This window comes from Zonotrichia leucophrys, chromosome 27 (assembly GCF_028769735.1).
Source record: "Zonotrichia leucophrys gambelii isolate GWCS_2022_RI chromosome 27, RI_Zleu_2.0, whole genome shotgun sequence".
In the NCBI taxonomy this organism is placed as follows: domain Eukaryota; kingdom Metazoa; phylum Chordata; class Aves; order Passeriformes; family Passerellidae; genus Zonotrichia; species Zonotrichia leucophrys.
Window position 1 is genome coordinate 1,559,579 of NC_088196.1, and position 101,147 is coordinate 1,660,725.

Genomic DNA, 101,147 nt, shown 5'->3' on the forward strand with positions numbered 1-101,147 from the left:
AAGGATTAACCCTTAAAAACAACAGCCTGTTGCATATTCATACAGCTCATCCATGATGCATAAATTCCATTCAAACCCAGGATTCTGTCTGGTCATCATCAGCTTTTTCCTCTGGATCCTAACAGCGCCTTCAAGGTGGGAAGATGTTCATTCTTTCTGATAATGGAGCAATAAATTCTTTTTCTCTGAAAGATTCAGGTGTCCTGTGGCTGCTATCTCACTGTGAGTCCTTTCTTTTAGAAAAGTATCCTACTTAGCATAGTTTCTATTTTTTCTAACCTAAAACTGTATTTAATACACTACTTAAGAGAATTAACACAGCATTACTTTCTAACACAACACATGTAATATTCATTTGAATATTTGCCAAAAGCCAATTATAAAATACATGCATTTTTCACATCGGGGTTTCAGACGGTTCAGGTGGAGGCCAGAGGCTGGGATGAAAGGGAACATTCCAGATTTGCTCTTGTTCCATTCCCTGTGTGGGTCCTGCTGCCTGCCCTGAGTGAGGCAGGGCTTGGAGCATCCCAGCCTGGCAGGAGGCTGAGCAGGGATCCCAGGAAGCTGGGACAGATTTTCCTGACACTGTGCACAGCCAGGGGATCCTGCACAGACACAGAACTTGGGATGATTCACAAGACTCCACAATCTGGCACTCCACTGCAGAGCTGGAACGCCTGGCGCTGTGTGGGCTCTGTCCCACGCTGTTTGTCCAGCTGAGATTTGTTCAGAGCCCACATCTGCAGTGCTGGGAGCAGAGCCTTGTCCTGGAGCCAGCCCTGCTGCTTCAGCACAGTGTGAGCAGGGGGTGAGGGCTGAGGAAGGGACCAGCAGTGAGAGGGAGATGGGCTCTGCTCACTGTGCCCAAAGCCCCAGCCCAGGGCAGCCCCTGCAGACACAGCCAGGGGTCTGTCTGTGGCACCCAGGTCATCCCACCCTGCCCAAAGCTGCCTCCCCCAGCCCCTGTGCTGGGGCTTTGCTCCAGGGAACACCAGCCCTGCACATCTGTCCCTGGGGTCCTGGAAACCAAGGAATGCCACAATGGTTTGGGTGGGAAGGGACATAAAACACCACCCAGTGCCACCCCTGCCATGGCAGGGACACCTTCCACTGTCCCAGGCTGCTCCAAGCCCCAAAATCCAGCCTGGCCTTGGGCACTGCCAGGGATCCAGGGGCAGCCACTCTGTGCCAGGGCCTGCTCACCCTCACAAGGAACTATTCCCAATTCCCAATATCCCACCTCACCCTGCCCTCTGGCAGTGGGAGCCATTCCCTGTCCCTCCATCCCTTGTCCCCAGTCCCTCTCCAGCTCTCCTGGAGCCCCTTTAGCCACTGGAAAGGACTCTGAGGTCACCTCTGAGCCTTCTCCTCTTCAGGCTGAACCACCGCTCTCAGCCTGTCCTCATAGGAGACATCCAGGCCTGGGCTTCATTGTCCAGCAAGAATCAGTCCCAGTATGATGACAAAGTCTTGTCTAAGAGGCAGCAGCAGAGATGTGATGCTGTTCACCTTCCTGCCCTCTCTCTGGACTGAGGAAAGAGAGAAATGGACATGAAAATGGTCATTTATTAATATATTGTGTCATTATTGGTCATACGTATTTATAGAAATGGTCATATATATATGGTCATATTATTCATATAAACGACCATTTATTAATATATTTTAGTTCTCTGGAAGGTTGGTGGGGCTTGGAGCAACCTGGGATAGTGGAAGATGTCCCTGCCCATGGCAGGGGGGTGGAATGAGATGGTTTTTAAGGTCCCTTCCAACACAAAGCATTCCATGGTTCTGTGATTTACAGACAACTGGGAAAGAGGAGACTTTGAAACCCAAATAAGCCACTCAATTTGTGTCCTCATCCTGCAGCCTTTAAAAATTGCTAGCTGGATTAATTCTTGCAGCCAGGTGAGGATCAGCCACTTCTCCAAGGAAACAAGAGATGGGACAGGAGGAATGGCTCAGGTTGTGCCAGGGGAGGTTTAGGTTGGATATTGGGGAAAAGCTGTTCCTAAAAAGGGTTAGCTTTGGCCAGGACAGTGGTGCAGCCACCATCCCTGGAGTGTTTGCAAAGTGTGTGGCTGTGGCACTGCATGCCATGGTTTAGTGGTGACCATGGTTGATGGTTGGACTTGATGATCCTAAAGGCCTTTTCTGCCATGAATGAGTCTGTGATTTTATGAAGTGCTGCCATAACCCTGCAGTGGAAGCTCAGCCACCATTGGAAACATAAAGCCAAATTCCTTTTTTCCAGGTGTCTGGATTGCAAGAAGCCGTGGTTTATTTTGGAATGACCTGCACACCTCAGCTTGGAATCCCAGCAAGCCAGGGAATTTTTCTTCCTGCACACCTCAGCCTGGAGTCCCAGCAAGCCAGGGAATTTTTCCACCTGCACACCTCAGCTGGAGTCCCAGCAAGCCAGGGTGGCTTTTGGACCCTGCCTGGCACTTCTCAGCTCGGCTGTGTGTGACATTACCAGCAAACTTTTGATCTGCTCATAGTGAAACCACAGTGGGATGTGCCAGAGCAGCTGTCTAGGGACAAAGTCCTCTTTGTACACAGAGCAAAACCTGCAGGGAATGTCAGTGCTGGCTCCTCCTGCTGCTGAAACACTCCATGGAGGATGAAAACTCCATAAATGCTGTGCACAGGCACCTCCATTGACTTCCCATCCCTCATCTCTACATATCAGCAAAGTCCCTTGAGATGCTGGTCACAAAGTCCAGCACACTTTTCCCTCCCTCTGTCTACATAGATCAAAGTGCTAATGAGTAAAGGTTGTACTTGGACATGTTGTTTACAAATGGGCACAAAGAGTTGAATTAGAACCAGCTCCCTGGGAGGAAAGTATTGCTCATTTGGGATTAAGAGTCATCAGTTAAAAAAAAAAAGAGTATTCAATCAAAAAGAAATATCAACTTCTCAACTTCTCACCATTCATGAAGCTGATCTCTACAAATTATATATTAACAATTCCTTTTCAAAAAGCAGTATTTGAATTTTCCATTTACTGCTTAATAATCAGAACTGATAAAAAAAGAAAAAAGAAAACCACCATATGCCTTTTGTAATATTCTGACAAAGATTTGGGGCTTATTCTCTAATACACTCCTAAGTATGTGAGGTGAGTGACATCTGTTTCTGGTGAACCTGTGACTCCCAGAAAAGTGATTTTTATGGAGCTGAGTTTGGAAAGCTGTTAAGGAATCATCACAACCAGAGAAACCCTGTAATCTACAAGAAAAAGAACACTCCAATTCCTTAAACTGAATAAGGAATTTGAACTTTTAATAATCTCAGTTTTGTCTTCCCAGTGCTCATTTCCTCTTTGATAAAGGCAGTGCCACTGCCTCTGCAGCAGAATCTGATCAGAACTCAGCTCCACTAATACACTCCCAAGTATCTGAACTGAGTGACATCTGTTTCTGGTGAACCTGTGACTCCCAGAAAAGTGATTTTTATGGAGCTGAGTTTGGAAAGCTGTTAAGGAATCATCACAACCAGAGAAACCCTGTAATCTACAAGAAAAAGAACTTAAACTGAATAAGGAATTTGTACTTTTAATAATCTCAGCTTTGTCTTCCCAGTGCTCATTTCCTCTTTGATAAAGGCAGTGCCAGTGCTTCTGCGGCAGAACCTGATCAAAACTCAGCTCCACGTAAGTCGGTCAGAGGAGCACTGAAATCCCCAGCTGAGCTCGCAGCAGAGGGCAAATCGATGTTTCCTCGCTGCTGGCGCCCATAAAGGATCAGCCCGAGGAGCTGCGGCCCCGCCGGCCGTGCCCTCTGCTGCTCCCGGCCTGCCGTGGGTTTGCTGCCATTGCCCGAGGCAGAGCTCGCCAGGAGCTCAGGCGGCTGCAGCGGGCTTGGCAAAGACAAGAGGAAGCTGTGCTGCAGAGTATTCCCTGCAGGGCCGGTCTCTGATTAATTGGAACTGCTTGGCATGCAGAAGAGCTGATGAAAACGTTTGGGAAGCCATTGAGGCATTTTCACTGGCACAAGCACTTGGGAGGGATCACATCTATGTCATGGAACTGAGATTAGAATCAGAATCAAACCCATTCTATTAAGGCCTGAATTTGTTTGTTTTCATATGCCCCAGCCCATTTCCAATGGTAGGATTCATTTCTCTTATAGAGCCACGAATATCCCAAGGCGTTCTCTCACACAATCATGGAATATCCCAAGTTGGAAGGGATCATCCAGTCCCACCCCTGGCCCTGCCCAGACACCCCAACAATTCCACCCTGGGCATCCCTGGGAGCGTTGTCCAAACACTCCTGGAGCTCTGGCAACCTGTGCCCATTTTCTGGCAACCTGTGCCCATTTTCTGGCAGCCTTGTGTCCATTTTCTGGCAGCCTGTGCCCATTTTCTGGCAACCTGTGCCCATTTTCTGGGGAGCCTGGGCACTGCCCAGCACCCTCTGGAGGAAGAGTTTGCTCCTGATCTCCAACCTAAACCTCCTGGACACAGCTTCACATGAACCCTCCCTGCAAAGTCTTTCAAGCAGCAGATAAACACTCACATGCCAACACCACACACTTGTAAAACCCTGGGCTGCATTACCCACAGAGGAGCAGCAGCAGCACTGGGCTGCTCTGACAATCCTGCTCTTGACTTGCCCTGACACACACCTTGCTTGAGGTGAGGTTATGCAAGGGGATGAGATAAATGACCCACTCATTGTAAAATCTACCCATCTAGGTGACTTCAGCTCTTTCTCAATAGGAAAGATACAAACATTACAAACCTCACCCATTGAGACACATGTATACACAGAGAGAGAGGATATTTATACATATATTCCCATAGTATATTTATGAATATTTCAGTCAGTGCACCCAGCAGAGACAGAGCCTAATGGCTGAATTGCCAGCATATGTCTTTATTCTTTCTATCTATCTGTCTGTCTATCTATCTATCTATCTGACCTTTAATGTCCTTTCCAAGTCAAACCATTCTCTGGTTCTATGGTAAGAAAGGAATTGTTCCCTGTGGGCAGGCCCTGGCACACGGTGCCCAGAGCAGCTGGGGCAGCCCCTGGATCTCTGGCAGTGTCCAAGGCCAGGCTGGGCAGGGTTTGGAGCACCCTGGGACAGTGGAAGGTGTCCCTGCCATGGCAGGGATGGGACTGGATGGGTTTTCCATCTCATTTTGGGCTTCCATCCCAGACCATTCCATGTCTCTATGATACCTAAGCACAACAGGTAAAGAACAAAAGAAAAGCAGTTACCATTTGTTTTACATGGAAACAAAACCAAGGAACTAAAAAAATTGTCAAGGATCATAAATCAGTTGCAGAATCGGAAATTAAAGCAAACTAACTTAAGTACTTCTTTGGTTTGGACAGGAAAGTGCTCTGAGATCAGTTGATAAGAGTGGAATAAAGCACTAATATTCCTAAAGCAACATCTTCACTCTGTGCTGTGCAAACAGCTGGAAGAAGTGAGTTTTTCCAGTGGAACTACAGGAACTCTGTGTGCAATCCCCCTCCTGTTTCCTTTCCAGCAGCCCACAGCAGCTCACAGGCTGCAACACGAGTCTGTCCCACCAGCTCCTCACCTTGTGTCCACTCAAGGGTTAATGAGTTTGCAAGTTACAAAGCCTGCTGTGTCTTGTGTGGGAGTAAATGTCATATCCCACTGCACAGGGTATTTATAGCACAGCACTATTTGGGAAGTGAAACTTTTCAATGGTGAAGTTTTCAAGCAGTTGCTTCAGGATGAATTTCTGAAGAAAGGAAGAGCCGAGAGACGTTTGTTTGTCACTCTGGCTCAAGGTGGCTCCAAATGTCTCAGTGAGAGCAGAGGGGTCTGAGTGGGACCACCTCAGCTCTGAGAGCTCCAGTGCCCACTCCCAGGGGCGTTTGTGCAGCTGGCACACCAACCCCGTGTCCCCACTGGGGGACAGAGCACTGCTCTGCCATCACCCCCACAGCACCTGCTGGAGGAGCTCTTCTCATGGACAAGGCACCCAATGTCCCCTGGCAGGGTCACCCTCCAGACAGGTTCTGCAGTGTGCCATGGCCACACACCAAACTCCAGCACAACCTCGACCCAAGAGCAGACTCTGGGAATGGCAGCACATAAAGCGTGGTGGCCCCCACCCTTCCTGTGCCCCAGCTCAGCAGCACCCATGAGGGCTGGAGCTCAGCTTCCAGGAGAGGGTTTAGGACAACACAGTGTGGGGCAAAGTGGTCAGAATTCTCCTTTGTTAAAATGGTGACATGTCCCTGGCATTGGTGGGATGATGCTGGAGATGAGCCAAGGTGGAATGAGCTGTCTCCATCTCTGGATCCACACTAAAGCTGCCAAAGCCCTGCCTAGCTCCAGTCCTTGTATTGTAACTTGCTGCTCTTGGCTCACACACCCCAAACGTGGAGTGACAGACCAGGAGCTCCCAGCTAAGAGCTTTTCCTGACCAGTGGTCCCAGAGTGGATCACCACCATCAATCCAGGCAGGAACAAAAGCTTTCTGTGAGGCTGGGGGTGCTCTCTGAACTGGAACTGTAATCACAAAAGTAGGTCTTGACACTACTGGGGCACCCAAAAGGAGGACACTGAATATTTTGCAGCAATTATTAATGCAGCTATTTGTGCTAACTCTTCAAACCAAGCACAGATACGCCCTGTGCTATTTCCATAAACAGGAGCACAGCTGTATTTGCATTCTCTCCATGTGCGCTGGTGCTCAGAGCTACTTGCGGGTTTGATTGCTGCAACAGAAACCCGAGCTGGCCATAGGAGACCCTGAACCAGGACAGAGGGACGGGACAGAGCCGGGAGGGGCAGAGCAGAGCCGGGAGGGGCAGAGGGACCTCAACCACAGCCCGGAGGGACAGAGCAGAGCCCGGACGGGCAGGGCAGGACCAAGAGGGGCAGAGCAGAGCCAGGAGGGGCAGAGCAGAGCCGGGAGGGACAGGACAGAGCCGGGAGGGGCAGAGCAGGGCTGGGAGGGGCAGAGGGACCTCAACCAGAACCGGAGTGGGGCGGAGCAGAGCCCGGAGGGACAGAGCAAGGCCCGGAGGAGCAGGACAGAGCCAGGAGGGGCAGAGCAGAGCCAGGAGGGACAGAGGGACCTCAACCAGAGCCCGGAGGGACAGAACAGAGCCCGGAGGGGCAGAGGGACCTGAACCAGGACGGAGAGGCAGAGCAGAGCCAGGAGGGACAGGACAGAGCCCGGAGGGGCAAAGCAGGGTCTGGAGGGGCAGGACAGAGCCCGGAGGGACAGGGGGACCTGATCCAGAGCCGGGAGGGGGAGGACAGAGCCCAGAGGGACAGAACAGAGCCTGGAGGGACAGAGGGACCTGAACAGAACCGGGAGGGGCAGAGCAGGGCCGGGAGAGACAGAGCAGGGCCGGGAGAAGCAGGGAGACCTGAACCAGAGCCGGCAGGGGCAAGCAGGGCCGGGAAGGACCGGGGAACCTGAACCAGAGCCCAGAGGGGCCGGGCAGAGCGGTCCCAGCACCGCTGCAGCTCCGGTGCGTGGCACAGGCAGGGTTCTCCCCCTGCCCCAAGCCCTGCCGGGGCCGCAGAGCTGTCGGGAGCTCGGGGTGCTCCGGACCTGCTCCTGCTGCTCCCACCCGAAGGGATCTCCCCATCTCCGAGCTGTACCTGCGCCGTGACCGTGCTGGCTGGCTGCAGCGTCATTGTTACACCCATCACACTCCGTCCGTGCCTTCCAGGCATTCTGTACAGCTCCAGGAGTGACAAACCTCTCTGCCAGTAACACTGAGACCACTGATTCATTTCACACCATTTAACCACAGGAGAAAAACAGAGTGCTCTGGATTTCAGTGTTGAACCTGGGCTTGTGACCAGCTCCACGTGTGCTTTTCTCAATCCTCTTTCCCTCCTTCCCTCCTTTATCCCCAACAGCTACAGAACATAACTCCAATGGAAAGTGTGGCTTGTTCAAACCCACAACATGGGCATTGAGGTCTTTTATATTTTGTCAAAAACTTTGTGCTTATTTCCATTCAGATAAAAATATCAAGGTCATAAATACCCCTAAATGCACCACCACAATCACCTCAACTACTCTGGTAAAAATAACCTCAGATTTTTAAAGGAAAATTATGTCAAATGTTGTAACCAGTTGTGTTGTCACAACTCCTGCCTCACTTCAAGGTTTCTTTCAACTTGAATTAGGAAGAAATGCTCCCCTGGGAGGGTGGGCTGGCCCTGGCACAGGGTGCCCAGAGCAGCTGGGGCTGCCCATGGATCCCTGGCAGTGTCCAAGGCCAGGCTGGACGGGGCTTGGAGCAGCCTGGGATAGTGGAAGGTGTCCCTGCCATGGCAGGGGTGAAACTGGACGGGCTTTAGGGTCCCTTCCTATCGAATCCAATCCATGTTTCTATGGTTCTCTAAGTTCATCAGAATCTTTTCTTGAAAGCTCTGAAACTGCCTCTGAAATGCTCTATTTCCCATGGCTCCCCCATGTCACTGAGTCAAGGACCAAGTCATCACACCCACCCCTTCCTTTAGTGTCAAAGCAACACATAACCGTACTTGGGCAAAGTATAAGACGAATAATAAAGTGTCGTTTATTGGAGAGATCAGAGTTAAGTTATCATAAACTTATAGCACTCGAAAATCTCCCCACAGCAGGACTGATCCCTCCCACTCCCCACCGGCACGGGAGCACACACTCCTGCAGCCCTTCCCTCGACATTTCACCAGGAAAGGGCGACAGAGTCTTAGACAAGGAAAAAAAAATCAGCAGAATGTCTCAGCTTCCGGAGGCAAGAGCAATGTAACCGGCGACTCTTGGGAGCGGCAGCTGACAGGGAAACCGCGCTACTGCGGCACCGAGGTACCTCCGAGGCGGCTCCGAGGTAGCCCCCACACACCTGTCACCCTCTGCCCGAAGGAACCGAGGGACACAGCGGGGCCCAGGACCGGCGACAGCCGCAGCCAACATGGCGGGCGATCGTGAGGCGACGGGCGGCCGCTCCCCTCCCCGCCCCCTCGGCCGAACGCGCATGCGCAGCGCGACGGCGCCCGGAGAATCGCGGGGCGGGGCCGATTTGGCAGAAAACCCCGCCCACTTCTGGGAAACCCAGCCGGCCTGAGCCCAGGGAGGCGGGGCAAGGACCGCGCGGTGATTGGGCGCGGTGTGAGAAGGGGCGGGGTTAGACGGCAAGACGGGGCGGTGATTGGCTGTGCGGGGACAGGGGGCGGGGCCATGACTGGGTGCCGCCTGTCAGTGAGCGGGAGCTGCCGAAGAGGCCTGAGGGGCCGCGCCGGGCTGTGCCGGGCGGGCTGAGCGGAATCGCGCCGGGCTGGACCGGGCTGAGCCGAACCGAACCGTGCCGGAGCGGTAGGTGCGGGCCCGGCCACCCCCGCGGAGACGGGATGCGGGTCCGGGATGCAGCGTTCGGGCTGGGAACCGCGGGGTGCATCTCCCGGTAGGGCCTGGCGGAGCTTCCGCGGCTGCCGGCGGGAGCAGCGTGTGAGGAGCCCCGGGCCGGCCGGGGGCTGCGAGCGAGTGATGGGCTCGCCGGGCCCCGCCGCCACCGCTCCCTTCGCGGCGCTGTGTGTGGATGTTCGGAGCTGGATGTCAGTGCTGCTGCCCGGCACCTCCTCGGGTCTGCGGTGCCCCGAGCTCCCGGTGCCCCTCAGCGCCCTGAGCTCCCGGTGCTCCGGGCAGCCTGGCTGTCTGATCTCCCGGTGCCCCTCAGACCCCCGAGCTCCCGGTGCCCCTGATCTCCCGGTTCCCGGGGCTCCCGGTGCAGGGACTTCGCTGATCCCTGGCCCTGGAGAGAGGAGAAGGATGAAGGATGAACTCAGCTCATACAACACAGCCGAGCCGGACCTTAATTCACCTGAATTCCTTTTCATTCCCAGCGTCCCTTTAACACAACTAAACGCCTAACTCCTCTTTTTCCCCCCTTTTTTAAACTTTTTTTTCTTTTCTGGCAAAAGGTTAATATGTTTCTTTGCTGATTAATAAGTTGCTGCTGTGGTTGATCTCAGATGCTTCCTGTCAGCTTTAACTGGTTACATTAGAAACATGTGTTGAGTGCTCTGCACATGGACGGCACAGCGGTCTGAAACCAGCGCCTATAAACAAAGTCTGAATTTCTTTTTCAACCGGCTTTCTGAATGCTTTTATGAGTAATAATTCACGCTTCTGTGCTGTGACATTAGTGATAAGAATAGCTGAATTGAGTGTGTCTGTAGTGAGCTGCTTTATTGCATTTTACCTCAGTTGATGTCTGTTAATTGGCACGGCCACCGGATTCCTTGGGAATGAGTCACTTGCTATTAACTATTAAATTTTAACTGTATTAAGAGACTGAATCTTGTAGAGCCCTGTGAAGGAGCATAACAAACAAACATAACTGAAAACCTAAAGGGTTTGTGATCCAACACCACTGGAGTTAATGAACTTGAAGTTAATGAGTCTGTCCTGAGTTTTCTTTCTGTGTTAAATGGGAGAGGGTAGAGCTGAGCTGTTGAAGCAGTGATGAGGTGCTGAATTATTATTATTATTATTATAACTGCCAAGAGGATGGAGGCAAAGTGGCCATGAATCAGCTTTCCTTCTGTGACTTTTGACCTTTGCTGGCAAGTGTCAGATGTGTTGGTGGAGACAGAGGGATTGAGGCCTGGAGGACGGAAAGATTTCCAGGTTCTGAGATGAGCAGCTGGCTGGGAGTAAAAGAACCCTGAGCTAGGAAGGGCTGGGAGAGGGAGATGGGGATGCATGGAGGGACAGACATGTGGGAATTGCATCTGTAGGAGAGTGGGCTTTGCTGGTCAGAGTTTAGTGAAGAAAATGGACCTTGTCTTTCCTAAAGGCAGTTCTGTTCCACTTTCCCTCATGTCTTAGAGTCTGCTCAGGCTGGACAGTTAGAAATCATCCCAATCAGTTCATATTTTGATTTTATAGTCACAACTAAATTGGCAGGACCAATCGTAAATTTATGTAGAACTGCTTCTATCAATACTAAATTTAACTAAACTTTTGGGTTGGTTTTGCCAGTAAGGCATCCCAGCCTTACTGCTTCCCCATGGATTCACATGGATTTTATAAATATATAAAGCTGCAAAGCAGTGTAAAGTGACAGCTGGTGACAGCCTGGCTCCACCTGCTTGGGCAGAGTTGATTTTCAGGTGTGTCTGTGGTGGCTGCTGGAAGTTGTCCCTTTAGGTGCTTTATTTTATCATTTTGTTGTAGTTTAGGAAATAACTCCATGAGTAGGTTGTCAAAGCCATGGTGTTGTTAAGTGGCCTGAGAGCTGTGTGAGAACAGCAAATCCTTATCAGGCTGAGATTAATTCTGATTATTTCTGTTCTCCTTGTTTACAAAGGAGTTGGGAAAAACTGCTCATTCTCTGAGTGAATGGGCTTGTGGCAGTGTTTGTAAACTCTGGGCAGGTGCTGCTGTTCATATCTTTGTTCAGCAGCATGAAAAGAATTGTCCCGGAGTGAGCTGTGCTCGGGCTGTCCTCCAGGAAATGAGGATAAAGGTGTGTTTGGGTGCTTTTACAAATCTGCTGATAATGAATCCCAGTCAAATATTTCCCTGCAGATTTTGTAACCAAACTATTGCAATATCTTAATGTCTGGTAACTAAAAACAACCAACTGAGGCTCATTATCCTGGTGTTTACAGTAAGCAACAGCAGTGGCTGAAAGAGGATTTGGGAGTATTTACTATCAAACCACTTTAAAGAACATGTTTACACACTGTGTAATGGGACGTGCTCCTCCATGGGGCTGATAGTGCAGTGCTTCAGACAGGACCTTGTGCTGCTCTGGGGAAAGGTTTTCAGCTTTCCCTGGTGTTTCTCTGTGGATCCACCCCAGAGGGAGCAGAGGGGATTGTGCAGGAGCCCCTGGAATGGCTGGAGGGGTCACAGTGGTTATTGAAGGCTCAGAGCTCCCTGGAATAGCAACTGCTGCTCTGACTCACCAGGATTTTAATCAGTCAGGCATTCTATTTATTTTCACTTTGGAGCTCTTAGATACACAAGAGAAGTCTTTCCCCCCCCCCCCCAGACATGTTCACTTAAAGCAGCATTTAGAGGTTGGGGGTGCTGCTGAATGCTACAATTGGGTTTTTTTTAAGTCCCTTCTGACACAAACTGAAACTTGTCCTGCTGACAGCTCTGAGCAGTTTAAATCTCCACCCAGGCCTTAAACTGCCTCAGCCAAAACCGGAACTGGCTGAATTTCAGTTCCATCTGAAACGTGTGCAGGCCAGGGAGCCCAGGGGGGGCATCCAGGCACAGAGAGCCGGGGATGGAGGGCAGGGGTGCCCAGGGCTTGTACAAATAATTCTGGGATGGTTTGGGTTGGAAGGGACCTTGGAGTTCATCCAGTTTCACTCACTGCTGTGGGCACCTTCCACTATCCCAGGTTCTCCAAGTCCTGGCCAACATGGCCTTGAATCCTTTTATTTATTTATTTATTTATTATATTTTATATTTAATTATTTTATTTTATAATATTTTATGTATATGTATATATGTGCATGTGTATATATATCACATATATCACATATATCACATATATCACATATATCACATATATCACATATATCACATATATCACATATATCACATATATCACATATATCACATATATCACATATATCACATATATCACATATATATATATATATATAGTATGTCCCTAAAGTATACCTATATCTAAAGTATATATGTATACATACATACCTTTGGCCCCAAACCAGATTTTTAATGTGATCCATCCATATAACAAGTATAATCTAATTTTTTTTCCTTTGGAAGAACCTGCTCCTTAAGGTTTGGTGGCTTTGCACAAGGATTTTGTAGCTAATACCCTGTGGAGGTTCTTTTGGCTACAGGCTTGGCACTTTGTGCCACACTCACTGACAGCTGTGAGGACTGGAAGGTCCCCAAAAGGTGTGTGGGGTTTTTCTCAGTTGCCATTCCCTGCTCTAGTGATGCAGAAATTCCTGGCTCTTCCCAGCTGTTGCTTTGTTGTGGTGGTCAGCAAAGCAACGTGGCTAAAAATGCTCCTTGTGTTTGATCTAAGGCAACCTGAGTTAGTGCTCTGTGCACAGAACTCCTCTCCAGAAGGAAGTGGGAAACCTCACTGAGAGAACATAATTTTTTATCTTTTTCTTCTTTGCTTTCAAACTAAATGTCAGTGGGAACCTGCTGCTGAATGGGTGCACTCAGATGAGAAGAAATCTCCATTCTGTGAAGTTGATTTAGGAAAACTTACATATATTTTAAAGCTCTTTCCCAAGTCTTTTTTGACCAAATGGATGGGCTGATCCACAAAGCATTGACTGAAATTCCCCCAAAAGCCATTGTCCATGGGATTGGGGCCAGGCACAGCAAGCAGATCCCATATTATGGTGTGTGAGGATTGGGGCCAGGCACACCAAGCAGATCCCATATTATGGTGTGTGAGGATTGGGGCAGGCACAGCAAGCAGATCCCATATTATGGTGTGTGAGGATTGGGGCCAGGAACACCAAGCAGATCCCATATTATGGTGTGTCCATGGGATTGGGGCCAGGAACACCAAGCAGATCCCATATTATGGTGTGTCCATGGGATTGGGGCCAGGCACAGCAAGCAGATCCCATATTATGGTGTGTCCATGGGATTGGGGCAGGCACAGCAAGCAGATCCCATATTATGGTGTGTCCATGGATTGGGGCAGGCACAGCAAGCAGATCCCATATTATGGTGTGTCCATGGGATTGGGAGCCAGGCACAGCAAGGCATGATCCCATATTATGGTGTGTAGGATTGGGCCAGGCACACCAAGCAGATCCCATTATGGTGTAGGATGGTTTTGGTGTCCATGGATTGGGGCCCGGCACACAAGCAGATCCCATATTATGGTGTGTTGGGAGTAGAACCAGGCACAGCAAGCAGATCCCATATTATGGTGTGTCAGGATTGGGGCCAGGCACAGCAAGCAGATCCCATATTATGGTGTGTCCATGGGATTGGGGCAGTGCTGGAAGTGTTTGCATGGCTCCTGTCCAGCTCTGAGTTTCTCTCGCAACACCTTCACAACACACAAAAATGCTTTTTTAAGATCCCTGCTCCAAACATCTTCCAGCTGAGATGGAAGAGCTGAAGAGAGACTTTAGAGAAGGAAGGAGGAGGCTTTAAAGGAGCAGAAAACCACGTGGTTGTCTCTTGCATGAACAATGTTTGAGTATCTCATTAGTTCTGACTCCCTTCAGTCTCAGGTGACCTTCTGCAGTATTTTAGTTTCTCCCACACGTTGGCTGAGGGAGGAGCTGCCACCAGAGCGGTGCCTTCACAGCAGGACTGAGACTGTTTGGCTTTCATTCTGTAAAAACACACTTTCTGTTTTACAGCAGTGGGAACTAACATGAGTTAACCCAAGGTGAGTAAACCCTTAGTGCAGATAAGGAGCAAACAGGCTTTAAGCTGGTATCAAAGGCCCATTGTGGGTTAGGAGTGCACTATCCCCTCTTATCTCCTGCATCATTACCTGACTTCCCCTTTCTGCCTTGAAAATAACGAGCCCATCACATGTCCAGAGAAGGAAGAAAGTCCAGGATATGGAAATCAAGAATTCCAGCTGGCTGAGGGAGAGGAGAAGCAGCTCTGGGTAGGACACAGAAGCCCTCCAGCTCAGGACCATGAAGCTCTGTGTGTTTTTGTCTGCACAGGAAGCTGTGCTCATCCTGGAGCTTGTAAACAGGCAGGGGAATTGCAGCTCCACGTGGGTAAATCCTGCTTTTAGTGGGCTTCCTGTGGATCCTCAGATCCATCTGCTGCTGCCCTTTTGTCTGGAGCTGTGGGGTGGCTCTGGGCAGAGACTGAGTGTGGGTCTGAATTCTGGCACTCAGGAGCTCTTTGCACCTCTCTGAGCCCCTTCCACGTGCACAGAGATGAGTCAGGCCTGTTCAGTTCTGAATCACACAATCTCTGAGCTTGGGAAAGACCTCCAAGCTTTCAACCACATCCCACCGTGCCCACTAAGCCATATCATGAAATGCCATGTCTGCTGGGCACCTCCAGGCATGGGGACTCCACCAATGCCTGATCAGCCTTCCAGTGAAGAAATTTTCACAATATCCAACTTGAGGCCATTTCCTTGTGTCCTGTCTCTTGTTTTCTGGCAGCAGAGCCCAACCCTCAGTGGCTTCAGCCTCCTGTCAGGGAGCTGTTGAGGGCCATAGAAGCCTCCCCTGAGCCTCCTTTTCTTCAGGCACAACCTACACTCCAAAAACTATTTAAAAGTTCTGATTGCTTATTTTTAATCACATCTTCTCCCCACCATGCTTTGCTGTACACACCATAAAAATACTTGGCATTTGACTTTTGCAAGGACTGAAAATTGTGCAGCAAAACAGTTAAACAGGCTGGGCATGCAGGTTCTGGCCCTGCACAGCCCCACAGACCTGAGTCACACATTAAACTGCCTGAGCTCTGCCCAGCTCCAGGCCGTTGCTCACAATTGCTGCCTCGGTCTCTTTGAGTCTGCAAGTGAGGCAGAACTTTGTTGACTTTAATCTCAGTTATGTTTCCTTGTTATTCTTTGCCATTTTAGAGGGCAACAAGGACTTGCAGTTTTGTTTTTCCCCTGTCTCTGTTCTCCTTTGACTCAGCCAAGGAGGGACTGGTAGAATTCCGTATTTTTTGCTGATGAGGATTGGTTTGCCCTGAAGGACCTTGAAGGTGAGGGGAGGGCAAGGAGAGACAGAGTTAATGCAAGTCAGGAGAGAGTGAGGATAAAAATAACCCTGAACTTGTCAGTTTGGTCACTGGTGGCTGGGTTAGTCATCTGGCAGGCTCTGCTCCTGCTGCTCCAAGGGATTATTTTACAGCACTGAGAATTGCCATCATTTCTGTAGAGGAGAGGGAGCGGGACGGCCCTAATGAGTGGGGTACTGTCATCAGCACTTCTTTTGCACAGCAGCTGTTCTCTGTTTGGCCTCTGAATGTGGTCATTGTTGACTTTCCTTGTGTACCTGCCAGGTTGTTAGGTGACTCACAGCACCAAGGTTCATGCACTCGGCTCCCAATCCTCTTTTCCTTGGTGGTCCTTCAGGCATGGAGCACCCACTCGCTTTGTCATTTTCCTGATTCAGCTCTGTTGCCAGGAGCCTGTTGGAGTGAATGTCCTGTTGTCCCAGACAGCTGCTCAAGGTGGGGAAAAAAGGAAAAGGGAAAGAGAAAGGAAAGGAAAGGAAACAGGAAAGGAAAGGGAATGAGAATGGGACAGGGAAAAGGAAAGGAAAGGAAAAAGGAATGGGAAAGGGAAGGGAAGGAAATTTCAAGGAAAGGAAATTCAGAAAAGGAAATTTGGGAAGGGAAAGGAAAGGAAAAAGGAAAGGAATGGGAAAGGGAAGGGAAGGAAAGGAAAAAGGAAAGGAATGGGAAAGGGAAGGGAAGGAAAGTTCAAGGAAAGGAAAGGAAATTCAGAAAAGGAAATTTGGGAAGGGAAAGGAAAGGGAATGGGAAGGGAAAGGAAAGCAAATTTCAAGGAAAGGAAAGGAAATTTCAAGGCAAAGAAAGGAAATTTGGGAAGGGAAATAGAATAGGAAAGGAAAGGGAGTGAGAAATTTCAAGGAAAGGAAAGGGAGAAGAGAAAGATTTGTGCAGATTGAAGCTGATGAGCCCCAAGGTGTGCTCCTGTAGTGGTGCTGATATCTGATTTTCTGGCCTCTGTTAAAATGTCCCTCCTTGTCCTGTCCTGGGTTTGGGCTCTTTAACTCCCCTGTACATTGCCCAAGGTTTCTGAATTTCCCTGGGTGGTTTAAGGGTGGAAATGTTCATTTTAAGGCTTTACACTGGCACAAGGAAGGGATCTCTGCACTTAAGAGGCAACAGAACACATCCTGGTTTATAAGGAAACAGCTGGTTAACTTCTCCAGAATCCAAGATGAGTGAATCAGGAGCTGCACCAAGGCTGTATTCCCCAGGGATTTGTGCTGTAGGGAACTCCTCACTCACCCAGGGTTGAAAATCAGCAATGTGGAATCTCCATGCTGCCCCTCAGTGCTTTGCTTCCATGTTGGTTTATGATTCCCCTTTGCATTCTCAGCTCTCTTCCACCTTCCCCTGTGCTGGGGCCTGTTTGGAGCTCCATTTGTGTTCCTGGTCAGCTCAGTCTGTGCTGATCCCCTCCCCAGCTCTCAGGAAAGGGGTTTGATGGTTCCAGCACCATCACTGTCCTCTGTCCCACACCATCCATGGATCCTGCACTCTGGAAGAGCTCCACTTCTGGTGGGCTTGAGCAAGGATTGCAGAAGTTGGTGGTGATGTGAGGGAGGATCTGTGGATGGGCAGGTTGGCTGTTGATCCTGGCTGCATTGAGGGAGGATGAGGAATGACTGAGCACAGGGAAAAAAGGAATTGTTTGGCTTTATGGCCATCCATGTGGTGGGAGAGCACAGTGTCATTCCCCCAGGTGCACTCTAGGAGAACTTTCATATCTTCCCTTTTCCTGGGGATGAACGTTCTTCCTGTTTAGTGATATGGGAGTTCCTCCTTCTCCTTGGTTTCACTGTTTATATTTAAGGGAATATACCAAGAATTCAATTTCTCTGAAACCTGTGTGGTTGCATGCTTTCAGTCCTGAGAATGTTGAATATTCAGCTCTTCAGTGCTCCAAGTCAGAAATCAAGGACTGGTACTCCAGGGTTCTTCTCCAGCTCAGAACATGGGCAGGACTTTGATTTGAATTATTTATTAATTATGATACCTTCAGGAGCCTCCTGTTTCTCAGGAACTGTGAAGGATTTTGACAAGTGTTTTGTTTTTCTCTTCTTGCTCAGTGTCTCCCTGAAGCTGGGAAATGGCCGTGATGGGAATTGCATGCCAGGGATCTCCTGATCCAACAGTCAAACACAAAAAGGAGCTCACAGCTGCTGAGGGGCTGAAGGAGACAGTGAGTGAAAAGCAAAGCAGTGTTTGCAAAGTAGAAGATTCAAAGAAGGCCATCTTTGACAGTCAGTGGAAAATCCTGAATGATGTAATCACCAGAGGAACAGCAAAAGAAGAAACAGAAGGAGGCTGTGCATCAATTTCTATTATTGCCCAAGCAGAATGTGAGTAGCAGGGCGGGCTGTGCTTCATTGAGAAAAAGGAATGTGCAGAGAGGGATGAGATTTCACTCCCTCTGCACTCCTGGAGAGCTGAGGCCACATCTATTTGTAATCCCAAGTGGGGTGGAGCTGATGACACATCCCAGACTCTATTTAGGAAGCTCATGAAATCTCCTAATAATGTGGCAGCATCCACTGAATAAAGCAGAAATAACAGACCAGCATGAGAGCTGTGCACCCCAACCAGATCTGTGTCCTGTGGGGCTCCTGCTCTTAGCTGCCTTCTGAAAGGGGTTTAAAAGAGGAGGAGACCAAAGTAAAGCTCATCTGGCAAAGAGCTGGGGGATCAGGAGATAGCTGGGAATGCTCCTAATTGTGGGGGAGGAAGAATGCAGTGTGGGTGGTGTGACATGACTGTGCACTGATTGTCTGGATCACTCATTTAGCACAGTGCTAAAGCTGTTTGAGCCCAGTTGTTACTAGGAGAGACTTTGTTTGAGACAAGTGATAATCCTGGGTTTTTTTCCTCACAGGTGAAAACAGTCAGGAGTTCAGCCCCACTTTATCAGAGAGATCCTTTATTGCCCACAGTAAACGTTACAGGTGAGAGACCTCTTAACACAAACTCCCCTCTTCACTTAACACAAACTCTCCTCTTCACTGCTGATTTCTGACTTTCCTTGTTCCAACTCATCCTGGCTCTCTGCACTTCAAATATTTTTCCAAAAGCACTCCTGTTGGAATTAGCTCTTCATCTGAGGCCTGGTAAGAATTTGTCTTTCCCAAAACATCTTCCTATCAGGAAAAATTACAAATTTAGGCACAAACTTTTTGAAACACCTTTCCTTATTGGCAATACCTGCAGGTTTACTGCCCTTGTAGCCTTCTGGGTGTTTCTGGATGGTCAAATTTGTTTTGAAATGACTGATTTTTTTAATGTTCATAAGGTTCTTGATGTAGAAGAATCCAAGGAGAAATTTTCAGTCTTTTTTAACTGAACTGTGTTGATGCTTTTGAAACTGTTCCACCATCTGCTGAAAAGCTGTGGGAAACCTGGGCTGCTGCTAGAAGGAGCCCTCAGAAAAGGGAACAGTTTAACTTCTTGGAAGGCTAAAAGGGGATGAGAGAGCCTTTGCTTAATGACAGCATCAACAACAGAAGTTGTGAACACAGAGAGGCTGCAAGTGGTAAAAGGGACAGAGACACTTGTGATGGACAAATGGAGCCCTGGGAATTGCTTTTCTGGAGTCAGCTGCTTGTTCTTCATGAAGAATCTTTTCCTGTTTGGGCTCATCCTGGGGCTTTCTTACACACTGGAGCCCTGTCAGGCAGCCCAGCAGCCTGAAATGGGTACTGGGGTACACAATTAGGTGCTGCCTGTCCCCTGGTGGCTTCAGACCTTGACACTGCCCAGTGGCTTTAGGATGTGGTCCTGTGGACCATCTGAAGAAGTGCAAGATGACCCATTTCTGAGGGGTTTTCTCTGGGATCTGGGGTTTTCTGGGATGCACACCAGCTGTGGATTCAGGCTCAATGCACTGTGCTGATGCCATCAGCCAGAACTCTACTTTTGGCATCTTTTAGCACTAAAATAGGAAAAGATGGAGAAAATGGCTGTGCCCTGCATCACTGATCAGGAAAGGCAGAGAAATGTATCAGAACTGTTCTGCATCAATTGCTTCGTTTGAAGATCAAAAATCTTGTTTTCTCTTAGAGCTTAATTAAAAAAATCCAACTGCTATGGTTGGTATTGAGTCATAGAATCACAGAATGCTTTGAGTTGAAAGGAGACATCTCTTTCTGACCCTAACTGCAGGCAAATATCCCTCTTGAGAGTTCACATCTTTGTGCAGACCCCAGCTGGAGTGTTGTGTGTATCTGTACACATTCTTAGAAATCATGTTGTAGTTTTGGGCTTTGCAAGCCAGCACATTTTGGCATTTTGAAGCTGTTTTATTTGAGTGCTCTTAGTCATCCCTCTTCTCTGTGCAAAGCTCTTTTCCTTCAAATTAGAGCAGGCATTGATATTATGAAAACATTTATTAATTTAAATAAATTTTAAAACAGACTGCAGTTATCCATTATCTCTGTGATTCACTAGAAATCAAGCACAGACTGTCTCAGAGCAGCCTGGAGATGTGCAGTGCTTTCCCCTCTACTTTGCTATGTTCAAAAAAGAGACATAAAAGAAAGCTGGGGAGGGACTTGGAGTGACAGGACACAGAGAATGGCTTCCCCCTGCCAGAGGGCAGGGTTAGGTGGGATATTGGGAATTGTTCCCTGGGAGGGTGGGCAGGCCCTGGCACAGAGCAGCTGGGGATCCCTGGCAGTGCCCAAGGCCAGGCTGGACAGGGCTTGGAGCAGCCTGGGACAGTGGAAGTGTCCCTGCCATGGCAAGGGTGGCACTGGGTGGGTTTTATGATCCCTCCCAACCCAAACCATTCTGTGACTGTACATTCCAGCCTTGTTCTTCCAGAATTTACAAACTTTGGGTCACTTTAATATTTTGCCTCCCCTGCACCCCGACATTTCTTTTATACAATCCCAGAGGTGCTGCTTAGCCTGGACCTTCAACTTACCCCTGCTAGAAGTCAAGAAATTGTGTTTTAGCTCTCAGTTGAGCTAGCAGAGTTGCTGATTTCCCCTCTGTGGGTTGAGCTGCCCCATCTCAGAGCCCTGCTGTGCTCTGCCTTGCAGCAGCCGCTCGGACAGCCTCGATCACATCCCCAACAATGTGGCCCACGCCACGGAGGGCAGGATGGCTCCCACCTGGAGAGGGAGGCACCGGGGCAGGGCCAGGAAGAAAAGGCACAAGAAAAGATCCAAGCTGAAAGGACAACCTGTGGCTGCTGGCAGGAGGAGTCCAAGAACTCCAGAACAGGAGAGCTGCACCCCAATTCCTGTCCAGGTGAGAATCTTCCACCTTCCTTTTGTACTGTCCCTGCAAACTCCTGACAGCTCTTGGGTGAATTCTGGTGGCTGTACTGAGGTTCCTGCTCAGCTATTTGGTTTTGTTTTCTAGGAGGATGAATCCCACCAAAGCACTCTTTACAGAAACAGTTTTTGGGTTCCTGAATTTAACAAGGACTTGGGCTATGATCCACTGCCTTTTGAGAAGCCTGCCCATGCCCCTTTGTCCATGGGCAAACTGCATTCCCCAAGGAGCCAGTACAAAACTGAACTGCACAAGCTGATCAGCCCCATTCAGTGCCTTAATCATGTTTGGAAACAGAGGGACACTGTTCCTCAGCCTGAGACTCTCCATCCTTTCCCCTACAACATCCTTCCCCCCCATTTCCCACACGTGGACAATCCTCTCCGTGCCATGAAGCAGAATGCTCTGGACAAATACTTCCATGGTGACCTCAACTATCAAGACAGTCACTTATCTGGCCTAAACTTAGAATATAATTTCACCAAATGCATCAACCAGTCTGTGCAAACCAGTGCTGACAAACTTTCTGTGGAAGAATATTTGGTAGATGCCTTGAAGGGGAGCGTGAGTTTTGGAGAACCACAAAATTTAGCCAGCCTGGCCAAGACATGGAGAGGAGGTGGGCTGGAGCTGAAGGAACAATTCCATGAAGCAAGTGAAAATGAAGGAGTGCTGCTGAATGAGGTGATCTGAGCCACTCTGGGGTGTGGGAGGCTGAGTTTCTCCTGGGCTTTGGGAGAGGGATAATCTGCACCCATGTGCTTGCTGCTAAAACTGTGATTTCTGAATGGTTCTGGATCTGGTTGGAGCTGCCAGATAGCGTTGCAGGGTTGTTTTCTGCAGGAATTAAAGCCCTGCCTGCCTCAGACTGCTGGCTCCATGCTGTGCTCAGTCACCAGACATGCAGGCTGGCTCTGAGCAGTGGTTCTGTGCTTAGTCAGTGTTCAGCCATGTCCTCTGTTTGCTGCCCCATCTGTTCAGCCAGGCTGCAATATTTGTTGGCTCTGGAGGAGCTGGAGTGTGACAGAAACCAGGTCTGAGTAGAAGGGGAGGTACAGGAGGGCAGTTGGTGCCTCTGCTGGGACAGCAGCTCCTGCAGTGTCCCTTGCAGTGTCCCACAGGGCCTGGGCACAGAAATGCATTCAAACCCTAGGGACACGATTCACTTCTGAATTCAGTTCTCTCTCAACACCTTAAAGTCCTCCTGGAGGATTTCCCTGGGGTCAGTATGACCCTGTCAGTGTGCTCTGTGGAGCTCAAGGTGTCCCTTACCTGCCTGAACGTGCTCACACTGACACCTGAGGCACAGTCTCCATCTACTGACTGCAGAAAAGCTTTCAGTGGCTGCATTTAGTCATGGGAATCTGGGTTAGTTGTAGGATTCAGCTTTGTAGAAGGGAGAAACACAGAGAAGAGAGAAACACAGAGCTCCAGACCATCCAAATCCTGGTGGCCTTTCTTTTACAGCAGTGGAGTCCACTCAGTTAAATCCAACAGACCTCACAGAAATCACATGGGTTCATCCTGTGTGGTTTCATCTCAAACCTGTGACAGAATTAATCTTGTACTGAGATTTCTGGAGAGGTGCTGTGTTACCTGTCCTTGTGCTGCTTCTCAGAATGTTGTTCTCCATGCAGCTCAACATTTAAATGTCTCTTTTGTTGCTTCATTTTGTTTTCTGTTTGGATTTCCAGAAGCTGAAGCCGGTGGATTACGAGTACCGAGAAGAAGTTCACTGGACCAAGTGCCACGGTTCCCTGGGCATTGGCTCTTTTGGGGAGGTCTACAAGATAGAGGACAAACAGACAGGATTCCAGTGTGCTGCCAAAAAGGTAATTCTGTGTGAGAGAAAGCACATGGAGAGAAATCTCTTCTCTCTTTAGGCCTTGTACAGTCACAGTGAGGTGCTGCTGTTGTGTCCAAGGAAAAGCTCAGGGAGGTGATAGAAAAGCAGCTGGAGGACCTGTATGTGCACAAGGGCCAAGATCAGCAGCCAGAAAAAAGCTCATTTGGCTTTAAAGTGTGCTGAAAGGCAAGAGTAGAGCTTTCTGAATGATTGTGAGTGACTGCAGGGGAGCAGCAGCTGCGTGGGCTGTCTGTTATCTGACTATTCTTATCTCAAACCATGTCTGGTGTAAGTGGTTACATGGCAGGTATTTATTTCCCTGTTGAAAAAGGAATAAAGTAGGAAAAACCCAAGGCAGTCAGTAGGATCTGCAAACAGAGCTTTCATCTCCTGAGTGTCAGCTGCAGTGCTGGCACATTGTTCTGAGGTGATGCTGCTCCAGATGCAGCAAAGGATGTGTGTTTTTCCAGAAACTGGCACTGTAATCTGTTCTACTCCAGGATATGCCATTGTCACTTGATGTAGGAAGTGTGTGGAAGATAACTTGGAGCAGGGCATGGATTTGTGGGCTGCTGTGAGGGCATCAGGGGTGCAGACAGAGGGATAATGCAAGGAGATGAGGAAAATGGAAAGTATTTTATTTGAACTTACACTTGCATACTTTCATCACCCCTGTGAACTGATGTTTCTCACATTACTTCACTAGAAAACTGTGTGGGAAGTGTTTGCCTTGAGTACAAAAATATTATGTGCAAAAAGAACCATAACTTTCATTTTCCAGTTTAAAATGTTCATTTTCCCCCCGTTTACACTGGGCCCAGCTTGCTGTGCTCCCTGTGGAAAGATGTAAGAGGCAAGACAAGTCAGTGTTTGTATTTATTTAACCATTTCATAACCATTCAATTGTCAGCTATAGAAACAAACATCTCTCAAGCATGCAGAAAATTAATTCCTGTTCCGCATCCTCACAGTTCAGGTGTGAAATCTTGTGGTGACACAACCAGATTGTTTCCTGTCAGTGTGTAGCTATTTAAATGCATTATCCATTTGGCAAATCCACAGTCTTGGGAGGAATAGCTGTTCCTTGTGGGGTGTATTTTCAGGAAGGAAGATGGTTGTGCTGAAAAGGGAAACATGAAAGTAGGAGAAGCTGAAGTCTTTCAAAATGTCATTTCCCCCCACCTAATTACTGATGGATAAATGATGCTCTTTATATCAGAAATGCATCTTCTTAGATCACACTCTGAAAGCAGAGAGTTCTAACATGCAAATTTAACACTTCTCTATGCTCTATTTAATTTTCCATGAATAACTGTCTGCAGTTCCTGTGACAGGAGGCCTCTACCTCACCTTATTCACCAGACTTGGTGCTGGAAGCACCTGCTCTCCAAATTCTTGAGATGAAAGCAAACCAGCTATAGCTGGATTGCTGACAGAGAAGAAACATGATGCATCTTTTTCCCACCAGAATCTTCATGACTCATGTTTTCCTTCTGGACTTCAGCAAATTCTTTAGTTTTATTTAGTTTGGCTCAACTTATTGAATAAAGTTTTTCTTTAACCATTTGCAGCATGAGCACCACCTAACAAGGTGATGGATGTATTTTGTATTCCCTCCTGTTTTGGGGGAGTTGAATTTTTGCCAAGTTTTGCACCATCCCCAGGGTTGTTTTTTTTCCCTCAGTTATCAACATTATCTTTTTACTGAGACAAAAATTACCTTCCTACCTGTAATCTGGAGTTATTACAAGCTGCCATCTCTTGTGATGAATTTTCACTTCCCTTAAACATTGAGGGTTCATCATCCCGAGCGTTCCCACTTCTATTCGAGGTCACAGAATTAAGTTTGGAAAAGACCACCAGGCCCAGTTAACCCATGTCTGCTGTCCCACAGCCCCCAGAGAGGGACAGCTGTGTGAGGATGGCTCAGCTTTCCCTGTTGCTGCAGGTGCAGCTGGAACATTTCCGTGCCGAGGAGCTGACGACGTGCGCGGCCGTGAGCAGCCCCAGCGTGGTGCCCCTGTACGGGGCTGTCAAGGAGGGTCCCTGGGTCACCATCTTCATGAAGCTCATGGAGGGTGAGCAGGGCACCACAGCAGTGCCCAGTGCACATTGATCTCCTTTTCTTCCTGCCCAAATATGAATCTGTTAGATCCTCAGTGCATCCAGGGTATTCGTGGTGTGAATTCCCCAGTGGGTTGGGGTGGGTGTGGGTAATCCCTGCTGTGGGGGGAGTGGTTCCCAGTCCTGCCTTATTCCAGTTCAAGGTGTCTCTTTCACACAGCTGGGGCTGGTTTGTGCTTCCTGGTGGTTTGCAGGACACCAGTGGGGCTCACTGCCCTGGCTGCCTTGATGATTCCATTGCCTGGTGCTCTTTTTCTGGCCAGAACCATGGAAAACAGGCTGTGAACCATGGGAACCCAGTGGGTTGGGATGGGTGTGTGTAAACCCTGCAGTGGGCTTGCTGTGATACCCAGTCCTGCCTTATTCCAGTCTCTTTTTCACAGTAAGATACATTTGAAGCTGGTTTGTGTTTCCTGGTGGTTTTCAGGACACCAGTGGGGCTCATTGCCCTGTTGTCTAAGCAAATCTCAATGATTCCATTGCCTGGTGCTCTTTTTCTGGCCAGAACCATGGAAAACAGGCTGTGAACCATGGGAACCCAGTGGGTTGGAATGGGTGTGTGTAAACCCTGCAGTGGGCTTGCTGTGGGGACAATGATTCCCAGTCCTGCCTTATTCCAGTTCAAGGTGTCTCTTTCACACATTTGGGGCTGGTTTGTGTTTCCTGGTGGTTTGCAGGACACCACTGGGGCTCATTGCCCTGTTGTCTAAGCAAACCTCAATTATTCCATTGCCTGGTGCTCTTTTTCTGGCCAGAACCATGGAAAACAGGCTGTGAAGAGTCAGTGGTGGTCAGTAACACCTGGAAATGCCTGTTCTGATCACAGAGCATTTGCCTTTGCTCCAAAGCAGCACTGTTAAATTGACACTAAGAAAAAAAACACATATAAACAAGGCCTGTTCTGTGAGCAGCAAAAACCCTGGGTATTAACAAAAGGAACTGAGCCATGTGTGGAAGATAAGTGCTGTCAGACCTGGAAAATCTCATTTTTTCAATGGAAACCACCAGGAATGCTAATGATGATGCTGGGGAGAATTTAAACAGAAGATAACATGGACTCCCTGGATTCCTTTTTAGGTGGCTCATTAGGGCAGCTCATTAAACAGAGTGGCTGCCTGCCCGAGGACAGAGCCCTCAGCTACCTGGGCCAGGTCTTAGAGGGTCTGGAGTATCTTCATGCTCAAAACATTCTCCATGGAGATGTCAAAGGTAGGAAAGTGTTTGAAGTACCTTGTTCTTCCCTTTTCTTAGAAGAGGCAAACTGCTTGGAGATTAAATTATTAATTCATTACTTACTTAAGTTATGGGATCTACTTACTAGATTTTCAGATCTATGTTTGATATTAGAGTTTCCCTTGGTTCTAGACTGCTGGCAATATCATATTTGTCACCTCCTCTTGTCACCCCATGGGTCTGCCAAGGTGCTTGGCACCACCACTGGGCTACAAGAATCTCCAGGGCAGGTAATTGGTAGTTTATAAATGATAATTACAGCTCTGTGCTTGCTTAAGCCAGTGACTGGAGAAATTAATCCTTTGGGCTTAGAAAACTGTAGTTGTGTGTGCTTTTTAGTGTTTTTCCCATCTCCTGATGCAGAGGACACTAATGGAACCCTTCTCTTGGCAGCTGAGAACGTGCTGCTGTCAGCAGATGGGAGCAGGGCCCTCCTGTGTGACTTTGGCCACTCTGCTCACCTGCACCCAGATGGGCTGGGAAAGTGCTTGGTCACAGGTGAGGCTTTGCTGCTGCTCTTCTGAGGAATTGCCCTTCTGACTCATCCTCATGAACATTTACATGTGGCTGATTTGCAAGCAGCTGCTGAGGTGTCTCATTTATTGGTATTACTGTGACAGCCAAAATGACCTGAAATTTGGGAGGTGATGGTCTTTGTCTCCCAGGCTAGAAGGGTTTTTGTAAGATTGTCAGCATGCTGCATTCAGTGTTTTGTCCCTGCAAGAAACCACACTGAAACTTTAAAATCCTACTCAAACTTGTATAAACTCACTAAATAGTGGGAAAGAGTCCTGACCTCCACTAAAGAAAATTCCTTTTTGTTTCCAATTAAACTTAACCATGCTTCTTCATGCAGCTGTTGAAAGAGAAGGGTTTATTTTCTAAAGTCAAGCTCATTTTGCCTCTCAGATTTGCTTGCAAGGGAAGTTTAATCCCTATTCTGTGTATAAGGGATGGCTCTGAGAGGGAACAGCTGATTTGCAAGCAACTGCTCATGGTGTCTCATTTATTGGTATTACTGTGAGGCATCCCACTGACAGCCAAAATGACCTGAAATTTGGGAGGTGATGGTCCTTATCTCCCAGGCTAGAAAGGTTTTTGTAAGATTATGTCAGTGTGCTGCTTTAAGTGTTTTGTCCCTGCAAGAAACCACACTGAAACTTTAAAATCCTACTCAAACGTGTTGTGTAACCTCACTAAATAGTGAGGAAGAGTCCTGATCTCCACTAAAGAAAATTCCTTTTTTTTGGCCAATTAAGCTTAACCATGCTTCTTCATGCAGCTGTTGAAAGAGAAGGGTGTTTTCTAAAGTCAAGCTCATGTTTTGCCTCCTAAATTTGCTTGCAAGGGAAGTTTAATCCCTATTCTGTGTATAAGGGATGGCTCTGAGAGGGAACAGCTTCTGAGAACACAATGCTGCTTTTTGGGTTAAGGTGGAGTCTTTCCACTATGGAGAAAAGCTGGGAGAGCTCAGATTGTTCAGCCTGGAGAAGAGAAGGCTCAGAGAGAGCCCCTTCCAGTGCCTAAAGGCGTTCCCAGAGTGCTGAGAGGGACTTGGGACAATGGCCTGGAAGGACAGGGCAAGAGGAATGGATTCCCACTGCCAGGGGGAAGGGTCAGATGGGATATTGGGAATTAGGAATCCACAGGGTGCCCAGAGCAGCTGGGGCAGCCTCTGGATCCCTGGCAGTGCCCAAGGCCAGGTTGGACAGGGCTTGGAGCCACCTGGGACAGTGAAAAGTGTCCCTGCCATGGCTGGGGTGGCACTGAATGAACTTTGAGTCCCTTCCCACCCAAACCACTCCATCCTACAAAGCTGCCATGTCTCACTTCAGCTGAAAAGAGAGGGATTCTGCCTCAGGCCCCCTCCCAGTGGCACTGGAGCATTTCTCTTGCCTGCCTGCACTGAGTTTCCTCCTGGCTGCTTTAGGGAACTACGTGCCTGGCACAGAGACCCACATGGCCCCCGAGGTGGTGATGGGGAAGCGCTGTGACTCCAAGGTGGACGTGTGGAGCAGCTGCTGCATGATGCTGCACATGCTCAATGGCTGCCACCCCTGGACCCAGTACTACAACCACCCTCTGTGCCTCAAGGTGAGTGACCCAACCTCTGTGCAGGTGAGCTGCCTGAGCTTGTCACTGCTGGCCAGGGAGCATTCACCTCAGGGTGGATGGCTGGGAGCCAGCTCAGCATCTGACAGCATTGGGAAGCATGAAAGTTTGACAAGGAAGTCTCACAGGTGCTTAGCAGCAAGATTTTGAAATGTAGGAATAGAGATGGAAGCAAGTTTTGATATAGAAGAAAAGAATTACTGGATACCCTTTGCCTTCTTGGTTATGTTAGTTAGAAGGGGTTTTTATGGCTTAGAGCAAAGGATAAACCCACCTCAAACAAGATGTTTTTATCAAGCAGGAAGATAACACAGGCAACCAAGTAAGTAGAAAAAAGGTCTCAGAATTTTCCACTGCAAGAAAAACAACTTCTAGCTTAAACTGTAATGTACTAACTTTGAGTGATTGGAGAACAGTTAACATGAATATGGTAATTACAGTAGTTATGATGGGCTAGAGATAAAAGTTAAGGTATAGATTGGTTTCTGCTTTATTAAGATGCTCAGCAAAGAAAAATATATAATGCATTGCAACCAAAAGAAAAGTATAGAATGCATTGTAACCTAAACTAAGGGTCTCTGGAGCTGACAGCTGTAGGCACAGCTCTGTCACCCAGGTCCCTGGACTGCTGTAACCTCTTGGATGGAATAAACTGCATTTTGTACACAATAAACTGCATTTTGGCTGCAATAAACTGCATTTTGGAGAGCTCCTGGAGTCTCTGATTCAGGCTCTTACATGACAGGATACCAGCCTTGCTCTGGGAGCTGAGCATTCCCTGTGCTTGCTCTGCTTGGGTTGTTCTTCCATGCCCTGCTCATGACTTGGGTGTGCCTTTTGAGCCATTCAGCTGTAATAAAATTACTGTTCAGCTCTCACTTAATGCTTTCATTTCAGTTGGAAACACTGTCAGGGTGGGAAGAACCTTCCTGAAATCAAATTAAGCCTCTCTGGTGTAACCTCTTTCACTTCCTGTTTGTTACACAGATCGCTAAAGAGCCGCCTCCTGTGAGGGAAATTCCACCTTCCTGCAACCCTCTCACTGCTGAGATTATAAAGCTGGGGCTGGAGAAGGAGCCTCTGCACAGGGCATCTGCATCAGAGCTCAAAACTAAAACCAGCGTGGCACTTGAGGAAGGTAGAAATGTGCTGATGTAACTGATGCAGCTGAACCTTTGTATTCCCACTGGTGCTGCTCCTTTTGGGAGGGCCAGTCAGTTTTATTGTCCACTATATCATTTGCACAGCATTGATGCATTTTTTGGGTTGATGGCTTCTGCCTGCAGCCTGTTTGTCACCCAAATAAATGATAATTTCCTGTGTGCTGTCACATGCTCTTCTTCCTTCTCTGCTGAAGGAGGGGAGAGCTCTCTGTGGGTTTGTTGAGGGCTCCTGTCAGCTGAAGCATCAGCTGCACAACTGCAAGCAGGATTTACTGCATCCTTAGCTGTAACTCATACTTGTGGTTCAGTTTTACCCCTGACACATCACTAATTTATTTCAACTTAATCCTGCTGAGTGGTTCTGTAATACAGCAAGAATTTGTGGAGGTGATCTGGTTTTATCTTATAAAGAAGCTGGGCATTTTACAGCAAATACACTTCAAAAATTCTTACAGGAAAGGAAAACTTTTACCTCTTTTATTGCTTTATTTGATAATGCTTGTATTTTTTTTTTCTTTTTGTAGTGGGAGGTGTGAGAAGCCCCTGGAAAGGTGAATACAGAGAGCCCAGACATTTCTCTTTGAACAAAGAAAACAGTGCACAAACATCCCTGTCCCCCACAGTGAGCCCAGTTTCTGAGATTGCTTCTGACCCAAAACTGTCAGTCAAAGTTTCCTGTGGCAGCTCAGTCCTCCCACCTCCATCTCTGGAGCAAACAGAGGAGGCTGAGGGACCCCACTGGAATGAGGACAAGGAGTTACCTGAAACCTGTGATCCCCCACCCCTCTCCTCAACCCCTCTGCCCCTGAAGAGCTGCAGCCACGTGGAAAGAGCCACAACCATTTCAGAGCAAGAACTTCAGCAGCTGGAAATTGGTGAGCACTGGGCTGGGGGAGGAATTCAGCTCTTTTTGCTTGAGAGCAGGATAAAAATACAGCTGCTTTCTCTTGGCTTGTTGACAGTTATTTTTGGGTTTTCAGCTTGGATGTCATTTTGCTCATAGTTCCTTTCTCGTTACACAAATTGCTCAACCTTCCTTCAAGCTACCAAAACTAATAGTTCTGAACCAATTAAATGTGCCACAAAGGGAGTGAACAGAATTTCCTTCCTCCTCAACAGGGGGGAACCTTCTGAGAGAGGTGCAGGAACCTCTTGGAAAGCAGCCTGTTTCACACTTGTGCTTGTTTGCACTGTGTAAACAGTGTCAGAATTCCAATTTCAGCTCCAATTTTGGGTTCAAACTTTTTTTTTTTTTGTTAATTGAGGTAAGCCAGGATAAAAATAAAGAAATAGCAGATGTCAAGCAAAGCAGTGCAGTTAAAACCAGCCTGCAACTGTTTAGTTCTGGGTGCTGGAAAACCTACAGCCATCAGCCAAGGAATTTGGTTACAACAGCAAACCAGAGTTTGAAAACCAGCAGTGTGGAAATCAGTGATTTGTCCACTTCCATTTCCCCAATACAACTCTACATTTCACTTTGTTTTCTCCCATATTTTCCAGTCTTTTTGAGTGAATTGAAAGAAAATAGGTAGAGAGTGGTTTGAATTGTAACTGTGTCAGAAAACTGGGGAATTTTAGGGGTTGGTGATGAGCAGCTTCTTTCTCAAATGGCTTTGGGTCTCAGCAGCATTGTAAGAGCTGGTTATGTATGGGATATCTGGATTTTATCAGGGATATTTGCAGTATTTAAATTCAGTGTGGAAACCAGTGATTTGTCCAGTTCCATTTCCCCAATACAACTCTACATTTCACTTTTTTTCTCCCATATCTTCTAGTCTTTTTGAATTAATTGAAATAAATTAGGAAGAGAATGGTTTGAATCGTAACTGTGTCAGAAACCTGAGGAATTTTAGGGGTTGCTGATGGGCAGCTTCTTTCTCAAATGGCTTTGGGCCTCAGCAGCATTGTAAGAGCAGGTTATGTATGGGATGTCTGGATTTTATCAGGAATATTTGCAGTATTTGTAAGTACTTGTATCCAGATAAGGGAGTACAAACCTCCAGATACTTGTGAGAGCTGAGTGCATGAGTTTGGCTTTTCCCTGATAATGTGGATAGATCTAAAGTGGCATCTCACAGGAGACATAAAGGCAAGAACTGATGATTTTGGGGTGTTATTTTGCATGTTGTTGCACAATCCATCCCCTCTTGGCTCAGTTTCCCTGTGTCACAGTGTCCTGTGCATGGCAGAGTTGTGTGTTGGGCTCTGCTGGCTCCCAAATGAAATAAATATTAAATATTGCTGAAGAAGCTTTGGGTATTAATGGCAGAACTGTGATTAGAGCAGGGGAGGCATGGAGGGAAACACTGGAAATGTCTCCCTGAAACACTGGAAATGTCTCCCTTCTCTTCCTTTTGCTGCAGAACTGTTTCTGAACAGCCTTTCCCAGCCTTACTCTCTGGAAGAGCAGGAGCAAATGCTTTCCTGCCTCAGCATTGACAGCCCCTTTGTGTCAGATGCCAGTGAGAAGGTGAGTGGGGATGGCTGGGGGGTGGCTGCCTGTCCCCCTTGGCAAAACTGGGACCTGTGACCCATGAAAATCTGCTTTCTGACACCGAGTTTGCTGGGAAGAAAGCTTTGCTCATGCCCAGTGGGGTGTTGGGGGTTGTAGCCGTGCTTTGGTTCCCTGTCCAGCATGGATCCTGTCCTCCAGAGGTTCTCCTGTGCTGTATCCTCACCTGAAGCTTCAAGAGTGTGGATACAGAAAATCTCAGCAGCCTCAGCCCTGCCTGTGCAGGGGAAGGAGCTGGGGAAGCAGTGATGGAAGCAGGAGCTGCACCCAGCAGCTGTGCAGGGTCCTCTTCCTGGCCATGGTTTAGGGAAAGGCCAGGAGAGTGAGACAGGAAAAAAGACCCAAATCTTGGATATTCGTTCGCAGATCTATTTTCCATGAACTTATTTTAACCCATTGATAGTAATGAATGCATAATCCTGGTTATTTACCAATTTCAATTAGATTGAAATTAGCTCTCTGTGGTGGCGAATATCAGTGAGGAACACTGAACAGGCCTTGTTGGACCAGGAAAGGACAAAAGTCCTTTAATCACAGTTTTCAAAGACATTCAGTCCCCAATTTGTGCAGGAGCCAGTTCTGATTGGGAGCAGCTTTGTGTCCTATTTCTGTCTCTCTTCTCAGTGTTCCAGTGCTTTTTGAGGAGGACTGAGGGAGTTGTGCACAGCTCAGCTGTTGGCACACACAGTGTGCAGTGTGGGATCTGACTCTGCTTGGTTTTTCCCTCTAACACCTACACCATACCTGTAACTTGGTTCTGACTGGTTCAGACTGGTGTCAGATTGACTGGGACAATACAGCAGTGCAGCAGCATAGGGCCTATGGCTGGTTTTGTACAGTGAATTGTTTTTCCTGCGTGTTTCTAATGTCAGTAAGTGAGAAATATTTTAACTGATGTTTAATTCTCCTTCCAGTCAGTACAACCCCCCTTTTCTCACTCAGCTTTTCAGCTCATTATTGATTTAACTATTGGGAATATCTGATAATATCTATAATATCTGTTGCACTGCAATCCCACATGCCACATAAATGTTGACTAATCCCTGTGCATTTCCACCTTTTTCCTCCTGACCTTATTTTAATGCTCATCTCCTGCCGGCTCATTTTCTTTCAGAACCTTAAACAAAACTTGTGCTTCTTCCTGCAGAACTCCATGAAGGCTTCTCAGAGCTTGAGGGACACCATGAGCTCGGGGATCCATTCCTGGAACAGCCAGGCCGAGGGGCAGAGCTGCAGCTGGAACAACCTGCTGAGCCGCAGCCGGCACACGGACACCCCCAGCTGCTTCAACGGTGGGGCTGCCTCCCACAGCAGGGAGAAATGGCCAGAAATCACTTCCTCACTGCCTACACAAGCTGGAGATGGAGTTTTTAAACTCATTTTGTCCTTCAGTTGCTGTGCCAGCACAGATCCACCTAAAAATGGGTGTGAGGAGATCCAGTCTGGCTCAGTCACAGATGGGTGTGACCGTGTTCACTGGGGTCTGAGGATGAGGGAAGAGATGAGGATCTGACTCCATGTTTCAGAAGGCTGGATTTATTATTTTATTATATATATGTTATATTAAAACTATACTAAAAGAATAGGAGAAAGGATTTCATCAGAAGGCTGGCTAAGAATAGAAAAAGAAAGAATGATAACAAAGGTTTGTGTCTCAGACAGAGTCCGAGCCAGCTGACTGTGATTGGCCATTAATTAGAAACAACCACATGAGACCAATCCCAGATGCCCCTGTTGCATTCCACAGCAGCAGATAACCATTGTTTACATTTTGTTCCTGAGGCCTCTCAGCTTCTCAGGAGAAAAAATCCTAAGGAAAGGATTTTTCATAAAAGATGTCTGTGAGAGATGGGTCTGTGCAGTAAAATCCAGGGAAGTTTCTGAGCACACACACAGAGCCTGTGTGCCCTGGTTCATGCAGCCTCCATGTGCAAGGAATGTTTTATAACCACAAATATCCACCCAGAATTTTGAGGGCATATTGTGCAAATTAATCAATCCCTTCAGCTGCTTTCTTGCTAAATGCAGCTCTGCTCTGTGAGTCATTGCTGTCTGCAGCAAGCTCCATGCTCAGCAAAAGACCTACATAAATGAAATCCTTAATGACAAAAATGAGCTTTTCCCCATGTGTGTGCCTTGTCAGTCAGCTTTGCTGTGGGCTGTGAGGTCCTTGTGGCTCAGAAGAACTCAAAGAACCTCTTGTGCATTCCAGGAGTGAAAATCCAGATCCAGTTGCTAAGTGGAGAAAATTTGCACATCAGAGATTTCCACAGGACAAAGGTGGGAGACATTGCCACGGGGATCAGCAGCCAGGTGAGACACAGACTGCAGCTCAGTGCATCATTTGAGGAATGATTTCTTCCCTCATAACCCCTGAATGTCAGAGAGACCCAGGAGTGGTTCAGGGGTCCTTAGGACAGCTTTAGAAGCACAATCTCAGTGCTGCTGCTGTGAGTGTGGTACCAGAGGATGTTTTCTGAATCACAGAATCATTAAGGTTGGAAAAGACCTCCAAGATCATCAAGTCCAACCTTTGACCAAATCCCACCAGGCCCACTAAACCATATTTCCAAGTGCCACATCCACTCATTTTCTGAACCTTTTCAGGGTTGGTGATTCCAGCACTGCCCTGGACAGCCTGTTCCAATGCTTGTCCACTCTTGCAGTGAAGAAATTTTCCCTAATATCCAGCCTAAACCTGGTACCAAACCTGAATTGTGAGCCAGTGCCAGTTGTCAGAGTGAGCACAGGGATCTTAGAATATAGATATTCTGTGCTGCAGCTTAAAAAATCCTTCTCCTCAATTATAAACTCTTTCCCCTCTCCCTGAAGAATCATATATAGATTTTTCATCATGAGCAGTAGCATCAGCTCAGGGAGATGAGCTCTGTTTGGCTGGGGTGCTTCCAGCTTGTTCTGTTGGAGATGTTGGCACACTCCTGTGAACCTCACTGTGGGCTGCTTTGGCTGTTCCTGAAAGAAACTCTGGAGAGTCTGTGGGACTGTGACTCATCTCAGTGTAAAATGGGATCTGAAAGATCTCACTGTAAAATGGGATCATCTCTGGGCACCAATCTAGAAAATGTTCCAGTGGTGCTGGTTCTCTCTAGACTCTGTTCTTGTGGACATCACAGAGCAAAATACCTGCAGAGGAGCTCAGGTGCCCAAACATGGGCAGCTCCTGATCCCCCAGCCATGGCCCAGAGCTCAGGGAGGCACTTTGGTGTGGGGGTACCAGTTGTTGGTTTCTCTGGGTCTGGATTGAAGGCACTTGAGACAGTAATTCATGTTCAGACTCAGGTGTTTGTTATTTCTTATCAGTAAAACAGTCTCACTACTGTGAGTTCTGCAGCAAGGCACAAAATGGCCAACAATCTCTTGTTCCAAGGTCTTTTAAGACTAAACTGTCCAATTAAGAACTGACACCTAGATTATTTCCATTTTTAACCCAATAACTGTTCCCAATGTGAGCTTTTCTGCCCAATTACAAAATGCCACCCAAACCCATGAAGAAGAAACCCAGGATGACACCCTGTGCCCTCCATCTTGCTTCCATCCACTACACACTAAAAATCCCAAAACCTCAATTTCTCACCAAGTGATGGACTTACACTACTCTCTATAATCCATTTCACACTTTTGTGGATTCCAGTCTAGCTTGAAGTCTGGGAAACTTTCTCCATGAATGAGGGTCAAAGTCAGAGCTCCCCATGTGTGTCGGTGTTCACAGGGGTCTGAGGGTGAGGGAAGAGACGAGGATCTGACTCCATGTTTCAGAAGGCTGATTTATTATTTTATTATAAATATTATATTAAAACTATACTAAAAGAATAGAAGAAAGGATTTCATCAAAGGCTAGCTAAGCTAAGAACAGAAAAGGAGGGAATGATAAAGGCTTGTGACTGACTGAGACAGTCTGGACAGCTGGGCTGTGATTGGCCATTAATTAGAAACAACCACATGAGACCAATCCCAGATGCACCTGTTGCATTCCACAGCAGCAGATAACCATTGTTTACATTTTGTTCCTCAGCTTCTCAGGAGAAAAAAATCCCAAGGAAAGGATTTTTTCATAAAACGTCTGTGACACCGTGGGGGTCAGGACATAAGAAATATTCCCAGTGCCCTGGATTTCCATACTTTGGCAGCAGGGTGGGCACTGCCCAGTCCAGTTCTGAGGTGTTTTGTTATGAGTGGAGCTCAGGATGTTCCTGCCAAGCACAAGCCCCTCCCTGAGAGCTGCTCCTGCCTTGGGAAAAGCTGGGTGTGATGGAGGGGCATAGGAGAATTGGGGGTAGGAGGGTCAGGATGGACGGAGATGAGAGATCTCTGCAGCCAGGCTGTGGAATTTGGGGTTTATTGCAAAGGGCCTGGGTGCAGGGCCCTGCTGGGAGCTGCAGCCACAGCTCAGAGCAGGCTGAGAGAAGAGAGGGGGAGAGAGGATGAGAGGGTGAGAGAGTAAAAGGCAAGAGCTAAGAGACAAGAGGTAAGAGTAAGAGCTAAGACCATACAAAAGTAAGTAAGTGAGCGAGGTTCCCGTTCCAATACAATAAATCATCTTCTGTATTGAATATTCTAATTCTCACTAACCAAACCAGTACAAGATACAAATCCTATAGCATTTCCATACAGCCTATAAGAATTACTACATTACCATCCTGTGTTACATTTTAAACCCTACAAACTCCTCTTTGGGCCCCTTCTGCCAAGCTGGCAGGGTCTGCTCGGACTCTTTGACATGCCTGCTTGCAGAGGGTGTTATTTCATCAAAAGGGGATCACCTTCAGCCAGCCACACCATTGTTTTCCAGTTGTTCAGTAACTGAGGGATCTCAAAGCTTGCTTTCATTTCAATCTCACTTATAGTTTCTATATTCTCAAAATCTTTTGCCAGACAATCATATTTGTAAGGCTTTCCTGGTTCATCTTCCCCAACAGAGGGGTGTGATGGAGGGCACTGGAAGTGGCACTGAGCTCTGTGTGTTCTGCTCCCCAGATCCCCGTGCCTGCCTTCAGCCTGGTGACCAAGGAGGGGCAGCCTGTGCACTACAACATGGAGGTGCCTGACTCTGGCATCGAGCTGCAGTGCACCCTGGCCCCCGACTGCAGCGTGGGCTGGGCCTGGCGCGTCAAGCACGGCCAGCTGGAGAACAGGCCCTGAGGCCCTGCCTGCTCTGGAGCTTTGCACCTTGTGAAAGGAGGGATTGCAGAAGCTTCTGACCTCCCCTGCCGTGGAGCACCAAGTGCAGTGGCTGCTGGTTGTGCTGCAGCAGGATCACAGCTCGCTGCCCTCGCTGCTGTTGGCTGCTCTGATCCACTTCCAAGACGTGTCCTGAGCTTAGACATTCCCCAGGACAGTGGGAATTCCTTGTTTTGGGTGTGTTAGAGCTTGAGAATGGTAGGTGGAGATTCCTCACTTTTCAGAGGAAGGAGGTTGTGCTGTTCAGGAGAGCAGGGCCACGAGAACTCTGCTCCTGCTCCAAGGTGAGGTCGGTCGTGGCTGGGCTTGCCCAGAGGAGGAGCTTGGGTGCCCTCAGTGTTGTGCCAAGGGGAGCTGGCTGACTTCCTTCCAGCTGGAGGAAAAAACATTTCTGTAGGCTCTGGGGAGCATCATCTCCACCTCAAGCCTTTAGCATGGGGAGGATCCACAGCAGTCACTGGCTGGCTCTTGGTTTCACCTCCCACCCTTCCCCGCGGTCGCTTCATTCTTGAATGAGAAAAGAACTTTGTTCCCAGAAAGAGCTTTGCTTGCAGCTCCCACCTGCAGGGCTCAGAGGAGCTGCTGCTCTCTCTGGTGTCCCTGGCAGGCAGGGCAGGAGAAGGGTACAGAATTCCATGGAGGGGTTGTTCCTCCATCCTGTTCCCACCTCTGAGGTGGGACTTCAGATGTGCTGTTAAGGGACATCAGCTCTGTCAGCTGTGACAGGGCTGAATTTTATTGCAGAGTTTATAAAAATCTCCCTCCCAGCTCCCAGTCCAGCCCAGTGCCCCAGTTCTGTGAGCTCAGTTTGGCTTCCCACTCCTCCCTCACTTCAGCCTGGGTTCACTGAGTGGGACGGGCAGCTGGGCCTGCAATGCCTTAAGCTTTAAACTGGTTTTTTTTACTGATTTATGAATGTTTGGAACACACTGAAACCTCACAGGTTAATTCAGGTGGGTGGGTGTTGTTCACCCTTCTCCACCCCAGAACAGATCCCAGGGGAGGTGTGAGCTCCCAGTGTGTTTGCTCAGGGCTGTGCTGTTCCAGGCCTGGCACACCTGGAAATCACAATCCCTCCCTCTGGCTGTGCCTCTCCCAGAGCTCTGAGGCTGCAGCTCCCAAATCCAAGGTGGGCTCTGCCAGGTCTGTGCTGCTCTGGGAGACACCATGGGGCAGCAAAGTGTTCCCAAGGGAAGTTCACTCAGAAAATAGCTGGGAAAAGCAGAACTCTGAGCCTCCCTTTTTGGGGAGCAGCACTCCTTAAACAAGGGATGCTCCTTCCCTTTGGTCTCCCAGAGCATGGGCTGGTTTTGCTCCACCAGACAGTGACATCCCTGATCAGAAAACTCAAGTTTGTAATAAGAAAGTGGAACTCATGAAGAAAAATGAAACCTGTCACCACTTTGGGTATCATTTTTATAGCACTTTTTGTTCTAAAGCACTTAATACGTTGTCCAAAATAGGCACCTAATTATATCTACTATGCCACATTCAGAGTCTTTTCAGTAAATAATTAACACATTATGCACATGTCTTCCAGGAGGGAGTGGGGAAGGGGGGGTTGGCTCCATTTCTTTTTTCAGATGCCATAAATTACTCAAGAGTTTAAGCTCTGGAGCAGGAGGGATCAAAGGAGGGATCCTCTTCCAGGACTCCCAAGCACAGGTTCAGTGGATCCCTGGATCCTTTCCTGAGCTTGCTCCAAGGGGACAGGAGGAAAACCTGGTTGTTTTGTGAGTGTGTGGTGGTGTGTCAGTCCCAAAGCATGGTGGGTTCCATCCCAAAGGCTGCACCTTGTGCCTCTGTCACCTGGGGGGTGCTCCCATGTCCTGGTGTCCAGTTCCATGCCTGGGCATTGGGAGTGAGCCCTGGAGCAGCAGGGAGGGAACAGCAGGACTGCCTGCAGGACTCCTGGGCTCTGCATCTGCAGCATTAACCTGAACTCAGCCACTGCACAGGGCAGGGAACCCTCCTGGGCCTGGGATGTCCTCACAGGGCCCAGGCAGATGTCTGTGATCCCAGACCAATGGAGATCTCCTGGCCCATGGACATGTTCATGTTCCCAGACCAATGGAGATCCCCAGGCCCATGCAGATGTCTGTGTTCCCAGGCCCATGGACATGTTCATGTTCCCTGGCCCATGGAGATCCCCAGGCCCATGGAGATGTCCATGTTCCCAGGTCCATGGAGATCTCCTGGTCCATGGAGATATTTGTGTTCCAGGAGATCTCCTGGCCCATGGAGATGTCTGTGTTTCCCTGGCCCATGGACATGTCCATGTTCCCAGACCAATGGAGATCCCCAGGTCCATGGAGATATCTGTGTTCCTAAGCCCATGGAGATCTCCTGGCCCATGGAGATCTTCTGGCCCATGGAGATGTTCCCAGGTCCATGGAGATCTCCTGGCCCATGGAGATGTCTGTGTTCCCCAGGCTCATGGTGCTCTCCTGGCCCATGGAGATCCCCAGGCCCATGGAGATGTTCATGTTCCCAGGTCCATGGAGATCTCCTGGCCCATGGAGATGTCCATGTTCCCCAGTCCCCTCATAGCAGCATTAGCCAGGATTCCCCTGTTTGTTTGTCCCAAGCCTCCAGCCCTGTTTTGCTGCCACACAAGTGCCCAGTGAGGCTGCAGGTCCAGCTGGCCGGTCCTGCTATCAGGAGGGATGTGTGTACTCCCTGCCTGGGGACCAAACACCGGTGCTTCATCCTGAGTCCCTGGGCTGATCTCCGGGTGTTTACAGGTCCATGAGCTGTCCCTGGCTCTCTCCTGCTGCCAGGACAGTTTCCTCTTCCCTTGCCTTGTCACTTTGCTGTGACAGGCACAAACAAGCTGGCCTCCAGATGAAGGCAATACTGACAGCAGAAAGTCGGGAAAGATTTGCATTTTCCTTGTTCTGTCAGGTTTCATAACGAGTGTTTAGGACAGAACCCCAGCTCAGGGTGGGGAGGACAAGTAGGAGTGATAAACACAGATGGCTCTTGTTGTGCAGCTCCTTCTGGAAGTCTGGAAAAATCGCTGCTGGTGAGCTGAGGATCTCCTCATTGAGATGGGCAGTGGGGGAAGGTGCTGGAATGAGGAGCTTGTATGGAATGAATGACACTTTATGAAACTGTGATTTCTTGAAGTTAACGTTTTTGACCTGCATTTTCACAGGAAGAAAAAAATAAAGCTAAAAAAAAAAAAGAAGAGTTTGTTTGTTGTCGTTGCTGGTGGTTTGATGTGTTGTCCCAGACAACAAGATGGTGATGCTGAATGAGAATTTTCCAGGAAGAGGAGCCTGCTCTGAATGAACTCTGCTGTATAACTTGGGTTTGGGGGATTCAGGAGAAGTCAGGGAGGAGGCTTGGGCACTGCCCAGGGAATGGTGCCAGCCCTGAGGCTGCCAGAGCTCCAGGAGGGTTTGGACAGCACTGCCAGGGATGCCCAGGGTGAGATTGCTGGGGTGTCTGCAGGGTAGGAATTGGACTGGATGATCCTTGGGGGTCTAGGTCTAGGATTCTGTGATTTTTGGGGCTGAAGAGGCAGCACTGACTTTGATGGATCCCAGGCTTTGCTGAGCAGCCTGGCATCTCTCTCCTCCCAAGCAGACAGTCCCTTGTCCTCCCTCTGTCCCTCTGTAGGGGATTTGCTGCCCTGGGAGCTGCTCAGCCTTGCCTTGGGAGCACAGGGGTGAGGCAGGCAGAGCTCTGGGGATCCCCCACATCTCCCAGTGCTGCAGCCCCTCTGTTTGTCTGCACGGAGCTGAATCCTTCCCCAGCAGGCTGGGGAGGGGCTGTGGCCAGGCTGCTGAGTGAGGACACTCACCCTGACACACATTTTTTGTGCTGTCACGCACCCACATGTCTGTGCTGTGAACAGACCTCAGAGCTGTTGAACTCAAAAAAAAAAAAAAAAAATTAAATGGAAGGTGGGTGGTTTGTTGCTAGAATTCCAGACTGGGTTGTGTTGGAAGGGACCCTAAAGATCATCTCGTTCCATCCTCTCACCTCCCACTATCCCAGGGTGCTCCAAGCCCTGTTCAACCTGGGGATGGGGCAGCCACAGCCACTCCCTCCCTCCATCCTTCCCTCACCCCATCTTTCCTTCCTTTTCTCCCTCCCTTCATGACAGCATCACAAACCCTTCTCCCAGACAAGTCCTTCATGAACTCTGACGTTTTTATTACAGTTGTGCTTTAGATTAAACAGGCCTTCAGTATATAAAAATAATGTATACAAATGAGCAGTTAATGGTTTACATTTCTGGCTTAAAGGCATTTATAAGTTACACATTCATTTCCCATCCCTCCCCGGACACGGAGCCGGCGCTGAAGCAGCTTAAATACAGCAGGAAGGAGCGGCTGCTGCGGCTGAAGCGAGGAAGGACGGGCCAGGAGGAGGGAGGAGCGGGGTGAATGCACCAGGAGAGGTTTAACTACGGCACTGCGGGGTTATTGAGCAGCAGCGGGGCCGGGCAGGGAGGGAGAGCCGGGTCCGGGCCGGTACCGAGAGGTTCGTGCGGCTCCGGGGCCGCTTCTGCAGGCGGCAGCAGGGACTGGGGCTGCGGCATCTCCTGAGAGTCCCACCGAGAAAACGGGGAGCCCCACAAAGCTGACAGTCCCAATTCATCCCGAAGGATGACGGGCATGCAGGTGGATGGAGATGCCACCACCTCGCAGGGAAATTTGTCCCTGCTGCTGGTGTCGCAGCTCCGGAGCCTCCGCAGCGCTGGGGCCGCCCTGCGTGGGGGTGTTCCAATCCCCGCTGCCGCAGCGCGGAGAAATTCGAAGGAAGACTTTATAAAATGCTGTACAATAGCACCGCTGCCAGCCCCTGGCTCTGGGAGGTGCCCGGGCTGGGAACGCGGCTCTGGGGGGCTCTGCGGGCCGGGGAGGATGAGATGTGAGATGTGAGGTGTGAGATGAGATGAGATGTGCGGGGAGCGCTGTGTCCCTGGCTGACACCCCCTCCCCTCCCGCAGCGTGGGACAAGGACACAGGGCCGGGGTCGGGATGGGACAGCCTCTCTTTTCCTTCCAGGACAAGCTGGAGCCCTTTCTGTGCTTCCCTGTAGCCAGGACGACCCGCCCGGCTGCGGAGAGGAGCTCAGGGACGCGGCCAAGCAAGCGCCGGGGGTGCTGTGCCCAGCAGAGCTGGCACATCAAGCGGCTGGAGCAGCTCGGAGCTGGCACTGTCTGTCCATCCCGCCGAGCCCCGGGCACAGGGACCGACACCCTGCGGTCCCATCCGTGTCGGGAGGACGGTGCTGGCCCGGTGCTGCCGCTGCAGGGACGGCGCCGGTCACAGCGCCATGTCCGGCGTCGCCTGCAGGCTCTGCCCCGCCGCCCGCTTCTTGGCGCTGCCGCGGGCCTTGTCCCCCCGCCGGTACGGGTTGTTCCGCAGATCTGCACCGGGGGAAGCACCGGGGATGGGTGAGCTTCACTGCCCGCCCGCCATGGCAGGGGAACCGCAGCCATCGCGTTAATGTGGGATGGGTTGGTTTGGAGGGACCCCAAAGCCCACCCAGTGCCATGGCAGGGACAGCTTCCACTGCCCCAGGGTGCTCCAATCTGGCCTTGGGCACTGCCAGGGATCCCCTGTGCCAGGGTTCACCCTCACAGGAATTAAATTTTTTCCAAACCTTCAACCTAAAACTCTCCTTTGTTCATTTAAAACCCTTTTCCCTTGTCCTGTCTGCCCAGGATTTGCCCCTCTGGGAATGAGGACACCCAGGAGGAGCCAAGGGCTGAACGCAGGGATGGGAGGAGCAGCTCCCAACAACCAGCCCGTGGGACCCCGAGCACCGGCCCTGCCCCGGGGCTGATCCCGGGTGTCAGCGTGGCACAAATCCCGCAGGAATTCCGGTGGGGACGGGAGGGAAGCCCTGGAGCCCCCGCCCGCCCGCGCCGCCCCACGTTACCTACAGAGGACTCTCCTCGTTGAAGCTCACGTCGCAGAAGAGCCGGGACGAGCGTTTGCCCGTCCGGGCCGTGAAAGGAACAGTTTTGAGAGCTGAGCAGAGCGACCCAGAGACAGCGAGGAGGAGGAGAGAGGAGGAAGAAGCAGAAGAGGAGGAAGAGCTATGAGACAGGGGAGCAGCTTTGCTATGTGGGATGTGAAGGTGCTTGCAGGCAGATTTGGTCCCTGTGGTGGGGTTTGGTGACCCCCCAGCTCCTGTGACAGCCCCTGCAGCCCCCAGCACTGGGTCTGTGATGTGGGTTGCTCACCTGAACTCATCTCTCACCTGAAATTATATCCTCGATGGCCCCATCTTTGCCTTCGTAGATGAGCGGCTCCTTCACCATCTGCCTCTTCTTCAGCTCAGCTATCATGTCCATCTGCTGCCTCCTGGCCTTCTGGACAGGCAGCTGGGAGGGCACAGGGCCCTTGAGTGCTGTGATCACACCCCAGAGGATGTGGGGGACCCTCCCCTTCACCTCCCACCCCAGGACCTGTTTAGTTCTGGGACCCCAGCAGGGCACAGACATGGGGGCACCTTCACCTCGGGCTGCTGCTCGCTGCCAGGGGAGCCGGATTCTGCCTCCTTGGCTGCAGCCTCCTGCTTCTTCCACAGCTCAATGTCCTGCTCTGCTTTCTTGGGAGAGAGGCAGGGAGGGTGTGATGAGCCTGGGGAATCCAGGATTGCAGCCCTCTTCCTTCACCTCACAGCTCACCCCAACCCAGCTCCAAAATCTCTGAGCACCCCAAAGGCATCCCAGCCTGTGATTGCTCCAAAGTGGATTCAGGTGTCCCAGATCTCCTCCCAGCCCTCAGAAACAGCGACCCCCACGTCCCCTCCTACCTTGTAGGCTTTGATGAAGCGCATGAACATGGGGAAGAAGGTGGTGGGGGGACTGGTCTTGGGGTTCTCCCCGAAATATTCCACAGCTGACTCATAGGCTTCCTGTGGGCAGAGACACCTGATCTGGGGGCTGAGCCCCATCTCAGCAGCTCCTTCCAGCCTCTGCCACCTCCAATCCTGCCTGTCCCACTGGAGCCACATCCCCAGCAGGGACAGAGGTGTGAGCAGAGGGTGTCCCCATGCAGGGACTGTCCCCATGGCCCCACCCCAGCACCCACCTTGGCGGTTTTGCTGTCAGCCTGCAGCTTCTCCATCACCTCGGAGTTGACCTTGAGGAAGTCCTTGAGCACGGGGCTGTCGTCCTGCCGCATGAACTCCCTGCGGGTCAGCTCCATGCCCTGCTGCAGGCTCCGCACGTCCTGCAGGACCCCGTCCAGGGACACTGCGGGATGGGAGCAGGGCGGGTCAGGGCGGGCTCCGAGCGCCAGGGGCTGCCCCGACCCCCAGCCCGCTGCCCCGGGCGCTACCTGTGCCCGCCTTGTCGAGGAAGTGCAGCTCGGTGTGGAAGCCGGTGAGCTCCGGGTACTTCTCCATGATCACCCGCACCAGGTAGTGCAGCAGCGTCTGCTTGCGGTCTGTGGACTTCATCTCGAGCAGCTGGGGCGGGGCAGAGTCAGCCCCGAGCCGCAGCCGCCACCCCTGACCCCGCTCAGGGCTGCCTCCGATGGCCCTGTGTCCGTGTGCTGGGTGTGTGTCCGTCCCTCCATCCCCCAGCCGGGTCTGCATCCCTCCACCCCCATGGCTGATCCCCATCTTCTCCATCCCCATGGCTGGGTCTGCATCTGGTTCTTCATCCCTGCATTCCCACGTGCAACCTTCCTCCCTCTCTCTGTCCCCACACTGGTGCCCATCTTCCTTCAGCCCATCTTCCTCATCAAGGTCCTTGACTCCTTTAAGCTCTCCATACCAGATCTCCATCCTTCCAGCCCCATTCCTGTGTATCTCCTTCATCCCTGCATTCCCATGTGTGACCTTCCTCCCTCTGTCCACACACTGGTCCCCATCTTTCTTCATCCCATCCTCTTTCATCTCCTCTTCCTCATCAAGATCCTTGACTCTAACCTCTTCATATCAGATCTCCATCCTTCCCACCCCATTCCTGTGTATCTCCATCCCTTTGCCCCCTCCATCCCCACAACCAAACCTCATGTCCCTCCATCCCTACTGCTGGTGCTCACATCCCTCAGTCCCCACAGCAGATTCCTGTGTCCCTCCATCTCTGCAGCTGCTTCTTGTGTTCCTCTGTCCCCAGGGGTGTCCCTGGCAGTGACAGTGTCCCCAAGGGTGTCCCTGGCAGTGGCAGTGCCCCCATCACCCCACACCATGGCACCCACACCGTCCCTACCGCGTCAAGGCTCTGCAGACGGAATCCATAGGCAGCTCCTCTCTTGCTGCTGTTCATGTAATTCCCGAAGGCCAGCACGATCTGTGGGGACACCAGGGTTGGGGACAGGAGCCAGGAGGGGGCACAGTGCCCAGGGACACTCTGTGTGCACCACGGGGCCGCCTCCCCCCGAGCCCTCACCTCGAGGATGTGCCGCAGTTTGCTGGAGGACTTGAGGGACATGGAGGCGGCGATGATGGCGTTGAGTTGCTGTGGGAGGGAAGGAGGGAAGTGTTGGGGGAGATGAACCAGGAAAACCTTATAAATATGATTGTCTGGCAAAAGATTTTGAGAATATAGAAACTATAAGTGAGATTGAAATGAAAGCAAGCTTTGAGATCCTCCAGTTACTGAACAACTGGAAAACAATGGCATGGCCAGCTGAAGGTGATCCCCTTTTGATGGAACAACACCCTCTGCTTGCAGACAGGCCCAAGGGTCAGAGCAGACCCTACATCTTGGCAGAAGGGGCCCAAAGAGGAGTTTGTAGGGTTTAAAATGTAATACAGTGTGGTAATGTAATGGTTGTTATAGGCTGTTTGCAAATGCTGTAGGATTTGGTAGTGGGAATCAGAATATTCAACACAGAAGAAGATTTATTGTATTGAAATGGGAACTTTGCTGTCTTAGCTCTTACCTCTTGCCTTTTATGCTCTTACCCCTTTTACTCTCTCATCCTCTCTCCCCCTCTCTTCTCTCAGCCTGCTCTGAGCTGTGTTTGGCAGCTCCCAGCAGGGCCCTGCACCCAGGCCCTTTGCAATAAACCCCAAATTCCACAACCTGGCTGCAGAGATCTCTCATCTCCATCCATCCCGACCCTCCTACCCCGTCACTCCTCCAGGGCAGGGTGTGAGTGTGGCCACAGCCCCTGTCCCCAGCACACACCGGCATCAGCAGCTGGGCCGTGTCCCCGAAGCTGCCCAGGAAGATCATGACGTTCATGCGCTCGGCCAGCCGCGGGATCTTGCTGAAGCGCACCATGAACTGATCCTCGTCCGACAGCTCCTCCGGCGCCTGCTGCTCCCGCTCGAACTTCCCGATGAGGCTGCGCTCGTACTCGGTGGGCAGGAAGCGCAGCAGCAGCTCCAGGAAGTCGAGGCTCAGGGCTTGCTGGTCGTACCTGCATGGAAGGGACACCCCCGGCGCTGTCAGGCCCTGCTGCAGGTCCCCAAGATCCCCTGTCACCCTGAGCTGTTCCATTGTCCCTCTGTCCCCACAGCTGGCTCCTGCATGCCTCCATCTTTCTGTATCTGGATCCTGCATCTCTCTGTCTCCCCATATTGATCCCTCCATCTCTCTGTCTTTGGTCCCCACATCCCTTCCTTTCCTGGCTGGTTCCTGTATCTCTCCATCCCCACAGCTGCTCTCTGCATCCATCTGTCTGTCCGTGCCTGGCTCCCACTGCCCTTTGTCTCAGACCTCATCCCTGCATCCCTCCATCCCCACAGCTGGTGCCTGCATCCTTCCACCTCTCTGTATCTGATCCTTCCATCCTCTATCTCTCTGTAACTCATCCCTCCACCTCGATAACCCAATCTCTCCACATCTGATCCCTCCACCCTCCATCTCTGATCCTTCCATCCCTCCATCTCTCTCTATCTGATCCTTCCATCCTTCCATCTTTCCATATCTGATCCTCCCATCCCTCCATCTCCCCACATCTGATCCCTCCATCTCTCCATCTCTCATCCCTCCACCCTCCATCTCTGTGGGAGATGTATCTGTATCTGATCCTTCCATCCATCCATTTCTCCACATCAGATCCCTCCATCCCTCCAGGTCTGATCCATCCCTACATCTCTCTGTATTTGATCCCTCCACCCTCCATCTCCCTGTATCTGATCCTTCCATCTCCCCACATCTGATCCCTCCACCCTCCATCCTCCACATCTGATCCTTCCATCCCTCCATCTTTCCACATCTGATCCCTCCACCTTCCATCTCCCCATATCTGACCTCTCCATCCCTCCATCTCTGATCCTTCCATCCCTCCATCTCTCCAGATTGAATCTCTCCATCCCTCCATCTCCGATCCTGTCATTCCTCCATCTCTCTGTATTTGATCCCTCCACCCTTCTATTTCTCTGTATCTGATCCCTCCATCCCTCCACTTCTCCACATCTGATCCCTCCATCCTCCATCTCTGATCCATCCATCCCTTCATCTCTCTGTATCTGATCTCTCCACCCTCCATCTCTGATTCCTCTACCCTCCATCTCTCCACCTCTGAACCTTCCATCCCTCCATCTCTTTGTATTTGATCCTTCCATTCCTCTATCTCTCTATCTGATCCTTCCATCCCTCCATCTCTGATCCCTCCACCCTCCATCTCTCTGTCTTGTCCCTGCATCCCCACCCCAACCCCTCCATCCCACCACACCCTCCACCACCCCAACCCCTTGCTCCTGCCCTTCCTCCCCCCTGCCCACCCCGTGGGGGTCACTCACGTCTCGATGGCCGTGCAGATGTCCTGGACGCTGCGGCCGCCCTTGCGCAGGGTGATGGCCAAGTTCTTGGCACGGTTGGACTCCATCAGGGTCACCTTGCTGGGCGCCTTCTGCGTGGCCTTGGCCTTGAGGGCACTGATGTCCAGGGCAGGGCCCTGAGCCTTGGTCTTGAACTGCTCCTCAAAGTCACTCATGTCCAGCTCCTGTGGGGACACACGGCAGGGAGGTGGCACAGGACATCTGGGGTGAGGATGGGGCCAGAGGAGCAGGATAAGGGTGAGGAGTGAGGATCAAGGTGGAGCAAGGGGATGAGGATGGAACAAAGGACAGAGAGGAATGAGGAGGGGACCAGAGGATGGAGATGCGGAGGAAGAAATGGACAGGATGTGAAGGTGCAGATGGAGCAAAGGGACAAGGACAGGGTGAGAGGAGAAGCCCTCCCGATCCCGTGTCCCTCTCCATGGTGCTAAGGACTTTCCTGACCTCCAGCTCCTCCTGCAGCCCCGGACACCACGGGTGGGCACAAGGCAGGCTCAGCATGGCCGGGGGCGCTGAATCCCCCTGTGCCAGCCCCTTGTCCCTGGGCTCACCTTGCTGTGTCTGTCCCCTTGTCCCTGTGCTCACCTGCAGCACTTTCTCATCGTTGAGCTCCGTGAACACGGTGCCGTCGATCTGGCTCGGCTTCAGCGCCACCCAGTTGAAGACGGGCATGCGGAACTTGGTCTGGATCGGCTTCTTCACCTTCACTGAGGGTCACAGGCGGGGAGGGGGACACATCACACCCACCCCAGGGTACCCCAGACCCCTCCTGGGGATCAGCACCCTGGTCAAATCCCATCCATCATCACCCTGGGTCACATCCCAGCACCCTGGGTCACATCCCCACTGGGAGACATCCCATCACCTAGCATCCCCAGGCTCCGCACACTCACCTGAACCATTGGTGCTGGAGGGGGCTCCCGGCCCGGCTGGGGGTTCCCCACCGAGGGGAGGGGGTGGCGGAGGGGGGGGCACGGGGCCCTCCGGTGCCCCCGGGAGCGGTGGGGGGGGCGGTGGCACCGGGGCACCGGGCAGGGGGGGGGCTGGGGGAGGGGCGGGGGTGCCCGCGGGCAGGGGGGGGGCGGGGGGTGGGGGGGGGATGGGATCAGCCCCCGGTAGGGGTGGGGGGGGCGGGGGAGGCGGGGGGGGTGGGGGCGGAGGGGCCGGAGCCGGAGCATCTGCAAGGGAAAGGAGAGGTGGGTGAGAGGGTGACACCACCCATTGCCCTGAGTCCCTGGGCACATCCCCACCACGCTCTCTGTGCCCAGACTCGCTGCCACCCCTCCCTGGTGCCAGGTGTCCCCTCGGGAAGGGGACATCCCCTCGCTGCCGCGGTACCTGGGGTGGTGGCGGCAGTGCTGTCCCCGGAAACCACGGGCGTTGCGGGGGTTTCTATGACAACGGGGACAATCTCGATGGCGACGTCTCCGTCGGGCCCACGCAGGATCTGCACCAGCCCCTTCTCCTCGAGCTCCGCCAGCCGCCGCTCCAGCGCCAGCCGGTAACACTCCTGCGGCTGCGGGCACGGCGGGCTGGGCGGCCGCGGCGGGCTCAGCTGCTCCTGCACGGTGACAACGGGTGACAACCCCGGCACGTCACCGGTGTCCCTTAGAGCCCCTCAGACCCCCAGCCTCCCCTGGGCTCACCCGCAGCTCCTCCAGCTCCCGCCGCGCCTGGCTCAGCTGCTTCTCCAGCTCCGCTATCTTGGCCATGGAGTCGTTCTCCGCATCCTGCAGCTTCTCTGTCAGCTGTGGGGGACGAGGCGCCGCCGCTCAGCTCAGCTCAGCCCTGTCCCCGTCCCATCCCTCCCTCGGGGTTTGCGTCAGCGGCGCTGCCCACGCTCCCCCGGCCCACCTGGCTGACGTGCTCCTGCAGCTCCTCCATGTGCTCCAGCACCGCCGTCTTGGTCTCCGAGTCCTCCAGCATGGCCCCCACGTCGAAGACGTTGTCCAGGTAGGCTTGGATCTGCACCTGCAGCTTGTCGCTCTCGGTGAGGCGCAGGGTCTGCCGAGGGACGGCAAACCGGGGTCACCAGCGGTGACAGGGACACCCCCGGCCTGGGATCACCCGCTCCCACTCCTGGGATCACCCACCCTTGGGATCAGTCACCCTCATCTCTGGGATCACTCAGGCTTGGGTTCACCTACTCCCACTACTGAGATCACCCACCCTTGGGATCCCCCAACCCCACCCTTGGGATCGCCCACCCTCGGGATCACCCACTTCCACCCTTGGGATCACCCACCCTTGGAATCACCCACTCCTATCCTTGGGATCACCCACGCCCACTGCCAGGATCACCCACTCCCACCCTTGGGATCATCCACCCTCAGGATCACCCACCTCCACCTTTGGGATCACCCACCCCTGGGATCACCCACCCCCAACCCCGGGATGACCCACCATTGGGATCACCCACTCCCACCCTCAGAATCACCCGCTCCCACCCTTGGGATCACCTACCCTTGGGATGCCCCACTCCCACCCTTGGGGTCACCCACCCTTGGGATACCCCGTTCCCACCCTTGGGATCACCCCCCCTGGGATCTCCCACCTCCAGGTACTGGTCCAGCCCCAGGTGGGTGAACTCGTACTGCAGGAACACTCGGAAGTTCATGTTCTCCACCGAGTGCACCACGATGTTGATGAACTGCATGCAGGCCACCTGTGGGGACACGGCCAGCACGGGCCAGGGTGGCTCCTGGGGATGCTGCCCCGGGGGATTGGTGGCCCTTGGGGACATGGTGGCCCTGGGGAGTGTATGGGGGTTTACACAGTCCTGGGGATATGATGGCCTGGGGACAGCACAGTGGCCTTGAGGACATGATGGCCTTGGGGACAGTTTGGTGGCTTAGAAGCCTTTGGGGACAGCAGAACAGCCCTTGAGACATGCCACCCCCAGGGCAGCATGGTGGCTCAGCAGCCCCTGAGGACATGGTGGCCTGGGGACAGTATGGTGGCCTGGGGACAGTTTGGTGGCCTGGGGACAGTTTTGGTCACTCAGCATCCTTGGACAGGGAGTGTGGTGGCTTAGGATCTCTTGGGGCATGATGGCCTGGGGACAGCACAGCAGCCTTGGGGACAGGATACCCTGGGGACAGCAGAGAGTGGTCCCAGCAGCCACTCACCATGAAGTCAATGTTGGAGTCCTCATTTCTGAAATACTCCATCAGCTTCTCGAAGCGATTCTTCTCCCCGCAGACCTGGGGGGAGCAGGGGGCTGAGGGCAGGGGGGACACGGCCAGGGGACACCCAGGAGGGTGACAGGACAGGAGGTGCCTTGGTGACACCATCCCAACCCTGCCTGGTGCCGCTGGGGACACATGGTGGCATGGGGACATCAAACCCAGTGAGTGGCACACCCCTGAGCGAGCCAGAGGTTTGGGGGTGGTGCAGGGAAACTGAGGCACAAACCCAAATGGAGCACAGATGTTCGTGTGGGGATGGGGTGTCCCTGCTGGGCACTGGATGTCCCTGCTGGGGACAGGACTGGCTGTCCCTGCTCACCTCCTTGAAGTTGTCAAAGGCAGCCAGGATGATGTCGTGTCCCCCTCGGACCAGGCAGACAGCGGCCAGCAGCTCCAGCACCAGAGCCTTGGTCCTGCAGAGACACACGGGGTGTGAGGGGGCTGGCACCGAGGGGACAGGGGGACAAGGGACACCAGGGGACAGGGACAGAGGGACAAGGGACACCGGGGACAGGCCAGCCCCTACCTGGCGCTCTTGTTGTTGAGGCTCAGGGTGATCTCGTTGACGCAGGCCGGGTGGTTCATCACCAGGCTGAAGCCAGACTGGGGAGGACAAAGGAGCATCCATGGGGTCCTGGGTCCCCCGGGAGACCCTCAAGGTCCCCACCAGGCAGGAGAATGAGCGAGGACATCTCAGAGCCGGGGGAAGCAGAGCCGGTGCCAGCCCAGAGCTGCCCCCGGGGCTCGGGGGATGCCGGGGGAGCCCCAGACGGATCCCGGTGGGTCCCGGTGGATGCCGGGGGATCCCGGGGGATGCCGGGGGAGCCCCGGGCGGGTACCCGCGGATGTCGCCCACTCCCACTCGCACCTGGTAGTTCATGATGGCGCGGAGGCACATGATGCACACATGGACATCGTCCTTCTGGCTGACGAGCCGCGAGTTGCGCAGCGTCTTCCTGCTGTGCGAGGGGTTCAGCCTGGCCGGGGAGAGCGCGGCTGAGCGGGGCCCGGGGCACAGCGGGCACAGCGCAAAGCGGGGACAGCGCAGGGGGTGGCAGCGGGGCTGGGGACACCCAGGGGACAAATCCGCGTGTCCGTGCCCATCTAAAACCCTGGGATCGGGGGGTGGTGTGATGTAGGGTGGGTTTTGGGGGTCCCCTCGTGCACACGGAGGCTCACCGGGGCGGGCCGGAGCTGCCGGGTGACCTGGGGGCACTGTCCCCATCGCTGCCCGGGGCACCGCAGGGGTGGACGTGGCGGAGGAGGAGGGTGTGCAGGTGCTGGTTCGAGAGGCAGCAGCTGGAGGCGCGTTAGAGCCTGCAGGACAGGAGGGAGAAACGGGGCTCCCGCGCCGCCCCCGGCCACCCGCGCTCGGGGACAAGCGATGGGACAGTGCCACGTCCCTCCTGACCTGTCCCTGCGGCTGGCAGGGACACCCCGGCTCCTGCAGACCCCGCGGTGCCCGTGGGGTGACCGCGGTGGGTGTCCCTGGGATCCCCCCCGCCCACCGGGGATGGCCCTGTCCCCAATGCCCTGGGTGACAGCAGCGGGGTGTCCCCGTCCGCCGGTGCCCCGTCACCTACCGTCAGCGCGTCCCCGGCAGCGTGCAAGAGAAGAGCGGGGTTAGACGGGGCTGCGGGCACCGAGCGAGAGCGGCCAGGACGGGCTGGGGGGACACGGGGACACGGGGGACACAGGCCCGTCCCTCCAACCCGGGTCTAACCCAGGGGATGCCATTTGCTGCCCCAAAATCTCCAACACCCCCAATTTTGGTGTATTCATGGGGTTTAACCAGAAAACCCCAGAGCAGTGCCTGGGTGGGGGACACGGTCCCAGGAGGGGACAACAGGGGGATGTGGCTTTGTCCCCACCCTCAAACCAGCAACGGGCGCCCATTTTTAGGGCCGGGCCTGCGTCTCTGTCCCTGCCAAGCCCCTGTCCAAGCGCGGGGGAGCAGCGAGGCGACAGCGGGGACACCACGGGGACAGCTGGGGACGGCACCACACGTTACCTTACAGTGAGGGGCCGCGGCTTGGAGGAGCCCTGCGTGGGGGACGAGGAGCTGCTCCTGTTCAGGTCCTCCAGAGACCTCTCCTTGCCCTTGTCAGAGCCGGGGCTGTTCTCTGAGCTCTCCATGTCGTACCTGGTGGGGACATGGGGACTCGTGAGATGTGGCACCTCAATATGGGTGGGTGTCCCTCAGGAGTGCATGGGGGTTTACACAGTCCTGGGGACATGGTGGCCTGGGGACAGCACAGCGGCCTTGGGGACATGATGGCCTTGGGGACAGTTTGGTGGCTCAGCATGCCTTGGGAACATGATGGCCTTGGGGACAGTTTGGTGGCTCAGCATGCTTTGGGACATGATGGCCTTAGGGACAGTTTGGTCACTCAGCATGCCTTGGAGACATGATGGCCTTGGGGGACAGCAAAGTGGCCCTGGGGACATGATGGCCTTGGGGACAATTTGGTGTTTCAGCATGCCTTGAGGACATGATGGCCTTGGGGACAGTTTGGTGGCTCAGAGGCCCTGGGAACATGATGGCCTTGGGGAACAGCACAGTGGCCTTGGGGACATGGTGGCCTTGGGGACAGTTTGGTGGCTCAGCATGCCTTGGGGACATGATGGCCTTGGGGACAGTTTGGCGGCACCCCAATAGGGGCAGATGCTCCTCAGGGATTTGGGGATGCTCTGCTCAGCCCCAGCCATGGAGCATTGACCTGGGGACAAGGGAGGGCACCCCCAGGGACCCCTCCCCAGCCCTGCTGATCCCCAGGGGAGGCTGATGCCAGCCTTGGGGACAGGGGACTCGCTGGGGACATACGCGACGGAGCACTGGGCGAAGGCGAGGTACTCCAGCAGCACGTCCAGCCCCTTGTTCTCCTCGTTGAGGAACTCCTGGACCCATCTGGAGGGGGCAGAGGGGTCAGTGAGCTCTGCCAACCCCCACATCCTCCCTCCCCCTGCACCCAGACACCCAGCAAAGGTGGAACAGAGGTCCCCAGCAAGGGTGGAACACACTGGGGACATGAGGTGGCACCATGAGCTGGCATTTCTGTGAGTGCCACAATGAACTTGGTATGGGGGGGACACAGCCCAAGGGCTCTCCTGCCACCACTGCCATTGTGTCACCATGACAGGACAGCCTGGCCCTGGGGACAGTAGGCACCCACCAGGGTCCAGGAGAGCCAGGGTAGGGGAGGGGGGGCACCCTGGGGGTACCAGAGAGCCATAACGGGTTCAGACGCCCCAGCACTCTCAACCTCCCATCAGAGCCCTCCTAAGGGTTCAGGATGAAGCCACAGCCCCCCATCCTGCTGTCACCCTCCAGGCAGAGCCAGCACACGTCCATCCCCATCCCAGAGGTGGTGGCAGCAGCTGGGTGACAATGCCACCCCTCCCTTACCCGATGTAGTTGGTCCTCAGGGAGATCTCCAGCTCCCGCAGCACCTGCGTGGACTCCTGCACCCTCCTCTTGAACTGTGGGACAGGGACAGCCATTGGCACCGGGACAGGGACAGCCATTGGCACCGTCCCTGTGCCCAGCCTGGCACGGGGACCAGGCTGCAACGGGGACCCCTCACCTTCCTGCTGACCCCACCCGTGTCCAAGTAGCTCTTCAGCTTCTGGATGTAGGCGGATGGAGGGTTCTTCACCTGGAAACGCTCCTGCAAGCCCAGAGAGAGGCTGAAACTGGGCCACCCGTGTGGCAAGGGACGTGCCACTGTCCCCACAGCAGCCACAGTGTCCCTGTCCCCACCCCTGCCTAATGAGGTTAATGAGGGGCTGTGTCAGTGATGAGATGGATGTCAGGGCTTGGTACAGCCAGGCTGGTGCCCAAACCATGCCACGAGTGGCACCTGGGGACAGGGACAGCACTGGGGACACTCTGAGCTTGGAGCTCACCTGGTCACAGATCAGCTCCCACTTCTTCTCGTTGTCGTACTGGTTGAGCAGCTTCATCTTGTCCGGGGGCAGGTTCATGGAATTCTGTGGGTGAAGGGTGTCAGTGCTGGGGGTCACCCCAAAAACACCCCAGGGATGGAGCACCCCCTGCTCAGAGAGCTCTGGGAGATGGGGAGACCCATGGGAGGAGGGGGATCCTGGTGGGACACGAAGATCCCAGTGAAAAGATGGAGACACTGGTGGGACATGAAGATTCCAGAAGATGGGGGCACTGGTAAGACATGAAAATTCCAGAAGATGAGGACAATGGTGGGACATGAAGATCCCAGAAGATGGGGACACTGGTGGGACAATGGAGACAAGGTGGGACAACGGGGACAGTGACAGAACAATGGGACAATGGTGGGATGATGGGATCATGGTGGGAAAATGAAAACAGCATTCTTAGGATGGGGACACTGGTGGGACATGAAGATTCCAGTGAGAAGATGAGGACACTGGTGGGACACAAAATTCCAGAAGATGGGGTCGCTAGTGTGACAATGGGGACACTGGTGGGACAACGGGAACAGCGATGGAACTGGTGGGATGATGGGATCATGGTGGGAAAATGAAAGCAGCATTCTCAGGATGGGGACATTGGTGGGACATGAAAATTCCCATGAGAAGATGGGGACACTGGTGGGATATGAAGATTCCAGAAGATGGGGGACACTGGTGGGACATGAAAATTCCAGTGAAAAGATGGGGGACACGGGAACAATGGGAAGTTGGGAGAGGGATCACGTGGAAATGAAAGCATTCCAGGAGGGCACTGTGGAATGAAATCCATGAAAATGGGGACACTGGTGGGATGAGTTCCAGAAACGGATGGGGGACATAATCCCAGTGAAGATGGGACCTGGTGACAAGGACAGTGGAACAATGGGGACAGTGGTGGGAGGGTGGGATCACAGTGGGGAAATGAAAACAGAATTCTCAGGATGGGGACACTGGTGGGATGATGGGGACAACCCTGGGAAGTTGGGAACACCACATTTCCCAGGATGTGAGCATCCCATGGACCCATCAGTGATGTCCCTACCTGAGGGTCCCCAAGGAGGACAAGAGGAAGAGATGGACACACCCACCCATGTCATGAGTGTCCCATGTGCCTCAGCCATCCCAGTCCCAGCAGTGCCACATGGGGTGAGGAACAGGAACACAACTGAGGGACAGGGACATGTGTGGTGACACAACTGAGGGACAGGGACACAACTGGTGACAACTGAGGGACCCAGGGACACGACTGGTGACACAACTGAGGGACAGGGACATGACTGGTGACACAATTGAGGGACAGGGGCACGACTGGTGACAACAGAGGGCCCCAGGAGCCTGGGCTGTGCCTGGGGGTCACCCCTGAGTCCCCCCCACCACAGAGGGTGACGAGCCCATCTGGGGACAGCAGCATTTGCTGAGACACGATGACGTCAGGCCTGGCTTGTCCCCAGGTCCCTCCTTGTCCCCCCAGCCCCCACAGGACGTGATGTGGCTTCCGCTGCCTAAACCACCCCCGCCATCAGCGGGACACGGCCCTGCCCCTGCTCGGGGACACGTGGGGCACCTCCATGGGACACCAGCGTGGCCTGGGCCTGCTGCAGCTCAGCTCGGCTCACAGGGGGGTTATTTTGCTGAAACCCCAGGTTTTGGTGGGTGGCAGGTGCACGATGGCATGTGGGGCAATGCACGGCCCCAAGCCACCCCTAAATCCCAGTCCTGGGGTTCCCTGAGGAGGATGATGGGGACGTGGGGTGCATGCCATGCTGGAGCAACCACATCCTCGCAGGAAGGCATCTCCCAGGGCTTTGGCTGCCCACAGAGGAGCAGGTCCAAGGCCAGAGGTCCCACTGTGGTGGGCAGGAACAGAAACCTCTCCACCACCAGCTCCTCCAGGGAGGACCTGACGAGCTGCTTCTGCAAGAAGCCAAAAGCAGGAGCTGTGGCTGGGGAGCAGCTGGGTTGGGCTGGCACCAAGGGCTGGGCACGGGGACAATCAGGGTCTGAAATGGCCTCACTGTGAAGCTGCTGGGCTCTGGAATGGGCAAGGTGACAACAGCACCTGGCTGTCACCATTGCTGATCCTGAGCTGCCATCCTTGGGATGGATGAGGGTCAGACCAAGAGACCAAGAGGGACAACACAGCCAGACAGCCCAGCCAGGGCTCAGCCACACCTGTGGGACACCCTTGGCACAGAGGGGATGGTGGCACCTGCCACAAGGACCATCCCATGTGGGACCTGCACCCATCAGGACCCTGGGTGTGACAGGAGCCAGCAGGACTCTGGGTGTGACAGGAGCCATCTCGAGGGTGTGGCAGGGCTGTCCCACGGAGGTGGCTCTGCCCCGAGCCCTGGTGCCTCCCTTGCGGGCAGGATGTGGCACAGGTCGGGTACAAAGTGGGTGGGGGCTCCTCCCGGGTGGGCTCGTGGTGCTGGGAGGAAGCGGCTCCGCTGAGGAGCCTCAGCCGGCAGAGCAAAAAAAACCCCAAAAAAACCGGTTCTCATTTCCTGCCGGGAGGGGGGGATGGCTGGGGGAGGTGGGGCTGGGTGGGTGATGTGGGGCACAGTGGGTGATGTGGGGCTCGGGGTGATATGGAGCAGTGGGTGATGTGGGGCAGGGTGGGAGGTATGGGGCACAGTGGGGGATGTGGGGCACAGTGGGTTGTGTGGGGCAGTGGGGGATGTGGGGCAGGATGGGTGATGTGGGAGCAGGAGATGTGGGCAGTGGATGATGTGGGGCAGTGAATGTTGGGGCACAGTGGGTGATGTGGGGCAAGGCAGGAGATGTGGGGCAGTGGATGATGTGGGGCAGTGGATGATGTGGGCCAGGATGGGTGATGTGGGGCTGGGGGTGATGTGGGGCACAGTGGGGGATGTGGGGCTGGGTGAATGATATGGGACAGAGTGGATAATGTGGGGCAGGGCAGCAACCAAGCACCCCACACATGTCAGAGGAAGGACCTGATCCTCCTCCTCTTCATCCTTTGGGGACAGGGATGAAGGAGCCACACTGAGCTGTCCCCATCACCCTCATCCCACCCAGGGCTCCCAGCAGCCCCACAGCCCAGCCCGTCACTGAGTGGGTGCCACCAATGTCCCCAACACCCCAAAGAGCCCCCGAGCCTGCAGGGCCACCCCAGCCATGCCCACTGCAGGCTGAGCCCGGCTGGCACCCAGCACCGCCAGGGCCAGGGGAGGTGAAGCAGCACCAACACCATTTTCTACAAACCAGCCTCTTGCTGTGGTGGCTGGCAGGGCTGCAGCTATTTTGGGTGCCAGACACCTCGTTCTGTGCCACACGTGAGCGGGCAGCGCACCGAGGCTGGCACGGAATGTTCTGGCACCCCCAGGGAAGGGTTTGTGCTGTAAAACCCTGGCAGAGCCGTTTCTGGGGCACTGGATGTGTGAGCACAGAGAGGGATGGGCAGCCTGGGCAGCACGGGGGGTGGGACAGGATCCAGGCAGCACCAGGGACAAAGCACTGCCACAGGGAGGGGACAGGGCAGGGGACAGCCCCAGGTGGTGGCTGAGGGGCAGGAAGGACCAACATCTGCAGGTGTGTGGGTGACTGATGGGCTGTCCCACTCCTGGGATGCTCCATCCCTCCTGGACACAGCACACAAGGGCATTTGGGACATGGCCATTCCTGAAGTGCCACCTGTCCCATGGTGTCCCCTCCAGTGCCACTGGACCTGTTCTCCTGCCTCTTCCCAGGGCTCAGAGCAGCACCAGGCCCACTCAGGGCTCCCTGAGCTCCCTCATGCCCAAACTGGGCTGGGGGACACGGCCAGGACCAGCCCATCCCATCAGGGATCCACCAGACCCAAACCCACCCAGGGTAGGCAGGAGGAAACAGACAGACACACAGACAGACAGACAGACAGACAGACAGACAGACAGACTGACTGACTGACGGTCCCCAGGATGGCCGGGAGGGTGGTGGCAGCTGGGCTGGGCTGGGCTGGGCTGGACTGAGATGGGCTGGGCTGGGATGGGATGGGATGGGATGGGATGGGATGGGATGGGATGGGATGGGATGGGATGGGATGGGGCTGAGCTGCCACTGCCTCCTGTGGCTCCAGCTCTATTTTAAGAGCAAGCAGAAGCTGCTGTAGCTCAAACCAGGGAGAGGAGCCTGATCCCACCAGCGTCCCCTCATCCCTGCTGGGTTCCTGCCTGCCCACCCTGCACTGGGGTGTCCTCCTGGATCCAGCAGCACAAGAGTGATCCTACACAAGACACTCTCCTGACCCTGGTCCAGCAGCTGGTGGCACAATGTCCCACCCAGGACACTGCTGGGGACACCCTGGGGCAGCCCCACATCCCCCAGCCAGCCTTGGCCACCGTGCTGGAGACGGATCCAGCAGGAAGCTGAGGACCAGCTCTGTTTCCTGCTGGAGCCGAGGCTGACACTGTGGCCAGGGCTCTCTGGTGACCTGGGGCCAGCAGCACATCTGCAAACATCTGCAAACATCTGCAGTGCTGACGTTGGCCTTGCACTGCCCCAGCTCCAGGGAGAAGAGGCAGCAAAGCCCCATCAGCAAAGCTCCCAGCTGGAGCAGCCCCTGTCCCAGCCTGACACTGCTTGATTTTGACTCCACCACACCTCAACTCACAACTCCATTTATATATTCCCAATTAATGCCCCTTGACCTGCAAAAGGGGGGAAATCATTCAAGCAGGAGTATCTGGGCATCCGTATCCCAGCAGCAAAGCTGCTCCATCCCAAAATTCCACCTGGTCACATCCCAAACTGCCTGGCACAGGACAACCCTCCCATGGCTCTGCCAAGGCAGCATCTGCCACAGTGCCCCAGCTGGGACGGAGCCAATTTTTGAGAATGAAGTTTTGGGAAACTTAAATTCCCATTTCTTGGCAGGGAATGGGTGTATCCCCTTCCTGGCAGAAATTTGGATCCCCATGGCTCCTCCCGGGGTTTTTCTGCACCACCAGCTTGTCCCAGTTTGGGGTGTCCAGCCCCAAACTGGTTCTCTCATGGCATCACTGCAGCCATGGCAACATTGAGGTCTGGATCGTGTCCCACCAGGAGATTCCCAGCTCGTCACCACCTGCTCCACCACGGAGCTCAGGAGCAGAAAGTTGAAGGCAGAGTTGGGGAATGTGTTTGTGGTGGGTGAGGGCAGAGGGGACCCCCTGTCCCCATCCCCCCGGAGCCACGAGAATGGGGAAGGGACTGTGAAAGGAGGAAGCAGAATTGGGACAGCCACTTTCACAAGCACTCGCTTCCCCTCAGGCCATGCCCAGCCCCCTGGGTGCCCCTTCCCCTGGAAAAGGCCTTTCCCTCGGGATGAGGGCACAGAAAGTGCTGCTGAGAGCCTGAAGCAACATTTTCCCCTTTTCTGATCATTTTTTGGTTCAGAATTTGCAACCTGCAGGGCCCAGCCCGGCTGAAAGCGGCGCTTCCTGGGGCCTCACAGCGGAAACACCGAGGGGCTCTTCCTGCCCCGGAGCCATCAGAGGCACCGCCACCACGCCCTGTCCCCCGGGAGTGCCGCGGGGTCCCTCATCTTCATCACCTTCCTCACCTTCCTCACCTTCATCACCTTCACCCCCTGCGGTTGCGGGGATCGCTCACCCCAAATTATCCTATAAACTCCATAAGATAAAAAAGCTCCCAAGGAATTCGTGCTCGGGGTTGGGATGGGGACACCCCGGGGTTGGGATGGGGACACCCCACCGAGCAGATCCCGGCCGGTCCCACCGAGCGCATCCCGGCATTGAGGAAGCTGCGCCCGGAGCGGGATGGGCACAAGCGGCTCCATCACCTGCCAGGGGCTCGGGGGGGTTAAAGCAGAGATTCCCTTTCCTCGAGGGGTTAAAGCAGCGATTCCTTTTCCTCGGGGCGTTTTTGGGAAGGGCAGGGATTGGAGCGGGTGGCGCGGTGGGGGGACCCGGCGCGAAGGTCACGGCCGGCCCGCCCCGCTCAAGGACGGAGCAGCGAGCGGGAGCTGCTCTCCCGCAGAACCGAGCGGCTCCCGGGGCTGTCTGCCTGCCATCCATCCATCCATCCTGCCATCCATCCACCCTGCCATCCATCCATCCTGCCATCCATCCATCGCCCGCTGCCCACCGGCCGGGGCTTCCCCTGCTCCGTGAGGAGGAAGAGGAGGAAGAGGAGGAGGTGAGCGAAGCATCGCCATCCGCAGCACCGGCGCGCTCCGGCCCTGCCGCCGATCCCGCCATGGCGGAGCCTGCCCGGGCTCAGGGACTCGGGGTCACCCCGGGGATTTGGGGGTCGGATCCCCGCCTCAAGGTGAGAGCGAGGCGGGGAGGGAGCGCTGGGGTCATCCCGGGCCAGGGCTGAGCGTCCCCGGCACAACGAGGTGACAGCGGGGCAGGCATCATCATTAATAAGAACATCAATTAAATAATAAACCAAATAATTCATACAACTACGGAATAGTCACAATCCGCTGATGATAGCGCTAATGATGGTGACACCGGTAGGGATGCCGATACCGGAGGGACCCCCACCCTGTCCCCCCGTTTCGTGGGACCCCCCTGTCCTGCCCGGCGCCGTCCCCGCTCACCAGGACGCGGCCGAATCGCTCCTCCAGCTCGGCGTTGCCGGGCATGGGCTCCCGGGGGGGAGGCGGCGCGGCGGCGGCGGGGGCGGCCCTGGGCTGCGGGCGGTGGTCGCGGGGCTCCCGCGGGGCCGCGCCCCCCTCCAGCCCCCCGGCCGCGTTGCCCATGGCGGGGCGGCCCCGGTTCCCAGCCCAGCTCCGTCCTCGCCCGTCCCCGGCGCCGCTCGCCGGCGTTTGCAACTTCTGCGGGCGTTATCGCGCTATAAACGCTCAGCCCGCCCCCGGCCCCCGCCCCGGCCGCGGCCAGAGGCGGCCCCGGCACCTGCGAGGCTGCGGGGAGGGAGCGGAGCGCTGCTGCCCCGGCCAGGCTCACTGCAGCCCTTGTGCTTTATTTTATTTTAATTTTATTTTATTTTATTTTATTTTATTTACTTTATTTTTTATTATTTTTTACTTTATTTTATTTTACCTTATTTTTATTTTATTATTTTATTTTATTTTTAAATTTAATTTTATTTTATTTTATTTTATTTTATTTTATTACCTTATTTTAGACTTACTTTCATTAAATGAAATTTAATATTAAATGTCATACTTTGTCATAAATGTCAAATTTAATATTAAATGTCATTAAATATCATATAAATAATAATTTATATGATATTAAATTAAATTTGTTTTACTTCTTAATTTTCATTTTTATTTTCTTTCTTTTTTACTTTATTTTAGGCTTACTTTTAAAATTATATTAAATATCATTTATCATTAAATGTAATTAATATTAATTTCTATTATATTAAGTAAAATTTATGTTATATTTTAATTTTATTTTTAAAATTTTTATTTATTGCTATTTATTTTTTTTCCAAAATATTGTTCTTAAAGTTTTTCTATTATTATTTGACTTTGTTCTATTTACATTCCTGTTTTCCCTTTATTTTATCCTTATTTATTTCATTTAATTCTATTCCTTATTTTAAATTTACTTTCGTTCTATTTATCTATTCAATTTTTGCTTTAATTTTTATGTTCTATGTATGCATTATATCATTACAATTTATTTAACTATTTTATTTCATTCTGCTATTTATTTTACTTTAAAATTCCCATTTATTTAGGCTTTTTGCTTGACTTTCTTTTTCTCTTACAGTAATGTATTACTGTTTTATAGAAATTTTTTTTTAGATTTTTCTTATATTTAATAATAAATTTAAATTTACAATTAAATAACAATAAATTTAGTGCACATCTGGCCCATCCCAGGATCCTGCTGGGAGCCCTGCCAGGGCAGTGGGACATGGCAGAGACCAGATCTGCTGAGAGCCGGTGAGATTCAGGGGCAGACACTGAGATTTGGTGACATTCGGTGAGATTTGGTGACATTCGGTGAGATTTGGTGAGATTTGATGACATTCACCAAAATTTGTTGAGATTTAGTGAGGTTGACCAAAATTTGGAGAGACTTGGAGAGACTTGATGAGATTCACCAAAATCTGGTGAGATTTAGCAAGACTTGGTGAGATTCACCAAGATTTGGAGATATTTGGTGAGATTCACCAAAATTTGGAGGGATTTGGTGAGATTCACCAAAATTTGGAGAGATTTGGTGAGACTTGATGAGATTCACCAAAATTTCGAAAGATTTGGTGAGATTTTTTAGGAGATTCACAAAAATACGGTGAGATTCAGCAAAATTTGGTGAGATTTGGCAAGACTTTGTTAGATTTGGTACAATTTGGTGAGATTTGGTGAGATTTTATGAGATTCACCAAAATTTGGTGAGATTTGGCAAGATTGGGTGAGATTCACCAAATTTGGTGATATTCAGTTATATGTGATGAGATTCACCAAAATTTGGTGAGCTTTGGCAAGATTTTGTGAGATTCACCAATATTTCATAAGATTCTGCGAGATTTCATGAAATTCACCAAAATTTGGAAATATTTGGCAAGACCTTTGAGGACATTCACCAAAATTTGAGGAGATTCGCCAAAATTTGGTGAGATTCGTCTAAATGTGGTGATATTTGGTGAGATTTCATGAGATTTGGTGAGACTCACCAAAATTTGGTGAGATTCAGTGACATTCACTAAAACTTTGTGAGATTTGGTGAGATTCACCAGGACTGGCCGAGACTGGGTGGGATTCTCCGAGTTGGGGTGAAATTTTCCGAATCCCAAAATTGGAGGAGGGACGGAAGGATTCCGAGGAACAGGGACAGATCCAGAGGAGATCCCAACAGCCCTGGCGGATCCCAACCCCTGCCCAGCCCCAGCGCTGCCACATCCTCACCACAGGCCCTGCCAGGTGTCCCCAGGTGTCCCCACAGCACCCCCAGGACCGGGTGAACGCGCCCAGCCTGTTCTGCCAACCCCAAATTTTGGGCAGGGGACACTCCAGGACAGCAGGCACCCATCCCATCATCCCTGGGGATTTGGGAGCTCAGCAGCACCAGAATTGGGGTCACCCATTTTGAGGGTTGTTCTGATACCCCAAAGCTGAATTTTGCAGTCAGTTAAATATTTCGGCTTCTCGTTAAATGTTTTACATTAATTTCCTGATCCAGGTTTTTAAGGGAAGGCATTGTTGTGCTCTGTGGGCGCAGGGACATCCAGGTGTGGTCCCAGAGGTGTGTCCAGGGTGAATATTGTCCCCCGGACCATGGGTGGCACCAGGGCTTCCATCCCACACCCTGGGCAGGCTCTGCTGTGGGGACTCCAAGCTCTGGGAGCTCCAGGATCATGGAATGGTTTGGTTTGGAATGGACCTTAAACAGCACCCAGTGCCACCCGTGCCATGGGCAGGGACATTTTCCACCAGGCCAGCCTGCTCCAAGCCCTGTCCTTGGACATTTCCAGGATGTTCTGGGATGAAACCCTAGAGCTGTGGGGTTTATTACAGTTTTATACAATTTATTTTTATTTCATTGTAGATTTTAGGTTTAATTTTAGAGTTTTTGATCCAGGCAGCACCTCCCTGCCCTCAGCTGGAGAAAGCTCCGAGGATCTGGAGCTCTGGAGCCCCAGCAGGACCAGACCAGACCAACAGTTCCATCTCCTGGCCGCAGGGAGGGCTGCGAGGGGCAGGGCTGGGAGAGCCTCCTGTGACACGTCCTGGGTGTTCTGTGAGGGATCTGGGTCCTGCTGATCCCCACCGAGATGGGAACAGGGAGCCAGGCTGGAATTTGAGCTGCTGGAGGTGTTTGGTGCATCAATGGCAGCAGGAGGATGAGCTGGGGGAGCATCCTGCCACCCCTTATCCCTGTCCTGGGCACTGGGATGGCTCTGGAGGAGAATCCTGCCACCCCTTATCCTCGCTTTGGGCACTGGGATTTCTCTGGAAGAGAACCTTGTCCACCTCTCATCCCATCCCTGGGCACTGGGATGTCTCTGGAGGAACATCCTGCCATTCCTTATCCCATTCTTGGGCACTGGGATGTCTTTGAAGGGGCATCCTGCCATCCTTCCCACCCCTCATTCCTGCTTTGGGCACTGGGATGTCTCTGGAGCAGCATCCTGCCCACCCTCATCCCATTCCTGGGCACTGGGATGTCTCTGGAGAAGCATCCTACCACCCCTTATCCCTGCTTTGGGTACTGGAATGTCTCTGGAGGTGCATCCTGCCCATCCCTGGGCACTGGGATGTCTCTGGAGGGGTATCCTGCCATCCTGCCCACCTTCATCCCAGCCCCAGACACTGGGGAGTCTCTGGAGGAACATCCTGCCCATCCCTTATTCCATCCCTGGGCACTGGGGTGTCTCTGGAGGGATATCCTGCCCACTCCTCATCTCATTCCTGGGCACTGGGGTGTCTCTGGAGCAGCATCTTCTCATCCTGTCCACCCTCATCCCATCCTAAAGCACTGGGATGGCTCTGGAGGTTCATCCTGCCCAGCCTCATCCCTGCCCAGGGCACTGGGATGGCTCTGGAGGTGGGAAACCACCCAGACTGCCCATGGCTGGTGGGAGGATTCACTGCTCTTCTCCAGGGTGATGGTTCTTGAGCTCCTGTGACATCCTGACCCCTCAGAACCTGGCTGGGACCTTTGGGAAGCGAGGAGCTCTTCACCTGAGGGACTTTGCTGGGAGGCACCTGGATCCCAGCTCAGGTGTTCCTGATGTTCCTCCAGCACAGAGCTTCTCCCTCCATCGAGCCACCCTCACCTCAGCCTGTCCATGGGGACAAAGATCTGGCCCCTTGTCACCACCCTGTCCTCATTCTCCTGTTTTCCTCTCCTTTCATTTCTTTCCTGGTGTTTGGGGTGTTTACCTGACAACTCCAGTTAGCCCAGGGCTGCTCAATTCCTGTGATAAAAGTCCTTAAAAAACCATTCTAAAAATTACACATTCAAATGATTATCTTCACTAAGTGCCCAGGGCCACATTTCTTACATTAAGGGTGATTTTAGATACTTTAGTTTGTTTTCTTAATTAATTTCAATTCCCTGGAAAGCACAAGCAGGAATAGGTTTTTTTTCCTGAATTTGCAGGTCCACAAAGAAAAAACAAAAACTATTTCTTGATGTTAGAGCTACCCAGGCAATCTCCCCTCATCCAAACAAGAATTCCCAGTTTAGATTGTGCAGCCTGAGGTTGTCTGATCCCCTAAAGGATGAAGCTCCAGAAAATTGAAGGTGTTTGGAGAGCTGAGCCCACCTCATGTTCCTCAAAGATCTGGACCTGGGGGCACCTGAAATTCCTGAGATAAGGTGGGAACCCCTTCTCAACATTCCCCAGGTGTCATCTCTCATCCTTTCCACCCCCACAGAGCATCCCTGAGGATTTAAAGATATTTTCTGGGGTTGTGTGGTTGAAGTGAAGGTCAGCCCAAGAGTCTGCCTTGGTGGAGGGACAAGATCTTAATTCCTTTGCCTCTGAGATGCTGAGATTAGAATTCTATTTTCAGCACTGCTGGATTTCTCAGTGGCTGTAATGAGTTCCAGGTATAATTCACTCTCCATTCCTTCCTGAATTACAGATTTTAATGTGTGAAGCCATGGCAAGCAGCAGAAGGAGAAGGAGCATGTGTCTTCTGTCAGTAAATAAGCTTCTTCTGTAGATAAATCAGATTTTTTACAGTACAAATATAGGTTAGGAGAGGAAAAGTTCATGCCTGGAGTCCTGGGACTTGGATTTTCAGGGCTATGAGGAGCTTGGAAAGCAGAGGAAGATAAACATCTCTCCCAACCAGAAATATTTTGGTCATGTCACATGGTAAATAGCTCATCAAGGGATTGATTATACCCAACTTGGTGTTTGCTTATCATCTGCAGCTTGAGCACACTCAGCCTGTTCCCCAGGGATGGGCTTGGAATGTGGGTAATGAGGAAAACATGGAATAGATGGAGGGGAAAAATCTGGGATGTGATCAGTGGGAAAGGGGTTCCTGAGCCTCCCTGTGCTGCTCTGGCATGGGAAATGCTGAGGGCAGAACATGGAATATTTCTGTTTGTTTATTTGTTTCTAAGGAGCAGGGAATCCACGGTTCCTGCTGGGAACAGGGGAGGAAGAGGAAGCAGGTGAGCTCTGTCAGGATGTCTCTCCCTGTGAGGAGTCATTCAGGCTGGAAAATCCCTCTGAGACCAAGCCCAGCACTGCCACCACTGAGCCCTGTCCCCAAGTGCCACATCCACAGGGATTTTAAACCCTGGGCAGCCGGGTCAGGGCTGGAGAACCCTTTGGGGGAGGAAATTTTCCTTTATATCCACCCTAAACATTCCCTGGGCTGGGTTTAGGGTGGATATTACCTGAGGCTGTTCCCTCTCCTCCTGTCCCTGTGCCCCCTGTCAGGAGCTGTGCAGAGCCACAAGGTCCCCCCTGATCCCTCTTTTCTCCAGGGAACATTGGGGATTTCCAAAAGTGTTCCCCTTTCACCAGCAGCAGGTTCACACACACATTTCCAAATTAATTTCCTCCTCAAATTTCATCCTCCATTTCCAACAGGAGATCAGAGCACCAAGCCCTGGCCAGGTGACAATCCGGTGCCACCCCCCAGTGGTCACATGGAGCCAGCAGCCAAGGACAATTAGCAACAGGAACAGGTTTGGCCACCAAAATTCCAAAGTTATCAGTGCCCAAGGCCTGATAAGGCTCTGGAAGCTGGAGAGTCTGTGCCACAGGAGGGGACAGGGAGGTGACAAATCCCTCCACACCAGCCCAGGGGGCAGGCATGGGGCTGCTCTGCCATCTCTGCAGGCTGCAGATGCCAAGGTGGCATCGGGATGCCAAACCCTGCCTGGATCCTCCTGCTGTGGTGGCCACCAGCTCCCAGAGGGTTCAGCAAGGTGGCCAGAGCTGATTTGTCACCTCTGCTCCAGTGTCCCTTCCAGCTGGGTCCCAGGCAGAGCTCTCAGACGTGTCCCCCCATGAAGTAGGTGGATTTGATTCTGTTTAATGATTTAATTCTGTTTATTTTAATTAATTAATTTAAATGCAGTTTGGATTTGGTTCTGTTTAATAATTAATTTAATTCTGGTTAATTAATTTAATTAATTGAAGTCTGGTTTGGATTTGGTTCTCTTTAATGATTAAATTAATTATAAAAGAGAACCAAATCCAAACCAGAATTCAATTAATTAATTTAATTAATTAAACAGAATTTAATTGGTTTGGATTTGGTTCTGTTTAATAATTAATTATTTTAAATTTATTTAATTAATTAATTTAATTAATTTAATTTGGTTTGGATTTAGTTCTGTTTAATAATTTAATTTCTTTAATAAATTTAATTAATTAAATTCTGGTTTGGATTTGGTTCTGTTTAATAATTAATTTAATTCTGTTTAATTAAATTAATAAATTTATTTTATTTCAATCTATTTATTTAATTTAATTTATTTATTTAATTTTGGATTTGGTTCTATTTAACAAAAAGAGCAGTTTCCTCCCGGCCCCTGCTCCAGGCAGAGGAGGAGGAAGGGTGGCAGGCTGGCATTATTTGGCACAGCTGGAGCCTGGCACTGGGCACAGCTGTGCCCCACCCAGGGCACCTCCAGGAGGCCTCTCTGGTGAGCAGGGACGAGAGCAGCACCCAACTGAAATCCAGCAGGTTTTCATGGAATCACACCGAGGTTATTGCTGGAAGGAGCCTCTGGAGGGCACCTGGTGCCCATCTCTGCTCCAGTCTGTGCCCAGACAGAGTTTTAGCATCAGCAAGGGTGGAGAGCACACATCCCCCCTGGGCAACCTGTGCCAGTCAAAAACATTGAGGTTGGAAAAGCCCCCTGAGATCACCCAGCACTGCCAAGGCCACCACTGAGCCCTGTCCCCAAGTGCCACATGCACAGGGCTTTGAAACCTCACCCCTGTCAGGCCTGAAGAACCCTCTGGGGGAAGAAATTTTTTCCTAATTTCAAAAAAATAGTGTTTTCCTGAGGTTCAGATGCTGTTGCAGGAGGTGCCCGTGGGCTTGGGCAGTGCTGAGTTTCACCCTCCCTCCAGGTGAGGTGAGGAGGTGCCTCTGAGCCTTCTCTTCCCCACACAACCCCAGCTCTCCCAGACATTCCTCGTGGGTGAGGAACTCCAGTTTTTCTCTCATTTTTTATCAAACTGTCCTCTGTGTGTCTGTGCTGCAGTAGGGCCCAGAACACAGCACAGCCCTGCAGGGTGGGCAACCTGAATTTGGGAATCCCTCCCTGATTTTGGGAGTCTCTCATGGAATTTGGATGTGATCCCTCACTGAATTTGGAAACAACCCCTCACTGACTTTGGGAGTGATCCCCTCACTGAATTTGGGAATGATCCCTCCCTGGCTTTGGGAATTATCCCTCACTGAATTTGAGAGTGAACTCTCACTGAACTTGGGAGTGATCCCCCACTGAACATGGGAGTCCCTCATTGAATTTAGGAGCGATCCCTCACTGACTTTAGGAATGATCCCTCATTGAATTTGGGAATTATCCCCCACTGAACTTGGGAGGGACTCCTCACTGAATGTGGGAGCGATCCCTCCCTGAATTTGGGGATCATCCCCCCCAACTTTAGGAGTGATCCCCTCCTGACTTTGGGGTGATCCCCCGCTGAATTTGAGAGGGGTGCCTCCCTGAGTTTGGGAATGATCCCACACTGAACTTGGGCATGATCCCTCACTGAATTTGGGAATCATCCCTCCCTGGCTTTGGGAGTGATCCCTCCCTGATTTTGGGAGTCCCTCACTGAACCTGGGAGTGATCCCTCCCTTCTCCTGCAGCGCAGGCTCCATCCCCACCCTTCCCAAGGGCACCCTGAGGCTCAGTGGCCACCCCAGTGCCCAGCAGGAGCCCAGCCCAGTCCCTGTCCCAGCTGGGTGTCTCTCAGAGTGTGCCTGGGTTCCTCCCCAGGGCTCCCAAACACCAAATTCTGCCTCCTCAGGCCATGGCTGGAGCTCCCACAGCCATTCCCAGCCCCAGAAATGGACAGAGCAGAGGCCTCAAGGCTCACCCTGGCCCATGTGAGCTCAGAACATGATAACAACCCCTCTGATAAGGAAGGAATTCTCTTCTGAGCAAGGAATACCCATGACTGCTGTGCCCATCACTGCTGGAGATGACCAGGCTGGTGGCCCAGAGCCTGATGCCAGCTCCCAAAGGGTGGGCACAGCTTGAGCAGCTCCTTCCTACCTGTGCCAGCGAGTTTGGGGGAAATAGGAGCAGCACAGGGAGTGCAGAGGTTGTCAATGCTTTATTGGTGACAGGGACAGCACCAAGGGACACCAGTGACACCAGAGCTCACCCCAGGAGGGTCTGGGTGTGTCCCACGCTGGCCAGGTCACCCTGGGAGCTGCTGGGGGGCTCCATCCCCATCTCCAGGTGCTCCAGGATGGGCTGACAGGGCCATGCTGTCACTGCCCTGAGGCTGCAGCGCTCCCACCATCCTCCTCTTCCTCCTGGTCTGGTGGCAGCTCTGAGGGGTTGGCACCTGGGTGGGGCAGAGCTCTGGAGAGCTGGTCCTCCTCTAGGCCTGCAGGAGATGGGCAGAAAGGGAATGGTGAGGTGCAGGAGACACCCATGGGGGTCACACAGAGCAGGATGAGCCCATCCAGGGCTGCATCAGAGACCCTCCCAGAGGGATGGGGATGGAGAGAACCTCAGGCCCTGGAGCAGGAATGCCACAGTGGGGCCATGCCTGGGTGTTTAGGGACAAAAAGAGGAGGAGAGTGCCCAGGAGCACAAGGTGGAGATGGCAAAGCAGAGAGAATGGGCTGGGGGTGCCTCAGGGGCCATCACCTTCCTCATCCTGAGCCTCTGATGCCTTCCCCTCCAGGCTCTGGGACAGCAGGGTCAGCCTCTTGAGCGCCAGCAGGGCTTTCCCTGTTTTCTGGAGGAAGGAGAATGGGCACTGAACCTTCATTAGAGCCACGCCCATGTCCCCATCACCCCACCAGGGACACTGAGCCCTTCAGCAGAGCCACATCCTGTCCCCATCCACCGACCAGGAACACTGAACCCTTGGGCAGAGCCATCCCCATGTCCCCATCACCCCACCAAGGGCTCTGAGCTATCTTCATGTCCCCATCACCCCACCAGGAGCACTGAGCTTGTCAGCAGAGCCATCTCCATGTCCCCACCAAGGGCACTGAGCCACCCCCATGTCCCCATCACCTCACCAGGGGCACTGAAACCTTCAGCAGAGCCACCTCCATGTCCCCATCACCCCACCAAAGGCTCTGAGCTCTTCAGAGCCACCCCTCTGTTCCCATGTCCCACCAGGGACACTGAGCCCTTGGGCAGAGCCACCCCCATGTCCCCATGTCCTCACCAAGGGCACTGAGCCCTCCAGCAGAGCCACCCCCCTGTCCCCACGTCCCCAGCAGGTACCTGCCACTTCCTCCGTGCCAGGAACTGCCTGATCCTCTCCTTGGACAGCACCTTGGGGCTGCTGGGCTGGGGCTGCTGCAGCCAGGGGTGCAGCAGAGCCCCTGCACTGGGGAGCCGCCGGCTGCAGCACACACAGGGGGTCACGGGGGGCTCCTCCACCCTGGAGCATCCCCCCCACCAAACAGGCAGAGCTTCCCCTCACCCACCCCCTCAGCACCCCAAAACCCAGCCCAGCCCCAGCTGAGCAGCCCCCAGGCCCTACCTGGGCTCCTTCTGCAGCAGTTGGCTGATGAAGTCCTTGGCTTGCTGGGAGATCTCCGAGAAGCTCTCCTCCTCAAAGTCCCACCGGGCAGCTGTGACATTGCTCAGGGTCTCCATGTCTGTGTCCCCCTGGAAGGGTGACTCCCCACTCAGCCTGGAGCGGGGAGCCCAGGCCATCAGTGAGAGCTCAGCCCCCTGCACCCAGCCTGCCCTGCCCAGGAGGGCACTCACAGGATGTAGCAGATGACACCAACGCTCCACATGTCTGTGGACAAGCTCACGGGCTCGAAGGCGACCACTTCTGGAGCCATGAACTCTGGGGTGCCGTGGAGAACCTTCACAGGGGTGTCTGGAGCTGCAGAGAGGAGGCAGGAGATCAGTTGGGATCTCCTTGGGGTCACTTGGGATCTCCTGGAGCAGGAGGCCAGTTGGGATCTTCACGGCCCAAGGAGGCCCAGCTGGGATCTCCATAGGGCACACGAGGCCCAGCTGGGATGGTCCTGGGGAGTTGGGATCTCCCTAGGGCAGGAAGCCAGCTGGGATCTCAATGGACAGGAGGCCCAGTTGGGTTCTCCATGAGATCTCCCTGGGGCAGGAGGCCCAGGCTGGGATCCCCAGGGGCCAAGGAGGCCCAGGCTGGGATCCCCAGGGGAAGTTGGGCTCTCCATGGGCCACAAGGCCCTGCTGGGCTCTTCGTGGGATCTCTCTGGGGCATGGGATCTCTGTGGGGCCAGTTGGGATCTCCACAGGCCACGAGGCCCAGCTGGGATCTCCTGGGGAACTTCATCCTCTTGCCTTTTCCTCTCTTATGCTTTTGCTCTCTTGTTTTTTTACTCTCTCACCCTCTCATCCTCTCTCTCCCTCTCTTCTCTCAGCCTGCTCTGAGCTGTGGCTGCAGCTCCCAGCAGGGCCCTGCACCCAGGCCCTTTGCAATAAACCCCAAGTTCCACAACCTGGCTGCAGAGATCTCTCATCTCCATCCATCCCAACCATCCTACCCCCAAAACTCTCTGATTTTATGGGTTCCCACACTCACCCAGCCTCCGTGCCAGCCCGAAGTCGATGATCTTGACGCGGTGGCTGCCGGGGCTGACGCAGACGATGTTCTCGGGTTTGAGGTCCAGGTGCACGATGGCCTGGCCGTGCATGAACTGCAGCCCCTCCAGGATCTGCTGCATGTACTGGGCACTGCTGGGCTCCGTGTGCTCGAAGTCATCGTCCACAATGCGCTCAAAGAGCTCCCCACCTGCCACGCTGGGGACAGACAGGTGATGGGGACACTTTTGGGATCTACCAGCCCCAAGGAGGGGAGGCCCCAGCAGAGAACCCAGGCTCAGCGCTCTGGGAGCATCTCTCCACCTTTATCTCCAGGAGCTTTGGGTTCCCATCTGTCCCACAAAAGCATCCCATGGCACAGGGACCCCTCACCACCTGCCACTGTGGGGACACCCAGGTGCTGGGGACCCCTTTGGGATCTACCAGCTCCAAGGAGAGGAAGTCCCAGCAGAGAGCCCAGTGCTCTGGGAGCATCTCTCCACCCTTATCTCCAGGAATTTTGGGTTCCCCATCCATCCCACCAGCACCTCATGGCACAGGGACCCCTTCCCACCTGCCACTGCAGGGACAACATGGTGCTGGGGACTCCTTTGGGATCTACCAGCCCCAAAGAGGGGAAGCCCCAGTGGAGAACTCATCTCTCCACCTTTATCTCCAGGAGCTGTAAGTTCCCCATCCATCCCACCAGCACCCCATGGCCCAGAGACCCCTTCCCACCTGCCACTGTGGGGACAATGAGGTGCTGGGGACCCTTTGGGACCCTCCATACTGGGGACTGTCCACACTGAGGGACAACAAAATTCTGGGGACCCCTTTGGGATCTACCAGCTCCAAGGAGAGGAAGCCCAGTGGTGAACCCAGTGCTTTGGCAGGATCTCACCACTCCTAACTCCAGAGTTGCCAGGTTCTCCATCCACCCATCCATCAATCCATCCCACGGCACAGGGATCTCTCCCCACCTGTGGAGAAGCCTGGGGACAATGAAGTTCTGGGGACCCCTTTGGGCTCTACCAGCTCCAAGGAGAAGCTCAGCAGAGAACTCAGCGCTCTGGGACAACCTCACTACTCGTAACTTCAGAGTTTCCAGGTTCTCCATCCATCCATCCATCGGCACAGGGGCCTCTCCATCCATCCATCCATCCATCCATCCCACGGCGCAGGGACCCCTCCCCACCTTCAGAGCCCCCCTGGCAGCCCCCAGCAATGCCCCTCACTCACTACTCCATGACCATCACCAGCTGGGTGGGCTCCTGGAAGGCCTCCAGGCACTGCACGAGGCGCGGGTGGTGCAGGAGGTTCATCAGCTCCACCTCGGCGCGCGCCGCCTGCCTCTCCTTGGCCGTGCGCGCTCGGAAATATTTCCCAGCCCGGATCCTGCCCGTGGCCTTCTCCTGCAGCCTGTACACCGTCCCAAACTTCCCCCTGGGACAGAGGAAGAGGAGGAGGAAGGATGGAGGAGCCACCAGCAGCACCAGGGCCGTGCATGGACAGCCAGGGCAATGCCCAGGGTGGGACACAGGAGCTTCACTCACTCCCCGAGCTTCTCCAGCTGTGTGTAGACATCTGAAACCTTGTCCTGGCTGTTGATGACCACGTCACGGTGTTCAAAGGGCTCCTCAGCTCCTAGGGGATGGATTAAGGTGGGCCATGCGGGGATTCCCCCCTGTATGCCCCACCAGTGATAATTTCTGTGTCCCCCCTGCTCCATCTGGGACCAACCACCCTCTGCACCCAGTGTGGATGGCTCCTGGGGAGGACATGGGGACAGGAGCTGGGGCAGCCCAGCACCCTGTAAGTCAGGTTTGGGGTGAAAGGTGCTTTTAGGATCAAAAATCCAAGAGAAATGGGGCCAGGATGGGATGGGGATTGGTGCTGATAGAGGGGGTGGACAGGGGTCACACCATTGCTGGGGTTCTCTGGGGCTCTGCTGTACCTTCTTCCTGGAACATGGTGGTGCCACTGGCTCCTCACAGGGTGCTGGCACAGTCAGGATGTGTCCCCCAGGCTGGGACAGGTGATGATCTCTGCTTCAGCTGCTCCCTGGGGTTCTGCACCTTCTCCCTGCCACAGGAGACCACCAGCATCACCCCAACATCACCCACACTCCCCATTCCACTGATGGACCCAAAAGAACCAAGCCAGATTTTAAGGCAAGGCCCTTTTTGGGATGGGAGACAGCCCTCCCCAGGCTCCAAGGCAATGTTTTTCCCATGCTCTGTCTTACAACAGGCAGGAAATCCCCAGGAAAGCCTCACTTGTAGGGCAAAGGAGCTGCTTCCTTAGACGCCCATCCCCAGAAGGGTTGGGGGGACAGAAAATGACACCTAAAGGTGTCAAGCAATGACACCCAAACCCCAACCCGGGAGCCCCAGCACTGACCTGGCACTGTCCAGCCCCTCCTGCAGCTTGCTGCCCTTTCAGTCACTGCAGAGCCACAAAAGCTGGGGAGGGAAGGAAGGGGAAATGCGGGAGGTTGAGGAACCACAACCAGAACCACAAAAATGGGGATATCTTGGGGTCCAGCTGGGAGCAGCCCTCCCACTCCAGCGCTGGGAGCAGCCCTGGCTGTCCCCTCCCTTTCCTTCCCAGCACAGCGCTTCCGGACATGGGGGATAAACAACCCCCACCAGCCTGAGCTGTCCCCAGTGTCCCCTTTGGGTCCCAGGTCTGCAACACGGAGCTGTGGAACCCCAGGGGCTGCAGAGGCTGACCCACCTCAGCACACAGCAGAGACCCCCCAGCTTTACCCTCCCAGCCCCTGTGCAGGATTGGGGGCTCTCCCAGGTTAAATCCACAGCCCACCCTAGAGGATAAACAACCCCCATCACCTACAAGCTGTCCCCAAACCCTGTCCCCAATGTCCCATTTGAGTCCCAGGTCTGCAACACGGAGCTGTGGAACCCCAGGGCAGGGGGAATGCAGAGAGCTGACCATGCAACAGAGACCCCCAGCTCTGCCCTCCCAACCTCTGTGCAGGATCTGGGGCCTCTCACAGGTTAAATCCACAGCCCATCACAGATTTAACCCTCTGACAGGTTAAATCCACAGCCCACCACAGATTTAACCCTCTGACAGGTTAAATCCACAGCCCACCCCGGGGGATAAACAACACCCACCACCCATGAGCTGCCCCCAATTCCCCTTTTGGGTCCCAGGTCTGCAACACAGCGCTGTGGAACCCCAGGGGCTGCAGAGACTGACACACCTCAGCACAGCAGAAACCCTCAGCTTTACCCTCCTAATTCCTGCACAGGATTTGGGACCTCCCACAGGTTCAATCCACAAATTGCGACCTCTCCCGGGTTAAATCCACAGCCCCCGCCCCTGTCCCACCCATGGGTGGGTTCCTGCAGAGGGGCTGAGCACCCACAGCTGTCCCCCTGGCCCTGCTCCACCTGCAGCCAATATCCCATCCCAGGGCTTTGGCTTCCCGGGAACGCTCCAGGTGAATGGGGAGTTACAAAACTCCTCCGAGCCTCCAAAGGAGGTGATTTAAAGGAAAAATGTGTTTCCCAGCTTTTATCCCCCCAAAAGCAGCAGCGTGCAGCCGCTCTGTGCCCGGTGCTGCCGTTTGGTTTGCCCGGTTTGCCCAGATTTGAAATGGGAAGAACGCCGGAAGATTTCCTCCCGGAGCTGACTCCAAACGCGAGGATCAGGCAGTGGCACCTCAAAGGGACACGAAACCCCTGGGGACAGCGGTGGCACAACGGGGGGGTCACCTGGGGTTACCTGTGTCCGCAGCCCCTCTCGGGGACCTTTGGGACGCCTCCAGACTCGTCCCAGCGCCGCTCCCAGGCTCGGCTCAAAGTCCACGGGCTCCGGCAGGGAGTAGGTGACAAATGTCCCCAGGGCAATGGCGGGGTCACCACGAGCTCGCCGCGCCTTTGTCACCGCGACCTTGGAGCCCGGGGGTGTCCCAGTGTCACCCCCGGGGATGCGCGGATGCTCCGGGCTCGGCGCTCGGCTGGACCCCGCTGCGATGTTATCGACTGCGGGGACACAACAGGACACAGGGGTGGCCGCGATGGGGACAGGCGGCTGGAGCACGGCTGGGTGCATCCCGGAGCCCCGGGGCACGGCGAGGCCGGGCTGGGCAGCTCCCGGTGCACCGGAGACAGCCCCGGAGCGAGAGCGATGCCGGCAGCCGCTGGATGTCAGTGTCGGCCTGATGCTGGAGAAAGGAGCAGAAAAAGAAAGATTTGGGGTCTGGGGGATTCGGGGAGGGCTGGCAGAGCCCAAATCCTGCGGGATGGAGGGGAATCCCTCAGGGGATGGAGCATCGCAGCCATGAGACAGCAGCAGCGGCAGGGAAAGCAGCAGCAGGGATCGACAGCAGATCAATCCTGTCTCGTTACCGACAGCTCCATTTACCGGCCCTGTCCCACCCCTCTGCCTCCGGATTTGTCCCCTCCCTTGTGCCTTAACACCCTCTCCTTGTGCTTTATGAAATTAATTAATTAATCTAATTAATTAATTATTAGTAGTCACAGCAGGCAGCCATGTGTGCTGCTTTGGGGGTCAAGGTGTCCCCATCTGCCCAGGGATTCCCCCAACCCCAAACCCACTCCTGCTGCCCATGGGGTGCCCACCAGACCCCCCCCAGTTCACCTCAACCCCCCTTCCCCTTTGGGCTCAGTCACGACCCTCTGGGCAGGTTCAGCTCCTCTGCTTGAGGTGACATCTCAATAAACGGTGTCACCTTGGTGCTGAGTGACATCGGGGGTGACAGGGTCACATCAGTGGGTGCTGGCTGTCTGTCTGTCCTTGAGCCTCTTGTGCCTGAGGGAAGGGCTTGATGGCCTCAGGGGGACACAGCCCCTGCTCCCTGTTATCCAAGGGGGGACATTGTCCCTGTTCCCATCACCCAGGGGTGGCACAGCCCCTGTTCCCATCACCCAGGGGGACACAGCCCTTTTCGGGTCACACCCCTTCCCATCACCCAGGGGGACACAGCCCTGTTCCATCACCAGGGCACAGCCCTGTTCCCATCACCCAGGGGTGGCACAGCCCCTGTTCCCATCACCCGGGGGGACACAGCCCCTGTTCCCATCACCCAGGGGGGACACAGTCCCTGTTCCCATCACCCAGGGGGGACACAGCCCCTGTTCCCATCACCCAGGGGGGACACGGTCCCTGTTCCCCATTTCCCCAGATGAAAGACTCAGCACATGTGCCAGACGTGCATGGGGACATGGGTGTCATGGGGAAGTGAAGGGCACCATGGACTTGAGGGGCACATGAAGGACATGAACACAGGGGACATCATGGGCATGGGGACACAGGAGGTTACTCAGGGGACTTGGGGAGACCAGGGGAGCATGGAGGGGACACAGGGAAGGTAGTGGACACTGGGGACAGGGGGGACATGGGAGTCACAAGGGCCCGCAGAGGCCATGGAGCAGATGGAGGGATGCAGGAGACATGCGAGGGACAGGGGACATCGGAGGGACACGGGGAGACAGAGGACAGGGGGGCACACAGGGGGACTCCACCAGCGATGGGGGCAGCAGGGACACCAGGGATGGAGGGACATGGGGGCACAGGGGACCTGGAAACGTTGGGTGGCACGGGGGCACACAGAGGGACACGGGAGGGGACATGGGGGGACTCCAGGGGGACACCAGGGGTGGGGGCAGCAGGGACACCCCGGATGGAGGCACATGGAAGCACAAGGGACATGGCAAAGGCTGGGGACACCTGGGGGACACGGGGGGGGGGGGGGGGGACAGGGGGGGACACGGGGGGGGGACGGGGGGGACACGGGGGGCGGGGCCAACAGCGGGGGCGCCGCTGGTGGGCGTGGCTACGGGGGCGGGGCTACGGCGGGGGGCGGGTGCGTTCGGAGCTCGGCTTCCGGGTTGGGCGGTGCCGGCGCTTTGCGCGGCGATGTGGGCGTGGCCATCCCCTTATTGGGAAATGTGGGCGGGGTCAGGCGGGGGCGCGCGTGTGCGGCTCTGGCGCCCCGGAGCGCTCGCGGGAGGGGGAGCGGCCGGGAACTGGGAACACTGGGAGCACTGGGAACACTGGGAGCACTGGGAGTGCTGGGAGTTGGATGCTGGGAGTGCTGGGAGCTCTGGGAGCACTGGGAAATGGGAGCACTGGGAGCTGGATGCTGGGAGCACTGAGAGCACTGGGAGTGCTGAGAGCACTGGGAGTGTTGGGAGCACTGGGAGATGGATGCTGGCAGCACTGGGAGTGCTGGGAGACGGGAACATTGGGAGCACTGGGAGTGTTGGGAGATGGGAGTGCTGGGAGCACTGGGAGTGTTGGGAGCTGGATGCTGGGAGCATTGGGAGCTGGATACTGGGAGATAGGAGCACTGGGAGCAGTGGGAACTGGGTTCTGGAAGCACTGGGAGGTCAGTGCTGGGAATACTGGAATTACTGGGAGCTCTGGGAGCTGGATGCTGGGAGCACTGGGAGGTGGATACTGGGAATGCTGGGAGCTGGATACTGGGAGATAGGAGCACTGGGAGCACTGGGAGATCAGTGCTGGGAATACTGGAATTACTGGGAACTGGGTGCAGGTGCTGGGACCACTGGGAGCATTGGAGCTGGGTGCAGGCTGCGGGTGGAAATGGGAGCACTGGGAGACGAGTGTTGGGTGCTGGAAGTCATGGCTGATGCATGGTGGGAGCGCTGGTGGGAGCTGGGAGGAGAGAACTGGGAGCTGTGGCTGATGCATGCTGGGAGCACTGGGATCCAGGAGCTGGGGCTGCTGGAATGCTGGGACAGGGAATGCTGGGGGATGGATGCAGGATGCTGGGATGTGGAATTCTGGGGGATGGATGCCTGGAGCTGCAGATCTGGGTGCTGGCAGCTCAGTGCTGGGTGTGGGCACTGGGAGTTGTGGTGGCTGCTGGGAGCTGGGGTCAAACCCCATTCTGCAGGATCAGGGTTGTGCAAACATCCATCGTCCCAAATTTATTCCTGACAGCATGGAAAGGGTTGTGGCACCTTGGATTTGGGATGCCACGAGGGGTGGCAGTGCTCAGCCAGGGCGTGGAGGAGCTAAAATATGGCTGGAAAAGACCCAAACCCATGGCAAATAAAAATAAATCAATCTGGATCTCTAAAGCACAGTATCTCTGGCACCAGCTCGGGAATCAGCCTGTGCCTGTGTGGGCTTGGCTGATCCAGCTCCTCCAGGCAGCCCCGGGACCCTGGAGCTGCTCCTGCAGCCCCGGGAGGGTGCAGGGAGTGTGGGATGGGCTGGGGAGCGCCCTGGGGAGGGGGATTGACTCTGCAGCCTCACAAAAATCCTACAAAGTGACAATTAATGGCACCTCAGAGAGCCCACGGTGGCTAAAAGGCACGGAGCTGGGCTCAGAGATAAGCACAACGCCCCGAGGCGTTATCAGCTTTATCAGCAGCCCAGGGTGTTCCTGCCTCATCCAGAGCCCTGCGGGCAAACCTGGTGCTGAGGGAAGGGAAGGGAAGGGAAGGGAAGGGAAGGGAAGGGAAGGGAAGGGAAGGGAAGGGAAGGGAAGGGAAGGGAAGGGAAGGGAAGGGAAGGGAAGGGAAGGGAAGGGAAGGGAAGGGAAGGGAAGGGAAGGGAAGGGAAGGGAAGGGAAGGGAAGGGAAGGGAAGGGGAAGGGAAAAAACAAAACAAAGCCAAAAAACACCCCCCCACAAAAAAAAACACCAAAACCACCCCCCATTGTCATTTTGTAACATCAGAACTTCATTCCAAAGGCTTCAAGTGGCTGTTCAGGCTCATTCCCTGAACTGTTCCTTCCCAAAAATCACACAGGGACAGGGACAGGGCCCAGCCTGCCCTAGAAAATGGGAGTTCAAGGCAACCAACTTTGAAGGGAGAGACATTTTACGTTGGTAGTGAGGATTTTTTGAGTTTTTTATTCCTTTTATTTACAAACTATTGCTTATTTTTGCCTTTTACACTCCTTTTAAACCCAAGGACACATTCCCTTCAAATTCCTGCTGCCTGAACCCCCCTGTCCACACCCCACAGGGCTCAGCCAGCAAAGAACACAACCAGTGGGGAAAAAAAATCCCCTTGAAACCCTTGGGAAAGCTCATGGACTTTGCCTTGTGGGTCACTTCTCTCCTTGAGATGTGAGATGGAGGCCAGATAAGCCTGGGAGGAGCATTTGGGAGAGCTGGAATTGGGCAGACGGGTGATTTTAGGGGAGAATTGTCAAAAACCGGGTGATTTGAGGGGAGAATTGTCACCCCCTGAGCACACCGAGCTCCCACCGTGCTGAGGGGACATTGTGGTCTGTGTCTGCTAATTGGGATCCATCTAATTGCGATCTCTGGGTGCCAATTTTGATCCTGATCTCTGGCTGCTGCTGCTGGAACGGTTCTGGAGAAGGACAGAGCATGAAGGAGTTAAATTCAGGCGGCTGAAGAGAAAGGCACCCTCATTTGGGGTCCTGAGGCTCTGGGGTCATCCCCTCGATCCAGGCCCGGCCCTGGATTCTCCCCGCCCCCGCCTGAGCAAGGCCTCGGTCCCTCAGGGTCCCTCAGGGCTTTCGGTGTCGCCACCCCGGGCAAACCCTCCTGCCCGCCCCGCTGAGGGGCTCCGGGCCCTGCAAGGCCCCCCTGGGCACATCGAGGCATGCGGAGGCCTCGGTGTTCGGTGTTCGCTGTCCCGCCCCCGCGGCGGAACCGGGCCCGGTTCCTCCGCCTCCCGCCGTGACACAGCGCCCGCCACGTGCGGCCGCGGGGCATCCTGGGGCAGCGAGTCCGCAACCACCCCGATCCCACTACCGCAACGCGCTTGCGGACTACAACCCCCATAATGCCTCGCGGTGGGGACAGGCACCGCCTTTTCCTGTACTAGTTGCGTTTCTATTGGCTCCGCCGGGCCGTCACGCAGCGGCACGGCGGGCTCTGATTGGCTGGAGAGCGGCGGAGCCGGGACGGCGACTATGGCGGCCGGGCAGGCGGAGCGGGAGCGGTGCCGCCGCCGCCATTTTGTGTGTGAGGGGCCGGGCCGGGCCCGCTCCCGTCCGCGGCCCTGAGGCGGCAGCACGGGCGGCCCAGCGGGGGCTCTGTCCCGCGAGCGGAGCGTGGGGCCCCTGATGGGGGGCGGTACCGCGGCGCCACCGGCCGTGTCCCCGTCAGCGCTCCGGGAGCGGAGCTCACGGAGCTGAGCCGGTGGGGTGGAGGAGCCCGGCCCGGAGCTCTCCGGCTGCGTTACTGGGCGGGGACTGGGGTTGTTTTTCGATCAAAATTAGCGTTAAACGGGATCTGAACGTTTGTCACGGCCGCAGCCCGATCTGGTGCGGGGCTGGCCCTGCCTGAGCCCCGTGAGGAGCAGCGAGGGGAGGAACAGCGCAGCTCTGAGGGAAATCGGGGCTGGGTGTGCCGGGGTCCCGTCCCTCACACCCCGCGGTTTCTTGTGGGGGGGGAGATCATCCCTGATATTTATTTAATCCTTTGTTTCACACATTTCAGCCAAAGCCCGCGGGGTTCCCGGAGCGATCCCGGCCGGATCCAGTGGATCTCAGCTAACATGGCCTCCCCGGCGGGGAGCTCCGAGACTCAAAAACAAAAGCGTTCGGTTGTTGCCAGGGCCCGGGGGAACTTCTCGGGCGGTAACAAACGCGACCGACCCCGGGCTCACAGGGAGTGATGCCCCTCCGGGGCTGGCCAAGCACCTGCTGCGTTGTTTACCCCGTGCAAAGTCAAACCCCAGCTCTTTAAAAACTAAAAATGGCTTTTTTTGGGGGAGGGATTGAGCTGGCGCAGCCTCCCCACGGCTCCTCAGTGGAGCTCCAGTTGCCAGCCCTGTTGTTGCCTCGATAACACCAGCTCATCCCCTGGTATTTGTGGGGCTGGGTTTACGTTTAAAACAGGGAGATTTGGGAGCCTTCTGCTCTAAGTGTGGCTTGTGCTGTCAGACGTGGGTCAGCCAGTTAAAACCAGATTATTTTACATTTAGGCACTTGGTGGGTGGGGTGTTGTATTTTTCTCTTTTTTTTTTTTTTCTTTTTTTTTAATTGTATTTGTTGTTGTGACTCTGCAGATGTTGCTTTAGCAGGTCCTGAATTCTAAAGCATAATATGGAAAAGTGATGGCTGCCCCAGCCCTGGAAGTGTCCAGGGCCACGTTTGGCAGGGCTTGGAGCAACCTGGGACACTGGAAGATGTCCCTGCCCCTGGCAGTGGGGTGGAACTGATCTCTAAGGTTCCTCCAACCCCATCCATTCTATAATTCCATAATATTTTACATCCCAACTGCATTTCCGGGGCTGGGATGTTTATTGTGTGTGTCTTCAAAAGCTGAAAATGCCATTTCAAGCTGATTTTGTCCAACTCATGAGGGTCACACTTGGTTTGAGCTGTGAGCTTTGCACCTGCCCAGGTGTCAGAGGGTTTGTGGGGAGCAGAAGGGGAACAATCCCAAGGGTCTGGAGCTGCCAGGTTTTTTGTGACCAGCTGCAGATTGTGCTGTTGTTTCACCAAAATGCCACTTGTGTCACCCAGAGTCACCAGTGTCCTGGGAAGGTGGGGGCAGTGAGGGGAGTTGGGGCAGGTGAGGTGCCCAAGCTGTGCCCTGGGTGTAACCCTGGCACAGAAGGAGCACCAGGAGCGACTCCAAGGGGCTGCTGTGTCCCAGGGCAGGATTTGGGGCTCACCTCACCCCAACAGCCACTTCCTTCTTGGATTTGTGGTGTTTCCAGGGATCTGCATTGCTTCTGTCCAAGGGGAAAGGCCATTCCTGCACATGGGATGGAGCAGTCTCCATTTTTGTGTGGTGCTGACAGAATTTCAGCCCTTTCTTCTGAAAACAAAACCCTTGGCAGGGGAGGAGCTGGGGGACCCTTTGCCTGAGTGTCTCTTGATTCCTGCCTGTCCAGACAATCATGGAATGGTTTGGGTGGGAAGAGACCCTAAAGCCCATCTCATTCCACCCCTTGCCATGGCAGCTGCTCCAGCCTGGCCTTGGACACTTCCAGGGATCCAGGACCAGCCACAGCTGCTCTGGGCACCTCTGCCAGCGCCTCCCCACCATGGCAAGGTTGGCACTGGATGGTCTGGAAGGTCACATCCAACCCAAACCATTCCATGATTGCAGCCTCGGGTTCCAAGCTGAGCTGTGCCAGGCTGATCCCTGCTGCTGTGGCTCTGTGCTCACACAGGTGAGCTCCAGTCAGGAGTTTGTGGGAAACCTTGGGATGAGGAGCTCTCTGTCCATTACTGAGCCACTCAGAGGTTCCAAAGGTCCCCAAATGTCCCTGCTCTGTGTCTGCAGGAGCTGCACTGAGCCCTTGGGATCAGGATAAAACACCATGGAATAAAGCAGGAGAACTTGGTGGGGGTAGAGGAGGTTGGAGAGTTGATCATTATGGTCCCTTTAATTGGTTTGTTTGCTTTGGGTTTTTCTAAGTTGTATTTTTAAAAATCATTTGCAGAGAAAATATTTTTTTCGAAGGACTTGAACCTGACAGGGTGTGGGGTGAGTGGATGAAGGCAAAACCTGATTGAGAATATCCCCTTGGATGGAGGTTTTCCCACAAAGCAGGTGCCGGGAGCTGCATTTCACAGAGCTGGGACCATCGGGGACCCCGTGAGGAAACGCCTCTTGTGGGAATCGCGGACAGAAAATCGCTCTGCAGGGGAATAAACAGCGGGAAAGCATCGGGCCGGAGGAGCAGGGGGGCTCGGTCCCATCGCAGCCCGCAGGATCCCGCAGATCATCCCCCCCTTCCCCGGCGCTGCGGTGATGTCATGGCAGAGGGAAGGAGCTCCCGGGCTCTTGAGCAAGTGGCCCTGGCTCGTTTCCTTCCCCCCGCCGTGCCCCGGAGCTGCATGGGGGCTGGGGGGACACAAAATCGGTGTAGTTCCCCCATCCCCCGGTTTTACACCGCGCTATCTGCTCTGGGGACATCGCTGTGCTCTCCCCCTGAACAAGGCTGGTTTTCCCCCATGGAGCTGCGGGGGTTTGGCCAGGCTGGGGTTAAAGCTGGTGGGACCGTTCCAGCCCCGAGCCGGTCACACCGGACCTGCCCGGCAGTGCTGGGACAGCCCCGTCCCCATCGGGTTTTGTGGGAATGTCCAGTTCCCCAATTCCCCCATTCCCGGGCAGCTGCCCGGGCCTATCCCGGCTCTTTCTGTCCCTTGGAGCTCTGGGACAGCCCCGTCCCCATCGGGTTTTATGGAAATGCCCAATTCCCCCATTCCCGGGCAGCTGCCCCGGCCCATCCCGGTTTCTGCTGTCCCCGGAGCTCTGGGACACCCCGTCCCCATCGGGTTTTGTGTAAGTCCCCGATTCCCCCATTTCCAGGCCCATCCCGGCTCCTGCTGCCCCCGGAGCGCTGGGACAGCCCCGTCCCCTCCTCTCCCCTCGTGTTTTATGGAAATGCCCAATTCCCCCATTCCCAGGCCCATCGCGGTTCCTGCTGTCCCCAGAGAACTGGGATAGCCCCGTCCCCTGTCCTTCCCCTCCCCTCGGGTTTTATGGATATGCCCAATTCCCCCATTCCCAGGCCCATCGCGGTTCCTGCTGTCCCCAGAGAACTGGGATAGCCCCGTCCCCTGTCCTTCCCCTCCCCTCGGGTTTTATGGATATGCCCAATTCCCCCATTTCCAGGCCCATCCCGGTTCCTGCTGCCCCCGGAGCGCTGGGACAGCCCCAATCCCCTCAGGTTTTATGGAAATGTCCAATTTCCCAATTCCCCCATTGCAGGGCCGCTGCCCGGGCCCATCTCGGCTCTTGCTGTCCCCCGAGCCCTGGGACTCCCCCGTCCCCTCTTCTCCCCTAAATGCCCAATTCCCCCATTCCTGGGCCCATCCCACTCCTGCTGTCCCCGGAGCTCTGGGACACCCCCGTCCCCTCTTCTCCCCTCGGGCTTTATGGAAATGCCCAATTCCCCCATTACTGGGCCCATCCCGGTTCCCGCTGTCCCCTCCTCTCCCCTCAGGCTCTGTGTAAATCCCCGATTCCCCCATTTCCAGGCCCATCCCGGCTCCTGCCTCACCAGGTCCAGCTTTCATCACCTCCCAGCCCCTCCTCCCCTGCTTCACCCCTTCAGGGACCTGTTCACCCCCCCAGAAAAGCTCCAGGCTCAGAGCTTCTCCCTCCTCCTCCTCCCCCTCTCTCTCAGGTGCAGCAGGAGGGAGGTTGAGCCATCGCCTTTCCCTCGTCAGCCATTTCAGAGGCCAAGTGCTGACTACCAAAACTTTTCCTTGGGCTGCTCCAAAACTTTAAGGTTTTTCCTATCACTTGTAGCTTGAAGTAATTTTTTTTTTTTAATTTATTTTGGGGCAGTTTTTGCCCAGATTTCAGTTAATGACCTGGATTCCTGCACAGCTGCTGGGAAACAGAGTCAAGTTTAAGTGAGCCTTAGGCAAACAGAGAGACTTGAGGCTACTCCTACTCTGTGTCCATCACACACCATTTCACCCCCCCTTCCAGGTACTTTTAACTATTTCAGCTCATTAAGCAAAATTAAAATTGAAAATAAATAGGGGAAAATAATAACAAAAAGGGTTAAGCGGGGAATTACAACTAAGTTTAATCAAACAGTTATAACACCGTGAAAATAATCCAGGATGTATTCCCTGGTGGAATGCCATCCTGATTATTTTCGAGAAATCACACCAAAACTATTACAGTTACAAGTAATTAAATTTATTAGACCTCTGTATTTTTTTTATAGTCAGTTTTGGCCAATTTATAGCTTTCCTGGGGAATTTTTCTTCTCTTTTTTTGGTTTAGACACAAAAAAAAAAAAAACAAAAAAAAAACCCCTAAACCAGATATCACCAATACATCAACCCCCCCCTCACCCCATCACAGCCACCTAAAAAAGGGGGAGCCCTCGGCCCACCCAGCTGCAGTTTAGCCCGTAAAAAGGGTCCGCGGCGACTCTGTACAAGGACCGAATGTTCCACCCAGCACTGTAAAAACCCCCCCGCGCCCCCCTGGCCCAGTGTCACTCCCCCGGCTTGCAGGGGCCCTTTTCCTGCCGGGGCAGCAGCTCCTGCTCCCGCAGCAGCCGCAGGTTCTCGGCTCGCAGCCTGTCCACCTCCCGCTCCAGCGCTTGCACCCGCGCCGGGTCCGCCGCTTCCCCGCCGGCTTTTTTGCTCTCCATCCTCAGCCGGTTGTTCTCCTCCTCCATGCGCGACAGGCACTTCTCCAGCTCCAGGTACTCCTTCACCAGCTCCTGCTTGCTCATGTTCTGCAGACTCTCCACATGGTACCGCTCGTAGGTCTCCGAGAAGTCCCTCTGCAGAAACTCGCTGCCGTCCCCCCCCATCCCGTCGCTGCCCCCGTCCTCGTCGGCCGCGTCGTCCAGGAAATCCTCCTCGCTCGTGTCGTCCGACTTGGCGGCCGCTCGCCGCGGGTACAGCCCGGTTTTCAGGTCGGGCTCCTCCTGGTCATGGTCCTCCATGAGGAACTGCGTGGTGTTGTAGGGAGCCACCGGCTGCCCCTTGGCGAACATCTCCGCTCGCAGCCGGGAGGCGCGGAGGCTCTGCCGCTCGTCGAACTGCTGCTTCTCCTCCCAGCTCAGCTTCGAGTACGGCTTCCAGCGCCGCTTCTTCTTCGACGGCCGCCGACGGTGCTTCTTCTTCACCGGCCACTCCTCGGTGCGTCCCACGGCCCGGTACCGCGGGCCCAGGCCGGGACGCCCCGCTCCGCCCGCCGGCGGCCGCCCCTCGGCGCCGCCCGCCGCCGCCGCCTCCGCCCCGGGGGGCGGCAGCCGCCCGGCATCGCCGTCCTCCGTCGGCGCCTCTCCGCGCTCGGGCTGCGGCTCGGGCTCGGACTGCGGCTCCGGCCGCGCCTCGGGCTCGGAGTGAGGCTCCGCTTCGCACTGGGGCTCCGGCCCCGGTTCAGCGGGCGCCGCGTCGGCCATAGCGCTGCGCTCGGCTACGCTCGCTGACGGGCGCTACCGGCGCCGCATGGGGGCTGGCCCCGCTCAGGCCGCCCGGGACATGGCCCGGGGGAGGTTTAACGCCGCCGGGCCCGCCTCCCCGCGCGCACTGCACGCGCCGCCGCCGCCGCTCCCGCCGCAATCCCACCCCACAGCCCAACCCGCGCCCGCCGCCGCCCGCTCCCGACTGCCGCTCCTCGGCCGCGGCCGTTCCCTTTATAGCCGCGCGCGCCCCGCCCCGCCCGGCGCAGGCGCCCTGCGCGCCCCGCCCCGCCGCGCGTCGGGACCCGCCCCCGCCGCGCGCCCCGTGCCGCCGCCACGGCCCCGAGCGCGCGGGCGGTGCCGCCTCTCGGCCAATCAGCGGGCGCGGGGGGCGGGCCGGCCATCCAGGACACGCCCCTGGCCGTTGCAGAGACTGGACACCATTGGCCGAGATGGCCGTCACTCTTCCGCGGCGCCACCAATCGCGAGGGGGAGAAGGCGGGACCGGGCCGTACCACGAGGCGGGGGAGTTCCCGTGCGCGGGGCCGCGCGCGCCCCGCGACCTTCAGGCCCGCGCCGAGGGCAGCGCGCGCGCCACCCCCACGGCGGGGCTGTGGCACGGTCCGAAAAGAGTCCCCGCGCGGCGGAGGTTCCGCCGGCCGTGCTGCGGCCCCGGGACCGGGGGGGTTGTACCGGGCCGTACCGAGCCAGGCTGGGCTGTAGGGGGGGCCGGGAGGGCCTCCGGGGGTGCCCGGGCCCGGGAGGGAAGGGGGCGAGCGGAAGGATCCCGGTGCTGTGTGGTGTGCGGCCGTGCTGCAGTTGGCGGAGGGAGATGTAAACAAACCGAAGCGGAAAGAAGTCCCCTCTTAAAGGCGCCGCGTCCCTTTTGGCAGGGGAGCCGCGCTCCCGAGGCCCGGGGGGTGCGGGGGGAGGGGCACGGCCAAGGAGGGGGATGGGGAGCCCTCGGGCCTTGTGCCGGTCCCGGTACCGATCCCGTTCCCGGCCCTGCCACCCCCAGCCATGGTGGCCATGTCCCCCTCGGGCCCCACGTTCGGGGGGGGCTGGCGGGGTTTGGGGGCCCCTCTGAGGGACACACGGCGGGGGGAGCCATGTGGGGGCTCCGTGTCTGAGGGGGAGCAGCCCAGGAGGGCCTCGGGGCAGCCGCGGCCTCACGGGGGGAGGAACCCGCGGGTGGAACCCGCCCTGCCCAGCCCCGCACCGGGCACCCCCTCACGGAGGTCCCGGGGCTCCCTGGGGCTTCCCGATCAGGGCCGGTGGCACCCTCAGGGTGGGCATGGCACCCGGTCAGGGGACAGCCTGGGGCCTGGGACAGAGCCCGCCGGGGGGACAGGGGGTGACCAGGCAGGGACAGTGGCCAGGCCGGAGCGTTTGGCCGCGCTCCCCTCCCCTGGTAGCAGTGCACAGGCAGCGGGGCTGAACCGAAAATGCGACTTTAATCGAGGCAGGCTCGGTGCTGTTCCCGGTGAGGCCGGGCCGGGCCCGGGGCTGCTCCTGCTCCGGCTGTGCGTGGCGGCGGCGGCGCGGGGGCCGGTGCTGGCCCTCAGTGTCGGTGCCGGTGTCCCGGTGGCTGCTGAGGCGGTTCCCGCGTGGCTCCGTGCGAAGCGGGATGGCGAGGTCGGCTGGCGGTGGCGGTGCTCGGGGGTCACCTCTTCCTGCCCTGCCAGTGGCGCAGCAGCCACTGGGTGACGAAGGGCCAGGTGGCCAGGAAGAGCAGCGTGCGGGGGGACACGGGCAGGCGCCACCGCGACACGGCCTGGCCGGGGGAACGGGGACAGAGGTGGCACCGATGGCAGCGAACACACCCTCAGCACTGCTCGGTGTCCCGGTGACATCCCCCCTCCTGTGTGCATCCCTGGCAGTGTCCCCACGGATGTCACCGGCTCCCCAGCTGTGTCCCCACACCCCCGTGGGCTCAGGTGGGCAGGGGGACAGCAGGGCCACCCACAGCATTTCCACTGTCCCCAACTCACCTGTGGAGCGAGTGCCAGGCCAGGGTCTGTCTGCCCCTGCAAGACAGGAGAGGGTTTGGGGTGCAGCTGGGGTGGGCACTCCCTGCCAGCCCCTGGGAGAGGGAGGGAACGGCTGGAGAGGCTGTGCAGGGATCAGAGGGGGCAGCTGGGCCGGGAGCCTGGGGGCAGAGGGAATGAGGGGCAATGGGAATGAGGGGGGAAACAAGAATGAGGGGGGCAATGGGAATGAGGGGAAACAGGAATGAGGGGGTCAAATGGGAATGAGGGAGCAGTGGAAATGAGGGGGGCAGTAGGAATGAGGGAGGAAATGGGAATGGGGGGAGCAATGGGAATGAAAGGGACAGTGGGAATGAGAGGGGCAGGAATGAGGGGGGCAATGGGAATTGGGGGTAAATGGGAATGAGGGAGGCAGTGGGATCAAGAGGGGCAGTGGGAATGAGGGGGCAACAGGAATGAGGGGAAAATAGGAATGAGGGGGGCAGTGAGAATAAGAAGGAAACAGGAATTAGGGGGAGAATGGGAATGAGAGGGACAATGGGAATAACGGGGGCAGCAGGAATGAGGAGGAGCAGTGGGAATGAGGGGGGCAATGGGAATGAGGGGAGCGGTGGGAGTAAGCCAGGCAATGGGAATGAAGGGGAAACAGGAATGAAAGGGGGGAAACGAGAATGAGGGGGCAATGGGAATGAAGGGGGCAGTGGGAATGAGTGGGGCAGGAATGAGAGGAAAATGGGAATGAGGGGGGCACTGGGAATGAGGATGCACTTGGAATGAGGGAGCAGTGGGAATAAAGAGTGCAGTGAGAATGAGGGGGAAACAGGAATGAAAGGGCAGTGGGACTGAGGGGGACACTGGGTATGAGGGGGCATTGAGAATAAGTAGAGCAATGAAATGAGGGGGGCAGTGGCAGCGAGGGACAGCCCTGCCTCCACCGTGGGCAGGATCAGGGCAGCACCAGCCTCACCCCGCCAGGATTTGTCACCACCAAGCGCCGGGGTGTCCCCACACCGTGTGGCAGGGCCCGGGGCTGAGCCCAGCACTGTCCCCGGCCGTACCTGGGCAGCCCCGAGCGTCTCCAGGCGGCTGAGCCGCTCCCGCACCCGCCGCAGCTCCTCCTGCAGCGCCCGCACCGCGCCGGCCACCTGCGCCTCCAGCTCCCCGGGCAGCCGGGCATCTGCGGGCACAGCCACGGGCACACGGCTGCCAGGGCACACTGGCACTGCCCGCCCCGCGCTGGCACCCACCGGTGGGCAGTGGCACCCACGGGGCACCTGCCCACCCACAGGATGTCCCCGTGGCTGTGCACCGCTGTGACACTGCCTGGTGGTGGCAGTGGGTGCTGTGGGGCACCTGGTGAAGGTGCCACCATGGGGTAGGACACCCAGGGCCAGGGCAGCTCCTCCCTGGCTGTCCTCAGGCCCAAATCAGGCTGGCAAACCCTGGATAATCCAGGCAGGGAGCAGGACACAGGCAGGGACTCGCTGCCAGCCCTGGGGACAAGTTCAGTGCCAAGGTCAGGCAGCCCGGAAGGGAACAGCAACAGGGGAAAGGGTGAGACACGTGGGCTGTGCCAGGTGAGGCAATGGCACCAGTCCCACGGGTCAGGGTGGCACTGCCACCCCAGAGTGTCTGGGCACAGCACAGAGGGTGCAGTGGCACAGCTCAAGGCCTGGTGGTGCCCAGGTGAGTGGCACTGCTGTCCCCAAGGCCTCCAGGGCACAGCTTCACCCCAGCTCACCCTTGGCACCACCCACACCCAAAGGACAAGGGGCAGGAGCTGGGCACGGGGAACAGGTCCCTGCATCCTCCAAACTCAGACAATTCAGTACCACAGCAGGAAATGGGCAAAGGAGGGGCTGAGCTGCTTGGGGATGCACACACAGGACACTTGTGGCTTCCCTCAGCCCCTGAGCACCCAACTGTGGGTGCTGGAGCCAAACTCAGCCCCTCACCCCCCCAGGCCAGCCCATGGAGGTGGCAGCAGCAGGAGGGGGCACAGGGACGAGCTCTGCACCCACCTGTGTCGGAGCCCAGGGCTGGCAGGGCTGTGCTGCTGCTGCTGCTGCTGCTCCCCTCGGCTCTTCTGCCTTCGCCCCGCTCGCCCTGCCCAGCACTGAGGGGCTCTGGGGGCTCAGCCCCGGCCTGGGGGCTCTTTGGGGGGAGCCCCCGCACCTGCCCGGCCTGTGAGAGGGGAGAGAAGGGCCCTGAGACCCCAATTCCCATCCCAGGGCAGGGGGGCAATGCCAGGGCAGCAGTGCAGGGCTTCTCTTGGGGTGGCATTTTTGGTGGCATTTGTGGTTTGGGAGGTGACATCTGAGGGGAGCGAGTGTCCTGATTTGAGGTGGAAAAAGAGGAGAGGGCTTCCTTCTTCCTTCCACCAGACCCACAGGCCTCAGCAAGGCACCAAATGTGGCAGGGGAACAACCCAGGTGGTGGCACCCATGTGGTGGAGCCTCAGCACAGCAATGAGGAGGCTGGGGAGGCTCCTCAGCATCCCCCAGTGACAGGGACAGGCTCCAGGAGTGACACAAAGCACAGAGAGGAGCAGGAGGGTGTCCCTGCTGGTTTTATGAAGCTCCCAGGCTGGTGGTGGCAGGGGTGGCAAAGCCTCCAGCGCTTCCTCCGTTACCTTCTCAGGCTCCATCTGCTCCAGGGTGTCACTGAACGTGTCCCCCTCAGAGTCACTCGTCACCTGGGTCACCTCGGGGCCTGGAGCCAGCCCAGGTCCTGGAAGGGAAGCACAGGGCTGAGCCCTGGGCAGGGCAGGGGTGCCCAGCTGTGTGGAGGGCACAGCTGGAACAGGGGATGAGCATGCCCAGGGTGAGGCTGGAGAGGGAAACTGAGGCACTGCAGCTCTGCTCACATGCCATGAAGCCAAGGACTGAATTCCCCCTTTCTGCTGCCCACGATGCCCCACTGGCACAGCCCCCAGGGCAGCAGTGGCACAGGCAGGGACACAGCCCAAGGCTGGCACACTGGCACTCGCTCTGTGACCATATTTGCTCCTGGGGAAGGCTGGAGCAGCAGCAGCAGCAGCAGGAGGAGAGGAGGAACCTCCCTGCAGCACCCTGCCCACCGCAGGGCACAGCCAGGGGCCCTCGAGGGGGCACAGCGAGGCAGGGCTGAGACAAAAGCCAGGGCTGAAGTTGAAGTGCCACCAGGGCTTGGTGCTGTGAATCCCAGTGCCAAGGAAGCTGCAAACGTGGCTTGAGCCACGGGAGAACATCCCCCCATGGATCAGGGTCCTTCCAGGGTGGTATTTTCCAGCCCAGGGGGCACCAGCCTGCCCTTGTGCCTGCAGTTTAGCAGATCCTGGCCCCTTTGCACACCACAGCCAGCCCCACAAACCCAGTGAGAGCTGGCTCTGGCAGTGCCCAGAGCACCCAGGGCTGGAGCAGAGGTGCCAACAGCTCCATGCCCCAGCCCTGGTTGTGCTGCACAGAGCTCTACCAAGGCAGGAACACCAACCTGGCACGTGCTGCTGCCCTGGCAGGCTGTCCCTGGGCCTCTCTGGAGCTGGGCTGCTCTCTGTGCCATCCTGGCTGGTGCCATCCTGCTGCCCCTGGCTCTCTGCACGGAGGGAAAGGCACAGCTGGGTCATCTGGTGCCCTCAGAGCTGCTGTCCTGGCTGGGCTGGCCGTGGAAATGCCAGGGAGGTGCCAGCAGCAGGCAAGGGAAGGAGAGGAGCCAGGAACCCACTTGGGCTCACCCAGGGGTGGTGGGGTGTCCCTGTCCCCAAACCCCTGGGGCAGCAGGCAGAGGGTGAGTGACAGTAACAGTGACAGTGCTGTCCCCTGGCAGTGCCCACAGCCCAGGGCACAGCCACAGTAACAGAGCCCAGGGCAAGAGGTGCTGGATGGAGGAGCCTTGTGTGGCCAGCAGCACCCCAAGACCTGGGAGAGAAACACCCCACAAATCTGGGCCAGCAGCACCCCAAGACCTGGGAGAGAAGAACCACAAAGATCTGGGCCAGCAGCACCCCAAGACCTGGGAAAGCAGCACCCCAAGGAGCTGGGCAGCAGCACCCTGAGAGGACCTGGGAGAGAAGCACCCCAGGATCTGGGAGAAAAGCAACCTAAAGATCTGGGCCAGCAGCACCCCAAGATCTGGACCAGCAGCACCCCAAGATCTGGGCCAGCAGCACCCTAACATCTGAGCCAGCAGCACCCCAGAACCCGGGCCAGCAGCACCCCAAGGACCTGGGTCAGCAGAACCCCAAGGACCTGGGCCACCAGCACCCCAAAGATCTGGACCAGCAGCACCCCAAGATGAGGGCCAGCAGCACCCAAGGACCTGTGAGCCCAGCAGCCCACCTGAGAGGTCCCACCAGCCCCCAGCCCTCCCCAGCAGGCCCTGGCACCCAAGGGGTTAATCCCAGCCGGTTTCCAGCAGCCCCCAGGACTTTGCTCTCTGCTCCTGGGCAGGTGTGTGGCAACGCTGCCCTGCTGCTCCTTCCCTCACTCTGCTGTCCCTTCTGTCCCCAGCCTGTCCTCACCATCACAGGGACACTGAGGGGACAAGGCAGCTGCACCCCACACAGGGGCAGTGCCACTCCGCCCAAATCCTCCTCAAATCCCCAAAATCCTCCTCCCCATCCCCAGATCCTGCTCAGGGTGTGCTGTGACCCACAGAGTGTGGCTCCTGTCACCTCACAGGGCACTAGGACAGACCTGGCCCCAGCCACCACATTCAAAAGGCTCTGGAGACCTGGTGGGACCTGGATCCATCCATGGTTTGGCTTCCAGGTGCTGCTTTATAACTTTATATACTTTATATATAAATAAACAAACCCAAAGCTGCCCAGAGCCCCAGCTCTGTGAGCTCTGTCACACACAGGGACACCAGAGCCACACACAGGGACACCAGAAGCTGCTGGAGGCACCTGCCACGCTCCACGCTCTGAAATTCCCTTTCTGCTCCACCACAGCTGTGATTGCAGGCTCTGAAGGTGATTTAGGAGCCTTTAACACAAATGACTCCACACCTTGAGGAGCTCAGGGCTTTGCACCTCAGTTCCAGCCACCTCGGGCTGGTTGTGCCACCAGGTTTGGATTTAAGTGATAATGTCACCTGTAAGTGACACTCCAAGTGGATAATGACCAGTTTAGACACAGCTTTTGAATTTCAGAGGAAAACCAAATCTGCCTTTTAAAGCGGTTCAGCAGCAAAATGGAGAACAAAGCACCTGGGACACAGAGGGACACTGGTGTCACACAAGGGGACACCTGAGTCACACACACAGGGAAACCTCTGTCACACAGATGGACACTGTCACACACAGGGACACCAGTGTCACACAGAGAGACATCTGTATCACACACAGGGACACCAGTGTCACACAAAAGGACACCTGTGTCACACATAGGCACACCTCTGTCACACATACAGGGACACCCATGTCACACACAGGCAAACCAGTGTCACATACCAGGACACCAGTGCCACACAAGGGGACACCTTTTTCACACACAGGGACACCTTTGTCACACAGAGGGACAGCAGTGTCACACACAGGGACACCCGTGTCACACACAGGGACACCTCTGTCACACACAGGGACACCAGTGTCACACACAGGGACACCAGGACATAAGGGGACAGCAATGTCACACAGAGGGACACCAGTGTCACACACAGAGATACCGGTGTCACACATGGGGACACCAATGTCACATAGAAGGACACCTGTGTCACACAAGGGGACAGCAATGTCACACACAGGGACCTCTGTTACACAGAGGGACACCGGTGTCACACCTCAGTGCCACACAAGGGGACACCGGTGTGCCCAGAGAGCCCCTGGCAGCAGCAGCAGTGCCCCTGCAGGATCTCTGGGATTTTCTGTGTCCCCACTGTGTCCCCTCGGGGCCAAACGGGACCCGGTGCCGGTACCGGTGGCAGCAGGAGGGCAGCACCGGGACAGGGCATCACTGGGAGGGCAGCACCGGGCACGGCAGCACCAGGGGCAGGGTGCAAGGGCACAGGGAGGGCACACCGGGATGGGCCAGCCAACCCGGCTCCCGGCACGCACTCGGACCCGGGCATGTCGCTCGTCTGAAGAAGGCCTCGGGGGGCCGGGGCATGTCGTGGATGACCTCGTAGAGCGGCTCGAAGTAGCGGAACATCTCCTGCGTGCTCTCGTCCATGGGCACGGTGTCAATGACCTGCGGAGGCCGCGGCTGGGCACGGGCACCGGGCGGCACCGGGCGGCACCGGCAGCGCCCGGCCCGGCCCCGCCGCCCGCCCCGGTACCTTCTGCGCCACCTTCTTCATCTCCGCCACGTACGCGGCCATCGCCTCCTCCTTGGACATCGCGCCCAGGCTGTGCCAGGCGTCCCTGCGGGGCCCGGGCCGTCAGCGGGACCGGGACCGGACAGGGACAGAAACCGGAACCGGACCGGTCCGGGACCGGAGCGGGAGTGGGACCGAAGCAGGAGTGGGACTGGACAGGGACAGAGACCGGGAGCAGGACTGGACCCAGAGCGGGACCAGAACCGGAGGGGGACCGGGACAGGGATCAGGACCGGACCTGGAGTGAAACCGGAACGGGACCGGAACCGTGACTGGACCAGAACCGGAGCGGGACTGGGACTGGGACCGGAGCGGGACCGGGACCGGAACCGGAGGGGGAGCAGAACCGGGAGCGGGACTGGACCAGAACCGGAGCGGGACAGGAGCAGGACCGGACCCAGACCGGAACAGGGACTGGGATCTGGAGCGGGACCGGACCTGGAGCAGGAGAGGGACCGGGACCGGGGAACGGACCCGGATCGGAACCGCATGGGGAGCGGGACTGGGAGCGGGACCGGACCGGAACCTGAGCGGGAGTAGGACCAAGACCGGGACGGGGAGGGGGACCGGGAGCGGAGCGGGACCAGAACCGGAGCGGGACTGGGACCGGAGGGGGACCAAAGCGGGACCGGGACCAGACCGGACCTGGACCCGGACCCGGACTAGAACCGGACCGGGACCGGGAGCAGGACCGGGACCCCCCCCTTACCACTTGTAGCGGCCGATGGGGTCCCAGAAGCCGGGCCGCGGGCCCTGGCAGCGCCCCGCCGTCGCCTGTTTGTAGTAGCTGTAGAAGCGCAGCATCTCCTCGTACGAGGGCCGGTACGCACCTGCGGGGCACGGTCAGCGGGGCCGCCCACGCCGCGCCCGCCCGGCCCCGCTCCCCACCGCTACTCACCGCTCCGCGGCAGCCCCTGGATCACCTGCACGGCGGCGCGGAACTGCGCCCCACAGCCCGGCTCGTCCATGGCGGGACCGGCCCCGCAGCCCGGCTCCTCCATGGCGGGACCGGCCCCGCACCGGCCCCGGCCCCGGCTCCGCTCCCGGTCCCAGTCCCGGTCCCTCTCTGTGCGGGGACAGCGCGCGGCCAATCAGAGCCTGTTTTACATCGGCTACCCACCACCTTACCCAATCAGCGCCCGCTTTACATCGGCCCCCTCCGCTCTGCGCCCAATCAGCGCGCGGCTCCAGGAACGGGCCCCTCCCGGCGCTGCGCTCCTGGCACCCCCTGGCGGCCGGAGCGGGCAGTGCATGGAGAGCGGGGATGGGAGGCGCCGCCTGGCGGGGACGGGAGGGACTGCAGGGATGGGGACAGGGACGGATGGGGACAGGGACGGGGGGACAGGGACACTGGGCAGGGATGGGGACAGGGACAGGGGGATAGAGACAGAGGGACAGGGACAGAGGGACACAGGGACAGGGACAGGGGGACAGAGGGACAAGGACAGATGCAGGGAAAGCCAGACAGTGGGACAGGGACACCCAAACAGGGACAGTGGCATAGCAGGACAGGCACAGTGGGACAGTGCACAGGGATATTGAGCCGGGACAATGAGTGCACAGGGACAGTTGGACAGTGAGAGACAGGACAAGGACAGTGCACAGGGACAGTGCCCAGGGACAGGGGACGCTGAGATGGTGCCTAGGGACAGTGCCCAGCCCCCTGGAGCACCCAGGCTGTGCCCAGGCTGTGCCCAGGCTGTGCCCAGGTGTGGAGCCCCAAGGCCAGGCTTGGGGCTTGGGGCACCTGGGACAGTGGAAGGTGTCCCTGCCATGGCAGGGGTGGCACTGGGTGGCTTTGAGGTCCTTTCCAACCCAAACCATTCTGGAATTCTGTGACAATCATCCAGGATCCTGGGGGCACACGTGGGGACACTGGGGCCACACAGGGACACTGTGACACCAGGACAGTGCAGTGGGGACAGGGACAATGGGGCCAAAGGTGCCAGGGAAGGGACCAGGGACTGGGACACTGCACTGGGATGTGGAACGTGGCACTGGGACAGTGCCACCAGGCCACCGGGCAGCAGAGGGGACAGCTGGGTCAGGCAGAGCAATTGTTAATTATTACCCAGTTGGATCCACTGTTCTTTTATTCACTGGATACTTTTAACCACTGTTAATTATTATCCAACTTCATTAATTACGGTAGTGAGGAAGGGGCAGGATTTGGGGTCCATAAGGGGCGAACCCCCCTGCTCTGTGGGGACATGGGGACAGGTGTGACCTGGCAGAACAAGGTGCCCTGGGGGGGGTGGGATGTTCTGGGGGGCCATGGGAGGTTCTGAGGTGCTGTGGAAGGCTCTGGGGTTCTGTGGGAGGTTCTGGGGGGCCATGGAAGGTTGTGGGGGGCCATGGGAAGTTCTGGGAGGCCAAAGGAGGTTCTGAGGTGCCATGGGAGGCTCTGGGGTGCTGTGGAAGGTTCTGGAAGGCCATGGGAGGTTCTGGGGTGCCATTGGAAGGTTATGGAGGGCCATGGAAGGTTCTGGGGTGCAATGGGAGGTTCTGGAGGGCCATGGGAGGTTCTGGAGGGGCGTGGAAGGTTCTGAGCTACCAAGGAAGGTTCTGGGATGTCGTGGGAGGTTCTGGGGTGCAATGGGATGTTCTGAGGTGCCATGGAAGGTTCTGGGGTGTTGTGGGAGGTTCTGGGGTGCTGTGAGATGTTCTGGAGGGCCGTGGGAAGTTCTGAAGTGCATTAGGAGGTTCTGGGGTGCCATGGGGACCCCCTGGATCCAGCCTGGCCCAGGGTGCTGGGGTTGGGATGCAGAGCAGCTTTCAGCATCCCTGTTTCATCCTTGCCTCCCGCTCCGGTTTTCCAACCTTAACCCCACCTCCAAACCCCAAATCCAAGCGGGTCAACACCTCCCAAACCCTCCTAAACCCCACCCACGTCGCCTGGGGATACATTTCCTTTTACCAATTAAACACAAATAAATAAAAAGAAATAAATCATAATAAAAAGAATGAAATAAAAGCAGTAAAATCTTTTAACGCCCCGGCCATTTCCCAGCTGTGACTCAGGATTGCTGCGCTGATTCACGGCACTCGTGCTGTGCTATAATCGGCCGGGAATGCGAGCCCGGGTCCCGTGGGATCCCGTCCAGGCCGGCAGAAAACAGAAACGGCAGCGCCAGGGAGGGGAGGGACCGAGCCGGGATTTGGGATTTGTTGTGCCCTGGGGTTGGGGAAGATGAAACAGGAAAGCCTTATCAATATGATTGTCTGGCAAAAGATTTTGAGAATATGGAAACTATAAGTGAGATTGAAATGAAAGCAAGCTTTGAGATCCCTCAGTTACTGAACAACTGGAAAACAATGGTGTGGCCGCTGAAGGTGATCCCCTTTTGATGGAACAACACCCTCTGCTTGCAGACAGGCCCAAGGGTCAGAGCAGACCCTGCAGCTTGGCAGAAGGGACCCAAAGAGGAGTTTGTAGGGTTTAAAATGTAACACAGGATGGTAATGTAATGATTGTTATAGGCTGTATGTAAATGCTATAGGATTTGTATCTTGTGCTAGATTGGTTAGTGAGAATCAGAATATTCAAACCAGAAGAAGATTTATTGTATTGGAATGGGAACCTCACTCTCTCACCCCTTTTACTCTCTCACCCTCTCATCCTCTCTCCCCCTCTCTTCTCTCAGCCTGCTCTGAGCTGTGGCTGCAGCTCCCAGCAGGGCCCTGCACCCAGGCCCTTTGCAATAAACCCCAAATTCCACAGCCTGGCTGCAGAGATCTCTCCTCTCCATCCATCCCCACCATCCTACGCCCCAATGCTCCTACACTGCGGGGTTTTTGCAGCCAGAGGTGTTTATCCTGCTCATCCCACCCTGATGAATTTCTGGCAGGAACAGAGCTTGGAGCAGAGCCCACTGATGTGGTTTGAAATTGCATTTTTGGGGTGACTCTGGTGTCCCCCTGTGTCTTGGTTTGGAAAGACAGGAGTCTGATAAGTGTGGAAAAACGCCAATCACTTGTTTTGAAAATTTTAAAAGTTGAATAGTAATAAAATGTTTTAAAAAAATAGGAATGCAATTAGAGTAATAATAATTTGGACAAATTGAATTAGGAAAATATGAGACAATAAATACAAAGAGTTATGGACATCCGGGTACCTTTTTCTGGGCATCACGAGCCTTAAATAGGACCCACGTTAACAAAGGATTAACCCTTAAAAGCAACAGCCTGTTGCATATTCATACACCTCATACAGGATGCATAAATTCCATTCAAATACAGGATTCTGTCTGGTCAGCATCAACTTCTTCCTCTGAATCCTAACAGCGCCTTCAAGGTGGGAAGCAGTTCATTTCTTCTGATAATGGAGCAATAAATTCCTTTTCTCTGAAAGATTCAGGTGTCCTGTGGCTGCTATCTCGCTGTGAGTCCTTTCTTTTAAAAAAGTATCCTACATAGCATAGTTCCTATTTTAACATTTTTTATAACCTAAAACTATATTTAACGCAGTCCTTAAGAGAATTAATACACCAATCCTTTCTAACACAACACATATAACATTCATTTTAATATTTGCAAAAAGCCAATCATAAAATACATGGATTTTTCACACTAAGGAAGGCAGGAGCCTTTTCTGAAATGGAGAATGTAAACCCTCCCCACCCCTCTGAATTGCTATACATTTTAAATTAAGGGGCTCTCAGGCAAAAATATGGGAGCGGGAAATAACAGTTCTTTAATAAGGGGGGGGAAAAAAAAGGATAAAACAAACAATGCAGTTCACTAGAACAGCACTGACAGAGTCAGAACCCAACCTGACACCCTGTGGGTCAGGGTGTTGGTGGCAGTGCCATTGGAATTGTGGCTCAGCCCTCCTGCAGTGTCAGGGGTGGTTCTGTTGGAGCAGGGGGATCTGCAGAGAAGGATGGATTCTGCCTCTGAAGATCCAGTGGAGGAAGAGGCAGCTGCTGTTCCTCTGGGGAATCCAGTGCAGAAGCCGTGCTGGTGTCTCAGAACCTCTGGATTATATCTGGGTAGCAATGCTTGGCTCCTCCCTCTGGGCTCACATCTCCCAATGGGATGTTACAGTTCTTATCAGCCATGCAGGGACATTCAATAGCTGTTATCAGCAATGTCCCCTCCCAGGGAGGTGTGAATGTGGTCACTCAAAGAGAGAGATAGGGCAAACTGCCCACGTGACAAAGGTAATCTGCTGTACAGATGGTAATGGAAAACATCTTGCATTGCAAGCTTCAACACCCTGTCCCCAAAGTCTTCATGAGGAGCTTTATCCCCCCCCAAAACAGCCCAGATGTGTCCCCAGGAGCTGCCCAGATCTTGAGCTACAGCGTAAAACTGTCCCAGGCTTCTCAGGTGTCTCCCTGCCTGTACAGGTGTTGCTCTGGGA

The 101,147-nt window shown here is 54.8% G+C and overlaps 5 protein-coding genes across 12 annotated transcripts; 1 reads left to right on the plus strand and 4 right to left on the minus strand.

Moving 5' to 3' along the window:
• Nucleotides 1-9,201: 9,201 nt before the first annotated feature.
• Nucleotides 9,202-39,801, plus strand: MAP3K14 (mitogen-activated protein kinase kinase kinase 14). 3 transcript variants are annotated; one of them, XR_010442900.1, is made up of 17 exons: nt 9,202-9,324; nt 17,778-18,050; nt 18,581-18,650; nt 20,745-20,955; nt 21,070-21,666; nt 22,677-22,814; nt 24,777-24,906; nt 26,030-26,161; nt 26,579-26,683; nt 28,116-28,279; nt 29,285-29,435; nt 29,985-30,335; nt 31,824-31,930; nt 33,120-33,264; nt 34,185-34,285; nt 36,968-39,211; nt 39,282-39,801. XR_010442900.1 is itself a non-coding variant. In XM_064733651.1 (16 exons), exons 2-16 carry the CDS (start codon nt 17,798-17,800, stop codon nt 37,130-37,132), a joined length of 2,820 nt encoding a protein of 939 aa, XP_064589721.1. In that variant the 5' UTR covers nt 9,202-9,324; nt 17,778-17,797; the 3' UTR covers nt 37,133-39,275. The 3 variants fall into 3 exon arrangements, 2 of the variants coding, with proteins under 2 accessions (XP_064589721.1, XP_064589722.1); XM_064733651.1 differs by lacking the exon at nt 39,282-39,801 and having other exon boundaries at nt 36,968-39,275; XM_064733652.1 differs by lacking the exon at nt 39,282-39,801 and having other exon boundaries at nt 9,221-9,328; nt 36,968-39,275.
• A 1,512-nt stretch (nt 39,802-41,313) lies between these two features.
• Nucleotides 41,314-61,765, minus strand: FMNL1 (formin like 1). 4 transcript variants are annotated; one of them, XM_064733452.1, is made up of 28 exons: nt 61,571-61,765; nt 54,979-55,062; nt 54,657-54,740; nt 54,479-54,552; nt 53,897-53,980; nt 53,084-53,215; nt 52,252-52,371; nt 51,941-52,049; nt 51,599-51,675; nt 51,392-51,485; nt 51,013-51,087; nt 50,439-50,549; nt 49,739-49,888; nt 49,531-49,632; nt 49,223-49,445; nt 48,778-49,062; nt 48,470-48,591; nt 47,846-48,048; nt 46,284-46,518; nt 45,540-45,608; nt 45,360-45,440; nt 44,482-44,611; nt 44,233-44,396; nt 43,955-44,056; nt 43,655-43,747; nt 43,397-43,520; nt 43,073-43,164; nt 41,314-42,557 (listed from the first exon to the last, which is right to left on the minus strand). In XM_064733452.1, exons 1-27 carry the CDS (start codon nt 61,730-61,732, stop codon nt 43,073-43,075), a joined length of 3,381 nt encoding a protein of 1,126 aa, XP_064589522.1. In that variant the 5' UTR covers nt 61,733-61,765; the 3' UTR covers nt 41,314-42,557. The 4 variants fall into 4 exon arrangements, with proteins under 4 accessions (XP_064589522.1, XP_064589524.1, XP_064589521.1 ...); XM_064733454.1 differs by lacking the exon at nt 52,252-52,371; XM_064733451.1 differs by lacking the exon at nt 43,073-43,164.
• Nucleotides 61,766-70,205: 8,440 nt separating this feature from the next.
• Nucleotides 70,206-76,547, minus strand: LOC135458608 (myosin light chain kinase, smooth muscle-like). Of its 3 annotated transcripts, none has more exons than XM_064733837.1 (11): nt 76,404-76,547; nt 75,054-75,115; nt 74,608-74,735; nt 74,207-74,297; nt 73,893-74,096; nt 72,655-72,872; nt 71,850-71,973; nt 71,620-71,772; nt 71,358-71,478; nt 70,767-70,857; nt 70,206-70,500 (listed from the first exon to the last, which is right to left on the minus strand). In XM_064733837.1, the coding sequence occupies exons 3-11, from the start codon at nt 74,621-74,623 to the stop codon at nt 70,382-70,384; spliced, it is 1,137 nt and encodes a 378-aa protein (XP_064589907.1). In that variant the 5' UTR covers nt 74,624-74,735; nt 75,054-75,115; nt 76,404-76,547; the 3' UTR covers nt 70,206-70,381. The 3 variants fall into 3 exon arrangements, with proteins under 3 accessions (XP_064589907.1, XP_064589905.1, XP_064589906.1); XM_064733835.1 differs by lacking the exon at nt 76,404-76,547 and adding an exon at nt 75,880-75,965; XM_064733836.1 differs by lacking the exon at nt 76,404-76,547 and adding an exon at nt 75,909-75,950.
• Nucleotides 76,548-86,134: 9,587 nt separating this feature from the next.
• Nucleotides 86,135-87,698, minus strand: HEXIM1 (HEXIM P-TEFb complex subunit 1). Its single transcript, XM_064733914.1, has one exon. It carries the CDS (start codon nt 87,498-87,500, stop codon nt 86,580-86,582), a length of 921 nt encoding a protein of 306 aa, XP_064589984.1. The 5' UTR covers nt 87,501-87,698; the 3' UTR covers nt 86,135-86,579.
• Nucleotides 87,699-88,935: 1,237 nt separating this feature from the next.
• Nucleotides 88,936-96,833, minus strand: ACBD4 (acyl-CoA binding domain containing 4). Its single transcript, XM_064733869.1, has 10 exons — nt 96,681-96,833; nt 96,492-96,612; nt 95,744-95,828; nt 95,529-95,655; nt 92,960-93,061; nt 92,121-92,218; nt 91,489-91,672; nt 90,547-90,710; nt 89,492-89,527; nt 88,936-89,274 (listed from the first exon to the last, which is right to left on the minus strand). The coding sequence occupies exons 1-10, from the start codon at nt 96,781-96,783 to the stop codon at nt 89,164-89,166; spliced, it is 1,131 nt and encodes a 376-aa protein (XP_064589939.1). The 5' UTR covers nt 96,784-96,833; the 3' UTR covers nt 88,936-89,163.
• Between the last annotated feature and the right edge of the window lie 4,314 nt (nt 96,834-101,147).

What these genes read in the sequence shown, in the direction of transcription:
- MAP3K14 (XM_064733651.1), top strand. Translation starts at nt 17,798, where the DNA reads ATGGCCGTGATGGGAATTGCATGCCAGGGATCTCCTGATCCAACAGTC. An exon ending in CAGCGTGGCACTTGAGGAAG is followed by an intron (nt 29,436 to 29,984) that starts GTAGAAATGTGC and finishes TTCTTTTTGTAG; the next exon opens with TGGGAGGTGTGAGAAGCCCC. An exon ending in CCACGGGGATCAGCAGCCAG is followed by an intron (nt 34,286 to 36,967) that starts GTGAGACACAGA and finishes TCTGCTCCCCAG; the next exon opens with ATCCCCGTGCCTGCCTTCAG.
- HEXIM1 (XM_064733914.1), bottom strand. Translation starts at nt 87,500, where the DNA reads ATGGCCGACGCGGCGCCCGCTGAACCGGGGCCGGAGCCCCAGTGCGAA.
- LOC135458608 (XM_064733837.1), bottom strand. An exon ending in CGGGCTGGCACGGAGGCTGG is followed by an intron (nt 71,974 to 72,654) that starts GTGAGTGTGGGA and finishes TCCTCTCTGCAG; the next exon opens with CTCCAGACACCCCTGTGAAG. An exon ending in AGAGGCTCAGGATGAGGAAG is followed by an intron (nt 70,501 to 70,766) that starts GTGATGGCCCCT and finishes CATCTCCTGCAG; the next exon opens with GCCTAGAGGAGGACCAGCTC.
- FMNL1 (XM_064733451.1), bottom strand. Translation starts at nt 61,732, where the DNA reads ATGGGCAACGCGGCCGGGGGGCTGGAGGGGGGCGCGGCCCCGCGGGAG. An exon ending in GCTTCATCAAAGCCTACAAG is followed by an intron (nt 43,748 to 43,954) that starts GTAGGAGGGGAC and finishes CTCTCTCCCAAG; the next exon opens with AAAGCAGAGCAGGACATTGA. An exon ending in GCAGCGAGCAGCAGCCCGAG is followed by an intron (nt 43,521 to 43,654) that starts GTGAAGGTGCCC and finishes GTGCCCTCCCAG; the next exon opens with CTGCCTGTCCAGAAGGCCAG.
- ACBD4 (XM_064733869.1), bottom strand. Translation starts at nt 96,783, where the DNA reads ATGGAGGAGCCGGGCTGCGGGGCCGGTCCCGCCATGGACGAGCCGGGC. An exon ending in AGACGCTCGGGGCTGCCCAG is followed by an intron (nt 89,528 to 90,546) that starts GTACGGCCGGGG and finishes CCTGTCTTGCAG; the next exon opens with GGGCAGACAGACCCTGGCCT. An exon ending in GCCTGGCACTCGCTCCACAG is followed by an intron (nt 89,275 to 89,491) that starts GTGAGTTGGGGA and finishes TCCCCCGGCCAG; the next exon opens with GCCGTGTCGCGGTGGCGCCT.